General features: G+C 54.7%; 4 protein-coding genes across 4 annotated transcripts; 2 read left to right on the top strand and 2 right to left on the bottom strand.

The window, feature by feature from the left end:
- Positions 1-20,445: 20,445 nt before the first annotated feature.
- On the bottom strand, positions 20,446-27,142 carry CHCHD4 (coiled-coil-helix-coiled-coil-helix domain containing 4). The gene is made up of 3 exons (XM_056129588.1): positions 26,995-27,142; positions 23,526-23,624; positions 20,446-21,004 (listed from the first exon to the last, which is right to left on the bottom strand). Exons 1-3 carry the CDS (start codon positions 27,014-27,016, stop codon positions 20,715-20,717), a joined length of 411 nt encoding a protein of 136 aa, XP_055985563.1. The 5' UTR covers positions 27,017-27,142; the 3' UTR covers positions 20,446-20,714.
- Positions 27,143-27,489: 347 nt separating this feature from the next.
- TMEM43 (transmembrane protein 43) lies at positions 27,490-38,109 on the top strand. Its single transcript, XM_056129586.1, has 12 exons — positions 27,490-27,646; positions 30,802-30,951; positions 31,573-31,707; positions 32,014-32,108; positions 33,153-33,202; positions 33,533-33,602; positions 33,923-33,993; positions 34,281-34,402; positions 34,614-34,688; positions 34,872-34,973; positions 37,309-37,426; positions 37,685-38,109. Exons 1-12 carry the CDS (start codon positions 27,635-27,637, stop codon positions 37,885-37,887), a joined length of 1,203 nt encoding a protein of 400 aa, XP_055985561.1. The 5' UTR covers positions 27,490-27,634; the 3' UTR covers positions 37,888-38,109.
- Positions 38,110-42,715: 4,606 nt separating this feature from the next.
- On the bottom strand, positions 42,716-72,261 carry XPC (XPC complex subunit, DNA damage recognition and repair factor). Its single transcript, XM_056129291.1, has 18 exons — positions 72,141-72,261; positions 67,130-67,328; positions 64,502-64,623; positions 62,282-62,480; positions 61,763-61,890; positions 55,858-55,972; positions 54,992-55,076; positions 53,965-54,122; positions 53,541-53,661; positions 52,111-52,200; positions 49,319-50,119; positions 47,375-47,535; positions 45,603-45,684; positions 45,149-45,283; positions 44,899-45,068; positions 44,358-44,451; positions 44,132-44,221; positions 42,716-43,465 (listed from the first exon to the last, which is right to left on the bottom strand). Exons 1-18 carry the CDS (start codon positions 72,223-72,225, stop codon positions 43,253-43,255), a joined length of 3,048 nt encoding a protein of 1,015 aa, XP_055985266.1. The 5' UTR covers positions 72,226-72,261; the 3' UTR covers positions 42,716-43,252.
- A 135-nt stretch (positions 72,262-72,396) lies between these two features.
- Positions 72,397-84,086, top strand: LSM3 (LSM3 homolog, U6 small nuclear RNA and mRNA degradation associated). The gene is made up of 4 exons (XM_056129589.1): positions 72,397-72,467; positions 74,977-75,087; positions 78,718-78,813; positions 83,806-84,086. Exons 1-4 carry the CDS (start codon positions 72,447-72,449, stop codon positions 83,884-83,886), a joined length of 309 nt encoding a protein of 102 aa, XP_055985564.1. The 5' UTR covers positions 72,397-72,446; the 3' UTR covers positions 83,887-84,086.
- Positions 84,087-134,556: the final 50,470 nt, after the last annotated feature.

Below are 134,556 nucleotides of genomic sequence, written 5' to 3'. Positions count from 1 at the left end.
CTCTTTTGCAGACCACAACCCCCAAAAGGAGAGAGAGAGAACAAAAGGGAATGCCCTGCCACAGAGGCAGGGTGGGATGGGGGGATGGGTGTGGGAGGGATACTGGGATCCATGGTGGTGGAAAATGGGCACTGGTGGAGGGATGGGTACTTGATCATTGTATAATCGAAACTCAAGCACAAAAATTTGTAAATCTACAAGTGTACCTCATGGTGTTCCACTAATAAAAAAAAACTGGTTTGTTACCATGATGATTACTATGTAACTGAATCAAAAGAGGCCTTCATCAGAATGCCACCCGAGTGACAGCACATCAGTTTAGAGTGAAATATGCCCAAAGAGTCTGGAGAGATGTGTCAGGGAGGGCGTGTAGGATTAGCATGCAGCGTTGCCAGGAGCGACCTCTGAGCACCGACAAGCACATACAGGCCCCTTTGTTGTGACCATCACATAGCTTGAAGTGCTCCATCTAGATGACCGTGACTTTATATGTGACTTTACCTCTGCAGTCTGAACATCAGTGGGGACTTGGGATTCTGAGAGATCATCAGACTTGTTTAAGTTTCTTGCTATTCTCCACTCTGTAGAGTTTCTCTTGCATTGTCTTAAGAATAAATATATAAGGCCAGAATGATAGTACAGTGAGTAGGGCACTTGCCTTGCATGGGCTCAACCCGGGTTCGATCCCCATCATCCCATATGGTTCCCTGAACACCACCAGAAGTAATTCCTGAGTGAAGAGTCAGGAGTAAGCTCTGAGCATTGCCAGGTGGGGCCCTCAAACCAAAAAAAAATTTTTTTAAATTAAGAATAAGTGTGTAGATGCAGCAACTTATGGAATGCCCATTCTGTCCAGTATATAGCAGCGTAGAATATTTTCTTTTCTATTTCAAGATGCTTAATTTGGGCCTGTTAAATGTTTGTATTTTGAAATAATTCAGAGATCCTGAAAAGTGGCTGATCTAGCCTAGAATTCCCACAGACACTTGATCTAACTTCCTCTAAAATTGATATCTTCTGAAAAAGAAAAAAGAAAAAAATTGACATCTTCTGTAACCAGTTAATGAGAAGACCCAAGAAACTAACATTTATACCATACAATTGACTAATCAACAGACATTACTCAAACTTTGTCAGTGTTTTCTTATGTCATTCTTCAGTTCTGATATATGGTGAAAGTCCATCTTTTATTTTATTGTCTCATCATTTCCACTTATTGATTCACCCTCTCTCGCTGTGGATCTGGATGAGGTTTCCTTGTGATTAGATCATGGCTAAACGTTTTGGGCAAGAATCCCAGAGTAGTAATGCTATTTTTCTAATGACCTCCTCAGTAGTCTATGATGTCAGTACATTTCATTATTTCTTCTTTTCTGTGCTTTTCTTACAGTGCCCGGGATCAAAACAGGACCTCATTCAAGGCTGTTGATTGATTTCAATAAGTTATTTTTGTCGCTATGATGATTTCTTTTTATGATGGCCATATCCAGCAGCAATTGGGGAGGAGGGCATAGGATGCCAGGGGTCACCCAAACTCAGGGCCTCAGATGGCCACCTCTTGAACTATCTCAGCCCAGAATCTCTTTTGTTCCTGAATAGCTACTACTTACCCTTCAGTGATGAACAAACATCCAATGGAGAGATGCAGTTCACTGGCAGACACTTCCCTTGCATGTGTGAGGCACTGGGTCCCATCCCTGGAACCACATGGTCCCCAGAGCAATGCTAGGGTCAATCCTTGGGCACCGAGCAGAGAGGAACCCCCAAACATAGCTGGGTGTATCCCCAAAATCTATTTTTATACATCCCGCTTCTCACCATCATTTCACCCACTAATCTTTAATGCCTATCAATGTTGCCTGCCTGCAACAATCATTACGGTGATTCTTATCCGGCCACACTTTCCATTTCCTTCATTCCCTTTTCACTCATTAATTTATTTATCCTATCACCATGGGCTCACAGGAATTTGCTTCAGTCCATGGAAATAAACCAAAACTGTCTTTGTTCATGTTGCTTCTCAGATTGTCTGGGGCGCAGGTACCTAAAGCAATGGTTTAGGAAGTCTGGTTATTCTCATTTACACAAAAATGGGGCCATACTTATGGGGATCTCTAAAGTGTCCCCTGTGATTCTCCGCTCCCGGGAAACTGCAGTCACGCCAGAGTCTGCATCCTTTCGCACTGGAGTGATCTCCTGGTGTCTGCATGGATCACCCAAATGCAATTTCTTGTCCATGATGGGCAATGGGTCACCAGGGTCGTCTGCCCACAGGCTTCACCAGGCCGCTTGGAAGGCTTGTCTTTGAAAATAAAAGACACATTTGAAAGGAGGAAGGGACAGAGTTCCATAAGTGGGGCGAGTGAGGAGTCTAACATTGGCCATTTGGGACAGAGGATTCCAGCAAGCAATCGTGGACCCAAGTCCGGTGGCAGGAAATTAACCCACAACTTCCATGGCAAACATGCAATGAATTTGGAAAACACTGAAACGTGATTTTGAACAACTTAACTACCCCGCATCACCCAATTTTATGAACCTGGGAGCTAGAAAGGAAAAAAATATTAAGCCACTGGGATCCGTGGTGGTGGGAAATGGGCACTGGTGGAGGGATGGGTATTTGATCATTGTGTAATTGAAACCCAAGCACAAAAATTTGTAAGTGTACAACTGTACCTCATGATATCTCACTAATAAGATAAGATAAAGATAAAAAGATAAAGGCCCTCCCGTTGATCGTCGATTTGCTCGAGCGGGCCCAGTAACGTCTCCATTGGAGACTTTGTTGTTACTGTGTCTGGCATATCCAATACTCTCGGTAGCTTGCCGGGCTCTCCGAGAGGGGCGGAGGAATCGAACTCGGGTCGGCCATGTTGGCCGCTTGTAAGGCGAACGCCCTACCCGCTGTGCTATCGCTCCAGCCCCTTTTTTAAAGGCCCTCCCGTTGATCGTCGATTTGCTCGAGCGGGCCCAGTAACGTCTCCATTGGAGACTTTGTTGTTACTGTGTCTGGCATATCGAATACTCTCGGTAGCTTGCCGGGCTCTCCAAGAGGGGCGGAGGAATCGAACTCGGGTCGGCCATGTTGGCCACTTGTAAGGCGAACGCCCTACCCGCTGTGCTATCACTCCAGCTCACTAATAAAAAAAATTAAAAAAATAAAAGGCAGCTTTAATTAGCTGGTGAATATGCCCCCAAAAATCAATGTTTACATTCTTCATTAGACTATCTACAACTGGCATCTTAAAAAGTAGCATGAGGGGCCAAAGAGATACTATAGTGGTGAGGGTTCTTGCCTTGTATGCAGCTGACGTGGATTGGATCCCCAGCACCCCACGTGGCCCCATGAGCCTGCAAGAGTGACCTCTGAATACCATCAGGTGTGGCCCCAAAACAACAAAAAAATAATAATAAAAGAAAGCAAGGAAGGAAGAGAGAGAGAAAGAAGGAAAGAAAGAAAGAACGAGAAAGAAAGAAAATAACAAGTCATCAAGTATCAAGTAGTAATATTAGTAGTATTATCAGTACTAGTAGAATTGGTTGTAGTGGTAGTATTAATAGCATCATTAGCATTATTTGTATTAGTAGAATTGGTAACAATGGTAGTAGCAGCAGTATTGGTGATATCAGTACTATGGCTAATCCAGACCATGATGAGTGGGCATCACCTCACAGACCTGCCCATTTCCCCTCGTCAGAAATACAGAGACCTTGGGGCTGGAGCAGTAGCACAATGGGTAGGGCATTTGCCTTGCATGCGGACGACCCGGGTTCGATTCCCAGCACCTCATATAGTCCCCGAGCACCGCCAGGAGTAATTCCTGAGTGCTGGACCAGGAGTAACCCTTGTGCATCGCCGGATGTGACCCAAAAATCAAAAAGCAAAAAAAAAAAAAAAAAAAGAAAGAGACCTCAGGGAAGGATGAGGTTGTTCCTGATTTTGTCAACACATAGTTAGAGAATAAATATTTAACAGAAAAAGCAGTTTCCCACCATTTGATCTTGTGTGCCATGAAGATTCCCTCGAAAATCAGTGAGTTCTGCCATTGTAAGAGAAGTTCCCTGTCAACAACCAACTGATTCACCACGGACTGTCCAAGCTGGACTGCTCATTTTTCAGTGCTCATTAGCACCAAAGGACTCATGATGGCGTAGACTGCCCAAACAATCTGGACATAAAGATGAATGGGTTATCGTCCCACCAGACTCTGGGGGAGGAGATGACCCGGTTTGTAAAGTCTGTGACCACAGAGAAGGTCATGGGCACCAGAGTGGTCTTGGCGGCCTCTTCTGGGGATGTTTCAGGAGCTAGGCAGGAGGAGATGCTGGAACAGTCTTAGATACCTGGCTGAGAAAACCACCATGTTGGCTGACGAGGCCCAGGAGCCCTCCCGGGGAGACATCCTGGAAGGTCACAAGTGTGAAAAACACCCGCGTGAGGGAGTAATTCTGAGGTCACAGAGTGCAGGACTCTGAGATGAACAGAACACGGGCCCAGGTCACCCAGAGGGGTCACGGTCGAGGCTAAGAAGCGAGTACCCCTGACCAACTAAAGACCCTGAGGGGACAGAAGCCAGGATGGGGTGTGGTGATGCGCTGGGTGGGAACTCTGCCAGATGGGAGCTTTCGGGGCGGAGCTTGATGGCAGGGGAGCACTTAGGCGGCAGGAGGCCCAAATGGACAGGCCCCTCGTCCAACGGCGTAAGAAGATGACCTACAGTTGAAATCATTCCAGAAACCTGAAGACCCAAAAGCGTTTGTCACCGTGAAACCCAAGGTTAAAAGTGTCACCCCATGGACAAGGCCAAGGGAGCAACCTGGCATGTCTGTGGCCTTGGGCCAACACTGAGGAATGACGGGGAGGATGTGGAAGAGAAGAAGGACGTGGTCAACTGAGGCTCCAATGGAGACTTCAGAGAAAAAGGCGTTTCTTACATCCTGATAGCAGAAAGGGAGTTCTTGCGCATATTTAGGGGAGAAGGAAGCATGGAGTAAGTGACTGAGGAAAGAAGCAAGAAACAAAATGATCTTCCCCACAAGTGCCACCACCACCACCTCAGGCTATGCTGCAGCCGTTGCCAACACAAGTGGCTGCATCCTGACACACCCCTTCTCACCCCTCAGACTCAAGTCACGACATCTCCAGGCTTTCTCGGAGTTGGGGTGGGCTACCTCCCCCCACTTCCCAATACACACGGATGCACCGACGGTCACCCCCACGAACCAACTCCAGCCCCACCCTGTAAGCTCTACTACTGGCCTTGCTTCAGAGACCCATAAAAAAATCTCGAAATAGATCAAAAGGTTTCATAACCAGCAATAGAAAACAAATTGTCTACAGTTGCCTTCTCGGTGGATCTGAGTGTTGGGGTAAAATCCCAAATAATAATGGTGGGTCTGGTGTTGAAATATTGAACGTAATCAAAGTAGAGAGAGTAATGTGGAAATAATTTGCCCCACAGGTAGGGGGAGGGTGTGGGATGGGAGGGTATACTGGGTTTTTTGGTGGTGGAAAATGGGTACTGGTGAAGGGACGGGTGTTTCATCATTGTATGACTGAGACTTAAACCCGAAAGCTTTGTAACTGCTCTCACAGTGATCCAGTAAATAAATTTATAAAAAAGGAAAAAAATAAGTAAGGTGGAGTTCATGCCCAATTCAATCAGCCTAATAATCAATGACTGAATAAATAGCAATACTCCTACATTCCTCCGCCCCTCTCGGAGAGCCCGGTAAGCTACCGACACAGCAAAGCCTGGCAAGCTCCCCGTGAAGTATTCAATATGCCAAACACAGTAACAAATCTCACAATGTTACTGGACCCGCTCGAGCAAATTGATGAACAATGGGAGGACAATGACAGTGTCATACATTAAAAGAGAGAGAGAGAGAGAGAGAGAGAGAGAGAGAGAGAGATCAAAGGCTGCAGTTAAGCTCGGACCCACGTATGGCTGAAAAGACTGGGTAAAATTGGAGGGGAGTGGGTTGGCCTGTGCCTGCCCAAGCAGAGCCTCCAGCAGCCGCTTGCTTCCACAATCCAAAATCACCACCATACGCCCGGCCGGACTCCAACCTGCTGAACATGTTGATATGCAGGTTTTGTGACTGAAATCTCCAGGCTTTCTCAGGGCCGGGATGGGCTACCTTCCCCCACCTCCTTGTACTTCTGGAAGCCTCGGCGGTCACATCCACACCTCAAAGTTTCCACCCAGTTGAAAAGCTACTCCAGCCTTACTGCCCCGATAAAAATACCAAATGCCCTGAATAAACACCGTGACCTCTTAGCACATGTATTGTGAACCATGATGCAAGGAAAAGGAGAGAGAGAGCAAGGAGGAAAGTGCCTCCCTTAGAGGGAGGTTGGGCGTGGGGGTGGGGTGGGGTGTTTGGGGATAGTGGTAGGACACAGGGGACATTGGTGGTGGGAAATGTCCACTGGTGGAGGGATGGGTGCTGGATCATTAGATGACTGAAACCCAATTATGAATAGTTTTGTAATGGTCTATCTCATGGATATCCAATTTAAAATTTTTTTAAAAAACGTAACGTGGAGTTCATGCCAATTCAATCAGCTCAATTCAATGGCTGAATAAATAGCAGTTCTCCTACATATAATAAAAAGACTCAAGTCACAACCCTGCCTGAAATCACCCCACTCTTTTCCCCAAGTCCTGCCCCTTCCCAACCAATACTAGGTGAAGGGCCTGATTGCTGGGCTCATGATGCCAGAACTTTCCTCTATAATAAAGGCTGCCACAGATTGCCACTTTTTTTTTTTTTTGCTTTTTGGGTCACACCCAGTGATGCACAGGAGTTATTCCTGGTTCATGCTCTCAGGAATTACTCCTGGCCATGCTCAGGGGACCATATGGGATGCTGGGAATTGAACCCGGGTCGGGCGGCGTGCAAGGCAAACACCCTACCCGCTGTGCTATCACTCCAGCCCCTTGCCACTTTATTTAAACACCAGGTTTACAAAGCTGTTCCTGATGATTTGTTACAGGCATCCACTATTCCAACTCTAATCTCCCCACCACTGTCGCCGTTCCTCCAACGTGGCCCCATTTCCCAACCACCCCCCAAGCCTGCCCCCCAGAGCAGGCACACAGTCATTTATTTTATATCTCTTGTTACCACTAAATGGCGAATGGAATGATCAAAATAATACTTTGGTAAAAGAAAATCTGTTAAAATTGTTGTATCTCGCCGTGAGGGTTACTAAGCTGTTGTTGCGAGCTGAGCCTTCTGTGCTGATATTTTTATTGGTCGGGCTTAGTTGGCTTCCATTTACATCGCCATCCAATGTGGGTGTGCTCCTACTGGACGTCAGTGTTGTAGAGTTTGAAGGGAAGGTCACAGTGGCGGGGGTGGGATGGGGGTTGGAATATTGAGTACATGTAAAATGTGTGACATCATTCATTCAGTGCAGAGACAATATTTGACAAAATTCTACACACATTCATAAGAAGTTAAAAACTTTTAGAAATTTAGGACTAGAATGAAATTTCCATGACTTAATAAAATCTGGGCTTACTCCTGGCTCAGTGATCAGGGCTTACCTCTGGACCTGTGCTCAGGGCTGACTCCTGGCTCAGTGCTCAAGGATCACTCCTGGAGGGCTTGGAGGACCCTATGTGGTGCTGGGTACCAAACCCAGGTAAGTGACCTACCTGCTGTCTGATCATTTGACCCCATAAAATGCCAAAGCCTTTAACCCTTTAACCATGGGTCTCCTGATAGGGCTCATCATTTCAACCTTTATTATTCAGATAAAAATAAAATACGGATGAAAAAGATTTAAGAGAAAAGACGTAATGAGATAACTGGAAAAATAAAATATACAATCATTGTAATTAGACAAGCTTCTAGCTATGGAAGAAATGAAATTTTATTCTCACTGTGTCTACTTGTTGCATTGATATAAAAAATAAGTCACCCTGGCAATGATGTCAAACCTATTAACAGTGCCAATTATGCGCATGCAAGTTTTTCTCCTGCTCTGATTAAACAAATTAATTCTCCCAAGATGCCTTGGCACTTGGCATCATTTTCCCTGGCAAAACTAAATGCATTTTGTGAATTGAGATGGGAGGTGACAGTCTTGTGATGGGGAGTACAGGACAGTAAATCTGCAGCCTCCCGGACACACAAAGAAGAAAAACAACAAAAAATCCAGCTCTCTAACAATGGCTTTTTTCACAAGAGCAAATGTTCACAAAGTCAGAAACTAAAAGCTGAGGGGTTGGAGTGCTAGCACAACAGGTAGGGCATTTGCCTTGCATGCCGCTGACCCGGCTTTGATTTCCAGCATTCCATATGGTCCCCCAAGCACTGCCAGGAGTAATTCCTGAGTGCAAAGCCAGGAGTAACCACTGAGCATCACTGGGTGTGACCCAAAAGGAAAAAAAAAAAAAGAAAGTTGAAAATGAGAGAATGCTGTCGGTTACCACAGATCTCCCATGCACGGCCGCCACCAGGACCAAGGACATTTGACTGTGCAGGATGGGAGCGCCAAAGCCTCTGGCCATGGGCACCTGGACACACAGATAAGTAAGCTGATAAGCTGATAGCTGAAGGAGAGGTCAGTGATGAAAATCACCCAGCAGGTGACCCCAGAGATGGTCGCGGGCCGCAGAATAGTCTCTGGGGTGGCTCTGGGGGCCCGGCTGGCACTGTGGAGACGGGCGCAGCCTTCCCAGCTGACACAGTGTCACCACGTGCCACTGAGAGTCGCCGGCTAGGAAGAAGCACTGTAGCACCGTCCTCCTGTTGTTCATTGATTTTCTCAAGCGGGCCCAGTAATGTCTCCGTTGTGAGACTTGTTACTGTGTTTGGCATATCGAATATGTCAAGGGCAGCTTGCCAGGCTTTGCTGTGCGGGTAAGATACTCTTGGTAGCTTGCCAGGCTCTCCGAGAGGGGCGGAGGAATCGAACCCGGGTCGGCCAGGTTCGCTGCATGCAAGGCAAATGCCCTACTCGCTGTGCTATTGCTCAGGCCAGGAAGAAGCTGGCTGGAAAGTCGGTGCTTTAAAGGGCAGGGCTGGGGTTGGGGAGCAGGATTCGATGACACAGAACCTGTCGCGTTGGGAGGGCTGTCACAGCAGAGACCAAGGGACATAGGGAAGGTCCCGGTGAAAGAGGGCCCAGGTGGGGGTGTGGGAAGAGCTGCTGTAGCTTGGCCGCCTGGAGCCTCCCGGATCATACAGATCATTGTATGACTGTAAGGCAAACAGGGGGAGTGTGTGGGGGGCACAGCAGGCAGGGGTGCAAAGAGCCGGGCCCTTTGCTGCCCTGCCTCCAACAAGAACTGACTTGCTCTGGATGACCTTCCAAAAGTTCCGGGAGCCACAGCTGCAAGCCCCCCAGGAACCTCCTGGATAGAATCATTGCTATAGGGTCCGAGGGCTTGTCCTGTCCTTCCGGATGAGGGGTGTAGGCCGAAGACTAGGAAGATGGCACTGGGGTGAAGACATTGCCAACTCCGGAGAAAGGGGCATTCCTGATAGTAACACAAGTGCAACAGTTATTTATTTGCTTTTAGTATTTTTTGTGTGTGCTTTTTGGGTCACATTCAGCGATGCTCAGGGGTCCCTCCTGCTGGCCCTGCACTCAGGAATTATTCCTGGCAGTGCTTAGGGGACCATATGTGTGTAAACTCACACAAAGAGGGGGTTCGGCACCCACACGGCGGCGGCTCTATCTCGCCCACCCAGGGACGCCAGATGTGTAAACTCACACAAGATGGGGGGCTCGGCACCCACACGGCGGCTCTATCTCTCCCGCCACCCGCGTTCGGTAGTCTTACCCTCCTGCCACCCTGGAGAGGTCAATGGCGATGGTCAGGCAGAGGAAGGAACGAGGGCCAGGCTGGTAGGCATTAGTCGTAGTTTATTCTGATTCTCTCCTCATCTGTCTCTCTATCTCTGCCCCCATTCTTCCTCCCCCAGCTACTTCATTCTCCTTCTCCATTCCCCTTCATCCTCCTTCTCTGGAGTCTGGGTTCTGATCCTCTCTGAACTCTCTTCTTCCTTCCTTCTGCCCTTCTATCTCTGCCCCACTCCTACAGTACAGTTAAATCCTCTCTCCATGAGGAATTGGGGAAAACAATTACATAGGTGCGGTCACAATCAATAGGGGTGGAGATCAACAGGGGTAGAAATCTTAGCCTCAGGGAAGACCGCTCCTAGGACAGATCCTTCCTTAGCAGGAGGACCCACCCTAGAGCAGAATCCCATGGGCGTGCCTCTCCTCTCCTTGTCCGACAAGCATACAAGAATATAATATAAATCATTTTGTATGGATACAGTAAGAAATATCTTAAACTTATAGAATTGCTCTCCTAGGGCCATCTCGATCTCAGACTACGGTGCTCAGGCCAGATAGTCTTTCCCACCCCTAGCAGGATCCTAGTCTTGTCGTTACCTTTGGATCATGACAGCATTTGTCTATGATCAAACTCTTAACTTATAGTTAAGAATCGTGGCACTTTGGCCTGGCCCATTTCGCTGCCAGGGTAGCTTGCTGCTTGCCCTGGGTCCATTCAGTCCCTCGTCGGGACCCTGCTTTTGGGGTGTTAGGAACTAAGGGCAACTGAGGCTTAAGTCGAGAAAGATGCCCGGAGTGAATAATAGTCAAGGCCAATCAAATCCTAAGTTACAAAGCATAATGTTAACGGTCTTTCTGTATCTATACAAAAGGATACTACTTTAAGGTAAACTATTCATAAGGCATAGGGAGAGGAGAAAGGCAATATTTCACTCATACATATAAAATCATAGATTTCTGGGAAACTGATCTTACAAATTAACAAAGTCTGATTAAGGGGAAAGCTGATTAACTGGGTGGGAAGGAGAGCATAGGAAAGACTGTTTACATGTTTACATGTAAACACAATGGAAGTGGAAGTGCCTCTGGAGCACTGTGGTGGGTGTAACCAGATTGATGGGTGTAACCAGATTAATGGGTGTAACCAGATAAAACCTAAGCTTCTTGAAGGACAAAGCAATGTTACCCAACACATATGGGATGCTGGGAATCAAACCCGGGTTGGTCGTGTGCAAGGCAAACGCTGTACCCGCTGTGCTATTGCTCCGGTCCCCCTTGTGGTCATTTTTTGGGGTGGAAAGCAGACAAATTATTTTCCTCACAAATATTGCCATCTTTATCATTCTCAACTCAGCGGCTGCCACCAAATCTGTAGATTACAGGAACAGGAGCAATAGGCCAGCGGGGAGGGCACTGGCTGGCACATGGCCCACCTGGGTTTGATCCCTGGCATCCTGTATGGCCCCCCACATACACCCCACCAGGAATGATTCCTGTGCACAGAGCCAGGAATAACCCATGAGCACTGCTGGGTGTGGCCCCTAAACTAAACCCAAACAAAACAAAAACCCAACCTCTCCTTCCCCCCGAAAAAAAAAAAAGATGAAAGATTCGAGCCGAAAGTAGACTATAGACCGAACACGATGGCTACTCAATACCTCTATTGCAAACCACAACACCCAAAAGGAGAGAGAATAAAAGGGAATGCCCGGCCACTGAGGCAGGGTGGGGTGGTGGGAGGGATGCTGGGAACATTGGTGGGGGAGAATGGGCACTGGTGGAGGGTTGGGTAAATGATCATTGTATGACTGTAAGGCAAACACGAAAGTTCGTAAGTTTGTAACTAAACCCCATGGTGATTCACTAATAAAAAAAAAATAATAATAATAAATATATAAATAAATAAAAAGTAAAATACATGCCCCGAGAACCTCTAGGAGTGATTTGTAAGTTTGTAACTGCACCCCAGTTTGTAAGTTTGTAAGTTTGTAACTGCACCCCATGGTGATTCATTAATAAAAATAATAATAAATAAATAAATAAATAAATAAAAAGTAAAATACATCCCCCGAGAACCTCTAGGAGTGATCCCTGAGCACAGAGCCAGGAGTAAGCCCTGAGCACCACCACCAGCTCTTCCCCTGCACCCCCCCCAAGTAAAATATCTTACTTAATATAATTATATTGATTACATGTTAAAATAATATTTTGGACATATTGAGTTAACCAAAATGTATCATGAAAAATTAATTTCACATGCAAAAAAACCCCCTGAATCTCTGAAAAATAAAATAAAGCAAAGGGAAAATAAAATAAAATAAAATAAAGGGAATGAGATGGCCAAAGGCAGGAGAGCAGAAAGTCGTTCTACAAAGCTGAGCTTTGCAGGGGGTTGGGGGGTGGGGGGATGACGGGGTGAGGGGGAGATGGGCGGGGCCTCGGGTCTCGGGTGGAGGGAGGGAAGCGGTGCTCTGGGGGCGGGTGGGGTGTTGGAGTGACGGATGCATGAAACTGTCGTTACAGTATTGCCCAATCATGGGACCTCAAAGAAATGCAAACATACTTTTAAAAAAAGAACAAATTTATTGGTGGCAGCACTATGGAACTCAGAGCTTCACGTGTGCAAAGCACCGCTCCACAGCTGAGCCCCGTCCTTGGGAACAGATCGGGTGTGACCCCGCGTGGCCTCCAGGTGCCACTCATGCCCAGATGGCCACAGCCTGGGGGGCTCTAGCCTCCAGGAACATCCCTGATCTTTTTTTTTTTTAATTTAATTTTTATTAGTGAAACACCATGAGGTACAGTTGTAGACTTACAAATTTTTGTGCTTGGGTTTCAGTTATACAATGATCAAGTACCCATCCCTCCACCAGTGCCCATCCTCCACCACCAGTGATCCCAGTATCCCTCCACCCCCCATCCTCCCACCCCACCCTGCCTCTGTGGCAGGGCATTCCCTTTTGTTCTCTCTCTCCTTTTGGGTGCTGTGGTCTGCAAGAGAGGCATTGAGTGGCAATCATGTTCGGTCTATAGTCTACTTTCAGCATGCTTCTCCCATCCTGGGAGGATCCTCCCAACACCCTTTATTTGGTGCTCCCTTCTCTATCTGAGCTGCCTTTTCCCCTTGCATGTGTGGCTGGCCTCCAAGCCATGGAGCAAAACTCCTGGTGCTAATCTCGGCCACTCTTGACGTCTCTGATCTTTGCATCTGTTTCTCACATTCCTCCAACCTCAATTATCCCTCTGACTCAGGAATGGTCACGGTTACGGGAGTGGACAGGGGACCCTCCCCCAGCTAGTGAGGGCTGGGCCCGGGTTTACACCAAGGCTCTCTGGACGCGGGCACAAGCCAGGACATCTCTCCTGATTCTACACTTCTAAAACCGCCACGGGAACGGTCCACCTGGAAGGTTCTAATTCCCGCTGGTCAGAAGTTGACATCCAGCACCTCCAAATTCCATCATAGTGTCAGCCCGACAGGCACTCTCAGCACATGAGATGGGAACGTGGCAAGCACCCAGCTAAGCTCGGTCAACAAAGCATATTCACCCCGCAGGTTCCTCTAGCAGCAAAGAACTCAGTGAAATCTCAGACAAGGACCTTGAAGGAGCCCACAATGAGATGGACCAATTTTCGCAAATTTCCTTTTACTGAAGCATTTTTGGGGGATAATTCCATTAGCCATTTTTGCCGCAACAAGTCACTGTCCCTGTCACTGTCCTCCTGTTGTTCATCGATTTGCTCAAGGGGGCCCAGTAATGTCTCCATTGTGACACTTGTTACCGTGTTTGGCCGCAACAAGTAATATAAAATAAATTACTGTGTGCCTGTCCCCCTTGAGGGGGGGATGGGAAACTGGGGACAGTGGTGGAGGGAAGGTCACACGGGTGAGGGACATTGTGGGAACACTGAATACCGGAAACAACTGGGTTCAAACAACTTTGCAAACCACAGAGTTTAAATAAAGTCTTAAAACAAGATGTTATTGAATAATGATTAGGGAAGTAGGGGTGCCCTCAATACTAGGGGTGCAAATACAAATAAGACAGCACTTCTGGGAGCGATAGTACAGCGTGGAGGGGGTTTGCCTTGCACAAGGCCAACCCCTGGGTTCGATCCCTAGCATCCCATAGGGTCCGCCAGGAGTAATTCCTGAGTGCAGAGCCAGGAGTAATCCCTGAGCATCACCAGATGTGACCCAAAAAGAAAAAAAGAAAAAAAAAGATGGCACTTCTGCCCCTGAGGAATGTTCAGAGCTGGGCTGAAAGAAAGTAAATCAACGCTCAAGTTCAGACGGGTCCCTAAGGGAAGGCCGTGAACTACCCAGCCACGGTGCAGCGCCCCCTGGAGGCCAAGGGGAGACACACACGAAAACTATTAGCGGGTGAGGGTTGATTGATGAACTGTCACCTAGCGCCGATCTAGAGCCCGTTATCTTCGCCTGGAATTGTTTCAGCCCACGAGATGATTTCAGACGGTCCAGTCCAGTCCAGATGGCACGTGGGAAGGTTGGAACCGGGTCAACACAAACTTGTTTCTGTGAACCCCGCTTGTTTTTCTTTCCAGAAATACTTTATTTGCTTCACCATTCCCATGGAGAGAACAAACATGCCATTATAGGACCATTCCAAAATGCGTTCTATCCCCGATCGGGCGCGCGGGCAGGGGCGGGGGCAGCCCAGGAACCCTCTTTTCCTCCACATGCCCCTTCTCCGAGGGGGACTCAGGCACCAGGCGGCAGAACTGAGTAGCACCCGCTCAGCGGTTGAGCACCTGGTGATCAATGCTCTCCCCAGGGACTTCTGCAGACCTTTTGGGGGGGTGGGTGGCGGCTGATCTGTGACTTCAGTGTGTGCGGTGACTGCCTCCCCCAGCCGGGCACGGGGACACACTTTATTCCCACAATTTCCCCCTCCTGCGTGCCTCAGGCTACCCATCCCACTGGCTCCTGGTTTGGTTTCGTTCAAACTCCAGGTGCCAAGTGCCAGCCTGTGTTCAGCTCGCCCATTCTGTGCCCAGAGCTCGTCCCTGCAGCCTGCTTCTCCGACCGCGGCTACCCCCAGGGAGGCCTGGACAGGTCTACGTCCCCCTCCCCACCCCAGCACTCTCCCTTTGGGCCTGACCCCATGCAGCATGCAGCTACAGACGCCCGCTGCCCCCAAGGATGACACGCCACCATCTGCGAATCTCTGTGGGTCTAGCCCTCGGTTGTATCTCTCCCAGGGAACGTGTCCAGCCCTCCGTGGCCGCTGCAGTAGCTTCTCTGCCCCGGGGTATGTTTTTCTTAAAAAAAAATTCTTTTTAATGGAATCACTGTGAAATGGGCCCTTACAAAGCTGTTCATGGTTAGGGTTCAGTCCTACCGTGTTCCAACACCAGCTGGTCCCCTGAACCCACCAGGGGCGATCCCTGAGTGCAGAGCCAGGAGTAAGGCCTGAGTACTTCTGGGACTGACCCCTGAAGCAAAATTAAATGAACTTAAAAAAAAATGAATGGAGAAGAGAGAAGGTCAGTCAGAGGAAGAATCACAATGGTTGGAACTCCTGGTCCATGGCACTTATTTTATTTTTTAATATTTATTTTTTTTCCCCTTACACTTTATATAAACACTGTGGTTTACAGGAGCTGGAGTGATAGCACAGCGGTAGGGTGTTTGCCTTGCACGCAGCCAACATGGCCAACCCGAGTTCGATTCTTCCACCCCTCTCGGAGAGCCCGGCAAGCTACCGAGAGTATCTCGCCCGCACGGCAGAGCCTGGCAAGCTCCCTGTGACATATTTGATATGCTAAACACAATAACATCAAAGTCTTCAATGAAGACGTTACTGGGCCCGCTCGAGCAAATCGATGAACAATGGGAGGACAGTGACAGTGACAGTGACAGTGGTTTACAAAGTTGTTCATGATGATTTGTTACAGGTATTTAATATTCCAACTTTAATCCCACCATTACACCTTCCCTTCACCACTGTCTCCAGTTTTCCCCACCGCCTCTTAAATCTGCCCTCATAACAGGCCCTCAACAATTTATTTTACATTGCTTGTTATCAATAATTTTCTAGCAGAATGATCAAAAAAATGTTTCCTTAGAAGAAAGTTAGTGAAAATTGTATCTCACCAGGGAGCCGTTAAGAGATCGTATAAAGCGATTACTTGTATAACAACTAGGATGTTGTTACGCCTTCTGTGTTTGTTTTGTTATGTTTTGTTATGTTTTGGCTGCCTTCTACATTATATCCCATCCCATCTGGTGTGCTGCTCCTCATTTATCAGTGCTGTAGATTTTAAGATGTCGCATGGCCGCAAATGTGACCACACACTCCAGAATGTCCAGCATTTTTAATGGAGTAATACAGCTGGAGTAAAAATTTTTTTAAATTTATTTATTTTTCTTTTTAGGTCACACACACCTGGCAATGCACAGAGGTTACTCCTGGCTCTGCACTCAGGAATTACCCCTGGTGGTGCTCAGGGGACCGTATGGGATGCTGGGAATCGAACCCAGGTTGGCCGAGTGCAAGGCAAACGCCCTACCTGCTGTGCTATTGCTCCAGCCCCCCGGAGTTGCATTTTTAACTGGGTGGCAGCTTTGGGTTGTGTGCATGGCTGCCTGAACTCCCGGAAGTACAGGGAGGTGGGGGAGGCAGCCGGTCCTTCCTCTGTGAAACCCGCATACCTGAATTTTTCAGCAGTTACAGCACTTCCTGATGTTCTTTCAACACAGCCAGTGTCCAGACTTGCTTATGCCCCATTGACTTAGTTCATGTCTTTTTTGGGGGGGTGGGTGGGGGTTGGGGGTCACACCCAACAGTGCTTGGGGGACCTGATGGGATGCCGGGATTGAAGCTGGGTGGACTGCATGCAAGGCCCTCCCTGCTGCACGACTGTTCCGGGGCATTTGTGAATGAGGGTGCTGGCTGACCCCACAGAGAGGTGGACAGTGGACAGATGGATGGGCAGACAGGTACACAGACAGCCGCAGGGCAGGGAGGCGGGCTGAAATGAACACTCAGGGCCAAAATTCTGGGGGCACGTGCTTCTATTTCTCCTGAGAAAGTGGGTGTAGTGAAATGTCTGCGTCATGGGGGGGTATAACATTTCACTGTCCAAAACACTGGCATAAGAACTGGGGCGGCAGCAGAGCGGGGAGGGCGTTTGCCGTGTACACGGCCGACCTGGGTTTGATCTCCGGCATTTCATACGGTCCCTGGAGCACTGCCAGGGATAATTCCTGAGTGCAGAGCCAGAAATAACCCCTGCACATAGTCAGGTGTGACCCCAAAAGGAAAAAAACCCACCCGAACAAACAAAAAAAACTCACTTGGGGCAGGAGCGATAGTACAGCGGGTAGGGCATTTGCTCTGCACGCGGATGACCCGGGTTCGATCCCCAGCGTCCCATAGGGTCCCCCGAGCACCGCCAGGAGTGATTCTTGAGTACAGAGCCAGGAATAACCCCTGTGCATTGCTGGGTGTGACCCAAGAAGCCAAAAACAAACAAACAAACAAACAAACAACAAACCCAACCCCCCCACCCCCCCAAAAAACCCCACTGGTGTAGGGGAAGTTCACGGGATCCATCGGCTGTTTCGTTTCCCCCTGCCAGCACCCCCAAGCCTCGCGAGAGCGCTCCGTGCCCGCCTCCAGGGCGCTGGCAGCCTGGAAGCCCTTCCACCTCTTTGGATTCCCCAACCTCCAGCAGTTCAATTTAGCTCCGAGCTGCCTTTTTGGAACTGTCTTAAGACCCGCGAACTTTCAACCAGTTCACTAAATGGCGAAAACTCCTGTGTCATTGTTTTTTTTTTTTTTAATTATTTGCTGTTAGTACAACATTCAGTCCGTTTAAGAGCCAGTCAAGCCTTCATTAGTGAAATAATGAATGTGACTGTGCCCTTGGGCTAAGGGTCGAGCTCTGAGCACCGCTGGGCTGGAGAGAGGGCAGCAGGCAGGGTGCCTGTCTTGTACGTAGCCATGAAGTCCCTGAGCATGGCCGGGAGTGATCCCTGAGCACAGATTCAGAAGTCAGCCCTGAGCACTGCAGGGTATTAACTCCCCACCCCCACCCCCAACACACACACTAGGGAAAACAAAGAGCTGGGTTGTTCAATAGGCTTAGAGGAAGATGGGTCAGTCGGCTCCTCTGAGTTTGTCTCATTATCCCATGGGAGGTTTTTGTTTAGAGGCTCAAGATAAACAGTGAATTTTTTTATTTTTCTTTTTGGGCCATGCTGGTGATGCTTAGGGGTTACTCCTGCCTCATGCCCTCAGGAATTACTCTTGGCGGTGCTCGGGGGGCCATATGGAATGCTGGGGATTGAACCTGGGTCCGCGGTGTACAGGGCCCTACCTGCTGTGCTATCGCTCCAGTCCCGATAAATAGTAAATGACTGGGCCGGGGCATTAGTCCAGTGGGGAGGGCATTTGCCTTGCATGCACCCAACCCGGGTTCATCCCATATGGCCCCCGAGCACCACCAGGAATGATTCCTGAGTGCAGATAGAGACAGAAGTAACCCCTGAGCATCGCTGGGTGTGACCCAAGTAAACAGGGAGTTTCTGGCTTGTTCCTCAAGCCCTTGTTCTCCTTAGCTCACACATCTCTCAGCTCTGCTTATTTCCTCAGTGAATCACATGTTCTCCCTCCAACAAGTGCTTCTCCCTTTCTCTCCCCTCAACCTTTTTTTGGCCACACCCAGCGCTCCTCAGTGGTGACTCCTGGCTCTGTGCTCAGAAGTCATGGAGGAGGTGCTCAGGGGACCCCGTGGGGTGCAGGGGATTGAACCCCTGTCAGTTGTAAGGCAAGCATACTACTCTCTAGACCCTTACACCTTCCTAGGAAGGTCGATAAAAACTCGACTTCACACACTTAAAAGACTTTTTTTTTTTTTTTTTTGCTTTTTGGGTCACACCCGGTGATGCATAGGGGTTCCTCCTGGCTCTGCACTCAAGAATTACTCCTGGCGGTGCTCAGGGGATTCTATGGGATGCTGGGAATCGAACCTAGGTTGGCCGCGTGCAAGGCAAACGCCCTACCTGCTGTGCTATTGCTCCAGCCCCCGAAGACTGTTCTTGGGTTGGAGCAACGTACAATAGGTAGGGTGCTTTGCCTGGCCCGTGGATGACTGGGTTGATCCCTGGCACCCCATATGGTCCTGAGCCCACAGGAGTAATCCCTGAATGCAGAGCCAGGTGTAAGCCCTGAGCTTCGCTGAGTGTGACCCAAAAAACAAACAAACAAACAAACAAAAAAGAGTCATCCTGGTTGGAGTGATAGTACAGTGGGTAAGATGTTTACCATGAATGTGGCCAGCCCAACTTTGATCCCCAGCATCCCATAAGGACTGATCCCTGAGTGCAGAACCAGGCATAGGCCCTGAGCACATTCAGGTCTGGTCTAAAACAATCACACAAAGCCAAGTTGTCAAGCCCCAGAGGAAACGGGTGGCACGTGTCATGTGAGGGGCTGGATGCCGGCCCCTAGCAGTCTGGAGGTTGGGGTCTGACTTCCACACTTCTGTCGCCCAACAGCCATTCCCGACTTTGCGTGGTTCCCCCACTCTGTCCTCTGGCAGGGAGGCAGCTCTGGGCCCTATGTCCCACCCCCAACCCCTCCAGTACGGGCTGTGACCCACTTGGCGACAAGGGCCGGCAGAGTGGCTGACCGAGGCCCTGTCCTGCATCTCGCTGTGCCGGAACATCCCACCGTGCAGGGAGCTGACCCAGGGCGAGGCCCACGGGGGACACTCTGGTTGGCCAGCAAGGAGGGCACTGGACCCTCGGCCTGAGAGCTGCAGGTCAGCCCCGGCTTCCCTGCCCACTTCCCCTTTCGAGGAAGCCACTTGCCCACACAGAGTCACCACGCCGAGAGCACAGAACATTCCAAAACTCAGACTCTTGAGTCCTGGAATCTTCAAAGAGCCACCTCGAGAGAACGGTTTGTAACTTTTATTAAAAACATTTTTCCAATTAGTCAAAACAGAGAACAACACGCCCAATTTGGGTGCTGGGGGGAGGGCGGGGGGAATTGTATTTTCCTTTTTATTGAACACTTAATTCACACCGTCTCTCCCTGGCTTCTCTTTGTGACATCGTCCCCGCTGCAAACGTGGGGGTGCCGTGTGAACACGGGTGCTGCGGTAATGGTGAGACCCAACCTTTCCCTCCGTGAGTCCCAGGCTCCACTTTCCAAATGACACAAGACAAACCTGGGGCTCATGGTCACCACGGAGACTCACAGTGCCTGGAACACAGAACGTAGCACTCGGCGGCTGGGGGTCCGGAAGTCTGCCAGGGACGCCCCGCTCTGCATGTGCAAAGGACGGTTTTTGTTTCTATTTCCTTTCCCTGAAGGGCAGCAAATCTCCAAGAGACATTAAGGATTAGGAGAAGGGGCCGGAGCTTGCCTCGCACACGGCCAACCCCGGGGTTCGATCCCCAGCAACCCAGATGGTCCCCTGAGCACTGCCAGGAATGATTCCTGAGTGCAGAGCCAGGAGGAACCCCTGACCATTGCTGGGTGTGACCCCCCCAAAAAAAAAGAAAAGAAAAAAAAAAAGAAAAGAAAAATAATCAGAAGGAAGCGGCTCACACGCAAGATTGGGGAATGATTCCTGCCCTGCGGACCCCGGGCAGGGCCCTATTACAAGTGGCGAAATTCAGGGGATGAGAATTCCTGAGCGGCAGTCCCATCTGCTGGTGGTCTGAGGTGAGACTCGAACCGCCAACCCCATGTGTTTTTCCAGTGTGTGACGAAGGGGCCAACGCCCCTGAAAACCATCAAATAAGTTACTTTGTACATCCGAACACCCAGAACAGTAGAGGGGGAGACGCTTTCTTGGAGGGTGACCCAGAGGCGTTTTGCAGAGTCCACGGGGGGCCCGGCGCCGGTCATTAGCTCGACCTCGCCTCTTCTTTGGCTGGGGGGGGCATGGGGGTGTCCGTCCCCGATTCCGTCGGCTTCTCCTCCTCCTCCTCCTCCTCCTGGGGGTAGAGGTCTGGGTACTTCTGCATGCATTCCTGCATGGCCCGGAACTGGTCTACACAGTCCGACCCCTTGATCTCTTCCGTGCTGTAGTGGAAGCAGGAGAAGGCCGACTTGAACTGCTCCCCGCATGGGCCGCTGGCCATGCCGCCCAGGCACGGGCAGTTCCAGTTGATGTCGCCGTTCGGCAGGATCAGCCCTGGAGCGGGAGGACAAGGAAGATTCAGAGTGGTCGGGGAGGGCTCAGGAGGGAGACGAGGACGCGGGGGCCAGCCCCTCCCAGAGCCCGAGGGGTTCAGGGGTTCAGGCCAGTCCCGGGCCTTTCAAGCGCTCCCGGGCTGCGGCCAGGGCCCTGCCCGAGAAATGCCCAAAGCCGCTTATTCCCAAGCAGCCACATCACGAAGCCTCAGCCAAGCCTGAACACAGGGCGGAGCCACCGTTCGGCAGAGCCACGGTCCGGCTGCCTCTTGCTGACCGCTGACCCGCTCCCCTCCCCACCCTACACCCGAAGTGATAGATGCTCAGTGAATGACGAACGACCAGACACTGAGACGGGCACCAGCAGGGAAGGTGGCCGTGTGTGCAGCGCCCTGGGGCCGTGCCATGTTGCCGTGGAGCACGAACGTAGGAGCCAGGCTGTCCAGTCTGGGCCGCGAGGGGAGGGCAGGGCCCCATGCATTTGCAGCTCAGCCTTCTCTCGTCTTTGCACCTGATTCCCGAAACCTTCCAGATGACACATCGGACGGTTCTGACTCGTGGTGGCCGAGAGCCCGCCGGAGTAAGGACTAGCGAGTGGGTGGCAGCCGAGCACTCCGGCTAGAGTCCAAAGTCCCAGGCCCGGGCTGGGCCCTGCCTTGGCTCTAGCTCCAGCCCCCGCAGCCCCATGGCCTGGCCCCGGGAAAGGCTCCGGGGGCCGTGGGTGGGCACTGACGCAGCTGCAGGCGCCACGGCATCAGCCATCAGCTAGAGCCAAGACAGCCCCAGACAACAGCTCGTGAGGTTTCGGGGCTGTGGTGGGGTCCGGTCAGGCCGGCAAGCACGGCTGGGGGTGCCCACTGCTCCCAGCTTTACAGCTCGGCGCTGTGCGGAGGCCCCGCGGCATGGAAGCCCCCAGGTCCCGCCGAAACCAAGACGTTCCAACCCTGACACTTCAACAGAAACTGCGGCTGGGGGCCAGAGCGTGCAGGGGGCAGCAGATAGGACAGGGGGGAGGGCACCTGCTTGCACACGGCCAACCCGGATCTGACCGCCAGCAGCACAAATGGTCCTCCTTGAAAAGCCTGGGGTGGCCCCAAACCCAAACCAAACAGTAGCCGGACTGTGCAGAAATCCTTGTTGCTGGTTAACAACATTACTGTTTGCTTAAACCTGGCTCTGTGCTCAGGGCTGACTCGCGGCTCTGTGCTCAGGGCTGACTCCTAGCAGGACTTTGCGAGGACTGTATGTATCAAGGATCAGCTCTCGGCGGCTGTGTACAGGGCAAGCCCTTGCCCGCTGCGCTATCTCTCTGGCCTGCCTTGTCTCCTTATTTCCCAGGGAAGGTGAGCTAGGAGGAGGGGACACAGGGACAGAGCACACAGACGGTGGCAATCTGGTCTGCAGGGACACGAGCCAGGCCTCCCGCCGTACCGGCCATCACAGCTTGGCTCTGCAAAGTGAGGCCCAGAGACGGGTTCTTTTCTAGGAAGTCACCAAAGGACGTTCCGGTCCCCTCATGTCCTTCTTCTTCCCAGTCTCAGGGCCCGCTCGGGGCAGGGACCAAAGGCGCAACAGCCCAGAGGCCTCAGGACCTGGCGTGGTCTCTGCTTAGAACCCGGGTCCCAGGGCTCTCTCCAAGGGGTTGCAGAGGCCAGAGCCCCCGGGCTCGAGCGAAAAAACTACCAGATAGGAGGGAAGGGGGCAGACAGCAAGAGGGACGCCCAGACGGGCAGGCCACGCGGGCACCAGCAGGCAGCACGGCCTGCACACCTGGGTTCTGCGCAGTTACGGGTTAGGCCTGGCCCAGTGGCCACCTCAGGTCCCCCTGGAAGTTCTTCTCCTCTGAAGGGTGCTGGTTCGGGACTCCCAGAGGGACTGGGGAGGCGGCAGTTTCGCTGTTGGCCCCGCACGTGGCCAGCCTAGGCTGGGTCCCGGGAATCCCTGGGGACCCGCTAGAGCAAGCCTAAACCCCAACGACAAACCACCCCGGAAGCTGCCGTTCTCCCAACACGGACACCGCGGCGTGTCCTGGCCCGATGCACCCCCAGTCCACTGCCCGGGCAGAAGAAAGACCCTCCCCTTCAAAGCTCCAGCGGGGGTCCTCACGCTTAATTAGCCCCTCACCTCGCTTTCCAGAGAACACACGCTGTCCCCGGGTAGTCCCGGAAACATTTCCCCAACCCTGAGGCTGTTTCTGAGTCTGCAGGGCACCCCCCTACAGGGGCCCAGGAGGTGCCCGGGGTCAGTGAGTGGCTCGAAGGCTTTGCAGCAACACCCTCGATTCAAGTGTCCAGTGACCACTCTGGAGTCACAGGAGCAGGCCCGGTCAGCTCGGCCCGCTCGCACAGCTAAAAACCAAACCCACCACCCCCTGGGCCCTTCCTGAGGGCTGGGCAGGCGCTGCCCATGGGCGTTGCAGGGTGGGAGGACTCGGCCTCCCTGTGACCACGGTGCCCAGATCCAGGCCGACGTGCTGAGATGTGCGGCCGCGCTGACCGCCAGGGGGGGTCCGGTTCACTCACCGTGCTCCTCGTACGGGTCATTGGGGTCATCAGCCACCAGTTCCGCACTGCTCGGGGTCTCGTGGTCTTCTTTGGTCACAAATATGATTCGATCCTTCCCTAGGGGTGGGGGAGGAGGAAGAGGGTCTCATCTGAGTGCGGTCATGGCAGGAGGCTCCCAGGAACCGCGCCCCACCCCCCCGCTGCTCCTCTTGGCCTCCCTCTGCCAAGGAGCCCAGGGGGATGGGGCAGCCCGGCGCTAACCATCCCCACTGGGGTTCGAGCCTGGGCACCGGCACCCAGAGGATCATGGTCTTGAGCGAACAGGCAGCAATGAAGCCCGGAATACGGGAGCTGCTGTTTCCAAGGTGGGAGCAGAGGGCAGCCTCTTCTGAACCCAGGGGAGCAGGGCAGGGGACTGGGGCCAGGGGCCTCTGAACACAGAGGGTCTGAGCAGAAGGCTGCTGGGACGTGCCCAGCTCAGGACTCTGTGTCCCTTTTTCTCTCCCACCTCGACAAGCTGGTCCAGCTAGCGCGCACTGGGCCCCGAGGATGCCCTGCCACCACCCACTGCCTCCAGCCAGCCTCCTCCCTCACTTGAGCGATCCCCAGGCCTTTGCACAGCCCGTTCCTGGCTGCCTTGGTTGGTCATCACCTTCCCAGGGCATCTCTCTTGCACTCATTCATTTTCCTCCTCTCAGATATGTCCCTCATCTCAAGTCTATTTACTTTCCCCCGGGCTTGCCTATGGTCCTCTTTCCATCCCCCGTTGTACCCTCAAAGCCGCAGGGCAGAGCCCAGGCTGCACAGGTTAGATGTTGGAGGAGTGAGCAGAGTTGGAAACAGGAGAGGCCTGGCCCAGCAGAGGGCAGGGAGCGAGGACGCCGCCATTACCGGGGCAGTGAGCACCCTGGTTGGGGAACCAGGACACACAGGGGAAGTGTCCCCCCATCCCCCACAGGCCACGTCCACACGTGTGTTGTGGGGCTCAGGGCGGTGCTGACTGCAGGGGAGGGCAGGCTAGGCCAGGGCGCAGGAACCTGGGGAAGAATGGGGCGGGGGCTGGAGCGATAGCACAGCGGGAGGGCGTTTGCCTTCCACGCGGCCAACCTGGGTTCGATCCCCGGCATCCCATATGGTCCCCCCAGCACCGCCAGGAGTAACTCCTGAGTGCAGAGCCAGGAGTAACCCCTGAGCATTGTTGGGGTGAACCCCCCAGGCAAAAAAAATGGGGCGGCGCCTGCAGAGAAAAGTGCTCGTGGCCCGAGGCCAGCAGTTCCTTCAGCCTGGGACAAGCATGCATAGGGGTTCTCTGGGTCAGGATGCGCGTACCTAGTTGGGATTATTTGGTGGGGGTGGGTGCACAGTCAGTGGTGCTCAGGACTAAATCCTGCTCTGCACCCAGGGGACTACATGGGGAGCTGGGCTGGTCGTGTGCAAGCCAGCACCTTACCCACTGTTCTAGCGCTTGGCTGGGGACACCTCTCGGTGGACCAGGGTAGACCTGGGTGAGATGCCGGGGACCCGGCCCATCACACATGATCCCTGCTGAGTGGGGAGCGAACAGACAGGGTGACTCCTGGGGCCAAAAGACGGTGCTGTGGTCAGTGCTCTCTAGGGAGAGCTGGACAGCACCACATGGGCGCCTGGACATCGGCCCGCATCCTCTGCTAAGGGGGAGCCTGGGAACCTCTGACCCACAGGACCCGAACATCAACGTCTCCTCTGCCCTTGCGCTTAACTGCGAATAGGAAACGGGGTCTCTGGACCTCCTGAGCATCACCTGAGGGGACTCCCCCCTCCAACCCAACCCCGGGAAAAAAACAAACCAAGGTCATTTTAGAAAGCTCAGGAGGGGAGACCAGCAAGGCAGGGAGGTTGGGCGTTTGGTGCTGAGGCTTAGGGGAAGGTGCAGGCTGGCATGAGAGGGGCAGGCGGGTACCACCGGCCCTGCTGAAGACCCCCCCCCTTTCTCGGGTGCTTGGGTGAAGTGAAGACACAAAAGCTGGGGGCAACTTTTCTAAGAGCAAAACGAAGAAGTCTGAAAGCAAAGCGTTCTTCATGTTCACCCCAAACTAGTACAGGGCAAGAGATCTTTGACCCAGGAAAAGGTGGGGCACCGGGCTTGCCTGACAGCTACTGATCTCTCAACCTCCCAAGGGCTCCCAGAACTCCCAGGGGCAAGGAGGGGCCTTTATCTGGCAATCTCATTACACCAAAAGGGCATAAAAAATCTGCTCAGCGGAATGTAAACAGACCTGCAGGGAAAAGGAAATAAAAAAAAAAAAAAGCAGGACCCAGAGCTATGAGGGTGGGACTGGGTCCCAGGGAAAAGCTTCTCAAGGAAAGTTCCCTCTAGAGCGGGTGGAGGCCCCTAGGGGAGGTCCCCTCCTCTGCCCTTCAAGGTCTCCCAAATCAATCCCAGGAAGGTGGAGGAGCAAGGAGTCCATCATCCCCATTGGCTCGGGAAGCGGCCAGAGACCGATTTGGGCATTGCCTTGATGCAGCTAATCAGAGTTCCATCCCTGGCACTGCATACGGTACCCTCAGCCCGCCAAGAGGGGCCCCTGAACACACAGCTAAAGAGAACACACACACTCTCACACACACACACACACACGGAATGGGGGGAGGAGGGAGAGGCAGGCAGGCAGGCCTCAGAATGAATGAAAACTCCCTTCTGGACCTGGAGGGTGGGGAGGGCAGGAGGGAATTAACGGGTCAGGAAGAAGCCACGTGCTCCCGGCTGGGCCTGACACTTGGGAGGTCCAACAGGACACTTGGGAGGTCCTTGTTGGCGGCAGGGCCAGCGCCCAATCGCGGCCGCGGGGGAAGGAGGGTCTTGGGCGCAGTCCTGGAGGGAGACGCGGCTTCGCCCCGACTCCACGTGGCTCGGGCCAGCCCCTTAGGCGGGTCGCACCTGTGCATTCTAGCGGACGCGTGACGGAATCCGCGTGGCCTCCGGGGGCGGCCCAGCGCCCCCCACTTCCGGCCTCCCCCCGCCAGAACCCCCTCCTCCGTCTCCCCCACCCCGGGACCCCCACCCTTGGCCCCCCACTCCCAGCCTCTCCGCCCCCTCGGGACCTCCCGCCCCCCCACCCCCAGGCCCCCACTCCAGGCCCCCCATTCCCGGCCTCCCCGCTCCCCGGACCCCTCCCCGCGGCGGTTGGCGCTGCGGGCGCGCGGGCGCGGGGCCGCGTCCAGGGAGCGTCCGGCCGGCCTTGTCCGCGGGCCCCGCCAACGAGCGCTCCCACGTGCCGGGCCCGGGCGGTCCGGGTTCGAGCCGGCCGTGACCTTGGGCCCGTCCCGTCCCCGCCACGGCCGGGCTGCCTCCGGTGCAAACGGCGGGCGGCGACCCCCGCGCCCAGCCCGCCGCCGGGGTCCCGGGCCGCGAGGGGTCGGGGTCGCGGGCGGCCGCCGGGGCCTGGGGCCTGCAGCGCGTGTCCCCCGCGGGCCCTCGTCGCCGTCGCCACGCAGCCCGCCCGCCTACCTTCCTGCCGGCAGTAGGCCATGGCGGCGGCGCGCACAGGCGGCGGCGGCGGCTCGGGCTGTGACCTCTCCGCGGCGGGCGGGCGACTGCGAGCGCCACGCGGACCCGCCCCCTCGGACCCGCCGCCGCGCGCCCGCTCGGCCCCGCCCAGGCTGAGCCCGCCCCCGCCCCCGAGAACTACACTTCCCGGCACGCCCCGCGCCCAGCGGGCCTTCTCCAGTCGGCGGGGACTACATTTCCCAGCACGCCCCGCGCCCAGGGGGCCGTCTCCAGGCGGAGGGAACTGCACTTCCCAGCATGCCTCGCGCCCGCGGGCCGGCTACAGGATGAAGGAACTACGTTTCCCAGAGGACCTGGCAGTACGCAGGCGCATTGACGAGGGTCGCGGCTCTGAGGACGTAGGCCCCGGGCCTGGGACTACGTTTCCCAGGAGGCCCCGCGCGGCCCAAAACAGCCGCGCCGCCGTCCCCCCCCCCCACGGGGCGGCAACTTTTCTGCACGTCCTCCCCGGTCCTGTGTTGCACACGCGGAGTTTCGCCGCGATCGCGCAGGTGGGAGGCCACTGGACTCGGCGTTCGGGCGTGGGGGACCCGTTTCCTGGCCGAGCAGAGCGAGGTGGAGCGGCGAGTCGACTGCCAGCATGGACGGGAACGTGAGTGTCCCCCGGTCGGCCGCGCCCCACCCAGCCGCCTCGGGCGCCAGGGCCCCCCTTTCCCGCGAGGACCCCGGGCGGCTCCGAACCGCGTCCACGCGCCGGACCCTCCCTCACCCGCGCCTCCCCGTGCGGGCCTGGCCGCTCGGCCGCCTGCCCGTCTCCCGCCTGCGGACCGAGCGGGGCCTCGGACCAGGGTCCCGCGCGCGGGTCCAGCCCCCGGGAGCTGCTCCCGCGGACCGGGGTCGGGGTGGGCGGGGCTCGGGGCACCGGGTGGGGGGGGGCGAGAGGCGGTGGCCGTCCCGGCGTGGGTCTGTTGACAGCCAGGCGCTGGCCTTTCTCGGGAGCCTTTCTGTTAAGCCCACGGACTGACCGCAGCCCCCACCGGGGTGCTGGGCGTGGGACAAGCCGGTGACTCACGACTCCCCTGCGCCGCGGAGTGCCTGGGGAGCCAGCCCCGGGAGCCCTGCCAGCCCCCGACACGCCCTCCCTGCCGCTGCCCTCCGCTGGCCCCTCCTCCGTCCCTGGCTGCACCCCCGGTCCCCGCCGCCGCTGCCCGGCTGGGACCGTTGGCAGCCCCAGGGAGCCGGGGCCCGCGGGTGGCTCCTGGGAGCCGGGCGGTCGGGTCCGTGCTCCCCGCTGCGGGCCACGCCTGCATCTCCCCATCACCCTAGTTGGCCCATGTCCTCCCGCCAGGCCTCCCCGCCGGCCTCGCCCTGTTCCTCCGAGTGTGAGGAAGTCTACGCTAAGCGCCGTAACAGATGCAGAGGCGGTGTAGACGAGAGGGCTTCTCTCTCTTCTCCCTCTGGGGTGGCACCTGCCCTTGGTGGAGGGATGCTGGGGCGTGCACACGCTGCGCTGCGAGCCTTTGTGCATTCACCCCGAAGCTGGGTGCACGTGTGGGAGCTGGGTGGAGCAGGCGGGAGCAGAATTCCAGGTCCCTGTCACACCAGCCCAGCCGCTCTCATGCTCAGGGCCCCCCGGGTGTGGGCAGGAGGCAGGATCAAGCTAAGTGGCTCAGAGGCGGCCTTGCGGGGAAGAGCAGGGGCCGGGTCCCATTCAGGGTCCAACTCCCCGAGAGAACGCTGCGGGGGCACTCGGGGTCTGGCCTCAGACCCAGCCCTGGCTGCGGAGTCCCGTCCTGGCTGGCCGGACTCCTGAGCGGCTGTGGGTACACTCCCAGCCTTGCCTCTGTCACAGCCGCACACGTCCTGAGCGAGGAGTTTCAGGCTCACTGTGAACTCGCCTGGGCATGCCCTCGCTGCCCTGTATCCCCTCAAGACCCTCATTATTCCCCAGCTCCTATTCCAGTGTCCCTTCTTCCAGGAAGCCTGCTTTGATTCCCAGGCTGAAAGGAGATATTCTTTAGTATTTGAGCTGCCCCTTAGCCCGGGCAGTTGGCATGGCCAGAGTGGTTTGTGACTGTCAGAAGTCTTGCCAGTCTACCACCCAGTCAGCCCTCAGGCAGACCCAGTCGGCCCTCAGAAAGCCCAGTCCAGGCCAGAGAGATGGTGCAGGAGGTTAGGTGCTTGCCTTGAATGGAACTGGCCCAGTTTAGACCCCTGGTGTCACATATATGACCCCCTTCCCAGAACTGACCCGGGCCAGGAGTAATTCCTTAGCACTACGGGGTGTGGCACAAAAACCAAAGAGAAAAAAACCTTCAAAAGAACAATCAGCCACCGTATGCAGATACGATATTAAAAGGCTTTTGAGAATCAAGGAAAATTGGCTTCTTTCAAACCTGCCTCTGGGGCCTGAGAGATAGTAGACCGGGGAGGGCGCTTGACTGGCACCTGACTGACACGTGACCCGCCTGTGTGCGCTCCCTGCTGCCCCAGAGCCTCCCAGGAGTGAGCACAGGACCTGGGGGAGGCCCTGAGCACTACCGGGTGTGGCCCCCAAGCCAGCAAGATCGGTTGATACAGACCTGCACCTTCCAGCCCAGACGGGACTCAGTGATAGAACACGGCCTTGCATGGGGAGGCCCAGGGAGACATACTGTCGGGGAGCACCTCCAGGAGCCGGCCTGAGCACCTAGCCAGGAGGAGCTCCTGAGCACTGCTGGGTGTGGCTCCCAAATTTAAAAAAAGTGCAAATATATACATATATAGAGAACAAATACATATACATATATATGTATCACGATCACGATCATCCTGTTGTTCGTCGATTGCCTCGAGCAGGCCCCAGTAACGTCTCCTTCGTCCTAGCCCTGAGATTTTTAAAAAGTGCCATATTCAAGGCTCTCTCAGGGTTAGGAGAATGAGACCCATCATTGTTACTGGTATTTGGCATATTGGGTACGCCACGGGGAGTTTGCCAGACTCTGCCGTGGGGGCAGGTTACATTCGGCAGCCTGCCAGATTGTCCAATGAGCTTCGGGGAGCTGGGTTTTATAGTCTCTGGGTGTTGGCCATTGATGGGATTACACGGCGCCAGGAGGGGGGGGGGGCGCAGTTGGTGGGTGTGACCCCTGCCTACTGGAAGATGGAGGATCTGGGTGGAGGATGCTCAGCCCCGACCCGAGCAGGCTTGGAGATCTCAGTCCCAGGACCCGCATGCCTTTGTTCCTCTGCCGGTACCTTCATGCATATGGAGAGTGGTCTCAGCATGGTGATGGCTGGTTCTGGGGGCTCTGCTTGGGGCAGGGAGGGAAAGTCAACCCAACTCAACTCAATATATATATATATACATATACATATACATATACACACACACACACACATTGTGAATGAATTAAGGGGGTCCTGGGTTCTGGAAGCAGCAGGGCAGGTTCATAGTGACTCACATGTCAGTTGCTGTTCACTGGGCTGGCAGGGAGGGGGCGCCAGGGAACTGTCCGGGGTGAGGAGGGGGGTGGGGAGCAGTTGTGTGGGATGCGCACTTGTCAGAAGTCCTGAAACTCAGTATCCCGGCACGTCCCTGTGATAACGAAACCCTGTGCAGCAGCCTAATAAATGCCAGAGCCCTGGGACTAGCTTTGTGCCTAGAACTTCGTCTCCAGAGCTCGAACCTGGGGCCTCCCCCCACCCCCGGGAAGGCAAATGCTCCTGAACTGAGCCCCCAGCCCTGGTTTTAACACATTTTTTCCTTTATCCTCCCCCTCTCCCGGTTTGCTGATGCTCTTCCTTCTGTTTCCGTTTCCCTCCCAGTTTTCCAGCACAAGCAACCGACGGGAGCACGTCAAAGTCACGACGGAGCGGCAGCCGGGCTTCCTGGAGCGTCTGAGCGAGACGTCGGGCGGCATGTTTGTGGGGCTCATGACCTTCCTCATCTCCTTCTACTTAATCTTCACCAATGAGGTAAAGTGCGTGGGCCGCTCCCCTAGCCCGAGAGGCTGGATGGGATCCCAAGGCCGCGGGTTTATGGAGAGAGAAGGGAGGGTGCAGAATTAGGCAGAATTCTATCTCTTGGGACCCACCTCGTGAGGACATGAGTGGAAAGCTGAGTAGGATCAGCTGCCTAAACTCCGGGGCCGTAGGCCGGCTTCAGGCATGGCTGGCTCTAGGTGTTTGGGGGAGGTTCCCGGGACCCTCCGTTTCTCCACTTTCTCCCTTGTGAGCTTTTCTTTTTTTTCCTTGGTGGTGGCAAAGCAACTCCAGGGTCACATCCAAACAGCCCAGCTCCCGGGAGGAGAGAGGGGCTGTCTTTCTAAATGACTTGAGCAGAAATTGCAGGTCTCTTGGTCAGTGTCCCCGTGGGAGCCTCAGTCCCCTCATCCGGCTGCTCCGAGCAGCCAGTGGACAACACATCTCAGTCCGGGCTCAGTCCGGGTCAGACTGTGCGAGCCCCCAGGATTGGGGAGAAGACGGGGGGGGGGTCTGCCCATGTCACCCCATGCCCCCCCACACTCCCCACAACACCAGCAATCCACACAGCCAGAGCCCCACCCGACTAACCGAGAGCCCCCTGCTCTCTCCCAGGGCCGTGCGCTGAAGACTGCCACCTCCCTGGCCGAGGGACTGTCGCTCGTGGTGTCCCCCGAGAGCATCCACACCGTGGCTCCGGAGAACGAGGGGCGGCTGGTGCACCTCATCGGGGCCCTGCGCACGTCCAAGGTGGGTTGGCCGCAGAGACCGGGGCCTCGGGGGTGGACACACGCTACTCAACTCCCCAAGGCTTGGGACCCATGGGACCCCTGCAGGTGCGTGGCACGTGCCTTCAGCAGGATGGCGCACGTGAGATGGGAGTCCCGGTCCCCGGCCGTTGCTGCCATGCCGGGGGTCTGCATGGAGCCGGTGTAGAATGACCCTCCCGCCCTCCTACTCCCGGCCTCTCTGTCTCCAGCCCTGCTTCCCCTGCGCGTGAGGGCCGGGCCGGGTGGCGTCTCGTCTGACGCTATCTTGGACTCTTCCCTTTTGAAGCTCTTGTCCGATCCGAACTATGGGGTCCACCTTCCCGCCGTGAAGCTGAAGCGGCACGTGGAGATGTACCAGTGGGTGGAGAGTGAGGAGTCCAGGTGAGGACGTGGGAGTGGGGTCTGCGGGGGGGGGGCAGCGGGGAGTCGAGAGGGTGAGGGAGTGGGGGTCTCCAGCGGGGAGTCGAGGGGGCGCTGGTGCGGGGGTCAGTGGGGGCCAGTGTGAGTGGCAGCTGCCTCCCTTTGGCCTTCTGAAGCTGCAGTGTGAGAGCCGCTGTGGGAGTGGGCACAGTGGTCAGTGGCCAGTGCGCTTTGGCATGATGGTGATAAAAATCACGGAGGGCCCGGAGAGAAGGCTCAGAGGGCCGAGTGTGGGCTTCGCACGTTGGCACTGCAGGGTGCCTGGAGCACCGCCACGAATGACCCAGGAGCACTGAGCTGGGCTCGGGCCTTAGAACCACCAGGTGTGACCCCCCCCCCCCAAAACAAGAACTGTCACTGTCTTCTTGCTCATCGATTTGCTCGAGTGGGCCCAGTAACATCTCCATCGTGAGACTTGTTGTTACTGTGTTTGGCATATCGAATATGTCACGGGGAGCTTGCCAGGCTTTGCTGTGCGGGCAAGATACTCTTGGTAGCTTGCCGGACTCTCCGAGAGGGGCAGAGGAATCGAACCCGGCTCGGCCAGGCTGGCAGCGTGCAAGGCAAATGCCCTACCCGCTGTGCTATCGCTCCAGCCCAAACCAAGAACAAAACCCGAAAAAGATGCTGACCAGACCCGCTCTGAGCAGAGGGGGTCGGTCTCCCAAGCCGCCTTCCCTGGCCAGTCCCAGGGCTTCCCGTTGGGTTCTGGCTGCACCCAAGCTCCCACTGGGGGTGCTGCCAGTCCTTTGAGGGGGTGGGAATGACCGCTGCCCCCGCTACCACAGCCCCAGGGCAGAGCTCAGGGGCTGGACAGGGTCTGCCTGAAGCAGGTGGGGCAGACCCACGGAGCCCCGCGGGTCTTAGTGGGCGACCACAGGGAAAGCCGGGAGCTGAGCGACAGGGTGTGGCCTTGTTTGGGAGACGAGGGCGCTGGTCACCTGCCTGCTGAGTGTCCCCTGGTTGCCCGCAGCCAGTGCCCACCCGGTTTTTTTCTCCCTGCAGGGAGTACACGGAGGACGGGCAGGTGAAGACGGAGAGGAAGTACTCCTACAGTGAGTGCTCCCCACCCTGGCTCTGTGCTTCTGTGCTTCGGGCCCTGGGCACCCTCGGGTCAGACAGGAAGCACCCCAGATCAGATAGGGACGCCTCCCAGGTCAGATAGGACTCCCGGGTCAGACAGGCACCCCGAGTCAGGCACCCCAGGTCAGACATCAGACAGGGACTTCCCCCCCACTGTCGAGATCAGACTGGGACCCCCGGGTCAGTCAGAGACCCCTGGGTCAGACAGGGTCTCCCGGGTCAGTCAGGGACCCCCCGGGCCAGTCCGCTGACCGCTGACCCGCAGCTGTCCCATCTGTGCTATCTGGCGTCACCCCCTGCAGACACCGAGTGGAGGTCGGATCTCGTCAGCAGCAGGAACTTCGACCGAGAGATCGGCCACAAGAACCCCAGGTGAGGGCCCGTGGGCTGGCTGCCCCCACAGGGCAGAGTCTGTCCTGGCCCTCAGCCCCAGTGGCCTGTGCTTGGGGCTTGGGTTTCGGGACAGGGTGGTGGAGTGGCACCATGGGGTGCAGGAGACACGGGGTGGGGCACGGGGTGGGCAGCAGGTGGGGGTGGGCCCCTGGGCTCCATTCTCTGGGGCCCCGCAAGCCTGGGGGGAGCTGGGGGTCAGTGTGGGCACCTGGAGGAGCTGCCGCATGGGGCCGTGGCCCAGAGGGTCCCAGACAGTCCCATCCCCCCGTCCACTCTGACGGCCCCTCGCTGTCCCCCAGTGCCATGGCGGTGGAGTCCTTCACGGCAACGGCCCCCTTCGTCCAGATCGGCCGCTTCTTCCTCTCGGCCGGTACGTCCTGGCCCCTGCAGGGAGTCGGCCCTGTGGGGGGTGGCTGGGGACAGGCTGGTCCCATGTGTGTGGGGGTTGGGGGGGGCAGGGGACAGGTTGGCCCCATGTGGGTGTGTGTGTGGGGGGGTGGCCGTAGACAGGCTGGCCCTGTGTGTGGGGATGGCCGGGGTACGGGCTGGCCCTGTGAAGGGGGGTGACTAGAGGACAGGCTTGCCCTGCGTGGGGGGCCAGGGCTCAGGGCCTGCCCCGGGATGCTGAGGGTATCTGACAACCCCGGCTTCTCCCAGGCCTCATCGACAAAGTTGACAACTTCAAGCCCTTGAGCTTGTCCAAGCTGGAGGACCCACACGTGGACATCATCCGCCGGGGGGACTATTTCTACCACAGTGAAAACCCCAAGTACCCAGAGGTGGGCCCTGGGCTGTGGTGGGCGGGTCCCACAGCCGCTGTTGGCCCCCCCGCCCCCCCCCCCCCCGGGCTCCCTCCTGGCCCAGACTCACGCACAGGGTGCTGAGCCAGGTGTGTGGCAAGGAGAGGGTGGCGGAGCCAGGCGAGAGGGGGTGCCGGTGGGTGGATGCAGGGCTGGGGCGTGGACCCTGCTGACGGCCCCTCCCCTGCAGGTCGGGGATCTGCGCGTCTCCTTCTCCTATGCAGGGCTGAGCGGCGACCACCCTGACCTAGGTCCGGCCCATGTGGTGAGTCCTCCCTGACCCCGACCTCAGGGCTCAGAGACCCCCCAACTGTGTGCTGTGCCCTCAGCCGCACCCCTGCTCTGGAGAGCTCAGCCCCGGGCTTTCCCTCACCCTCGCTGGATGCATGTGGGATGGGGCTGCCCGCCCGCCTGCACTCTGACCTCTGACCTCTGACCTCACCGACAGGTGACCGTGATTGCTCGGCAACGGGGCGACCAGCTCGGCCCCTATTCCACCAAGACTGGGGACACTTTGCTGCTGCTGCATCATGGCGACTTCTCCGCAGAGGTGGGTCATTGCCACCCCCTGCACACACACACACACACACACACACACACACACACACATGCATATATGCACACACACACACACATGCGCACAATACACGCGCATGCATACGTGCACGCGCACACACATGCATATACACACGACACACATACACACGCACACACTTGCAAACATACTTGCACACACGTGCACTGACACATGCACACACGCGCGCGCACACACATGCACACACACACACACGCACGCGTGCACACACTGGCCCAGGCACCCCCACTCGCCTCATCCCAGAGGCAGCACAGTGGGGCCAGACCAGGGTCAACGTATCGGGAAGTGTCACATGTGGCCCAGGCAGCCGAGCTTCTGTGCTGGAGGGAGATGGGGTGGGGTCCCTCAGGGATGTCGAGGCAGGCGGGGTTGGCTACTCCTCTCGGGCACCCTCTGTGTCCGGTCTCCATGCGACAGCCTGGAAAGGCCGTGGGACGATAGGCAGTGGGACCTGTCACATAGGACATGACCATCCTGGGGGCTCCGAGTGTCCGTGTGGCCACTGCAGGAGAGGGCGCAGAGGCCAGAGACCCGTGGGAGGGGGCTGCGGAGGGGGGAAGGACCCCGGATCCAGAGCCTGGTTCTTGAGGGAGGGCAAGTGTCCCGCCACCTGTGGGGCTGTGTCTCCCAGTGCTGGGAGGGCGCCATGGGTGCAGGTGGCCCCTCCCAGTGGCCACACATGGGCCCTTGTCTGGTGGGGGCGCCTGCCAGAGAGGGCCCCTCCCGCTGTCACGCCTGGGGGCTCCCTGAGTTGCCCCACAGCGTCTGGGGTGCCCGCCACGGGCAGGCTTCCGGCGAGGGCCAGCTGTGGCTCTCTGTGCTCATAGTGTGGCCTGGGCATCCCGGGGTGCCAGGCAGCCTTTTGCTTGGGTGGGGGCCGGGAGCCCCGTTTCCCAACCGGGGCGGGGCTGCGCCTCCCGACCTGGCGGCCCTGAGTCACCCTTTCACTCGGCAGCTCCCGTCCCACGGGGACTTGCTAAAATTAGGAGGCCCTGCCCAGGCCTGGCTGCCCGGTGGCCCCTCCCTGAGCCGACAGCCTCCTGCAGGTGCAGTGCAGGCCTGGGGGCTGACCTGTGTGGGCTGAGAGCCTCAGTTTCCCCTGCGTGCCCCAGCCGGTCATTCTGAGGGTGAAAATACAGAGAAATAGTGACCACCTGAGAAATAGTGACCACCGGGGCTGGAGCCATAGCACAGCGAGGAGGTCGTTTACCTTGCATGTGGCCAACCTGGGTTCGATTCCCAGCATCCCATACGGTCCCCCGAGCACCACCAGGAGTAACTCCTGAGTGCAGAGCCCTGGCATCGCCGGGTGTGACGCCTCCCCCCCAAAAAACATAGTGACCACCTTGGCGAGCCGCGTCTTGACTGGACAGTGACAGGAGGGCCTGTCCTTCTCCAGGGCTCTGGACACAGAGGGCCTTTGAACCAGGACCGGAAGCATGCAGAGGGGCAGGCCAGGGACAAGGCCCCAAACAGGGGGACACTGCACCTCAGGGAGAGGAGGGGAGGCAGGGGCGGAGGCTGTGTGGGGAACAGGGAGCTGGCTTCTGCAGTGGCCCTGGGGAACTGGTGACCTTAGCAGAGAGTGGCAGAGTGGTGTGGACACGGTGCAGTGTGGACACTGTATCGGGGGCTTTGCCAGTGGCCAGTGTCAGGGTGAGTGAGCCAGGCGGACACCCCGATTCGGCCGGGGGAGACTCTGCTGAGGTTCCGTGGGAAGGTCCTGGGGTCCCGCATCCGGGGCCCCGTCCCGTGGGTGGCAGGAGGCCCAGGGTGACTCTTGGGGTTTGGGGCCTCGGGGTTAAAGCAGGACCCTGGGCCCAGAGTGGTCACACAGCGAGCAGGGCGCTGGCCTAGTGCGTGGCTGACCATGGGTCCACCCCTTGTGCTTCCATGAAGCCCAGCAGGAGTGACCCCTGAGCACTGTCGGGTGTGGCCCACAGACCAAATAAAGCGAAGCCCCAGCCTGGATGTGGGATTTTCTCAGAGCAGACAGACGCAGGGATGGGGTACAGGGATCCCTGAGCCCTGCCAGACGAGGCCCACCATGTCCCGCAGACCCACGCACTGGCCCCAGCCTGGTGGGCACTGTGGGTGCGGTGTGAAGGGGTCGGAGTCCCCCCATGTGGTAGCAGCCCACCCGAGAGCTCTGCTCTGAGCAGGGCTTACCTTCCAGAAGGTTCCGTGCCGGCTGCTGCTAGGGCAAGTGTGCCCTTAGCTCCATGCAGCCCACTGAGGGGGGCCTCTGGCCCGGTCCTGTCAGCGGGTGACCGTCGTCCCTTGCCCACAGGAGGTGTTTCGTCGGGAACAGAAGAGCAACTCCCTGAAGACGTGGGGCCTGCGGGCGGCCGGCTGGATGGCCATGTTCATGGGCATCAACCTCATGACGCGGATCATCTACACCCTGGGTAGGTTGGGGCCGCGCTTGCCCCCACGGCCCCAGCGGATCAGGCCCAGGTCCTGGCCGGGGCTCCCGTGGGCAGGCAGGATGGGATCTAGGCTGGGAGCTTCCTGGGGTGGGAACGTGCCTGAGGCTTGAGGCGGGCAGAACGAAGTTCCGGCGACTTGTTCGTGGGTCAAGGGGCTGCCCGAGAGCCCCTCTCCCGGGTGGGGGTCCCTCCCGGCCCCTGGCGGCCCAGCTCACGGCCGGCTCTTCCTTTCCGCAGTGGACTGGTTCCCCATCTTCCGGGACCTGGTCAACATCGGCCTGAAGGCCTTCGCCGTGTGCGTGGCCACTTCGCTGACCCTGCTGACCGTGGCCGCCGGCTGGCTCTTCTACCGGCCGCTGTGGGCCCTCTTCATCGGCTCGCTGGCCCTGGTGCCCGTCATCATCGCCCGGACCCGGGTGACGGCCAAAAAGCTGGAGTGAAGTGGGCCCCGCTGGAGGGGGATCCCGTGCGCGGGGTCAGATGTGGAGCCTGCCGGGGGTCTTCCCGCCTCCTTCTGCGGGCAGCCCTGGTGGGCGGTGGGTGGCGGGCCCCCTGCCTTCCTTCCTCTCTTTCTCCTTCCTCCAAGGCTGCTCCTACTGTCTCACAGGGCTGTACCCCGCCACCGCCTGCGCCCAGGGGTCCCCTAGGCCGTTCCCCGAGCGGCCCGCACGAGCCCCCCTCCCCCTCCTGCCAACGGGGACACGGTACCCCCCCCCCCCCCGTCCACGGCAGGGCTGGGCCGGGAGCTGGTGCAGCCGCTGCGCTGCCCTGTGGGCTGCCCTTCCCTCCTCCGTGGACTCTGAGAGGAAAACACCGTGACCTAAAGGGAGACAGAGCCCGGAGAGGCACCACGGAGGGCTGTGACACCCCTGTGAGAGTTCCCTCTGCGGTCCCCGGGAGACCCCAGAGGCTTCTGGAACCAGCGTCAGTGAACAGGTCTGCTGTCACTTGAGGAGACGCCGCTGCTTCTTCCCCGGGCCCGAGACAAGCCCCGTTACAGGACAGTGACTAAAGCTGCCATCGACCACGGAGGGGGGAGGAGTGGGGGGCCCCACTGTGGTGACCCCTGCCATCAGCAGCCCGAGGCACTCCAGGGACCCACAGCACTGCTGGACACTGGGTTTGCTTGACTGTCTGCCCCAGCCCACAGCCTTGCGCCTCAATTAATGCTGCAACTGGGGGTCTCCGCCCCCCTGCCTGTCGCCCTGACGCCTAGTCCTTCCCTTCCTGGTGTTTAGAAGTGGTCTTGCCCGGCTGGGTGGGGGGGTCGCTTTTGCAAGTTTGGTCAGTTGGTAGTTGGACGGGGTGGTCAGAGGACCTGGGAGCACAGGTGGGGTGGAAGTGGGGGGGGGCGGTCTTGGCAGGCCTTGCCGTTGGGAAATTAGTTCAAACCACCAGACCCGGAGATGGTCTTCATGGGGGTGTTAGGTGGGAGAAATCACCGTTTCAGGAGGCGCTGTTACGTGATTCGCACCCTCCAGGAGTGTTTGGAAAACAGTATTAGGACTAGATGCGGCCAAAGACAAACCTCTTTTTTAAAAAAAAAAAAAACTCAATTTTTAGAAGTTGAGTCTGATTTATAGGGCAGATTCCAAGTGGCTGTTATTTCCAAAGTGTTCCTACACAGCAAACTATGTCAAGATACTATGTCAAAATATTCCAGACTCTTTTGGAATATTTGAAATATTTCAGGTATTTTGCTCGAGCGGGCCCAGTAACGTCTCCACTGGAGACTTTGTTGTTACTGTGTTTGGCATATCGAATACTCTCGGTAGCTTGCCGGGCTCTCCGAGAGGGGCGGAGGAATCTTGCAAATGACCAGGAACTTTGTATTTTCTTTGTACTTTGGATAAAAATTCTGAATAAAATCCGGACCTTCTTTTGGTATAGGACCTTGTCATTCTTCCTCCTTCTGTGTCTTTGCAGTACGATTTCTATCTCAAAAGGAGTCTGCCTCAGACACTGTCAAAAACTGAATTTGGTCTGTGTTGCTTAAATAATAAAATAGGTCATTCTTGGGGCTGGGGCAATAGCACAGCGGGTAGGGCGCTTGCCTTGCACGCAGCCCGACCCGGGTTTGATTCCCAGCATTCCTTATGGTCCCCTGAGCATGGCCAAGAGTAACTCCTGAGTGCATGAACCAGGAGTAACCCTGTGCATCGCTGAGTGTGACCATAAAAAGCAAAAAAACGGGGGTATGGGGCCGCCAGCAGGTCAGTCTGTACCTGTGAGGTGAGTGCATCAGCAGCCTCATGGCGCCTTCAGACTTCCAGATACCCCCAAATTGCTGCTGTGCCTTTGGCCAGACCCCAAAAACTTGGGGCAAACTTTACCAAGAAAGTAAACGGCCAAAAGTTAGGTATGTGGGAGACACACCCACAAGCCACCTCCAGCTCAGCTATATGATTGGAGTCAAGGCCTCTCTGGTTTCTGATCGAAGTGCTTAACAGCCATGATCCCAGAGACTCAGAAACAAATCTGGAAACCCAGCGGCTTTTGGCAGAAATGCGTGTGGACCACGCAGTAGGTTACTGTTGCCGGGCCACCGCAGGGGGGAAAGGGTGCTGTCCCTCCACCTGATCCCCTAGACGGCTCGGTGGATGCCATCTTCCAGAGGCCATTGGACAGTTAGGTTTCACAGCAGTGACGAGACACGCGGGGCCTCACGGGATGGGGGTGGAGCCAGCCCTTTCCTCCCCATCCCAACGAGACCCCGAGTCGCCACCCACGAACGGCCTCTCTGGCTCCTGATCAAGCTACTTAATAGCCATGATCTCAGAGACTCAGAAACAAATCTCAAAACCCAATGGCTTGTGGCAGAAATGCGTCCGGTCCCTGCAGTAGGTTACTGACGCTGGGCCACCTCAGGTGGGAATAGGTTTCGTGCCTTGGCCTGTTCCCCCTGGCGGCCCAGTGGCCGTCATCCTCCAGAGGCCACTGGACAGTTAGGTTTGGGCCCTCAGTGGCGAGACACACGGGCCCTCATGAGATGGTGGTGGAGCAGGTCCTTTCTTCCCCGTCCCAACGAGACCCTGAGTTGCCGCCCACAAATGGCCTCTCTGGCTCCTCATCAAGTTGCTTCACGGCCATGATCCCAGAGACTCAGAAACAAATCTTGAAACTCAGCGGCTTTTGGCAGAAATGCATCCAGACAGTGCAGTAGGTTGCTGTCGCCGGGCCACCCCAGGGGGGAAAGGGTGCTGTCCCCTCACCTACGCCCCCTTGGCGGCTCAGTGGCCACCATCCGCCAGAGGTCATTGGACAGTCAGGACAGTCAGGGCCCACAGTGATGTGACACGCGGGGCCTCATGGGATGGGGATGGAGCCGGCCCTTTCCTCTCCATCCCAACGAGACCGTGAACGGCCTCTGGCTCCTGATCAAGCTGCTTAAAGGCCATGATCTCAGAGACTCAGCAACAAATCTCGGAACCTAGCAGGCTTTGGCAAGAGATCCCTCCAGATTTAATTGTTGAAATTTCAGAATTTCAAAATCACACGGCCACTCCTGCAGCCACGCGGCATCATGTTATTCATAACCAGTAGCCCTGCATTGCACTGCACTGTCCTCCCATTGTTCATCGATTTGCTTGAGTGTGCCCAGTAACGTCTCCATTGTGAGACTTCTGTTACTGTGTTTGGCATGTCAAATACGTCACGGGTAGCTTGCCAGGCTTTGCCGTGCGGGCGAGATACTCTCAGTAGCTTGCCGGGCTTTCTGAGAGGGGTGGAGGAATCGAACTCAGCTCAGCTGGGCGGGCTGCACGCAAGGCAAACACCCTACCGCTGTGCTATTGCTCCAGCCCTCATAACCAGTAATAGAAAACAAATTGTCTACTGTTGCATTTTCAGCAGATCTGAGTGTTGGGGTAAAATCCCAAATAAAAATAATGGTGGGTGTGGTGTCGAAATGTTGAGTGTAATCAGAGTATAGAGGAAGTAATTTGGAAATCATTTGCCCCACAGGTAGGGGGAGGGTGTGGGATGGGGGTACACTGGGGATTTTGGTGGTGGACAGTGGGCACTGGTGAAGGTACGGGTGTTTCATTGTGTGACTAAGACTTAAACCCGAAAGCTTTGTAACTGCTCTCACGGTGATTCAATAAATAAAATGATAAAAAATGGGAAAAATAAGTAAGGCGGAGTTCATGCACAATTCAGTCAGCCTAATCATTTGCTGAATAAATAGCAGTACTCCTACATTAAAAAAAAAAAGTAAATTGAAGGGCCAGGGGCCAGTGGGGTGGGCATTTTCCTTGCACACGGCCAATCTGGGTTCAATTCCCAGCATCCCATATGGTTCCCTGAGCATGGCCAGGAGTTAATTCCTGAGTGCATGAACCAGGAGTAACCCCTGCGCATCGCTGGGTGTGATCCCAAAAAAGAAAAAAATAATTTAAGTAAATCAAAGGGCCAGGCACCAGTGAGGCGGGCATTTGCCTTGCACGTGGCCAAATCATGGTCAGTCCCCGGTTCATGCACTCCAGTCCCTTAAATTTTTTTTTTTTAAAGGACACTTTAATATTCCTAGCACTTAGGAGGCTTCCATACTCAGGAATGTTCTGTTTCAAAGTGAGTTAAAGTGAGTAATTAAAACTTCATCTATCTTCAGAACAGGCTAGAGGCGGCCCAGAGTCACAGAATTAAGGCCTATCTTTGGATGGGTACAGCCCCATACGGTCGGGCCAAGTCCACCCGTGCCAGCGGGCTCTATTAGGCCATCGCTGGTAACTTTCGTCACCTGTCACTTGGGACGGGCTGCCCTTTAGGCGGGAGGGGCCCACGAGGTGTCTGAGCACCAGAACCCAAGGCCTCCCTCCCGTTCTAACGCTCCCCCGTCTCCTGGATACCGGTGGGTTCAGGACTTTGCATTCGTCTGAGGGGACTGCCCTGAACTTGCCCACCTTCCTTCCTCAAATGTTGACATCTTTCCAGCACACCGCGAGACCAGGCGATGCTCCTACCTCCAGCGCAGGGCAGGGCTGGGTGCCGGAAGGGGCCGCGGTGGTCTCCATGACAACCGTGTTGCTCAACACGGGCCTTCCGGCCAGGGCCAGGCCAGCCTGGTGAGTCAGGCTACAAGTGTTTTGTTTTGTTTCCCTTGGATAAGACTGACTCAGAGCGCTCAGGGCGGTTCCACACAGCAAGAAAGAGGCGTTCTGGGCCGGTGGGTGCGAACACCCTCCTCAGTCTCGCAGACTCTCGAACCCCTTCCCTCCCGCCGTCCTCGCCTGGTCTTTTGCAGGAAAATGCTTTATTTTGTTCTTAATTGTGACAGAAAGTTCTCTTGGATATCTGCAGCACGGAGAGCTTTGGGGGCATGTCTGTGAACCCGTTTTGGTCAGCACTGACTCACTTCACCGATGAGACATTCCCGGGCTCACCTTTTCTGATTTCAGCTTTGTTCTTGGAGATGTTGAAGCCCACCCAGGGAAGCCCTTCTCCCCCAAGTGCTCCCCCCAATTCCAGAGCAGCGCTAGTGACCCTGAGTGTGGGGGTGGGGCTCTGGGGACAGCAGAGAGAGGGGTGGGGCCTGCAGGAGAGACCAACCTGCGGCCAAGTCCTGAGTGGACCCACAGGGGAGGGCCTGGGGCCCTGCAGGCACCTTGTCCTGAGAGCAGATTCTGTTCCCCAAGCCAGGAGGGACAAGGCCCGGGGGCCTGAGGTTCCGGAGATACGATCCGGGCTCACAACACCGGCCTGTGTCCCCCAGGGCCACCAGCAGAGCTGTCCCCAGCCCTGTGGCCTCCTGGAAGAGACTCTCAGACCCCGGTGTCCACGGCAGTGTGGTCCGAGGCAGCCATGCCATCACAGCTTCTCGAAAGGGAAGAGGTGGGACTCTTCCTCCTTCCTTCTCCTCTTGGTTTTCTTGGGCTGCTCCGGCTTCTGCTCCTCTTCGGCCTTGCGGTTCTGGGGCCAGGAGGCAGCTAGGACCCTGGCCGTGGCCTGGGCACTGGTGCCCTCCTCCTCATCAGACGACAGTCCCCCTCCGGCATCTGCGTGGGGAGCCACGGGCTCGCTCTGGACAGAGAGGCACGGGGAGGGTAGACGTGTCTGGGTCAGTGGCCAGACAGACACCAGGCAGCATCACCACGGGGGTCAAGGGCGGTGGGCAACAGTATGAGCTGGGCCAGGGGCTGGGGGGGCACATGACTGTCCTCAGAGGGGGTGGGCACTAAGAGCTGGCCCAGTGGCCAGCAGGGCAGTCCCTGCAGGTAATGGTGAGGGTGCCAGCTGTCTCTGCCTATGGGGTGGGGTGGGGGGGTGCGGCTAGCCACATCCCTGCGCCGCAGGGGTGGGTCAACAGAGTGCGCACATGCAGGGTTGAGTTGGGACAGGGCGCACACAAGCAGGGGTGGGCCAGGGCGCGCGCATGCAGGGCCGGGGCGGGACTGAGCGCGCACACGCAGGGCACGCACACGCAGGGGTGAGTCAAGACAGGGCGCGCGCACGCAGGAGTGGGCCAGAGCGCGCACAAGCAGGGCCGGGGCGGGGCTGAGCTCGCACACCTAGGGCGCGCACACATAGGGGTGAGTCTGTGATGCACAACCAGTTCCTTGTCCCTCCCACTTACCCCTCCAGGGGCCCTTGGCCCCCCACCAGCCGCACCCCCAACCCCGCGAGAGGAGGGGCTTGGCGCCCGAGGCCGGTGCAGCCGCGCTCCTCCCTCAAGGGGTGGCCACTGACCTTGGCCCCGTAGCGCCTCCGCAGCCGCTCCCGGATGAGCAGTCCCCGGACCAGCAGCTTCCAGTTCCCCAGGGCCCGCTTCTCTCGTTTCTGCGGGGAGGGGACAGTGCCCAGTGGCCGGGACCTTCCCAGGAAACCGGCGGGGGCCGCAGCCCCGGAGCAGGGGAGGGGGTGGCGACCCCCGGGCAGATGCAGGCCTCCCGGGGGGGGGGTCTCGAGGGCTCACCTCCCGCTCCTTCTTCTCAAGCAGCGCCTGCTCGTTCTCCCAGGCGGCCAGCAGCACATCCTTGTACTCCTCGCACACGATGAAGCCCTCCGTCCTGCGAGGGGGGCACAGCACGCGTGTCCCGGGGGCCCCAGGGTGGGGCTCCACGGGCGTCAGTCCTTGGGGGCCACGGGGCTTCCCGGACAGAGGCCAGGCTGGTAGCGGGCACGAGGCAGGAAGGGGACCCGCTGGGTCACTGGGCACCCCCTCTCCCTGGAGAGTGGCTACCTGGCATCGTTCTGGTGCCAGCTCGTGGCGTGGCGGCTCCTGGCCAGCACGCAGGTCAAGGTTAAAGTGCCAGGGAAGATGGGGTGCCCTAGGAATGAGCCACAGGGCTTCACCTGCGCACCTGCCCACCAGAATGCCCAACGCAGAATCCCAGGTGCTGGCGCCACCTGCTGGCCGCCCTTGAGCCCTGCACGCACGCACCCATGCACCCACCCACTCGCGCCCTATCTAGGGAGCCCCGCGTGCACGCGTCCAGGCGCCCACCCACACATACACGGGGTGGGAGTAGCCTCCGTGGAAGTCAAAGCCAGTGACTGCCGGGACACAGTCGATGTCCAGCTTGCGGGCCACGCGGTGCAGGTTGGGCAAATGTAGCTGGACGCAGCCCACGGGCATCATGCTGGGCAGGAAGAGGTACACGTTCCCAAACTCGTTCCGGGGAACCTGCGGGGACAACCAGTCACACCGGGCTGGGGACGCTGCAGAGGGCTGCGTTCCCCCCCCCCCACCCCTCTGGCCCTTACCTTGCCGTCCACAGCCACAGGCGGCTGGTACTCCTCTGTCTGCCACCGGCCGAACAGGGCCAGGTCGTTCTGGTCGCGCAGCTGGGGCTCGGCCTGGCGTGCTTTCCGGGCCCGATTGGAGTAGCCCTTGACCATCTGTGAGGGGACAGTCGAGGACAGTGGGCTCTGAGCGCCCAGACGGGGGCTTTGGATCACCTCCAACTCCCTGTGCTGGCCACGACCATCACTGACCCCCCAGTCAGCGACTCCAGGTGGGGGCTTGGCCACGTGTGTCCACGAGACCGTGGGAGTGGGCTCTGTCCCCAGCCCTCTGCTGGAGGGACGCTGGACTTGGACTCTACCCGGCTCCCAGGCACATGGGCATGGCCGAGCTGCCCCAGGGGAGTGGCACACCAGACACAAGGGCCGCGTGCGTCCCGGATCTCACCCCCCCTCCCTGCGGCCCCGCGGTCACCTTGTACGGCACTTCTCCCAGACGCACCACTCTCGCCTGCTTCAGCCATGTGTCCCGGGAGTGCAGCGTGTGCACGCAGTCCCTGAGGGGCAACGGGGCAGAGGGCAGAGGTCACACCCTCCCGGGGCACCCCTGGCCGCAGGCAGCGCTGACGATGGCCCACCCAGCTCTGCGCTTACCCTGGGGGACAGGGGGGCTGGTCCTGCTCCCCCAAAGAACCAGGAGGGCACGTCACTGTCCTCGCAGGGACTCGTGATCACTCACGGGTTCTCCCCTAAGCGGAGTGGCGCTTTGTGTCCCCCCAGCCCGGCCCAGCGCGAGCCCCCTCGCGGCCCGGGGAAGGCGGAAGCCAGGGATGGGGAGTGCCTCAGTTCCCCTAGCCCCCGCTGGGCCCACACCGAGGGGTCAAACCTGCTGCTTGGCCTGGCTGAGCTACGGGGCAGTGAGTGGGGCGGGGGGGACTCCGGGCAGTACATGCCCAGCCCCCAGTGCCCACCAGGCCCCTCCTCTGTTCCTGTGCAAAAACTAGTGGTTTCATTGAATGTTTCTCCCACTTTCTGGCCTTGCTGCCTCGGGCGCCCACGCTGGTAGTTTCTGGTTTTTCTGACTTGAAACTCTCCCGCCCTGCATCTGAACGGTGCTCGGGGGGTTCTCTGGCTCTGCTGTGGGCATCAGATGCTTCCATTTCCTCATCCTGTTTCCCCACCATGAGTAGCTGGTGCCCCAGGCTGCTGGGGCTGCACTCGTGGGTGCTGGTCCGGGAGGGGTGAGCCCGTGCGGTTTCCCCACCGAAATGTCTGTCCCTGCCTGGGTACCTGTGGGCATGAAGCCCAGGGAGCTGCAAGGTGATGGGGGGGGGGGGGCGGATCCCCAGGCAGCGGCCCACGGTTCCACTTCTGTCCCAGCTGGGGTGGCCGCAGCTGTCTCCCCTCTTCTGCACCCACTCTGCAGGGAGTGCTGGGGGGCTCCCGACATGGATGTCCTGTTTGCAGTCCTGGGCAGGGGCAGTGAGGGGCTTCCTTCACCCCCTTTCTTCCCCCGCGTGCCTTTGGGTCAGTTTCCCAGTGGGGGGATGCCAGCCCCTGGCCCACATGGGGTGGAATGGCAGGGGGCAGGGGTACCCTCGGGTGTTTCGGGCTACTGTTTGCTTCCAGAGTGAACCTTGTTCTGGGAAGGGTTATGAGAGTCTGGGAGCCACTGGCGTGGGCGAAGAGACCTGGGCCTCGCCCGACCCCGGGCCAGAGGCAGAGAGGCCTCCTGTGGGGGCTACAGGTGGGATCCCTCTGCTCCCGACAGATACCCCGCTCCGGGTCTGCCCCCCGACCCCAGCCTCCGGCACATGGGGCCCAGGCTACCCAAATTTTCCTCGTTGGTATTTGCCACCCACCCCCCGGCAGCACACCAACATCTAGGTACACAATCAGTGCACACACCATACACACACACACACACACGTGCGCGCACACACACAACAGCATACAATCAGAACACACCACCAGCACACGACGAGCACACGGCAGAACACAACACATACATACACACCATCAACATAGACAATGGACAATCAGCACAACATACCCACAGCATACATGCACTCAGCACAACATGCGCACAAAACATGTGTGTACACCATCAGCACACATACCTACAATTGGCACACATGCACAAAACCAGCACACATATACACAATCAACACACACACGCACACACGCTTGAATACTCCTTGAGTAACGTGGCCCATGAGTGGACCCAGGCTGTGTCCAGCTGCACACCTGGAGTACACGGCTTCCCCGCGGCAGTAGCCGAGGATGGCGGCCGTCTCGGGGTAGATGGCCTCGTACTTCAGCAGGTGCCGCTTCAGGGCGTACAGGGGGTGGTTCTTGTAGGTGCCGATGGCAGTGGGCAGAGGCTGGTCCAGGTGCTTTGCCTGGAACTGCAGAGACCAGAGAGACGGGCCTGAGCAGGTGTCCTGCTGCATCTGGGCCGAAGGCCGCCGGCCCTCCACGGCTTCCCAGAACTCACTTGGGCAACCAAACCACCCGACCTGGGGCTCTCAGCCACATCGAGGGTCCCTCCTCTGCCCTGTGGCTTGAGGGTCAAATGGAGACCAGGAGCAAGAAAACCTTCCGTGCCCAAAACGCTGAACCCCACGTGCTGCTGGATTCTGCATCGTGGGCTGACGGCCCCCAGGAGGCGGCTTGGCCCATTGCTCTGGGACATGCTCTCAGAGCACTGCAGGGTGGACTCTGAGTCCAGGGGCCATGCCCTCCATCTCCGGGGCTTCCCCTAGCCTGTAACCCGGCAGGATCAGGGCAGGCAGCCACGTAGCTTGACTGGGTGGGGGTGCCGCAGGTTGCCGAGGGAACGGAGCTGGCAGGTGTGAGGGCCCCAGAAGAACCTGGCACTGCAGACACCACACAGACACAGGCTCAGGGCACTTGCCCAACCATGGGAATCGGGCCCACAAGCCAGGACCAACCTGCGGAGAGCCAGCGGGAAGCCGGAAAAAGACTTCGGCAACTCCCAGCCTCCTCCAGGTCAGTGGCCTGGCCTCAGGCCAATCCACACGGCTGTGCTCTTGGCAAGAAGGACTTCTGGTGTGGCTCACCATGGAGGGGAGCCTGGGCCCAGCTCAGCTCCCTGCTGTGGCGTGTGTCTGAGTGTGTTTGTGTCTGTGCCGGGTGTGTGCATGCATCTGTGTGTGTATGTGCTGGGTATGTGTTTGTATGTCTGTGGTGGGTGTGCATTTATGTGTGTCTGCACTGTGTACATCTGTGTATGTATGTCTGTGTATGTGTCTGTGTGTGTGTGCTGTGGATGTGTATATCTATGTGTCTGCGCTGTGTATCTGTGTATGTCTGTGTGTGTGTGCTGTGGATGTATATCTGTGTGTCTGTGGTGGGTGTGTGTCTATGTGTGTCTGCACTGCGTATATATGTATATCTGTGTATGTATGTCTGTGTGGATGTGCTGTGGATGTATGTGTCTGTGTGTGTGTCTGTGGTGGGTGTGCGTTTATGTGTGTCTGCGCTGTGTATATCTGTGTATGTGTCTGTGTGTGTGTGCTGTGGATGTGTATATCTGTGTTTATGTGTGTCTGCACTGTGTATATACGTATATCTATCTGTGTATGTATGTCTGTGTATGTGTGTGTGTGTGCGCCTGTGTGTGTGTATGCTGTGGATGTGTATATCTTTGTGTGTGTGTCTGTGCTGGGTATGTGTCTACGTATGTCTGCACTGTGTACATGTATCTGTGTATGTCTGTGTGTGTGTCTGTGGTAGGTATGTGTCTATGTGTGTCTGTGCTGTGTATATATGTATATCTCTCTGTGTATGTATCTCTGTGTATGTATGTGTGAGTGTGCTATGGATGTGTATGTATATCTGTGTGTGTGTGTCTGTGGTGGGCGTGTATCTATGTATCTGCGCTGTGTATGTGTATATCTGTGTGTGTATGTCTGTGTATCTGTGTGGATGTGTGCGTGCGTGCCAATATGCTTTTGTCAACACACGGCTGAGCGGGGGCCACATGGGGATCCTTTTCCTCCTCTCGCTTGCAAGAACCACTCCCCGTCTCCCAGGGGTCAAGCCAGGTGAGCTCCCCTCTGACCCCGTTATGAAGGTGCCGACAACCCTAGTGTCCCCATGCGGGACACTGGACAGGCGCCGAGATGCCCCCCAGCCCCATCTCTGAGTGGACGGCGGTGGCCTCACCTCCAGGTCCTCCTTCTTTTCTCTCTCCAACAGGGGGCTCTGGTGTGGCCTCAAGGTCTCTGCCCACCACTCGGCGTCCACTCGGCTCTTGCGGGTCACCGTCATCCAGACGGGGTCATACCTCTGGGTGATGTCCCGGACGCGGCCGTCGCTGTCGATGCCCACCACGTAGGTCAGGGGCTTGGTGGCATGCTGGTAGCAGGCCCGGGGCTCGGCCACCACGCCAAGGACGCAGTCCACGCTCAGCCACTTCTCCTCCCGCTCACAGAACACCTCCAGCCACTGGTCCACCCCGGGCCCTGGGGCCCCTTTGGATGCGGTCCTGCCTCTCTTACTGCTCACAGAAGCCGTGGGCAGGCCCGGAGACAGCGGGGGGCTTCTGCGAGGGGGGCTGTAGGAGTCGCTGGAGGACCCTGCCTTGGTCCTCCGCTTCTGGGGCCGGCTGGGCGAGGCGTCCTCGCCGGAGAGCTCAGGGCCAGAGCCGCTGCCCGCCTCATCGCTCCCGCTCTCCTCTTTGTAGGACCTTCTGGCGGCCGCCCGCCGCTCCCGGCCACGACGGGCTCTCGGGGCTCCTTCCTGCTCCCCGTCCTCCTCCTCCTCGTTGTCTTCCCCGCTGGAGGCTGCGGCACCCCGTTTCCTGCCGGCTGTGGAGGTCTTGCTCCTCTTCCCTTTGGCACGGGGTCGGCTGCTGCCCCCTGGTCCGGCCGCCTTCGGTTTGAGCTGGTGTCCGGCCACGGGGCTGGGGGCTGCGGAGGAGCCCCGGGCACTGTCTGCGGGTTCCTTCTGGGGCGGCTTCTTTCCCTTGAATACAACACAACAGTCAGGACCTGCTCTGGGGCTCCATCGTCAAACGGGGCAGGCCACAGGCCAGGGGCCCAGGGGACCTTGAGCTGCCCGCTCACATGGGCAGTGTCCGCGGGTGGTCAGAACGTGTCTGCTAACCTTGGCCACCTTGGACAGGGCCAGGGAGCACTTCTATTTGTCTTTTATTTATTTATTTATTTATTTATTTTGTTTCTTGGGTCACACCTGACGATGCTCAGGGCTTACTCCTGGTTCTGCACTCAGGAATCACTCCTTGTGGTGCTTGGGGACCATATGCCATAAGGGACGCTCGGGATCGAACCCGGGTTGTCTGTGTGCAAGGCAAATGCCCTCCCCGCTGTGCTATTGCTCCGGCCTCCACCAAGCAGTTCTTGTCGCACTGAACCACAGCTCGGGGGCACAGGGCACACAAGACAGGCCCCGAGAAACTCGGGCTCCCGCGGCCATTCTACCTCACACCTACGGTTCTCTCTGCCACCGCCCCCCGGCTCGGCACATACCACAGACAGCGCCTGCAGGAGGCGTGAAACCCTCCGAACCCATAATGTAGAAGCTTTGCACAGTGGGGTGGGAGTGGGGGGTTACTATACGTAGCAGTTATTGCTGCTTGAAAAACACGAACGAGTCTCCGGCTGCGTCACGAGCTTTTGGACAATGCTGACACCGGAAAAACCCAGCTCCCGGAAGAGAGCAGCGCAGAGTCTCCTGCCCCCACGCCTGGCTGTCCTCACCGGGGCCCCTTGGAGGGGAGCGGGTTGAATTTCCCTCCCTGCCCTGACCAGGGTTCCGGCAGCTGAAGACCTCCAGAACCAGCCACCACCATGCTGAGACCACTCTCCACACGCATGAAGAAACCGGCAGAGGAACACAGGCATGTGGGGCCCGGGGCTGAGATCTCCAAGCCTGCTTGGATTGGGGCTGAGCATCCTCCACCCAGATCCTCCATATTCCAGTAGGCAGGGGTCACACCCACCAACTGGCCCCCTGGCGCCGTGTAATCCCATCAACGCCCAAGACCCAGAGACTATAAAACCCAGCTCCCGGAAGCACGCGGCCTCGAATATGGTCACGTGACATCTTATTATCTCATTCTTACTTTGGACAACCTGGCAGGCTACTGAATGTAACCTGCCCACACGGCAGAGTCTGGCAAACTCCCCATGGCGTACCCAATATGCCAAATACCAGTAACAATGATGGGTCTCATTTTCTTAACCCTGAAAGAGCCTTGAATATGGCATTTTTTAAAAAATCTCAGGGCTAGTACGAAGGAGACGTTACTGGGGCCTGCTCGAGGCAATCGACGAACAACAGGATTGTCGTGATCGTGATCGTGACACCCGACATTGCACAGGGCTCACCGTCCTTCTGGGGTGAAATCGAGCAGCGCCAGGACCCAAGCCACGGGAATCCATGAGAAAACTTGCGCCCGTATCTCTTTCGAATCCGGAAGTGGAAAAACCCCTTGGAATGCTGGCGTTGGGAAAGGTCCGCACTGGGAGCTTGGCTTAGCCGAAAACTCATCAGATAAGGCTGGAGCCCCACAGTACAGCAAGTAGGGGGGTTGCCCTGTATGTGTCCGACCCGGGTTCGACCCCTGGCACCCCACAGGTTCCCCAGCCAAGGACCGTGGGGTATGAGCACAGAGCCCGGAGTAAGTCCTGAGCAATGCCAGGTGTGTTCCCAAAATGAAAAACAAATTTGCCGGAAGTCAAGGATCAGAGTCCTTCACCCGTCCCCTCCCATCACGGGGGCAGGAAAGACAGCACAGGGGGACAGACAGGAAGTCATCAGGCTGTTCCACCGCCAAGTTCTGGAGGCTGGACACCCACCATTCCGTCACCCCCAACAGGCAGGCTCAGAGGCAGCCCCACTCGACCACAGTGAGACTGTGTTGGAAGCCCGGCTATCCCTCACCACCCCGCCTCGATGGATACTCTGCTCTCTGGCGGCGGCCAGCACCTCACCTTGGCGGCCGTGACCTTGAGCGGGATGGGCTGCAGGGACAGGACCAGGCGGCTGAGGAGCTGCAGGGCCCGGAGGATCAGCAGGAAGATCTGCAGGGGGAGAGGAGAGAGGGGCTCACTCGCCCAACGCCACGGGGAGGAAGCAAGCTTCCGCCCTCCTGCAGTGCCCTGGCAGGGGGTTGACTTTTCCCACAGAAGATGGAAACCGTGTGGCAGCAGGGGCAGCCCCAGATCCCCGCAGACGGGCATGTGAAACGGCATCGGGGCTGGAGTCGACCAGCTGGAGCAGTCACCAGAGGGGCTGGAGAGACAGCACAGCGGGAAGGGCGCCCGCCCTGCAGGGAACCAACCCTGGTTCGATCCCCGGCACCCCTGATGGTTCCCCGGACACCACCGGGAGTGATCCCTGAGCAGAGTCAGGAGTAGGTCCTGGGCACTGCTGGGTGTGACCCCTTCCCCCCGCAAAAAAATGCCCGCCATATGATGACACAGTAACTCTGCCTTCAGGGGTACATGGGCTCCGATAAGTGCACGTGGGAAGGTTCCCAGCTTGCCCTTGAGAGGAAGCAAGGGACAGAGGCAGCTGAACACGGAGGTTGAATGGGTGGGTCATCTGTCCACGCAACCGAGGGAACCACGGAGAGGAAGGAGGCATGGTCACGTGCCACGGGCGTGGGTGAGCCAGGCACCCGTCACATTGACAAAAAGCAACCAGTCCAGGGTGCGGGCGGAGCGCGGGGCTGTATTCGGGCCTGAGTGCAGGCCAGGGGCACAGGGAGAGGAGGAGGAGGACGAGGAGGAAGGGCAGGGAGCAACGACTGGATGGCTCCAGAGTTCCCTTGAGGGGTGAGCAGAGGGTTGTGGGAATCCAGCAGCCATCGCCCCACGCTGCAAACGCAGCAAGTCAACAACACAAGAAACAGGGGCTGGGGAGAGAGCACTGCAGGGAGGGCGCCTGCCCTGCCTCTGGCCACCCCGGCTTTGATGGTCGGCACCATCGGCACCATGGTCCCCTGATGGTTGGCACCATGGTCCCCTGAACCTGACAGGAGTGACCTAAATGCAGAGCCAGGAGTCAGCCATGAGCACTGTCAGCTGTGGCCCCCCCAAATAAAAAAGCAATAATATTTCCACGAAAGCACACTGGGGAGGGTGTTTGCCTTGCACACGGCTGACTCAGGTTCGATCCCTGAGCACCGCCAGGAGTGATTCCTGAGTGCAGAGCCAGGAGGAACCCCTGAGCATCGCCGGGTGTGACCCAAAAAGCAAAAGCAAAAAATAAATAAATAAATAAATAAAAAGCAACAATAACAACAAAACAACTAAGCAACAGAGGAGGAGGGGAGGGCAGAAGGGAGGGAGGGCCTGAGGGCCGGGGGTGGGGGTTGGGGGTGGGGGACCTCCCAGGAAGGCGGCAGGCAGACACTCACGTAGACCAACTCCTCCTCGTCGCGGGCGGCGTAAATGGCGAATCTCCTCTCCAGGGTGGTCTGCAGGTCATGGTGGTCGTCGGTGGAGAGCTCAGCGTTCACGGTGAAGGTGCCGATGAACCTGCACACAGAGCAGCTGCGGCCCAGGGGGTGGGAGAGTGGGGGGGTCGCTCTCCCCGCAGCCGGGAAAATGAGGGGCGTTGGGGGGACCCCGGGACCTGGCCTGCTTCCCTGGGCTAACTCCTACATATGGTTGAGAACCTGACCCAGACGCTGCCTCCCGGAACTTTCCAGAACCCCCAGGAGCACGCCTCTTACTCTTTCTCCCTCACAGTCTGGGGCCCCCCTGATCAGGCTGGGATCACGCCGGGGGCTTCTCCATCGTGCCCTGCGGGCACGAGCGCCCAGGCCCGGGGACACTCACCATTTCACCAGGTTGGACAGGTAGCGGATGTCCACGTCCTGGGGAGGCACTTTGGTGAAGTTAGCCGGCACGATGGACAGGCCGATGGCCAGCAGGTCGGGCTGGCAGCAGATGTGGTTGCGCTGAAGGCCGCGGGCCAGCAGGCACAGGAGGTGGACCTGGGCAGAGTGGGCACGGGGCGCTGAGTACCAGCCTGGGCCAGGCCCAGGGCCACAAACACATGGCAGGGAACAGCCCCAGGGGAAGGAATCTCTCAGGGGCAGGAAGCCGCCGTGACCACAGCTGCACACCAGGAGCAAGAGGGCTGGACTCGGTGCCCACTCGCAGTGCCTCGAGCCCTGCTCTGTGCCAGAGACTCAGCTCCAGGCCCTCGAAGAAACAGCCAACTCTGGGGGCTGGAGCAATAGCACAGCGGGGAGGGCGTTTGCCTTGCACGCGGCTGACCCGGGTTCGATTCCCAGCATCCCATATGGTTCCCCAAGCACCGCCAGAAGTAACTCCTGAGGGCAGAGCCAGGAGTAACCCCTGAGCATCGCTGGATGTGACCCAAAAAGCAAAAAAAACCCCAAACAAACAAACAAAAAACCCCGCCAACTCTCAGGCCTTTAGGACACAGCAGTGTTCAGGCTGTGGGGGCTCACAGGAAGCATCAGGGACTGAACCCCGGTCTGGCTGGCTACACCCAAGACAAGGTCTCAACCGAAGTCCCATCACTCAGGCCCTACTCATTTTTATTTTTGTTTCGTTTTCTTGATCATACCCAGTGGTGTGGGGATTCGAACCAGGCTTGGTGGGCTACAAAGAATAATGCACCCCTCTCCCATCTCTCCCGCCCAAACTATTCTTTTTTTTCCCTCTTTTCCAGAGGCCTCGTTCACTGGAGACCCATCTGGGGGACAAGAGGGAAGGTATGGGGGTGGACCCCGCCCATCTACTTGCCTTGTGCGTGTTCTCCTGCCCACGGGGCCCACTAGGACTAGCAGGGACCAGGCAGCACCCACCCAACCCCTCCCCCCCACCTGCTTGCCTTGTGTGTGTTCTCGTGCACTTCTTTGTTGAAACGCTTCATCATCCTCCGGACGTAGGTCTCAAACTCCGTCTTCAACTTTTCACTGCAAGGCACAGAGAAGTCTGGGGGTGGTGCAGGAAGCCTGACCCTCCCCCCCCATCCTCCCCCGCCCAAGAATCACCCCTTGTCGTCTGTGGCTCCAGTTGCTCCTGTCCCCTTGCCAGCAGCTCCCAGGCCCCAGCTGGGACAGGCTATCCCCACAGTGTACCCCGGGGGCCATCCCACCTCCGGGTGAGATGACCCCGCACCCCTGCGGGCTGCGGAACCCCTTTCGTACCCGCACCTCGGGGCATGAGAAAACTCGGCCTCCCTGGGTATACCCCCAGCCACATGCCACCCCAAGGGGGCCCGTCCTTCAGCCACTGCTGGCGCTGGGCTCCATACTCCCTGCCCACCTGGGGCTCTGAGCTGCCGGGGAGACAGGCTATCATGGGGGGCTCCCTGCGGGGGCCACAGCCTCAGCTTCTGCAGCCAAGATGGTGCCAGGTCAGCTGGAGGGACCCAGAGGCTCTGTCCCTGCCTATCTGAGATGGGGTGAGACCACCGGCCTCCATTGGGTTTCTAGTGTCAGCACACATGGGGGCCATGGGGAGCTTCCAGGGAACAGGGTGTCAGGTGTCTCTTCAAGCTGGGGGGACCCCTTGGTGCACACACTGAAGGCCTCTTTCCATTTGGAGGCTTAGCCCTGGGCCCAAGTTCCTCACGTGTCCGTGTGTGTGTGTGTGTGTGTGTGTGTGTGTGTGTGTCTGTCTGTCTGTGTGCGTGCGTGCGTGGCCAGCAAGACCCGCAGGGGCCAGAGCCCACTCCCCACCTCCCCAGCTCACCTCCTCTCTCTTTTCTTTGCCTGCTCCGGCGTCTCGATCTCGATCTCCACTGGCTTCACAGGGCTGGAGAAGGCCGCGCTCTCTCCGGTGGGGTCGGGACCCGCCTCACCCAGTTCTAGCAGCATAAACAGAAATCGGGAGCGATTATCACTCTCATGGGACAAACCCGAGGCCCCGCTGGAAAGGAGTGATGGAGTTCTTGCTGATCTGGCTCATCTGGATGGGGGATCCCACGAGAGGTCCCGGGAATTAAGCCGTGTGGGCTAAGGAACCCTGCGGACACTGGGTCCTGGTGCTTGCGCTGAACAGAGACCTGACCCCCGCCTCTCCAGAGACTGATGGACGATCTCCTGATGGCCAGGCTAGTAACGGAGTCTCTCAACCTCACCGTGAGCCAGGCGAGACTGGCTACACAGACTGTTTGCTTATTAGGCCTTAGACAGCCTTTGCTGTTACTCAGAGAAGTCACGACTTCCTCACCTCAGGTACTGCCCTTATGGACAGGTAGCACAGGTAACCTGACACCTCCATTCCCCCTCACAGACCCCCCCCCCCCAAACATACTGCATTCCTCCCTGTCCCTACAGAACCACTGTCCTTTCTGAATAAATGCGCCCACTGACCATCAGTTGTTGGTCTCTGTCTGTTATTTCCCACACATCTGTGTTCTGGAGCCATCAGCCCCGGACCAGAGGGACAACCGTCTCCAGGCCTCCCAGGGTCCTCCACAGCAGGACTGTGGACAAGCAGGGTGGGAAGTCACCACAGCAAGTCTCTGCAGAGGGGTTCGAGTGGCAGAACAGCAGGGAGGGCGTTTGCCTTGCATGCGGCCGAGCCGGGTTCGATTCCCAGCATCCCATATGGTCCCCTGGGCACCTCCAGGGGTGATCCCTGAGAGCAGAGCCAGGAGTAAGCCCTGAGCATCACTGGGGTGTGGCTTAAAAATAAGCCAAAAAGAAAAAAAAACCCTAAAGAAAGTCTCTGTAGCTCTCTAGAGGTGCTGAGCTGAACTTTACCCAGACCCTAGCCCCAGCCGATTCCACACTTGTATTTCAGCAAATATAATTCTCTCTTTTTCTTTTTTCCATTTCAGGGGATTTGGGGACCCACATCTGGCAGCGCTCAGGGCTGACTCTCATCTCTGAGCGCAAGGGTGACTCCGCAGTGAGGAAGGACCACACGCCATGCCAAGGACTGAACTGGGTGTAGGATAACATTGGTTTGTCCTTTCTGCCTTGCCGCAGAGAGTTTAGGTTTAGTGGGTTGCTTCCATCACCGTGCTCCCATGCCTCTGTATTTATTTGTAATTTCTTTCTTTGTGTTCTGTTGACTTGTAAATATTGTTTTTCTCTTCTCCCTAAGTCCTTTGCATAGTTAATTCAGAGCAATGTCCTTTTTGTATGGGCACAAGAAGACAGTTAATGCTATGCTTCTGTAACTTGGGAATTAATTGACTTCGAATGATATTTACCTCCTGGACATCTGCTCTCTCAACCTAAGCCTCAGTTGCCCTTTCTTCCTAGAACCCCAGCCTCCAAGGAGTCAGCGTTGACTCAGGCAAGATCCTCACTGCTCAGTGAGAAGTCGTCAGGGATGCAGACGCTCCCGTGGAACCCGGGTCAGGCAGAGACTGACAGTTACAGATGGTGAAAGAAGCCTGGACACAGCCCCCCTTGGGCAGGACCAGCGTGCAGGGTCACCCTCAGCTGGTGTGCAGGGCCCCTGGGTACCAGGTAAAAAGCTTCACCTATGGGTGCAGAGAGAGCACAGCTAGGAGGGCACCTGCCTTGCTTGCAGCCGACCCGGGTTCCATGCCCGGCATCCTGTAAGCGCCGAGCCAGGAGTAAGCCCTGAGCATCGTTGGGTGTGCCCCCACCTACCCCGCCCCCAAAAAGAAAAAAAATAAAAAAGAAAGCTTTGCCTACAAAATATTCCTGCCAAATAAAATTTCACATGACTGCAGGACCAGGTAGGTTGGCTGGAGGGGCTGCAGCACCCAGCCCCGGGTTCGAGCCTCAGCACGGCAAGCTCTCCTGAGCAACAGAGGGGGTAGCCTTGGGATGTCCCCCCCTCCAAAAAATATTAATAAACTCCAAATGAAATCTCTGAACTTCTTTACTGCTTACAGGACCACTGAAACGAGCTTAGCACCAGCATGAGATGTGGGACAGACCCAAATAGAACCCGAGATTCTACAATCGAGTGAAAGAGACTTTTCGGAGCCTGGGAGAACTCCAAGGTCTTGGTGGAAGGGGGTATGGGGTGGGGTGGGGGGCACTGTTCTCGATTCAAAGGGGCCTGAGACTGGCCCAACCACAAAGGCTGATACTTTGATTCCATGTCAGACTGGGAAAATGGGGAAGAGAATAAAAGAAGGAAAACCAAAGCCCCAGCTCTGAAGGGTATTTTGTAACAGGAGGGCGTCCTTTTCCTTGCTCGGCTGTGAGAATACTTTGTTTATCCTCGAAGTCAGTGATCATCAATACCGCCCTCTGGAGGTGGCGCCTGGAAGCGCGTGCGGTGGGAGTGCTCGGTAGAGGCTGGCGTCACTCTGTTTATTCCCAGAGAGGCAGTTTTCCAGGGGCGGATGAGTGATTTTCTGAAAGGGGCAGTGGGACCGGGGGGAGACCAAGTGGGTTAGGGACCTTCACAGGAGGAGGGTGCCTTATTATAATTTTTTTTTGGCGAGGTGAGGGGAGAGGTCCTAACCTGGCTTATTCGGGGCTTACTCCTGATGGGCTCAGGGGCACCTCTGCAGTGCCATGAAGAAAACCGGGTCAGCCGCGAGCAGAGCAAACTCCTTAACCCCCTCCACGGTCTCTCCAGCCCGGGAAAGGCTTCATTTTAGGAAAGGCAGTTAGAACTGAAGTGTTCCCCAGGCCTGCTTCAATGCACTTTCAAATGGGTTCATGCAGCTAATTGGCAGAGGGGCAAGCTCCCGGCGTGGTGCTCACAAACAGAGAACAGTCACAGCCACTGTGCTGCCCTCCAGACACTGGCTTGTTTTTTTTTTTTTTTTTTCTTTTTAGTTTTTTTTGACCATCCCCACCTATGCATTCACAAAATAAATCAAGGGGGCTGTTGCTGCAATACGTGTGTGCGTTTGGTGGCCCAGAATCACCTCCCCGCCTCCACGCCTCCCCAACAGAGAGACAGAGAGACTGGGGACCACGGTCTGATAGTGAAAATGGCCCCTATAATGCAGAGCTGCTTAGCATACTTCTAGAACATCTGAGGGAGGTTGAGGTAAGGACATAGTTGTGATTGATCATTTATGTAGATAAACATTTGGCAGAGGAAATTCTCTTGGGGAGATCAACTCAAGAAGACACTGTGTTTCCCAGGGACATCTACATTGCTTTTATCTTTCCCTCTAGTTGTATAAGTTATCAATACTTGCAGTTGTTTGGATAAACACAGTAAGAGACAAAGATCCCAACGCTTAATTCTCTGGGCTGAGAGCAAGCAAGAATATTTAACACTTAGTTCTCTGGGCTGAGAGTATGCAAGACTTTTACCGTAAATCCCAGACTAAGTCCTCAGGCCAGTTCAGCTTGTCTTTCCCCATGGGGGTCCTGTCTCTTAAGCTGTAACAGCTTGCATCAAGATCATGCATTTATGCTTTCTAGAATGTCCCATTTTGATGCCGGGTAGCTTTACCACTCGCCCCAGGTCCATCCCAGTCCCATGGCGGGACCTCCCTTTTGGGGTGTTAGGAATTGCAGCAACTGAAGCCCGAGTCAAGTAACTATGACCAAGTAATTATGCCCAGGAGCAGATGTATTTCAATCAACTCCCAAATATTAGAAGCATAGCATTAATGGTCTTTCTGTGTTTAACCAAAGAACGTTGCTCTATAGTCAAATATAAAAAGGCTGTATGGTAAATAGAAAAGCAGGTACCAAAACACAGCACTTCAAATACAAGGCAGTACAAATACAAAGTTCAGAATTACCCAGAAAGGTTTGGCCTATAAGTAATCAAGACTGACTTGGGGAACTGTGACAATGAGAGGTAAAATACAAGGGCAGGGTGAAGGATAAACTTTAACTAAAGTAGGGCTGCTAGCAAGGGCACGATAAGCTTCTCTGGGAGGAGGAAAGGGGCAATTCGCCGGTGAAGCCTAAAACACTTAGGGTTGACATCCAACACCCAGCAATGCTCAGGGCTGACTCCTGGCGGGATTTAGGGGAACCATACGCGGTGCCGTGGATTGAACCTGGGTCAGACATGTACAGGCTAAGCACCCTCCCTTGCTGTACTATCACTTCGGTCCAACACTGCTTAGTTTTTCAGAAACTGGGGGTCTGCGCTGCCCCTCCCCTGCAGGCTTAGGGGCCACTTCCCCACACCACGTGCTCCTGTATGAAGTCTCGCGGTATCTCCCGCTTGGCCAGTACCACTCTACCCCGAGCAAGGACCTTGGCTGCTCCTCGATTTCGGAGCACCAGGATCTCTGTGGCTGAGAGGGACCCAGGAAAGGCTGCGTGTGCTCTGCCCGCTGTACCCGCTGCTGCTCCCACCCAGCCCTGTTGCCGTCTCCCCTTCTCCTCCCCTGCCGGGGCACAGCGAGGCTGAAGATTCGGCCCAGGCACAGGTTTGCCAAGGCCACAGCATCACCCCGTCTCTCACAAAGCTAAAAATGACTTCGCAGAGTAAAAAAAAAAGCTAGACCCGTCTCCCACAGGCCAGAAGTGACGACCAGGGCAAGGTCGGCTGGTCTGGCCTCTGTGATACCCGGATGGTGCTCAGGGCTCACTCCTGCTCTGTCCTTGGGGCTCACTCCTGGCTCTGTGCTCTGTGCTCCTGGCTCTGTGCTCAAGGCTGACTCCTGACTCTGTGCTCAGGGCTCACTCTTGGCTCTGTGCTCGGGGCTCACTTCTTTTTTTTTTTTAAACTGAATCACCGTGAAATACAGTTACAAAACTTTCATGTTTGAGTTTCAGTCATACAATGATCAAACATCCATCCCTCCATCAGTGCACATTCTCCACCACCAATGTCCTCAGTATCCCACCCCTCATCCCAAACCTCCTCCTGCTTTTATGGCCGACAATTTCCCCCATAATTTCTTTCTATTTGGGGGCATTATGGTTTGCAATATAGATATTGAGAGGATGCCATGATTGGTCCTTTCCTTTCAGCACACATCTCCCATCCCAACCAATCCCTCTAAGCATCATTGACTTAGTGATCCCCTCTCCATCTCAGCTGCCTTCTCCCCCAGCTCTTGAGCCAAGCTTTCAACTATGGGGCATACTCCTGGTCAGGGCTCACTCCTAGCTCTGTGCTCAGGGATGACTCTTATCTCTGTGCTCAGGGCTCACTCCTAACTCTGTGCTCAGGGACCTCTCCTACCTCTGTATTCAGGGCTCACTCCTGGCAGTGCTTGGAGAAACCTACATAGCTGTCTGGGTTCACAGCAGGGTGGGCCGCATGTCAAGCAAACGCCTTAACCTCGGTCTGAGTCCCCCCATCACCAAAGGGAAGTTCTTGAAGGAAATCAACGTCTCCTCGGGAAAACCCGCAAAAGTAAGGAGGCGATACGGCCTCAGTCCACACAGGGAGAGAGTCTGAGTGCGCTGGCGGCGGTGAGGTCAAACCACCAAGATCAAGCCACAGACTCACTGGAGCCAGGCCCGGGTGGCCACACTGCCATGGACAGGAGAGGAGAGGCGCTGCAGGACCATGTCTGGGCGGCAACGGTTGGACTCTGGGGTTTGTTCCAGGAGAGAAACTCTGGTGCCTCTCCCATTGCTGCTGTCCCCTGCTGGTGGCCGCCTGATCGGTCAGCTGGTTGGGAACCCCCCAGGCACGGTGGCCTCCCAGCTCCGACCTCACAAGCGTCAAGACATGCTGCAAGGAGAGAGAGAACCTAAGGCCTCTGACGAGGTGGGGGGTTTACCTTCCACCTCTTCCCAGTCATCTTCGCTCTCATCCTCGTCCTCGTCTTCTCCTTCCAGGCTGTCCATGTCCGCGGGCGGCGTCTCGCTCTTGGGGTGCTGGGCCTTCTGGTGGGGCCTGGGGGACGCCCTGCGGAAGCATCACAGGAAGGAAGATGAAGACGGCCCAACGGTCCTCTTCACGCTATGGTGAAGCCAAGTGAAATTCTGAGACTCCCCAATGGGGGCAGGAGCCACAGGACAGGGGGCAGGGCACTTGCCCTGGAACTTCTGGAACCAGGGCAGCAGGGGACGAGAGGTGTCACTGGGCCACTCTCTCTCCCTGCGGAACCACAAATGAACCCCAAGTCAGTCACCGCTGTCTGTCCCCAGCTGGCCAGTGCGGGAGGGAAGGTCCCGGCTCTCAGGCTCCCGGGCCGGCTGGCTGGGTTCTGGCTGGCACCTGCATTCCGGAACCCCATTCTTCCCACTGTCCCGGGAAAAAAGCAGGGAGTGGGCCTTGTCCCGGCGTCCTGGCTCACCTGCGACCCTTCCCCGCGCTGAGGGCGTCCTCCCCTACCACCTGGGACCTGGCGGGCTTTCCAGTCCTCTGGGCCACTTTCTTCTGTGTGGGGCTGTCTGCTGGGCCCCCTGGGTCACTGCGGCCCCTCTTCCTCTTTCCTGGGGAGACCCTGGCCGGCGGGCGCTTCTTGGCAGGTTTCTCATCTTCAAAGTCAGAATCTAGATGGGCACAGGGAGAAGGTCAGAGGTCAGGGACGGGGGAAGCCAGGGAGGGGGGCGGCGGGGCTGGCGGCTGGAGCAGTCCCCACAATGTTCTCTCCTTCCTTCTCTCCTTCCCCTCCTTTCCGTCCATCCTTCTTTCCTTCTTTCTTGTGGCCGCATCCTTCTTTCCTTCCTTCCCATCCTCTTTCCTTCCTTCTTTCTTTCCTTTCTTCCTTCCTTTTGGGCCCCCACCTAGCAGTGATCAGGGCTCACTCCTGACTGCTCAGGTATCACTCCTGACTCTGTGCCAGGATCACTTCTAGCTCTAAGTTCGAGGCTCATCCTGGCCCTGTGCTCAGGGCTCACTCCTGGCACTGCTTGGAGAAACCTACGTGGCCGTCCAGGTTCACACCAGGGTGGGCCACACACCAGGCAAGCACCTGAACCTCGGTCTGAGTCCCCCCATCACCAAAGGGAAGTTCTTGAAGGAAATCAACGTCTTCTCAGGGAAACCCGCAAAAGCAAGAGGGCAATACGGCATCAGTCCACACAGGGAGAGAGTCTGAGTGCGCTGGTGGCGGCGGCAAGATCGAACCACCAAGATCAAGCCACAGCCTCGCTGGAGCCAGGCCCGGGTGGCCACACTGCCATGGACGGGAGAGAAGAGGCACTGCAGGACCACGTCTGGGCGGCAATAGTTGGACTCTGGGGTTTGTTCCAGGAGTGAAGCCGCCTCTGGGACCCCCGAGCGTCCGAGGCTCAGGGGGCGGGGGGCGGCCAGCGGGTGTTCCCGGTTACTGAACTTAGATCGTGGCCTGCAGGGATCTGCCCGAGCGTGGGGAAAAGGGGCTCTGGCCAAGTTTCATGGCTGGAGACGCGAAGGCTGGGCTCAAAGCTGCAAAGCCACGTTTCAAGGCTAGAGGGGAGAAATCAAGGCCGTTTCCCAGCTTGAGGAGACGCACCAAATCTCTCGGCAGGGCTGAAGCCACCGCGTACTCACTATTCCAAAAAGCCCACAGTCCTTGGGAATGAATAATCCGTGCAACAGTGACTCTGCTTGTGTTCTGATTTTTGGGGCCAGCCCCGGCTGTGCTCCGGCTCTGTGCTGAGATCACTCCTGGTGGGCTTGAGGGATCCTAGGTGATGCCGGGGGTCAAACCCAGGCATCAGCCACATGTGTGACAAGTGCCCTTCCATGCGTGGCTCCGGCCCCTCATGTGCGTTATAAAGGAAGCGACAAACACTGAGGACAACATGTCTATGACAGGGTTTCTTGAGTAGCAGTGCCAGGGACTGAACCCGAGTCAGGCGTGTGCAGGCAAATGCCCTACCCACTGTGCTCTCTCCCTGGTCCCAGGAAAGTGTATTTTTTACATAACGAGGACACAATGTTTCTTTAGACACAATGCTACTGTCTAAAGAGATTACAGTATAGCATAAACCTAACTGTTCCATACATGGGGAGAGCAAACACTTCACATGCCTTATTTCATTGCCATCTGCATTTTATGAACCTGCCTGTGTCTGTGGTCTGTCAGACCGTCTGTGTCCGACATTTCCCGGTCTTGGGCGGCCAGATCATTTTCCAAAGGGCCGGGAAGAAGCCACACGAGGCGGAAGGAATCAGAGAGCGACATTAGCATGGTTGGAGGCATGTAACTCACGAGAGGCCTCAGAACCTCACCGGACCCAAACTCTCCTGGCACCTGCAGACGGGCCAGAATGAGGCCTCAACACCTCCTGGATGTGAAACCTACACTCGCAGTGTGGACAGGTGACGTTCCCATAGCCAGGGCAAGTGGCCAGGGTGGGCTTTGAAACCCACAAAGACTGACTCCCCCAACAGCTCGTGCTCGCTGTCAGAGACTCAGAGATGCTGCTGCCTCTCCTGTTGCTGCTGTGGCGGCCACCTGGTCGGTCAGCTGGTCGGGAAACCCTCAGGGACGCCGGCTTTGGAAGCCACTCAGCTCGGACCTGTGCGCGTCTAGATGTGCCGCACGGAGACAGAACCTAAGGCCTCTGATGGGGCGGGGTTTTACCTTCTACCTCCTCCCAGTCATCCTCACTCTCGTCCTCATCCTCTCCTTCCAGACTGCCTGTGTCCGCGGGTGGCGTCTCGCTCCTGGGGCGCTGGGCCTTCTGGCGGGGTCCAGGGGATGCCCTGCGGAAGCATCACAGGAAGGAAGATGAAGACGGCCCAACGGTCCTCACGCTACGGTGAAGCCAAGTGGAATGTTAAGAATCCCCTGTGGGGGCTGGAGCCATAGGACAGGGGGCAGGGCACTTGCCTTGCATGCGACGGACCCAGGTTGGAGTCCTGGGGCTTTTTGGGTCACACCTGGCGATGCACAGGGGTTACTCCTGGTTCTGCACTCAGGAATTACTCCTGGCAGTGCTCAGGGGACCAGATGGGATGCTGGGAATCGAACCCGGGTCGGCTGCGTGCAAGGCAAAAGCCCTCCCCGCTGTGCTATCTCTCCAACCCCGATGTTTTGTCTTTATTTACTGCACACCATCACTTCATTTATTTATTTGGGGTGGAGGGTGGGGTGGGATCCCAAGAGGGCCTCAGGGGGCCTAAGAGTCCTTGGGTTCGATCCCCGGTTCAATGCTAGAGCTTGAGAATGTTTTTTAAATAACTTTTTCTTTTCTTTCATTATTTATGTGTGGGAACGTCACGGGCTTTTGCATATTCATTTTGTAGCCTGCCATTTTACTCTACAAATCCATGGTTTCTAGGAGTTTTTCTGTTGAGTCTTTAGGAGTTTGTCCCCAGCACCCGACAGGGTCACCTGAGTACTGCCAGGAGTGATCCCTGAGCTCAGAGTCAGGAGTGAGCCCTGAGCACCGCTGGGTGTGACTCCCCCCCTAAAAAAAGGGAGAAATATTGTACATCGAGGTACCTCAAATGACAAAATGGGGCTGATGAGAGAGTGAGAGAGAGAGAGAGAGAGAGAGAGAGAGAGAGTTTGTGTATGTGTACAGAGGGAGGGCGCTGGCCTTGAACACACCCAACCTGGGTTCAATCCCCAGCACCCCATATGGTCCCCCAAGATCCACCAATTAAGACAGCTGAGCTCTGAGCCAGGAGTAAAAACTGCACCCCTGGGTATGGCCCAAAGACAAGAAAAGAAAAAGAAAAACCCAAGGACTTCTGATATGTGATATACTTTGGAACATTCCTACAAAAACTGTGCTCGAACTATTATGTTATTTGCAGTTTTCTAAGCTCTGACAAGGGGTCCCAGCGGGGAGCACTGCCCAAGACTCAGGGGCACTAACCGCCCCCAGAATCCCCTCTGCAGTCCCCACTTGGACTCAGAGAAACAAAAACAGTTCCCCTGAGAACAAACAGCCCCAAACAGTTCATAGTTTGGCTCTGCATCCCAGCCAACTCTCAGCCGCAGCCAGAGTGGGGACCGAGCCTTCCCGGGCAGCACCTTGGCCTCCCTCTGAATTTCTCTGGACACAAACTGCAAGCAGTGTGGGAGGTAGCCTGGCAGCTGCGAGTTCAAAACCCTTCTCTGGAAAAGCCCGAGAAGGGGCAAGATTGGCCCCAGTTGTTCAGCCCGGGACCGCGGGCTGCTGGCCAGATAAACACTCCCAGGGAGACACTTATTTCTGCAGCAAAGAAAGGAGGACAGCGCTGTCTCCCTGCTCTGCGCGTCCCCCGCCCCCCTCATTCTCCGAAGAAGCTGAGGAACAAGTTTTCCCGGCCGTCCCTTCAGTCCCCAGTGCTTACTGTTAACAGGGAGGCCCAGTCATGGCAAAACCCCCTGCTTCTGGGGCTGGAGTGATCGCACAGTGGTAGGGCATTTGCCTTGCATGCGGACAACCCAGGTTTGATTTTCCGGCATCCCATATCGTTCCCAAGCACTGCTGGGAGTAATTCTTGAGTGCAGAGCCAGGAACAATGCCTGAGCATTGGTGGGTGTGACCCAAAAAGCAACCTCCCCCCTTTCTCCCCCCAAAACAAAACCCACCCTGTTTTAGCCCAAGCAGAGGTCCTGCCTGCCCTTGAGACACACAGGGAATTAAAAAAAAAATTTTTTTTCACCAGCCCTTGGTGAAAATATTGGGCAACGAGGAGGGGTATGAGGCATAAACACAAAAAAACTTAACACAAGGGAGCAAGACACCCTCTTAGGAGAAGCTGCAAGAAATTAGAGAGAAAAACCAATTAAAAATGAAAAAAAAAAAGTCAGAGCCAGAGAGGGGGAGAAGCAGAGAAGGCTACATTGGTGGGGTCCCCGTGTTGGGGGTGCGAGAAGGCGCTGGGGAGAAGAGAGGTCATGAGCTTCATTCGGAGTGAGCAGGGGGACAGGGGGGTCCAGCAGTGTGTGGACAGGGCAGTGGGCCGGGCAGAGCTGGACAGGTAGGGAGGGACTCAGAACACTGATGTCCCTGGTGCAGAAAGGGCTTCTGGAACTGGGGTAGCAGGGGACGGGAGGTGTCACTGGGCCACTCTCTCTCCCTGCAGAACCACAGATAAACCCCAAATCAGTCACCGCTGTCCCCAGTTGGCCAGTGCGGGAGGGAAAGTCTGGCCCTCAGGCTCCCAGGCCCACTGGCTGGGCTCTGACTGGCACCTGCATCCCCGAACCCCATCCTTCCCGCCGTACCGGGGAGAAGCGGGGAGTGGGCGGTGTTCCGGCGTCCTGGCTCACCTGCGACCCTTCCCCGCGCTGAGGGCGTCCTTCCCAGCCACCTGGGACCTGGCGGGCTTTCCAGTCCTCTGGGCCACTTTCTTCTGTGTGGGGCCGTCTGCTGGGCCCCCCGGGTTACTGCGGCCCCTCTTCCTCTTTCCTGGGGAGACCCTGGCCGGCGGGCGCTTCTTGGCAGGTTTCTCATCTTCAAAGTCAGAATCTAGATGGGCACAGGGAGAAGGTCAGAGGTCAGGGACGGGGGAAGCCAGGGAGGGGGGCGGCAGGGCTGACGGCTGGAGCAATCCCCACAATGTTCTCTCCTTCCTTTTCTCCTCCCTCCCTCCCTCCCTCCCTCCCTTCCTTCCTTCCTTCCTTCCTTCCTTCCTTCCTTCCTTCCTATCCTTCTTTCCTTCCTTCTTTCATCCCATCCTTCTCCTTCTTTCTTTCTTTCTTTCTTTCTTTCTTTCTTTCTTTCTTTTTCTTTTTCTTTTTTCTTTCTTTCCTTCCTTCCATCCCATCCTTCTTTCCTTCCTTCCTTCCCATCCTTCTTTCCTTCCTTCTCTCCTTCCTTCCTTTTGGGCTCCACTCAGCAGTGCTCAGGGCTTACTCCTGGCTCTGTGGCCAGAGATGAGATCACTCCTGACAGACTTGGGGGAACTACAAGGGGTGCCAGGGATCAAACCGGCTGAGCTGTGCCAGGCAGGTGCCTTCCCTGCTGTACTACTACTCCAGCTCTATGGCCCAAAAAAAAAGAAATTGTAATTTCTCATAATACTCATATGATTTTCGGGTTTGAGGTCAGCTACTCACATTTAATTAGACAAGAAGGAAAGTAGAAAAACGAGACCTAAAAAGTGCTAAGCTAGGGGCTGGAGCAATAGCACAGTGGGTAGGGCGTTTGCCTTGCACGCGACCGACCCAGGTTTGATTCCCAGCATCCCATGTGGTCCCCTGAGCACCGCCAGGAGTGATTCCTGAGTGCAGAGCCAGGAGTGACCCCTGAGCATCGCCAGATGTGACCCAAAAAGCAATAAATAAATAAAAAGCGCTAAGCTAGAAGTCAGAAGGCTTAGGATCAAGTTTCTGTTACTTTTTTTTTTGGGGGGGGGGGGCGGGGGGCACACCAGGCAAGGCTCAGTTCTGACTCCTGGCTCTGCACTCAGGGATCACTTCTGGCAGGCTCAGGGGATTATATGGGGTGCCGGGGATCAAATCTAGGTCAGGAGTGAGCAAGGCGAATGCCCTCCCCGCTGTACTATGGCTCGGACCTCCAAGTCTCTTGCTTTTTCTTGTGCCTAGAACTCACTGCCCACCTCCTGCCAGAACTTTCCATGAATGGCTCCAATAGAACACTAATAGAAGTGATTCCTAAGTGCAGAGACTGGAGTGACCTCTGAGCATCGCTTCAAAAGTCCCCCCACCCCCGACATCCACTGGGGGCCTTCCCTGACCAACAGATTCTTTCTGTTTCTTTTTGGGTCACACCTGATGATGCTCAGGGGTTACTCATGACTCTGCACTTGGAATCACTCCTGGTGGTGCTCGGGAGACCACCTGGGATGCCGGGGATCGAACTGGGGTCAGGCAAATGGCAGGCAAGTGCCTTCCCCGCTGTGCTATCGCTCGGGGACCCGCCTGACAGCTTCTAAGCTGCTTCCTAACTGGTGTCAGCTCTGCTCAGCAACCTGCTTTCCCTTCTTCCTGGTTCTCACCTGCCTGTACATTTACCTCGTTCTCTAAAGATTCAAAGTACCCCCAGAGGAGGGGGAAGGCAGGGGTAATGCCCGTCTCTTTGCTACAACTCCAGCACGCAGACCAGAGGCAGGAAATAGGTCTCTGATAAACAAGATATGTTGTAGGAATAAATAAATCATATCGTGAAGGTGTGGACAAGCAGGAAAAAAAAATCCCAAAAACAGGAAGAAAACAGATACCAGGAAAGAAGGTGAAAGACTGCTCTGACGCTAATTCTTCAGACAGCCGAGTCACACACACACTTGCGTGCATGTAGATGTTTTAAAGCCTACATTGTTTTGGGGCTGGAGAGAGAGCACAGCGGGGAGGGTGTTTGCCTTGCACACGGCTGACCTGGGCTTGATCCCCAGCCTCCCACAGGGTCCCCGGAGCACCTCCAGAAGTGATTCCTGAGTGTAGAGACTGGAGTGACCTCTGAGCATCGCCAAGTGTGGCCCAGCAACAAAACCATAAAAAAAAAAAAAGAGAGAGACAAAGAGAAAGGATGGAGCCGGAGCGACAGTACAGTAGGGAGGGAGTTTGCCTTGCACATGGCTGACCTGGGTTCAATCCCTGGCATCCCATATGGTTCCCTGAGCACTGCCAGGAGCAACCCCTGAGCAAAGCCAGTGCAGCCCCCAAACCAAAAATAAATAAATAAATAAATAAACCTACACAATTTGGGCTGAGAATGAGGCTCCTTGGAAGAGCACCAGCGTGAGGCCTTGCATCGACCTCCGGCACAATAAAATGAAGGAATGAATGAGTGAAGGAGACCCGCAGAGTCTGTGGTTTCCAGACTCCAACCACACCGTCACTTGCAGCCCAGCCGCAAGCCCCAACCACAGCACAGGACGACACACTTCCCGGAAGCTGCCTGGGTGCGCATTAACCTCTCTGTAGGCTGAGCAGACGGGAGCGAAGCCACGTGACCACCTACCACGGTCTGCTGCGTGCTGCTTCCCCAAGTGCTCCCCAGCCTCAAGGTACAGAACAAACAACTCTCCGCACAGCACCCCCCAAAGTTTCTGCACAGCGCTGATTAGTCCTGCGGAAGCCACAAAACCTTCCACCTTCTCCCACCGGCCCTTGGGTGGGAGAAGGTGCATTAGCTCAGCTTCGCCCTGAGCCCCTCCTGAAATCTCTCCTCTGACACCGGGCAGGTATACACCATCAGCAGATACTCAGTAAGTGCTATCTGAGTGAGAGAGTCAGTTATGGTGGAACTCATACTATTAGCTGCAGGGTAAAACACCTTCCAAGGTTAGAAAACTGTTACCAACGACAATTTCCCAGTAGCCAAGGAACTTACAATACATATGTGTATCATGAAATTGTGGAATCTAGGTCACAGGTCACCTAGTCAATTGTTTCAGGGACCAGAAATTCCTTCTGTAGTGTATACTTCACAATTGTCAAAATAATGTATCGGGGGCCAGGGATGTGGCTCAGTGGTTAGAGTACGTGCTTTACTTGTGTGAGCAGTCAGTCACCAGGAGGAGCTCGGGTCCTGGCACCAGCCCTTTGTGTCCCTCCCACCAAAAGGACTGGGTAATACATGTGGGGGAGGGTGGGAACAAGAGAGGAATTCAGAAAAATAAATAAATAAAGACACGTTTTCAGGAAGCTCAATGCTATATGAAAAGTGTGCCCAGCGGCCAGGGCAATAGTACAGCAGGGAGGGCATTTGCCTTACATGCAACTAACCTGCGTTTGATCCCCCAGCATCCCATAGGGTCCCCTAAGCAACCGCCAAGAGTAATTCCTGAGTGCAGAGCCAGGAGTAACCCCTGAGCATCAACAGGTGTGGCCCTCAAACAAACAAAAACAAAAAAGGAAAGAAATTAAAAAAAAAAGGTGAGCCCAAAGCAAGCACACAGGGGGCTGGAGAGATAGCACAGTGGGTAGGGAGCTTGCACGTGGCTGACCTGGGTTTGATCCCGGCACCCCATATGGTCCCCCAGCCTGCTGGAAGTAACCCATAACATTGCCGGAAACAGAACAAAGCAAAACACTTGAACAAGATCCTTCCAGATGGTGACAGGGGCACTGGGGGACACTCTGTAGAGTTCCAGGAAGCTCAAGGAGCCTCTGAGGGGAGAACGAAAGGAATCAAAGAAATCAGCCAGGGCAAGGGAGGGCATCCTAGGACGATGCAGTTCCAAAGGCCTTTGCACAAGGGCATGCCTAGGCAATTCCAGAGGCGACTGAAGCAACAGCCAAATCCTGGGGGGTGTCAGTCACCAGGAGGAGCTCAGGTTCTATGCTGAGACCAAAAGGAGGCCAGGCGTGGGCTCTAAGTAGGGGATGGCACAGCCTCCTGGGCACAGCTGCAGGTGAAGGGCAGTAGGAAGACTGGTAAAGGAGTGCACACAGGCCAGTGGCTCAAACTGAAAAGCAATGGTGGGTTAGTAAAGGGATGAACACTCAGCCGCTCAACTTCAGAGCGACGGTGGCGTGGCCTCCCGGGGTTCTAAAGACGAGTGGAGAGATTTGATTTGTTTCTTTTGTTTTGGGACCACACCAGGAATGCTCAAGGGGCTCCCGGATCACTCCTGGGGGCACCCTATGGGGTGCTGGGGATCAAAGCCCGGTCAGCCCCGGTGCAAGACAAGCGCGCCACTGACTGTACCGTCTCTCCAGTCCCAAACAAGTGGAGAGATGCGAGACAAAGTTCTGCGCGGTGGCGCTGGCAGGATTTGCAGAAGGTCTGGAGAGTGAGTCCCCGGAAGCTGGGGGCGGGGCGGGGCGTACTTAATAGGTGCGTGAACAGGGATCCTTTGAGGTGGAAAACAAGAGGCAAGCGGCAAGTTTAAACGGGACTGGGGCGTGGTGCCAAGAGCGCAGCTTTGCCCGCGACAGATATAAGGAGGCCGCTCAACACTCATATGGAGAAGCCAGGCTGCATCTAAATCTGGAATTGACGCGGGGGCGGGGGGGGTGGTCAACTGGAACTGTGTTGGACCGTGAGTTCCGTGGTACCCGAAACACCCTGCAACGCTGTTTCCTCAACGGGATCCTCAGCATCGGCCGGAAGGCTGGACTTTACCCCTGGGGGCTACAGGGAGCAAGAGCCACGAGGCGGGGTGCACGCAGCCAGGGGGGCTTGGGAATGCACCACCCCGACGTGCAGGACGCGGGCGCGGACCCCCGGGGGAGGCCCGGGGGTTGCACGCAGCCCAGGCACCGGCCTCCCCGAAACTTCATCTCCTCCGCGCACGCTCCCTGCGCCCAGGCCCGCCGGCCTCCGGCCCTCCTGCAGCATCTCCCGCTCCGCCCGGCTCGGCCTCGCTCTCACCCGCCTCCTGCTCCTGGCGCTGGGCCTTCGCGCCGCGCGCTCCGCGTCGGCGCGGCTCCCGGGCTGCGGCGCCGTCCCGAGCCATCTTGCCCCGGCAGCAACGCAGCGCTCGGGCTCCGCCCCCGAGGCGGGGTCCGGTCCGGCCACGCCCCCGCCCAGCCGCCGGGGCCACGCCCCCTAGGAAGCCCCGCCCTCATCCCCAAAGGACCAATGAGGACTGCGGGACGCAGGGCGAGACTATTTGCACTTCCGGCGCGCGTGGTTCGCGCTCTCGCGAGAGGCAGCAAGGGGCGCAGGGTTTGAAACATGGCGGACGACGTGGACCAGGTAAGTGTCTTCCAAAGTGCGGGCCTCGCGGCGGTTCCACCCTCGCAGACTCGACCCCGCTGGGCTTCGCTGTCCCTTCGGAGGGGAGGCCCGTGCCGGCGCCTCTCTCTGGGCCGCCGTCTGCCCCCGGGTATTGGCCGCGCCCCCGGCGCTTTGCTGCAGGCCCGAGGGAGCAGCTGTGCCGGGGCAGCGGCCCCCTGGGCGCCCGGGCCGGGGCTGTTTGGAATTGCTGCACGGACCCTGGGAAATCGCTGCATGGAATTGCTGAACGGATCCTGGGGAATTGCTGTTTGGAATTGCGGCACGGGCCCTGGGAAGTCGCAAGGCTGATTCCAAGGGGACCGAGGAGCGATGCAGGAAGGGACCCCCGGGAGGCTTTCAAGGCTAAACGGGAAAGTGAATAAATATTCTGTTCGATTGGTCCGGAAAAAGAAAACCACGCATCGTTCCCCACTCTCGCATCCTTCCTCGTGCGTTGCACATGAACCCGGGGAGAAGAACGGCATCCCCGCGCCGGCCGCGCCGACTGCAGGGATGCGGGTGGGAGGTTAAGGCTGTGGCTGTCCCATTCATTGCTGAGCGCAGCGATGCTTGGGCTGGACGCGGGTCTGAGCGCCGGGCACCCGGTCCGCGCGTGGAGCCGGCGTTCTCGGGGACGACGGGCAGACGCACCCGCTGGGCACGGAGCAGCTGTAGGAGGCAAGGGAGGAACTGATGGTCCGACTGGCCTAGCGTCTGCCTGCTCCCCAGGAACGCACTTCAACTCCCCGGATCCTTCAGCTAGCTACTGAATTCGTCCCTCGTTCTAGAGGACTTACGGAAAACAAAATATCGGTCCCTTGCGGAAGGGAGCGCTGGAGCCCTTGCTTGGCATGGGGGGGGGGGGCGTTTCTGGACACTTAGAGCCCCGCTGAGCACCCAGAATGTGTCCTTCAAACAAAACAGACTCCCCAAATTACAGTTCTTCCAGTTAGCTTACTTGGCTTAGTTTTTTAATTTTAATGGTATGTTATTTGTTCATATAGATGCTGTGTTTTGAGGTTCTTGTTTTGTTTTGTTTGTTTTGCCCTTTTGGGGAGAGGTGGGGGCATACCCAGCGATGCTCAGGGTTTATTCCTGGCTCTGCTCTCAGGAATCACTCCTGGTGAGCTCAAGGGCCCATATGGGATGCAAGGCAGGCCCCCTTCCCTCTGTACTGTCTCTCCAGCTTCATGCTGCTGTGTTTAATACTTCTCTTCTGCCCAAGTAGAATGCAGGTTCCTTAAGAACAGGAACTTTGGCTGGAGCAATAGCACAGCGGGGAGGGCGTTTGCCTTGTACCCGGCCAACCCAGGTTTGATTCCCAGCATCCCATATGGTTCCCCAAGCACCGCCAGGAGTGATTCCTGAGTGCATGAACCAGGAGTAACCCCTGTGCATTGCGGGGTGTAACCCAAAAAGCAAAAAAATAAACAAATAAAAATTAAAAAAAAAGAAGAGGAACTTTGTTCCCCCTTTTGTTCTGGAAGTTGAGAATAGTGGTGGAAACACAGCCGTTAGTTACTGAATGAATGAATCGGGAGATGGGGAGATTCTTTTTAAACCACAGGATGAAGAGACCCGGCTGGGTACCCCAGACCGAGGCTGGAGAAGCCGCAGTGCCGCCTGTGTGTATTCTTAGGGTTTGTAATGCGTCTGCACGTCTCCCGACCACAGTGCTCTCACGGAGCAGAGAGCCTGCTTCTGTCTCTGCTCATTCGTTCTCTGGCTCACCCACAGCCTCTGGGCTCCCTGGAAGTCAGGGTCTTCTATTCCCTCTAGATTTTATTTGTTTGTTTTCTGGGCCACACCTGGCAGTGCTCAGGGCTTACTCCTGGCTCTGCGCTCAGGGACCACACCTGGCAGTGCTTGGGACTTACTCCTGTCTGTGCTCAGGATTCACTGCTGGCGGGGTTTGGGGTGCCATCTGGTGTGTTGAAGCTTGTGCACGGCAAGCGCCCGACCCATTGTACTGCCTCTCCAGCTCTGCAGTTCTCAACCGTCTGCCAAGTAGAATCATCTGGGCAGTGCCCGTTATGCTCAGCCTGTCCTGCACTGAGTGTGTAATCGAACATGAGCCCTGTTAGCGTTCTGACCAGTGTGTGGTAGCGACCATGTAAATGAGTCTCAGATGCCGAAGATGATGCCTCAGTGAGGCTCCTAGCCTTACTTACAGTGACTCTCAGGGTGACCTCCCACCCCCCAGACCCTAATTTATATCTGTCTGTGGGCTTTTCCCCAGGCACGCACTCTTCTTGGTTCCAGGCACTTTCTGTGTGCCAGATAGCGTTCAAAAGCTTCAGGTGTCCTTTAAGCCTCCTCACCACAGAATTAGGCAGTTGCTATTGTTACCCTCATGTTACAAATGTGGGGACCCCCGAGCAGAGTTAATTACCCACAGTGTAACAATGATTCAGGCACAGCTCTGTCCCGGGTGCTGCTGTGTTGCTAAACGCTCTAACCTGAGCACTGTACCCTTTTCTTTTATCAGCAACAAACTACCAATACTGTGGAAGAGCCCTTGGACCTCATTCGGCTCAGCCTAGATGAGAGAATTTATGTGAAAATGAGAAATGACAGAGAGCTTCGAGGCAGATTACATGTAAGTAGCACTGTAGCACTGTCCTCTCATTGTTCACCTATTTGCTGGAGTGGGCCCAGTAACATTGTGAGACTTGTTACTGTGTTTGGCATATCGAATATGTCACAGGTAGCTTGCCAGGCTTTGCCTTGCCTGCGAGATACTCTCAGTACCTTGCCTGGCTCTCCGAGAGGGATGGAGGAATCGAACTCAAGGGTTCGCCTGGTCTGCTGCGTGCAAGGCAAACGCCCTACCCTCTGTGCTATCGCTCCGGCCCACATGTAATTGTATGAAATTATTGTAGATCAGAGTGTGTCCTTGTCCTCCCTCCCTTCCCCAACCTCTTAAAATGTACAAATGTGCTAGAGTATTTGAATGTAAATAAAGGGAGTTAGAAAGTCATCTACAATTCTATAAGCCAAAACCAGTTGTAATCTCCTTTTTTTTTCCCCCCTTAATTTTGGGCCATGCCCAGTGGTGCTCAGGGCTTACTCCTGGGGGGCTCAGGGAACCTTGTAGGTTGTCCAGAATTGAACCAGGGTTGGCCACATGAGAGACAAGCACCCTCCCTGCTCTGCTATTACTCTGGTCCCAGTTCTACTAATTTCTTTTTTTTTTTTTTTTTTTTTTGGTAGGAGTACTGCTATTTATTCAGCTGATTGAATTGTGCATGAACTCCACCTTACTTTTTTTTTTCATTTTTTATAATTTTATTTATTGAATCACCGTGAGAGCAGTTACAAAGCTTTTGGGTCTAAGTCTCAGTCATACAATGAAACACCCCTACCTTCACCAGTGCCCATTCTCCACCACCAAAAACCCCAGTATACCCCCATCCCACACCCTCCCCCTGCCTGTGGGGCAGATGATTTCTACATTACTCTCTCTCTACTTTGATCATATTCAATATTTCGACACCAGACCCACCATTATTATTTGAGATTTTACCCCAGCACTCAGATCTGCTGAAAAGGCAACAGTAGACAACTTGTGTTCTTTTGCTGGTTATGAATAACATATGATGTTGCGTGGCTGCAGTAGGGCCATGTGGTTTTGAAATTTCAAAATTTTAACACTTAAATCTGGAGGGATTTCTGCCAAAAGCCACTGGGTTTCGAGATCTGCTCCTGAGTCTCTGAGATCATGGCCGTTGAGCAGCTTGATGAGGAGCCAGAGAGGCTGTTCGTGGGCAGTGACTTGGGGTCTCGTTGGGGTGGGGAGGACAGGCCCGGCTCCACCCCATCCCATGAGGCCCAACAAGTTTCGTCACTGCGGGCCCAAGCCTGACTGTCCAGTGACCTCTGGAAGATGACGGCCACTGAGCCGCCAAAAAGAAACAGGCGGAGGGACAGCACCCTTTCCCCCCTGGGGTGGCCCGGCGACAGTAACCTACTGCAGGGTCCGGACACATTTCTACCAAAAGCCGCTGGGTTTCAAGATTTGTTTCTGAGTCTCTGGGAAAAAGGCCGTTAAGCAGCTTGATCAGGAGCCAGAGAGGCCGTTCGTGGGCGATGACTTGGGGTCTCGTTGGGGTGGGGGTGGGGAGGACAGGCCTGGCTCCCCCCCCATCCCGTGAGGCCCAACAAGTTTTGTCACTGCGGGCCCAAGCCTGACTGTCCAATGGCCTCTGGAGGATGACGGCCACCAAGCCGCCAAGAGGGAGCAGGCGGAGGGACAACACCCTTTCCTCTCTGGGGTGGCCCGGTGACAGTAACGTACTGTGGGGTCCGGACACATTTCTGCCAAAAGCCACTGGGTTTCGAGATTTGTTTCTGAGTCTCTGGGATCATGGCCGTTAAGCAGCTTGATCAGGAGCCAGAGAGGCCGTTCGTGGGCGATGACTTGGGGTCTCGTTGGGGTGGGGAGGACAAGCCCGGCTCCACCCCCATCCCGTGAGGTCCTGTGTGTCTCGTCACTGGAGGCCCAAATGTGACTATCCAGTGGCCTCTGAAGGATGGTGGCCACTGGGCCGCCAGGGGGAACAGGCCAAGGCACAAAACCTATTCCCACCTGGGTTGGCCCAGCACCGGTAGCCTACTGCAGGGACCGGACGCATTTCTGCCTAAAGCCACTGGGTTCTGAGATTCGTTTCTGAGTCTCTGGGATCATGGCCATTAAGCAGTTCGATCAGGAACCAGAGAGGCCATGCCTCCAATTATATAGCTGAGCCGGAGGTGGTTTGTGGGTGTGTTTCCCACATACCTAACTTTTGGCCGTTTACTTTCTTGGTAAACTTTGCCCCAAGTTTTTGGGTCTGGCCACAGGCACAGCAGCAATTTGGGGGTATCTGGAAGTCTGAAGGCGCCATGAGGCTGCTGATGCACTCGCCTCACAGGTACAAATTGACCTGCTGGCGGCACCATATCCCCAAGTTCTATTAATTTTTTAAACGTTTTTTCTCTGTTAACAAATTGCTTATGAAAAAATTTTTTCATTTGTGAATAACATTTCTCCATTCTTTTAAAAATACTGACATACATAGATGTTCTTTTCGTGATAAATATTAAACAGTTCAGATACATGGGGTAAAAAGGGAGAACTCTTTTCTTTGTAACCATGGTTAAAATTACGTTTTACAAATTGTTTTTCTGTATTTTCTCTGTGTTTGTGTGATGTGTGCATACCTGCATTTGCATAGCCTGTGTTTGTACCATAAACACATCTCTAAAGGAGAAGAGAGATATTAATAACATTTTTTGAGAACCCTTCTTTTTCACTTCTTACTGGAAATCATTGATCATGAGTGCCTAGAAATAGGTAAATTTTTCTACGTATTTGTACTGACTACAAATAGTTCCAAGTACATCATATACGACTAGTCATAATAGTGGCATGTAGATCATTTTCTCTTTCTTGTTAAATAATGCAGTAATAAACATACTTATTTCTTACTGGGGGTGGAGGAATGGGAGGTGGGAGGTCACAGGTCACAGCCTGGCGGCTCTCAGGGTTTAACCTTGGCTCTGGGCTCAGGGAGTTCAGGAGACTACATAGCGTGCCAGGAATTGAACCTGGGTTGGCTGCGTGCAAGGCAAGTGCCCTCCCCACTATACTATCCTCCAGTCTTTTTTTTTTTTTTTTTTTTTTTGCTTTTCGGGTCACACCCGGCGACTCACAGGGGTTACTCCTGGCTCTGCACTCAGGAATTTACCCCTGGTGGTGCTCAGGGGGCCATATGGGATGCTGGGAATTGAACCCGGTTCGGCCGCGTGCAAGGCAAACACCCTACCTGCTGTGCTATTGCTCCAGCCCTCCTCCAGTCTTATATACATACTGATTTCTTTGTATGTTACTTTGTGTATACTTGCATGTTTTCCTGTAAATTGGTCCCTTGATGTGGTTCTGTTCAGTCCAAATTAAAAGAGATGCTTTTGGTTTGTTTCTTCTTAGTGACAAACGTGTGTGCATTGTTCTTATTACCCTGAAGTGCCTGAGAGGAATATTTGTTTTATGCAAATATTTTTATTCATGCAACACTATTCTAAGTGTTTTGGATTAGTTTCCACTGACATGTCCAGATTTGTGGCTTATATTTTGTGTCTTAAATAGCGGATGCTAGTTGTAAAGAAGCCGTTTGCCTATTGCAGGACCTGTTTTATTGCCTTTTAACTTGATTATCAAATATCTTGATCTCTCACCTTTTTACTTCAGGCATACGATCAACATTTAAATATGATTTTGGGAGATGTGGAAGAAACTGTGACCACCATAGAAATTGATGAAGAGACCTACGAAGAGATCTATAAGGTAAGTCCCACAGTTCTGTTCACCTGGTAAAATGTCCCTCTCAGCCTCCCTCAGCTTTAACTGGCAGGTTTTGTCATGTTCCTTTTCCTTCTCGTTTGATACGTACTCAGGCCTCGGTGGGGTAGAGAGGAACAAGACCAAAGGCGATGGACGAGCAGGTCTGGGCTCTCTTTTTCACTTTCGTTGTGAGTTCTGGTCTTGCTCCTGACTCTGCTTAGGGGTCACTCCTGGTTAGTTTTGGGCGACCATAGAAGTGGCCGGGGCTCGAACCGCAGTCAGCTGCATGAAGGACAAGCGCATTAGCCTCTGTCCTAGTCCCTCGACCTCTGGAGTTCTGTTTGCTTTGTGTTTGAATATTAGGTCAAAACATGTTAGTTTAAGTTATTTTTTTTTCCTAAGCTGTACCTTTCTATTTTCTAAAACCAGAAATTCAGACTTAACCTTTGTTTTGCATTTTTGCAGATCTCTAATGCGTGCCTCAGTTGAGGACATCCACTTATCCATTGCTTATACTTCTGCCTTTAAACTGGTATCTTTGGTCAAAGAAAATCTGCCTCATAGAGATAGTTGGGTAAAGAAGTGTGAGGGGGAGGGATAGGGGGAGAAAGAAAAGGGGGGGAGGGAAAGGTAGAGGGAGAGAGAGAGGAGAAAGGAGAGAGAGATCACCTTTGATGCAGTGCACAATCTTGTTGAAAATTCACCGGTGCACTTTGCACTTCAAATTGGTCTTTTGTGTGTGTGTGATTTTGTAATATCAAACACTGATTATTAGGAATAATAACTCCTCATTTGATGTTTTTTACAAAAACACTTCTGTTGGTATCACCCGTGTTCTCATCAGAGAAGTCTCTGGAGCATCGGGGTTTGCAATGTGGCCTCGGCTCTCAGGCTGCAGCTCGAAACTCGCTGTTTCCAGCTGTGCGGCTCAGGGTTCAGTGACCATAGCCGCTGTTTCCTGCCTACTATTACGGGCTTTCACTTTTCCTTTGGAAAGTTTCTGGAACACAGAAAAGTCACGCTTGCCTTGAATGTGAACACTTAGGCAACATCATTAGAGCATAGGCTCCCAAACTTAATTCCCCCACCTCCCCCTGTTCATGAAAGGTCTCAGCTCCCCAGGAAATCTGCATTCTTCAGGGGAACTGAGGCTCCCAAATGCACTGGAGCTTCCCCCAATCACTCCCGTGCCCTCTAGGGGGCGCCCTTGCTCTATGTGGGAAATAAGGATTGGCCAGGAAGTACTCAGGCGTGCGGGGAGTGAAGGAAGTGTGCTTCGCTGAGCACCTGCCCTATGTCCGTTTTCTGTACATCAAATTGAACTCTTTCAACCGACACTGGAGACCTGGGCTGAAATGAGTCTGTGATCCTGGGAAAATAAGTAATGGTAAGCGTTTCCCAGCCTTAGATTGCGGCGTAGAGGCGGGTTATGTCCTGGTACGTCCTTTGCCCATTAAAATGATTGTAACTGGGGTTGAGATGCCTTACTTACCTGCGGGCAGGCCCGGTTCGCTCCCCTCATCACGTGGTCCTCCAGGCATCCCGGGATGTGACCTGAGCCCCTGTCTCCCAACTACTGTAACTGGAATATAAATTTGATATCCCTTCTCTACCAAACGCTGTGGCCTGCTCAGCCCACACAAAGCCTAACTTCTGATCGTGTTGGAGGGATTTTAGGATTAACTACGCTAAATATGAAAACCAGTCCCTGATAATCAGATCTTGGCCAGATTTCTTTCTTCTATCGTATGCATGTGTGTACATGGAAATTCACCAGCAAATCCCATCCGTGTTTCTGATACTGGATTTGTTGCATTCTTTTCTCAGTTTTACCTTTTCTCTCAAGTTACTGAAGTTGACGCACAGGGTTCCTTTTAGCTGGCCCGGAGCCTGTCTCTGCCGGAAATGCCGTGTGGCCTGATCTGCTGTCTGACTGACTCAGTGGACGGCCGGGGCAGGAGAGGCGCTGAAAGTCCATCCACCCTCACAGGGCCGGAGCACAGCACAGCAGGTGGGGCTGCTGCCTTGCACAGGCCAGCCCGGGTTCTATTCCCAGCATCCTGTATGGTCCTCTAAGCCCCACCTGGAATGTTCCTCTGCTGCCCTCCCCCTACCCCCCATAAAAATTCATTCCCCCTTAACTGATGGATGAGAGCATGTTCACAGGAACCCCCTACAGGAGTGTTTTGCCACAGAGCCTATTTCTCTGGAAGTTTCCTCGTGTCACTCAAGCCACGACCTGGCCCCGGGCTGCCCAGAAGCCAGTACTCAAGAGCCAGGTGGTGGGAGAAAAAGGTTTATTCCCAGTGTGAAGGAGCCAAGAAGATGGGACACTAATTGGCCCCTGACACCATGTCACTCTGGTTGGGGCTCGGGGCTTCTCTGGGCCTTGTTGGAAAGCCAAGTTGGAAGATGGGGAAACGGTCACACGGAGAGCAGGGGTCAGGCCGGGAGGTCTCACGGGTCACGGGATGGCCTGGACCTTGTAGAACTTGGAGGCGCCAGGCGAGCATTAAGCAACAGTGGTCTACGGAGCTTTCTGTTGTTTCAGAGAGTCGTAGGCAGTTTAGACAGCCTAAAACTGACTGACTGACTGACTGTCTGTTTAGACAGTCTTTAGGGATTCTCTTGTGTGTTATTGGACCAGACCAGCAGTGCTCGCGCTTACGCCTGCTCTGCTCAGGGGTCACTCCTGGGTGGGCCGGGTACAGGATTGAACAAAGTTGGCCAAAGGGCCTGGCATTTGTCCTTTCCCATCTGTCTGCGACTCGGTTGAGTTCAACACTACATGTCACGTGCAAGAACATTCTTCATACTCAGAGGCAGGGCAGAGGCCGGGTGGGAGTGAGAAGCATGGCAGGCAGATGGCGTCTCTGATGCCTGTTGTTCACACGTGTTGGCCCCGCAGAGCCCACCCGGTCTCCGGGGCTCCAAGTCTGTCTTCCTGTTCCTGCCCAGTGAGTGTATAGAAGGGGAGGACATGCTCGAGGCTTTGGGGAACTGTTGAAAATGCCTGTGGACTCAGTGCTTTCAGTCAGACCTCGGGAGCACCATGTCCAGTGTTCAGGGGCCTGGGAAGTAACGGTTTAGTGTGTACCCAGGAGGAAGAGAGGAATCCCCCTAAACAGACGAGAGTCTGCTGCGGTCTGCCCCTCTGGCCGTCAGATAGCCTGTCTGCTTATAAGCCAAAGGATTTGTAGAGCGTCATGTCTCCATGGGAAAACGGATGGGTGAGCTTAGTCGCTCTTTCCCAGGACGCCTGATTAAAGCGGAATGTCAGCTATTGGATTAGGAAATTGCTTCTGAATGGTCCCAGGAGGGCCCACGGGAACTTCGGTGCAGAAGGGGCCAAGAGCTGACAGCCGAGTGGGGGGCTGCTGCCTGAGGTGCGCCCCTGGGGGACGCGTAGCTGGCTGGTACTGTGGGGACCCGATTCAGGCTACTGACTGAGGCCTTGCCCGCTGTGGAGTCTCCCGTCCAGAAACTCCCGTGCTTGCCTACAAGGCCACGGCCGGAGTTTGCCCTGCATACGGCGCACTCGGGTTCGATCCCTGTATGATCCCCTGGGCCTGCAGGAGTGACCCCGGTGCGGAGCCAGGCGTGAGCCCTGAGCACTGCCGGGTGTAGCCCCCAAACCAACCAAACCCCCCCCCCCCAAAAGGCCAGGGACAGCCACGCATCTGATCTGCCTCTGTTGGTGTTGCGGGAAGGTCCTTGGTGCCTTCCTCCAGCTTCCCCTGCTGTCGGCCTGCGGTTTGGAGTCGCAGTAAACGTTGGGGTGTTCCAACTCTGAGTCTCGTTCCGGAGTCTCCGCGTGTAAACCAGTGAGGTTTGAGCTCTCCTTTCTCAGCCCGCCTGCTGAGTGTCCCACGCCGTGGCCGCTGCCGGTGCTCGACCGTGTCGGAGCTCTTCCCCCGCGCCTGCAGCTCTGGCCGGTCTTGGTGCGACTTTGGGTCACTGGGAGCAGCTTCGAGGACGTTCCCGAGCCCTCCGACCTCCTGCCCAGTGGCCGCGTGTGAGTGGTGCGGCCTCAGGAGCAGCGAGCAGCATGCTCAGCACGGCCGAGGTTTAGTTTTTACCCCAGGACAGTTCCCGGGCGTTTCAGGCGTTGGGGTGAACAGAGGCGGCCTCAAGACTTGGGCCCCGAAAATCGCAGTCTTGGCTTTCTGACCTGTAACAGTTCATGGCTGGGAGTGAGTCGGGAGCTAACCTGGGGTTTGCAGCCCCGAGCATCCGACTTGAGCCGAGCGCCTCCTCAGACGGGAGAAGGGGCCTTGGGTCACCTTCCCGGCGTCTGAGGAAATCCCCGTCCTCACCCCTCGGGGGATGGATGAGCAGCCGCTCCGTGCTCTGTGCACTTGCTCCCTCGGTGGGTGCCCGGCCAACACAACAGCTACTGTCGGTGGTTCGTTCCTTCGGCTTTGGCTGTTTCAGAACTTCAGTCAAACCCACACACAGATGCTGGGCCCGAGGACCGGGAGAGATCTGGCGGGAGGCCACCGGTGGAGGCTGAGTTTCGGTTTCTCGTAAACAGGGCCCTGGCAGGAAACCGTCGCGGGCTTGTTTGCTCTGAGGGTGCGTGCGCGCCGTTCGCTGGTCCCTGCTGCTGTTTGTGGAAATTCTTCTTCCAGGGGTCAGTAGCCACGTTCCCCAGGGACCCGTCGGGCTGCTTCTGTCTCATGCCCGGCCCTGGGGTCTCCAATATTGGAATTGGAGGGGGTGCTGGGGGCACCCCCGAGGGGCAGATAGGGCATCACCCAGGCCCTGCTCATCACTGCCCACGCACGGTGCAGACCCAGCCCTACCCATTGCTGCCCCCAGGAAGGGAAGAGCTCCTCACTGGGCCTGTGTGGCACGGCGAGTGACCAGGCCTTCCAGGTCCGCCCGTGTGGTAAGGAACCGTGTCTGTTGTGAGCACACTGGGATTTCTGCATACACATAGAAGGATGCTCTGCTTTTGTGTGTGTGTTGATGTTTTCCCCTTTCTTCTTCTAGTCAACAAAACGGAATATTCCGATGCTGTTTGTCCGGGGAGATGGCGTGGTCCTCGTCGCGCCCCCGCTGAGAGTCGGCTGAGAGGGGCCATCGAAGACCCTCAGAAGAGAAGCTGGTGTCCATCCTGGTATTAAGAAACGATCGAGGATTCCCCTGCTCCTGAAATGAGTTGATTTTCTGATAACTCAGAAGTCTTTCAGCTGAAGGGCATTTTTTAATTTTTCTCTAGCTCTGACAAAAAACACGGTCGCCAAGATGAGAAAAATTTTTTTTCAAGAGTTGATATGCTCCGATTGCTTTTTTATGTTTGATTTTTTTCTTTAAATTAAATTTGTTTCCTTTTTTTTTTAAGTGCAATCTCCTGTCTTATGATTCTTGAAATAAGCACACAACTTGCGTTCACTGTTTTGATCTGCAGTTGGACTATCGGAGGCATCAGTTTGAGCTGGATCAAGGAGTTTGTTGATCTGACCTCGGTCCTGGAGTGGCATTTTTTTAATAGACAGTGAGAGTTGTGCTGACAGAGGGACATTTGTAGGGAGTGGTGGGGGGGCATAGAGCTGAGCCCCAGTTCCAGTGTGGTGAGTGGGGGGGCACTGGGGTCATGCTTGGTCCAGGAAAGGGGGAGGGAGGATGTGTCACCATCACCTCGTCACCTGCTTCCATGGCAGCGCCCTGGGGTGGATCTGTGTGGCCCAGCTCGGTTGGAGCTGCCAGTGGGGTGTGTGTGTGTGTGTGTGTGTGTGTGTGTGTGTGTGTCCGTCCGTCCACCATGATTAGGCATGACTTGAACCTACCAGGTTGGCGTCACCGTTTTGCAATGTAGGAAATCCGATCTGCGCTGGGCTTAGGTGTATACCTGCTGCTGGCGTGTTGATTAATCCGTCGTCTGTGAGGATATGCTAATACATGCAGGACGCCCGTGCCAGAAGGGCTGGAGGGAGGCATTACACGAGCGGGTTCTTTCCACTGTTGCTCGTCCCTGCCCCTGCCAGGGACGGCGGAAGGGAAAACAAGTGCGGGCGCGCTGAGGGGGCCCGTGGCCGCGCGGGCGAGAGCTCCCGCCTTCTCCCCCACACTTCTCCCTGAAGCTTTACAACTCCCGGGAGGTCGCCTGTTTACAGCAACCATCGGTCGGGCTGAGCGGGACTGCGTGTCTGCTGGTAGCCGGAGCTGGGCTCTCGCCCCTGCCTGCTTGATGATCCGCCGCCCAGATTCCGTGTGTTGGACTAAGTGTGCTTGGCCAGAACCCCGTGGGTCCCACGGTCCCGGCCCTCCTGCACACAGCCTGGGGCCCCGCATGGCCCTGGCCGGCTTCTTTGTGGGCAGGGCCTAGACCTGGTGGCGCTCGGAGCCCATATGCAGTGCTGGGCGTCACCCCAGGGGTTGCCGTGTGCAAGGCAGGCACCTTAACTCTTGGGCTGTCTGGCCCTAGTCCACGGCTCTTAATGTCCACCCAGGCCAGGGCCTGTGTGGCCACCTGGCCCTCTTGCATTACCACACGCTCCATCTCTTCCCAGTGCTGTCCATCTTCGTCCTGTTTCTTCTAGAACCCACCCAGTTATGCTAGAAGCGTTTCTTAAAACCGAATCTTAAAAATCAGTTACCTTGGGGGCTGGAGAGATAGCACAGCGGGGAGGGCGTTTGCCTTGCACGCGACCGACCCAGGTTCTATTCCCAGCATCCCATGTGGTCCCCTGAGCACTGCCGGGAGTAACTGCTGAGTGTAGAGCCAGGAATAACCCCTGTGCATCACCAGGTGTGACCCAAAAAGCAAAAAAAAAAAAAAAAAAATCGGTTACCTTCACACACACACGCACACAATTCAACCAGCAACATGCAAAGCTCCACACTTCCCTCCTAGCTCCTCAGATGGGACTGGAGAGAGGTGAAAGGAAGGCAGTGCCCAGGCCCCACCTAAAGGTTCCCTCCCGAGTCCCCCGAGACCTGTATGGGTGCTCCCTGCCCAAGTCCTGGTTAGATGCTCCCTCTGGGGCTGCCCTTTGTACTCGGAGACTCCAGCTGGCTGGTCATTGGGGCCGGTGCTGGTGGCTTCTGCGACACGTCTGTCAGGACCCAGGACTTCCTCACCACGTCCCCTTGGAAGCCCACCCTTGAGCAGATGTCAGACCTGAATCGATTTTAGCAAAGAGGGGGGCGAAACATAGGAGCACCCGTGCCGACGTATCTACGCTGGGAACCTGGCACTTGAGAATCCCATGTGAGATGAAAATCATTAATGACAAGTGGACAGTGTTCACACCTTTTGAATAATAATCTCTGAAGTTCTAGGGCTGGAGCTATAATACAGCAGGTAGGGTTCTTACCTTGCACGCAGCTGACCTGGGTTCAATCCCTGGCATCCCATATGGTCCCCGGAGCCTGCCAGGAGTTGGTCCTGACTGCCCCCGAACCAACAAATTTAAAAAACTTCAAAACTCAACCCAAACTAAAGGTTTTCTGCACACTAAGGCAAACTGGTCTCCCCCTACCAACCCTCCCCCCCCCCCCCCCCCCCACCGCCGCTTTATTACTCACGATCTTTTGTTTTGGGGCCACACCCAGCAATGCTAGGACTTAGTCCTGGCTCTGCACTCAGGCATCACTCCTGGGAGATACTCGGGGGACCATGTGGAATGCCGGGGATCAAACCCAGGTCTGCTGCGTGCATGACAAGCCCCCTATCCTCTGTATTAGTTCCCTGGTCCCTGCATACAATCTTTTTTTTCTTTTTTTTGCTTTTGTGTTGGGTCCTGGCGGTGCTCAGGTGACCATATGGGATGCTGGGAATCAAACCCGGGTCAGCTGCGTGCAAGGCAAACGCCCTCCCCGCTGTGCTATCGCTCCAGCTGCCCCCTGCATACAATCTTGACTTTAGCCTGCCTTGAGAAGGGACGAACTTTCCCCTGTGAGCACAGAGAAAGGAGCCAACTTCAGCTGATGTTCCCGGTGCTTCTCCGCCGATCCAGGGGTTGTTTCAGTGTGGCCGTGCCCAGCCCAGGCACAGATCCAGGCTCCACGCTCCCAGCCTGCAGATGGCAGGGGTTGTGGGCACCTTGACTTGGTGGGCCAGTCCGTGGCTAGGCATGGCCTTGAGACTGGGAAGCTGTCCTCAGTGAGCCCTGAGGCCCTGCCTGCCGAGGAACTAATCACTCAGCAATTAGTAGCGTTTCGAGAGAGGCCCCCAAGGCGTCTTTCTCTGGCATTTCATCAGACGCTCGGAGCACTGAGGGGAATGTGTGTGAACCGACTTGTCTGCCAAGCGGGCCTGCTGGGCGCTGCAGTGCTCCTGGGGGTGCTCGGTAGGGGAACTGCACCATTTGGGTTTTTTTTTGTTTTGTTTTTGCATTTTGGGTCACACCTGCCGATGCTCAGGGGTTACTGCACTCAGGAATCACTCCTGGAAGTGTTCGGGGGACCATATGGGATGCTGGGAATCGAACCCGGGTCAGCCGTGTGCAAGGCAAACGCCATACCCACTGTGCTATCGTTCCAGCCCCTGGAACTGCACCATTTGACTCGAAGGAGGTTTGGGTCCTCGGAACAGAAGACCAGCCTGATGTGAGAACATCGTGAGGCCCAAGAGATGGCTCAGAGGCCAGGAGCACGTCCTGCAGGCCTGAGCCCCAACTCGGAGCTCTGCTACTCCAGTGCTGCGACTACTGGGCGTGACTGCTCCACGCACGGCCAGGGGTGGCTCATCCAGGGACCCCACTGGACTGGCTCCACGCACGGCCGACCCGGGTTCTATCCCCGGCATCCCATAGGGTCCCCTAGGCCTACCTGGTGTAATTCCTTGAGTGCAGAGCCAGGAGTAAACCCTGAGTACAACTGGGTGTGACCCCAAGCCGAAAAATAAACCCAAAACTAAAAAAGAAGCATCAATTAAAAATTTAGATCAAGGGGCTGGAGAGATAGCACAGCGGGTAGGGCGTTTGCCTTGCATGCAGCCGACCCGGGTTTGATTCCCAGCATCCCATATGGTCCCCTGAGCACCGCCAGGAGTGACTCCTGAGTGCAGAGCCAGGAGTGACCCCTGTGCATTGCTGGGTGTGACCCAAAAAGAAAAAAAAATTAGATCAATAAACTAAACGAGAAAAATAAACATGAAAACGTCAATCATCCATCTGGTGATTTAATACTTGCTAGGTCATGAACAGATTCCCACTGTCTGCCCTTGACTTTGTTTTTTGGGGCAGAACAAGAAGGTTTTACTTGGCCAGCCCACGTAATGCAGAGCTGGGTGTCAGCCCCTCAGACCTTCATCTGAGCATGGAACGTTCGGACCCTTTTCTCCCAACTTCTTCCCACTTCCTCGACTCCAGCCCCTGGCAACTGCTTTTCCACTCTCCGTTTCTCAGAATGGGCTTTCCCAGACTCCGCACGCATGACACATTTCACTCAGCCTCGGTGCCCGGGGCTCACAGGGCGTCTTTCTCGTGACTTGAATAACAGCCCGGCCCGCCCGTGCGTGCAGGGACGCATGTGCACTCGAGGCAGCGAGGCGCGCTCTCTCCAGAGCCAGCCGTGAACTCTGAGCCTCACCCCCTCCCCGCCCCCGCCCTTGGATCCCGCCTGCAGTGTTTTTCCCCTTCTGGTCATCTTGCCCCATTACCACTCGGAGCGTGGCAGAGATGCCAACTGTAGTTACTGATTATCCTTTTCCTGGGAAAACGGGCACTAAGAAATGTGCAGGACCAAGCCAAGATCTCACATTCCTTTTAGATCTCTTGCTCAACGTCAAAACCTGGAACATGTAGATTCTTATTTTCTTGGCTACTTCTGGGAGCTTGTTGGCTGCAGAGGCAGCGTGCCCGCTGCCATTTCTGATATCGATGACAGCAGAGGTGTTTTAACCTGGGCATCCGTTTTTAGCCACTTTTGTTGTGAGGGCTGGGGGTGTTGATGGGAACCCCCAGGTGCCCTTGGTGGGTTGGAAAATTGAACAACTGAAGTGTGGTGGGCTGGTTCCAAAGAAGTCTGGTTCTTGGGGACGGAGCAATAATACAGTGGGTGGAGCTTTTGCCTTGCACGTGACTGGCCCAGGTTCGATCCCCAACATCTCATATGGTCCCCTGAGAACGGCCAGGAGTAATTCCTGAGTGCAGAGCCAGGAGTAAACCCTGTGCATTGCCGGACGTGACCCAGAAAACCAAAAGGAAAAGAACAACAACAAAAACAAGTGTGGTTCCAAATCCAAGTATTTGCTTCCGGTTGGGTGCAAAGTCCATGGTATGAACTGGAGAGCATCTCCACCAGAAAGCGAGGACAACACCTAGAATGTTCCTGATACCACAGACGCAAGTAAAGGCAGGGGCTGGAGAGATAAGACAGTGGGGAGGGCGTCAGCCTTGTTTGTGGCAGACCTGGGTTCGAACCCCGGCACCCCATTGGGTCCCCTAGCACTGCCAGGAGGGATTCCTCAATGCAGATCCAGGGGCTGGGGTGATAGCACAGCGGGTAGGGCATTTGCCTTGCATGTGGCCGACCCGGGTTTGATTCCCAGCATCCCATATGGTCCCCCGAGTACCGCCAGGAGTAATTCCCGAGTGCATGAACCAGGAGTAACCCCTGTGCATCGCTGGGTGTGACCCAAAAAGCAAAACACAGAAACAGATCCAGGAGTGAGGCTGGAGCATCGCCCGGTGTGACCCTCAAACCAAAACAAAAGTGACAACAGGGTGGCGAGGCCAGTGCTGCTTACAGAGGCCAGCCTGGCTCTGCGTTCCTCACAGTCCACACCCCCTGGATTCAGTCGGACCGACACAGAACGATCTCCCAGTGCGGGACAGAAAATCTCGCGGGGAACAGCGGAAGCCCAACGATAACAGAAGCGAAGGGCAGGAGGATGGTCCTCAGCAGGATGCTTGTGACAGTGGAAGAGTGGGGGCGGGACGGGGAGGGAGCACTGTGGCAATGAGCGGGCAGAGTGGACAGGGCGGGGTGCTGGTGGGAGGGCAGGGGAGGTGCCAGAGCCCCCTCAGCCACAAGATTCACCGCCAACCACGGAGCCTGAGAAGGACAGAGAAGAGGGAAAAGTGTCTCCGAGAGGCGGGCTGGGGGGGTGAGGGGTGGCAGGAGGGAAACTGGACATTGGAGGGAAGTGGACACAGGGGGAAGGTTGGGCGCGCCAACGTGGTAGCCCGAGTCTCCATCACGCACGACTCTGTGACTTGTTCACTCATTGATTCATATGAAATAAAGAATAACGACCTCCATGTCTCAGTACTGAGTGCGCAGTGCTGGGTGCCGTGAGAGATGCCCAGGGTGGGGGGGTGTGGGGCACGCCCACGGCTGGGGGCGCAGGTGAGGAGAGTCCGGACAGGGGTGGGAAGGGCGCATTGGAGCAGGGGCCTCGCAGGCAGGGAGCCCTCCCTGGGCAACTTCCGCAGAGCCGCATCTGTTCTGGTCACTCGAACCCGTGCAAGGTTCTAAGGCAAGAGTTACTGGGGCTGGAGCGATAGCACAGCGGGGAGGGCGTTTGCCTTGTATGCGGCCGACCCGCGTTTGATTCCCAGCATCCCATATGGTCCCCTGAGCACGGCCAGGAGTAATTCCTGAGTGCAGAGCCAGGAGTGACCCCTGTGTGTTGCCGGATGTGACCCAAAAAGCAAAAAAAAAGTTGCTGTGGCTAGTCAAGGGCTGGAGGACTGGAGAAAGGTGGAGGCTGAGGAGGCTGGAGAGGCCACCGCAGGGAGTCCAGGAGCAAGTCAGCACCTCGGGGTAGGGGCGGGGGTGACGGAGGCCAAGAGAGTGAGAGAAACTTGCTCAAGACCCAGGACCCCTGAGCAAGTCTCATCTGGAAACTCCACTGGGCCACCGTGGGACTCGGTTCCAGGGAGCACTGTGTCCTGGAGTCTTGGAATTAGGAAGTGGCAGTGACTGTCTCCTCATTCTGAGCACGGCCACTTCTTTCCATCCTTCCTCCCTCCCTTCTTCTGTTCCTCCCTTTCCTCCTTTCTTTCCTTCCCTTCCTCCCTTCCCTCTTTCCTTCCCCTCCCTCCTTCTTCCAAAGTGACTTTAGTATTTTTTTATTTTAAAATTTGTTTGCTGGAGCGATAGCACAGCGGTAGGGCATTTGCCTTGCACGCAGCCAACATGGCCGACCCGAGTTCGATTCCTCCGCCCCTCTCGGAGAGCCCGGCAAGCTACCGAGAGTATCTCGCCCGCATGGCAGAGCCTGGCAAGCTCCCTGTGACGTATTGGATATGCCAAACACAGTAACAACCAAGTCTCCAATGGAGACGTTACTGGGCCCGCTCGAGCAAATCGATGATCAACGGGAGGGCCTTTACTTTTACTTTACTTAAAATTTGTTTGCGGAGGTGGGGGCTGGAGTGATAGCACAGTGGGGAGGGCATTTACCTTGCACGCGGCTGACCAGGTTTGTTCCCCCAGCATCGCCAGGAGTAATTCCTGAGTGCAGAGCCAGGAGTAACCCCTGTGCATCGCTGGGTGTGACCCAAAAAGCCAAAAAAAAAAAAAAAAGTTTTTTCATGGGAGGGAGTCACACCTGCTCATGCACAGGGATTACTCCTGGCTCTGCACTCAGGAATTACTCCTGGCAGTGCTTAGGGAACCATATGGGATGCCGGGGCTCGAACCCAGGTCAGCCACATGCAAGGCAAACGCCCTCCCCGCTGTACTATCCCTTCAGCCCCCAAAGTGACGTTATAGCTAGGCTTTCTCTCTCCTCCTGTCCCCATCTCCAGCCTGTCCTTCCTCTTGCGGGCTGACCCAGCACAGAGGTGCCCGGCCGGCCGCAGCCCAGCCTCCGGCATGACTGCAGATGTCTGCCTTGCCACAGGACCGGGGTCTCTGCTTCACACCCCTGCTCCCCCTCCTCCCAAGAGGGCTGGGGGAGTCGTTCCTGGCACCCGTGGTCTCGTGGAGAGGGCCTGGTTGGGGGAGGAAACGTTCTTCCTTCTGAGGAGCAGAGGCAGGAGCTGGTGCTGCATGCGGGGAGGTGACACTGCCGGCAGTGCCCCTCAGCCCCAGGTGGCTGGGGGTTATTGTCAACCTCAGCTCTGTCACCCCCTGCTTTGTGAATATGGGCAAATCCGCTACCTCTTCTAGGCTCGGTCACCCCCAGCCCCTCGGTCCGCACACCCACCTGGAGAGCTGCGGGGCGGCATCTGACCAGATGGGGGTCCCCACCGCTGCCAAAGCTCACCCGCACGTGCAGGCCCCCTGGCCAGCACCAGGTGGCGCTGTGCTCCTTGCTTTCCAACCATTCTTGGTCTGCGCTCAACGTCTTCCTGTTGGCCGGCGAGCCGGTGTGATTTATTTCTTTCAATCCAAACAGTGTGTAGAACTCCAACCCAACAATCTCTGTTGCTTGCCAGGAGCAAGGAAGGAAAGAAAACAACATGCTGTGTAGGCCCCAGGGAGCAAGCTGGAGGGTAAAATGTCCTTTCAGCCGAGCCTGCGCCCCGCTGGGTGAATGAGATTGTCAGCCAGCCGCCCTCCCGGCCAGGGGCCCCCGGCCGGCTCTGCGCTGTGCTTGGGAACCTGCAGCAGGCTTTCAGGGGGAATCCCACCCTGGGGGGTAGGGGGGAGCAGACCCTTCACCTTGTGTGCACCTTGCCCCCTCAGCCTGAAACTCGGGTGTGTGTGTGTGGGGGGGGGGTGTTAGAGCGGGGATGGCCATGTCACTGATGTGAAGAGTTTGCAGACACTTAAAGAGTTTGTGGGCTCCTGGTTACAGTTTCAGAAAAGGCAACAATTGCCAGCACTTGGGAGGAAAGGTAGAAATCCAGAGTCTCGAAGCCTGTGGTCACCTCCCAGCACCTCTAGCAGCCCAACGGCTTCTGGTCCTCGGCTTCTCCCTCCACTAGCTGAGGACAGGAGCATTCAGGAGGGGGTCAGTCCTGGTGAGCTCCCAGACCCCAAACCTCTTCTCTCTTCCACGCTGTCATTTTAGGCCTCTCTGTTTGGGCCCTTGGATGAGAACATTCCTTGTAAACTTGCTTGCTTTGTTTGGGGGCTACACCCAGTGTTGCTTAGGGGTTGGTACTCCTGGTTCTGCACTCAGGAATCCCGCTGGGGGATTCCTGACCCTGTGGGATGCTGAGGATGGATTCTTTATTTATTTATTTATTTACTTTGCTTTTAGGGTCATGCTCAGGGGTAGCTCAGGGGTTACTCCTGGCTCTGCACTCAACAGTTTTTCCTGGCAGAGCTTGGGGGGAGCCTATGGGATGCCGGGAATCGAACCCAGGGTGGGGGTCGGATGCAGGGCAAATGCCCTACCTGCGGTACCATTGCTCTGGCCCAATGATTCTGGGGATCGAACCCGGGTCAACTCTGTACACCTTCCCATTTGTACTATCACTCCAGCCTCTCCTTGTAAACATTTATCTGGCATTTACAACAGGGACCAACGTCACTCTCTAGGGCTTCCTAGTTCTTGTCTCTCTGTATCTACCTTGAAAAGAATAATCTGACGGGTCTCTCGTGGGTGTTACTGGTCCTGTGACTTTTCTGGACCCAGGTGGACTAGATCTGGGGCTGTCCAGAGCTCATCATAACAAGGAAAGCAGAGGGTGGAGGCCAGTGTCGGGGGGTCCCTTGCCACTAAGCACCCCCTCCCCCCCACTATGGTGCGTCTCCCACCCCCACCCCATCCAGGGTTTCCTGCAAATATTTTTCTCAGTTGAGCTCCAGGGGGAACAAGAGAAATAAGGGAAGAGCAAGGTCACCCCACGGCGTCAGGAGGTGGTGACGTCGCTGTCACTCCTGCCCAGACAAAACCCGGGGCTCAAATAACCGAAGGAAAGGGCAGGTCATCTGGGTGGCAGGTCCTCAGCAAGTATCAGCACTGGGACTGTTGCTAAAAATGACTGGAGGGGGGGGCTGCACCTGCCCGCTCCCGTCGCCCCCAAGGGTGTCACTGGCGTCGCAGGCTCCCCGGACAGCAGAATGTCACCAACAGGTTTGTTTTTGTTCCCATTTCCTAGAAGAAAGGTGACCCCGTGCCAGTATGCAAATAGACTGTGAATTGTGTCACTGGCATCGTCCAATCCCGCACTGGTCTTATGCAGGGCCCCAGGGGCGGGGGCAGATAAGCCAAATCCCTCTCCAGGCTCTCATCCGGAGGCTGCTGTGGCCCCCAGAGCTCCCAGCAGCCCCTCTCAGGGTGGCCCCGGTTTCTGCAGGGCGAGGTGGCCCCAGATCCCTGACTTCTCTTTAGTGGTCTTCAGGGACACTGTCTGTGAACCTCATGCAAAAATCTGCACTCCGGTCTGTGCAGAGGCAGCCAGGGGTGGGCCTGGCTTGGCCCTGCTCTGCAAGTTCAACGGTTTCATAAGGTTCACTTTTGTTTTTCTCCTGTTCTTGGCTTGAATTCTTTCATTTAAAAAAAAATTATCTTAATGTTATCATTGACCTTCACTGGCTTAGGGAATTTCCAGTGAGGTGGGGGTGGAGGGTTGGCTGAAGTGGGGGGTTTCGTGCTTCTGTGTGTGATTTCACTCTTCCCACCACCCCAGTGAGCCCCTGCTCATCATCCCCCAGGTCTTCCCATCCCCTCGGTAGCCCCCCGAGTGCCCACTGAGCCGAGAGCCCAGTGCTGTTCTTTCTTGCCGCTTCCTTTGCTCTTGCAGTTCACATCCAGAGAGTGAATCCCAGGAAACTGCCTTTCACAGTCTCATGAACTACTCTCACTTCACCCCCAGTTCTGGGTTTTGTCTCAAAGGGCATGGGTTGATCTTTTTCTCTGCAGTGTAATGTTCCTCCGGGCATGCGCCCTGCAGCCTCATCGTCCCATCCTTTGGATGGAGCTGCTGGGGACACAGTGAATGTGCCTTCAGATCAGCGTCCTCTGTCCTGGGCACCCACGTGGGCAGTGATGATACTAAATCAGGAGGGGTTTCTTTCTCACTGTCTCCTCCCCTCCCCCCCCACATGCACACGGTCCATCCCCGGCATCCCCCGCGTTCTCACAGGCTCTCGGCAGCTGGGGGTGGTGCCTCACTGCAGTTCTGATTTGCAGGTCCCCATGGATAAGTGACGACGCAGGACATTTTCCCATGTGTCCGTGGCCATCTGTGCGCCCATTTTGGAGAAGTGTCTATTCATGGCATTTGCCCATTTTAAAAATTAGGTTGTTGCATTTTTGTTGCAGAGCTGTGTGAATTCTCTGTTTTGAATATTAACCCCTTGTCTGATGGATGGTGTGCAAATATCATTTCTAAATTGCTAAATATATATATACCGAGAGTATCCTGCCCGCACGGCAGAGTCTGGCAGAGTTGTACTCAATATGCCAAATACCAGTAACAATGATGGGTCTCATTCTCCTAATCCTGAAAGAGCATTGAAATGGCTCTTTTAAAATCTCGGGGCTAGGACGAAGGAGACGTTACTGGTGCCTGCTCGAGGAAATCGACGAACAACAGGATGCTTTTGATCTTGTGATGTATCCCTGGAGTGATAGCACAGTGGGTAGAGCCTTAGTTTGCCTTGCACATGGCCGACCCGGATTCGATTCCTCCATCCCTCTCAGAGAGCCTGGCAGATACTACTCACAGTATCTGCCCGCACAGCAGAGCCTGGCAAGCTCCCCGTGGCGTATTTGACATGCCAAAAACAGTAACAAGTCTCACAATGGAGACATTATTGGTGCCTGCTTGAGCAAATCGATGAACAATGGGAGGGCAGTGCTACAGGACAATATATATATATATATATATTTCCCACACACATTTTATTTAAACACTGTGGTTAACAGAGTTCTTCATGACGATTTGTTACAGGCATCCAGTACTCCAACACCAGTCCCACTTGTAGGCAGGTTGATTAGGGACCCTCTCCCCTCCCCCCCCCATCATGGCAATGAAATTTCTGGGAAATAATAAAGCCACCAATCCTAAGGCTGGCCCACGTTGTGGATACAGAAAGCAAGACCTGATAAGATTCAGCAGCAGCCGCCTGAGGGGGCTGGACCCCTTTAACCAGGAACCCTCAGCTAGCCCAGACCCACCCGCGAAATAATCCAGCAGGAACTGTAGCACTGTCCTCCCGTCGTTCATCAATTTGCTCGAGCAGGCCCCAGTAACATCTCCGTCGTGAGACTTGTTACTGCTTTTGGCATCTTGAATATGTCACGGGGAGCTTGCCAGGCTTTGCCGTGCGGGTGGGATACTCTCGGTAGCTTGCCGGGCTTTCTGAGAGGGACAGAGGAATCGAACCCAGGTCAGCCACCTGCAAGGCAAACGCCGTACCTGCTGTGCTGTTGCTCCAGCTCCCCCGCAGCCCCCCAGCAGGAACAAAGGTCGGTCAAGAAAAGGAGTTTTCAGAGAAGACCACTCCCAGCTCTGCCCCATGGAAACAACCCTAGCAACGGACTCTTACCTCGCCAGAAAGCCCCAGGTGGGGCAGCGTGGGAAAAACACTGTAAAAGCCACCTTGAACAAAGGAAGGGCGCGCATAGGCTGCCCGAGCCCATGTGCTGCTTGTGCCTACGTGGCTCAGCAGATGTGTTGCCCACATCTGCCCCTTGGGATGTGGACCTTCACGCATCCATAGCTAGTTCTCTGGGGTGTGTAGGGCTCTCACTGTCTCTCACTTTCTCTCCCTCCTTCTGCTTCCTAAAACCCCCCCCCAAATAAAATCTGTTTTTACTTCACTGCTCGTCTGCTCCTAAAATTCTTTTCTGAGATGAAGTCATGAAATTTACATACAAGTGGTACTATGTGGAAAGTATCATGCTAAGTGAAATGAGTCAGAAAGAGAGGGACAGACAGAGAAAGACTGCATTCATCTGGGGAACATAAAGTAACAAAATAGGAGACTAACACCCAAGAATGGCCGAGAATAGTACCAGGAATTTTGCTCCATGGCTTGGAGGCCAGCCACATATGCTAGGGGAAAAGGCAGCTCAGATAGAGAAGGGAGCACCAAGTAAAGGGTGTTGGGAGGATCCTCCCAGGATGGGAGATGCATGCTGAAAGTGGACGATAGACCGAACATGATTGCCACTCAATGTCTCTTTTGCAAACCACAACACCCAATAAGAGAGAGTGAGAACAAAAGGGAATGCCCTGCCATAGAGGCTGGTTGGGATGGGGGGGATGGGGGGGTGGGAGTGATACTGGGATCAGTGGTGGTGGAGAAAGGGCACTGGTGGAGGGATGGGTACTCGATCATTGTATAATTGAAACCCAAGCACAAAAATCTGTAAGTCTACAACTGTACCTCAAGGTGTTTCACTAATAATAAATAAATAAATAAATAAATAAATAAATTCTTCTCTGTGAGGCGAGACAAGAACCCCCAAATCCTGGGTCTCAGGGTATCAGAGGCAGGAGAAAGTGATCGTCTCTCTCTCCACCTCCCCTGCCCCCGCCCTTGCCTCACATAAGCCACATACGGGGGCCACCAGTTTCACCACCATCACTGTCACCTTCCCTCCAGCACTGTCCCCATTTTCCCGACCACCCCTCCAGCCTGCCCCCATAAATGAAACAATCATTTATTTCGTATTTCTTGTTTCCACTAAAAAGCTAACAGAATGATCAAAAAATATTTTCGTGGCAGAAGATTTGTGAAAATTGTTGGATCTCATCACGGGGACATGAAGTCCGTGTCTGAGGGTTTTCTGGGCTGTCGTGGCCAGCCGAGCCGTCTGTGCTCATGTTTTTGTTAGCTGAGATTAGTTGGCTTCTACGATCCCATCCCATACGACCTGGTGTGCTACCATTGGGATGTCAGTGTTCTGGGAATGTCACTCCAGAAAATCCAGAATATTTAACTGGGTAGTGTGGCCAGAGGCCTGGCCGCAGCTTTGGGCAGCTTTGGGCTACAGAAGGGGCTGTCTGGGCTTTGGGAGGGTAGGAGCTGGCCTCACCCCCTCCCGAAAACACCCAGGGAGTCTCAGCCTGGAACAGATATCCCAGAAATTTTTGCAACTTCTGGGAGGGCTTGAGGGACCCTATGGGATGCTGGGGATCGAACCTGGGTCGGTCAGCCGCTGCATGTAAGGCAAATGCCCTCCCCGCTGTGCTATGGCTCCCAGCCCCCAACCCTTTCTTAAAGAGGCTTTCTCTCCTTCATCCAATGATCTGTGTTTCTTTATCACAGATGGGAATATCTCTGTACGAGTGGGTTTATTTCTGGGCTCTGTGTTCTCTGGTGAGTGAGCTGGTCCTAGATTTTTGTTCTTTGGGAGACTTTTGATTCCTGTTTCAATTTCTGAACTTGTCATTTTGAGCTTCTGCTTCTTCTTGAGCCCGCCTTCAAAGGTTGGATGGTTCTAAAAATGTTTCCATTTCTTCTAGGTGGTTCTAGCCTGTACATCGGTATCGTGTCCTGTGATTCTTGTATCTCTAGCTTATTGCTTTACCCCTTTCATTTCTGATTTTTTAAATCAGAGTTTTCTTTCTATTTTTCTTTTGGTGAGCCTAGCAAGGGGCTTATAAACTTTTTTTTAATCCTTTTAAAGAACCAGCTCGGGGCTGGAGCGATAGCACAGCGGGTAGGGGTTTGCCTTGCACATGGCTGACCTGGGTTCGATTCCCAGCATCCCATATGGTCCCCCGAGCACCGCCAGGAGTAATTTCTGAGTAGAACCAGCTCTTTGTTTCATTGATTTTTGTGTGTGTGTGGTTGGGGGCATACCTGGCGATGCTCAGGGCTTACTTCTAGCTTTGTTTTCATGAATGTCTTCTAGCAGTGCTCAGGAGACATCCACATAGCATTATAGGATGCTGGGGATCGAATCCTGATCAGCCGTGTGCAAGGCAAAGGCCTTTCCCACTATACTATCACTCTGACCCTGTTTCACTGAGTTTTTTAAATAAGCTTTTTAGTTTTTAGTTCATTATTTCTGCTATAAAAGGTAAAGGCCCTCCCGTTGATTGTCGATTTGCTCGAGCGGACCCAGTAACGTCTCCATTGGAGACTTTGTTGTTACTGTGTCTGGCATATCGAATATTCTCGGTAGCTTGCCGGGCTCTCCGAGAGGGGCGGAGGAATCGAACTCGGGTCGGCCATGTTGGCCGCTATATATTTCTTTGACTTATACAGTTAATTAAGTTTGGGCTGGGGAGGCATTCTAGCAATGCTCAGAACTTATTTCTGGCTCTGTGTCCAGAGATCACTCCTGATGGCACATGGGGGCTCAACAGGGTGCCAGGCATAGAACCTGAGTTAGCAGCCTGCGATGCGAGTGCCTTGACCCCTGTACTTACTCTCTCCTCAGCCCTTGGCTACAATTTTTATTTTTACTTCCTTCTGCTGACTTTCAGTTCTATATCTCTTGCTCTAGTTCGTTCAAGTATAAGGTTAAGATTGTTTGAGACTTTTCTTGTTGATTGATTTGGAACTAGTAGAGCAATGAAATTTCCTCTTCATCCTGCTGGGTAACATCTAATATGGTCTGACAACGCATGTCTGTTGTCAGGGCTTTCCAGGTAGTTTTAAAATTTCTTTTGATTTCTTTGTTAAACCAAGTGTAATTCACAAGCATGCTATTTGGTCTTCACATGTTTGGATTTTTTCCAGGTTTTTTTTTTTAATTTATTTTTTTGATGTTGCTATTGTTGAGTTCTGGGCCGGAGGGATAGCGTGGTGGGGAGGGCATTTGCCTCGCACCTGGCCGACCTGGGTTCGATTCCTCCGCCCCTCTTGGAGAGACCAGCAAGCTGCTGAGAGTATCCTGCCCGCACGGCAAAGCTTGGCAAGCTACCTGTGATGTATTCGAGATGCCAAAAACAGTGACAACAAGTCTCACAATGGAGACGTTACTGGTGCCCGCTCGAGCAACTGGATGAGCAACGGGAGGACAGTGCGACAGTGCAGTGCCATTGTTGAGTTCTAGTCTCCTACCATGGTGGTAGGAAAAGATACTGGATCTGATTTCAGTTCTATGTGTTTATTGAAGTGTGTGTGTGTGTGTGTGTGTGTGTGTGTGTGTGTGTGTGTGTGTTCATCTCCTCGATTGCTTCATTCGTTCCATTATTTCCTTGCTAATTTTCTTTTCGGTGTGGATGATGTTTCCATGGCTCCGAGTGGCGTGTGGAAATCTGCAATTACTGTGTTGCCGTTAATGTGTCCTTTGAGGTCTGTTAATGTTTTGTTCAATTTGCTTTTGTTTTGAGGCCACACCTGGCAGTGCTCAGGACTCACTCCTGCACAGGGGTCACTCCTGGGCGGTGCTGGGGGCACCCATAGGCTACTGCTTGCATGTGGGTCAGCCCCGTGCAAGCCTTGCGTAGATCCGTTTGGCTTTCTGTCCAGCGCTTGGTTTCTGTCAGCATCGCCGTCGGCCACCCTGAGGAGAAGGTGGATGCCATTTCTACAGTCTGGTCCGTCCCCAGAGACGGCAGCCGTGTGCTCAGGGCCGGGTGGGTCCACTCCTCCCATCCCCTCTGCTGCCTCCCCGCACTCCCAGACATCCACGCCTGCGTCCCTCTGACAGACCAGGCTGGTACTGGAGGACTTCTGTGTGCGGTTTGACTGGTTTCAGGTTATCCTTTAGCGGAGAGCTTTGCTTGCTAGTGTCTGTCCTGCCTTTAAACTGGAAATCTCAAATTCTTCAAGATCCTCATTTTTTTCCTTTGGGACCCAGGGGCATGGGGCTCCTCTGTGTCAGGGGTCACCCCTGGCTGTGCTCAGGGACTGAGGGCGTGCCAGGGCCGCCCACACTCAAAACATGCACGCCCACCTTTTGAACTATCTCTTCAGCCCACACATTTGTCGTTATTATTTTTGGTGGGGTGGGCCACACCCGGCGATGCTCAGGGGTCACTCCTGGCTCTGCACTCAGGAATGACTCCTGGAGGTGCTCAGAGCACCATATGGGATGCCGGGGATCAGACCCGGGTCAGCCGTGTGCCAGGCAAACACGTCTCTCCAGCCCCTCTTCATGACTCTTAGTGGGAGGACATTGCAGTAGTGAAATAACACAATTTTCCTAAAGAGCAGCAACAACAACAACAAAAATCAATGACATCAAAGGATTTGGTGTTTTGCAGTTTTGAATTTCATACAAATGGTAGAATTGGTTAGAAAGCACCGTACCACGTTCATGGCGTGGAGATACCCACTCAGACCCACATGCCACATGCGTTCCTCTTTCTTAAGGCAAAGCTCCCCGGCTGTCTGTCCTCCAGCTCAGAGGTCCCCGGCCCCAGGCCCTTTGCCCATGACCTTGTGTTCTTGTCCCGTGCCTGGGTTTGCTCGTCAGGGTTTGAGCTCTTCAGAAAGTAGCGCTCGGCAAAACTCCTGGGCAATCCCTGGAGCGTGGGACACCGGGAGGGGGCCGGGGGACAGTGTGTCCTTGGCCACCCTCCACACTCATCTGGGTTTGCTCTGCACAGAGCAGGGGGGCAAGTCTGGGGGGTCCTGGCCATGGAGGGCCACGGGCGAGGCCTTCAGACGCCGACTCGTGTTCAAGCCACCAGTGGCCTCCGGCCTCGACTGCTCCACATCTGGCCACCCCGTGTCCGACCCATCTCATCTCCTGAGTCCATCCCTGCCCAGCACTCTGACTTCACCTCCTCCTGCTGACTCCCCCCACAGTGCTCTAATTTCACTTCCTTCTACTAACTCCCCTCCCCAGTGCTCTTATTTAACTTCCTTCTGGTGATTCCCCCCACAGTGCTCTAACTTAACGTCCTTCTGACTCCCCCCACAGTACTCTAATTTCACCTCCTTCTACTGACTCACCCCCACAGTGCTCTGACTTCACCTCCCTCTTCTGACTCTCCCCCCAGTGCTCTGAGTTCATCTCCTTCTGCCTGCCCACACTGGCCCTGCGACTGTCCCTGCTCTGGACCTGAGCATTTACCCTCACTGTCTCCGTCAGCCTCCGTCTCGCCCGGGCTGAGCGGTAGAACCGCTTGGGAACGCGAGCGTCCGCAGGGCCCACTTCCTCTGCCAATGAAATCAGAATCTCTGGGGCCAACGGAAAATAAACATCGCAACGGTCAGGGGGGGAAGTATCAACTCGCAGGAATTCCAGTGTGTAGCCAACGTCCTAGGTCAGTGGTTCTCCAAGTGTGTTCTCCCATCTACCGGAGCAGCAGCGCCCTGGAACGAGTGAGAAATGCAGATTCCCAGGGTCAGAGCAAGAGGGCAGCGGAAGGGTGCCTGCTTGGCACGCAGCAGACCTGGATTCGATCCCCGGCCATGGTCCCCCACGCGCCGCAAGGAGAATTCCTGAGATCGAGTCAGGAGTAAGGCCTGAGCACTGCTGGGTGTGGTCCGAACACCCCCCATAAATGCAGAGTCCCAGGCTGGGAGCTAGTTCGAGGTGGGGGGACGTGCCTTAAGACACAGAGGCCCAGGCGTGAGCCGTGACACTGCGTGGCTCCCTGAGCACTTCCGGGGGTTGCTGCATGGCTCCAGAGTGCCACCAGGTGTGGCCCTGGTGACCTCGGCTCCCCTGAGTCCACCGGTGCTGCATGGCCCACCCACTGACCTACTGGGGCCAGTTGAGCAAATCTGGCAGGGAGTAGCCTTAGGACCCCCGAGCACTGTTTGTGGGACCATGCCAAACAAAGAAATGAAGATTCTCTGTCCCCCCCCCCCCCCCCCCAATAAATTTCCTGAAACAAAAACTTTAAGAGTAGAGCTCAGGAATATATTTTGGAAACATTTTCGAAGTGGGGGACAATTTCAGCAGTGCTCAAGGGTTACTCCTGGCTCTGTGCTCGGGGGGTCACTCCTGGAAAGGCTCAGGGGACCTCATGCAGTGCTGGGGATTGAACCCGCATACCAGTGCCCTACCTGCTGTACCATCTCTCCGGCCCTGGGAATATTTATCTCAACAAACCCTCCAATGTTTCTGATGCATATCTAAGTTTGAAAACCACTGTCCCATGTCCTCGATGCTTAAGATAAGGCTTGTGAGGCAGCAATACTGGTATCACCCAGAAGCTAAAGAGGGAGAGAGTGGAGGAAGGTGGGAAGAGAGGACGGGGAGGAAGGGAGGGAGAAAGAAGGAAGGGAAGAAGAAAGGAAGGGAGCTGGAGTGATAGCACAGTGGGGAGGGCATTTGCCTTGCACGCGGCCAACCTGGGTTCGATTCCCAGCATCCCATATGGTCCCCTGAGCACCGCCAGGAGTAACTCCTGAGTGCAGAGCCAGGAGTAACCCCTGTGCATTGCCAGGTGTGACCCAAAAAGCTGTCAAACAAACAAACACTGTCCTCCCGTTGTTCATCGATTTGCTCGAGCGGGCTCAGTAAAATCTCCATTTTGAGACTTGTTGTTACGGTGTTTGGCATGTGGGCGAGATACTCTCGGTAGCTTGCCGGGCTCTCCGAGAGGGGCAGAAGAATCGAACCCAGCTCGGCTGGGCTGGCTGCGCTCAAGGCAAACACCCTACCACTGTGCTATCGCTCCAGCCCAAAAAGCAAAAAAAAACAAAAAAGGAAGGGAAGAAGGAAAGAAAGAGAGAGGAAGGGAGGGGAGGAAGGAATGAAAGGAGGAACGGAGGGAGGGGAGGAGGGAAGGAAGAAAGGAAGGAAGGAGGGAGGGAGGGAGGGAGGGAAGGAGGGAGGGAGGAAGGAAGGAAGGAAGGAAGGAAGGAAGGAAGGAAGGAAGGAAGGACAGACTTCTCTAACACCATCCCAGATAGAAATTATGAGCAACTGAATTAGATTCTGCAACTGTGCAACGCCCCCAGTGAAATTGATATTTGAGACACTCTGAGAGCCCAGCAGGTGAAAACACACGGGACAGCCAAGAGACAGGAAGCTGGTATGTCGGGGCAGCCTTCGAAGGGCGGTAGCCTTCAGCCTTTCTGGGCTTGTGACTGGCAGAGAGGGCCCGGGTCAGCTTCTCAGGAAGCAGCAGGAAAGCAACAAAATGCCCCCAAATAGTGGCACCGCCCTCGTGACACGCGCCAAGGCCAAGAAGGAGATAACGGCTGCAGAATTGTTCCAGATTTGAAGGACCGGGGGGATTTGAAGACTAAACGCTGTGTGTGACTTGGTCAGGAAGAACATGTGCAATGGCAAGAACGCTCTGGTTGGAGCCTTTGGAAGCCTGTGGACTGCAGCTGTGTCAGAGAATGTTCCTCCCCTCAGAAACGGGCTCTGAGGTGCCAGAAAAGGCGAGAGCGTCTTTGCCTCACTGGATCACGTACCATATGAAAATAGGCAACACTAGCACAATTTGTGTGTGTGTGTGTGTGTGTGTGTGTGTACTTGTTAATTTTTTTTCTTTTTTTTTTCTTTTTGGGTCACACCCACCCGGCAATGCACAGGGCTTATTCCTGGCTCATGCACTCAGGAATTGCTCCTGGCGGTGCTCAGGGGACCATATGGGATGCTGGGAATCGAACCCGGGTCGGCTGCGTGCAAGGCAAACACCCTACCCGCTGTGCTATCACTCCAGCCCCTTGTTAAATTTTTTAATATTGATAACTGCAATGGCAAAACCTGGCAAGCTCCCCGTGACGTATTCAATCTGCCAAACACAGTAACAACAAGTCTCACGGTGGAGACGTTACTGGGCCTGCTCCAGCATATTGATGAACAACGGGAGGACAGTGACAGTGACAGTGATAACTACAATATGAAAACACTTCTAGAGTCAGGCTACAGTTGGGGGGTGATGGGAGGGAACCTGGGGGGACACTGGTGCCGGGAAGTGTACACTGGTGGAGGGATGGATGTTGGAACACTGTATGACTGAAACCTAATTATGAACAGCTTTATAAGGGTCTATCTCACAGTGATTCAATAATAAAATCTTAAAAAAAAATTTCTCATTCTTAATAGATACACAAAAATATTCAGGAGTACTAGGAAGGGTTACTGGGCCCGCTCGAGCAAATCGATGAACACCGGGAGGACAGTGACAGTGACAGGAAGGATATACACAATTAATATGGAGAGAGAGAAAAACTCTGTGTGTGTGTGTGTGTGTGTGTGTGTGTGTGTGTGTGTAAGAGAAAGAGACACAGAGGTGGGAGAGAATGCTGGGAAGTGGGACAAAGTGTTAAGATTAAAATTCTTTTATTAATGATAATCATTAAGGTTCTCTCGAACATTCTGAGGAAAGTATGTGGGGGGGTGTGTTTGTGTGTGTGTGAGTGCGTATGTGTGTTTGGAAGTAGATGGTATTTTTTGTGGAAAGGAGGAGAGAGTAGGACAGACATGAACAGTCTAGAGGATGAGTTTCTTGGCGTGGTTTTGATGGGCCAGTCCTCTAACTTGGAAATGATATTAGAATAAAGTTCATGCCCTTGGGTCGCAAAGAGGGATGAAACATGCCCCCCCCACCCCCAAATAAACTTGTAGAATCTCTCCTGGTCATTCGTGTCTCTGCTCCCTTCACCACTAGCCCATCTTTCGTTTTATTAGTCGGCCACCTAGCTTTTGCCTGCATACAAAGGCCTCTCTCTCTCTCTCTCTCTCTCTCTCTCTCTCTCTCTCTCTCTCTCTCTCTCTCTCTCTTTGTGTTGTGGTGCTCAGGACTTACTCCTGGCTCTGTGCTCAGGGATCACTCCTGGCTGGCTCCAAGAACCATCTGGGATGCTGGGGGTGGAACCTGGGTCAGCCGTATGTGAGGCAAATACCCTCCTCGCTGTCCTGTCGCTCCTGATGAAAGTCTTGTTCTTTCTTTTCCCATTCTCCGTCTCCTGCCTCCAGAACGGGGCTCGATTTGCCCAGAGATGTGTCTGCTTTGGTGCTGCCCAGCTCAGCACCCAGCATGCAGCAGGCCCCTCAGTGTGTGGGTAAAATGAATGAACCCCCAGATTTTCACATCGAGTCTCCGTATTCCCCCACCAGGGGCAAAGGGCTCTGAAGGCATCACCAGGCGCCGTTTATCGTTCCCACCGCTGACAAAAAGCCGGCAGTGTCCACGCTCTTGTTTCACGAAGAGTTCAAATGTCTGAGATCTTTTTTTTCCTTTTGGGTCACACTCGGCGATGCACAGGGGTTACTCCTGGCTCATGCACTCAGGAATTACTCCTGGTGGTGCTCGGGAATCGAACCTGGGTCAGCCGTGTGCAAGGCAAACGCCCTACCCGCTGTGCTATCGCTCCAGCCCCAAATGTCTGAGACTTTTGCTGTCTTGTTCCACCCAGGAAGAGTTGGTGCCCGAGATTGCCGAGTCAGAGACGCAGAGTGAGTCAGTGTTGTCTGCTGGCTACCAGTGAGCACTGAGCTCTGAGTCCCCTCCACACCTGCCAGGAGCAAGAGCTGGCCAAGAAGGTCGAGGCTCAGAAGGGGGTTAAGGCTTCTGAGGTCACACAGCAAGTGGCAGACAGCAGGGTGGCCCCCCGAGACCCCAACCCGAAGCCCGTGCTCAGCTCTCCCCGGGGTCGCGGGCCTCTGAGGTGAGCTGTAACTGAACGGGGCCATGGCGTCCCCCTGCCTGTGTCCTGTGACCTCCACTCTGGTGCTCCTGGAGGCTCTTTCTTGGCAGAGAAACAGAGCATGCTCTATCTCGGCCATTTCTGATCCTGCTTCCGATTAGGCCGTAGCCCCTTGGTCCCGTTCACTGCAGATAAGCGAGGGGTTGTTCTGCTTCACTGGGCAGCAGTCAAGATTCAGTTCCCACCGAGAGGTCAACTCAGTTGGTGATGCATAACCCCCAGAGCCTGGCCGGAGCAATTCCCCGAAAAAGCCAACACAGAGACACCGAACTCAAGCCCACTTTCAAACTGTTTCATGCAGAGACCCGGCGCCCGGAGCGAGAGCCACGCAGAGGAAGTGGGAAAATACGTCCTGGATGCTGTTTAATGTTTCTTCAGCTCATTGATCCTTCTCCTCCTTGAAGGTTTTCTCTGCCAATTAATCACTCAACTTATTACCAGGCTGTTTCCCTGTTTATAATGTCGAGCCTCAAGAATTCTTCTCCGAGGACCGCAGTAAATTACCCTGGTTAGCAAGACAAACATTTATCTTAGAGGATCAATTACCGAGCTGGGAGGTCGTGGATTCCTGGGATTAAAGTGCCTGCCCTTGATTTGCCGGTGACCTTCCCTTCTCTGGGCTTGGGCTTCTGAAACTGCACAAGAAAAACAAGTCTCCTTCCCCAGACGTGTCCTGGAAGGGCTCTGTGTTCCCCGTTGGAAAGCAGAAGAAGGGATTTGGCCCAGGATGTGATTTATCTGTGCCCATAAACGGTTCCCACCCCCTGCCCCCCCGCCCCCCCTTTCTGGAAGCTCGCTAATTATGTTTAGAATTGGAAATGCACTCTCCGAGGGCACGGATGCCTTCCGGGAATGCCCAGTGGGTGGGTGAGCGAAAGACACATATTAACAGAGTTTTGTTATTCGACGGGAAAAATGTCACATCTCCATTTTTTTGTGGCCACAAAGGTCAGAGCTGGGGGGACGGGACGGACCCGAAGAGTGGGGTTCTTTGGAACTCGTCTGCATGCATGACTTACCCAGGAGAGAAGTTGGGCTGGGTTGGGTTTTGAATGGCTTGGAGTGATGTTTTCTCAAGCAAGCCACACAGCTAGCCGGCTCCTGGGTCCACGGTGATTCGGTGACCGCTGGACTTGGTGGACTCAGGGCCGCTGGCAGGAAGAGCAGACGGAGCGAGCTCTCAGCAGGGTGGGGTGGTGACCCCAGAAGAGGGCTCTCACCGAGCACCCTTCCCACCTCGCCTGGCTTTTCCTTGCCACGCATTCTTGCAAATACTGCCTGAGTGTCCAGCAGCAGTGGGGACAAAGGGTGGTGACTGGTGAGTTTGTGGGCCCATTTGACAGTCAAATCATGCAAAGCAAAAATGGTTTTGTATACTCTGCAAAGCGCGAGCCGCACGTAGGGTCCCAGGCCGAGAGGGAGAGCAGGGAATTGTGCACTGCCGTGACATACATGCGTTTGCTTTTGTTTTGTTTGGGGGGCCGCCTCTGGCGGGGCGCAGAGGTTATTCCTGGCTCTGCATTCAGGGATCATTCCCCGTGGAGCTCAGGGGACCTTGTGGGGTGCCGGGAATCAAACCCGAGTCAGCCGGGTGGGTGCAGGGCAAATGCCCTTCCTGCTGGACTGTCTCTCCAGCGCCCCCCCTCGGCGTTGAGTGTGTTTTACACCCCAACGGGAAGAGTCGCAAGGAGCAAAGATTGACAGCCACGGAGAGCATCAGTCCGTGAGGCCTCATCCTTGATGCGAGGCAGGAGGCAGGAAGGTTGAACACCTAGGTGGGAATAAGGGGGGACACGAGCGTTTCATGCCGTAGGGGAGACGCAAGTCTGGGGGTGCCCTCTGGCCTCTGCTGAAGATGGGGCAATGAGGTGGGCAGTTCTGCCTCACTCAAGACCCCATGTTCTTAGGGTCATCTCCATGTAAGCTATTCGTTTTATCCTGAGGCATAACAGGAAAAACACCAACAGAGTTTTCCCCCACCTTGGGGGTTATGTGGGGGGCCACACCCGGCAATGCTCAAGGGTTCCTCCTGGCTCTGCACTCAGGAATCTCTCCTGGCGGTACTTAAGAAACCATAGGGGATGCCGGGGATCGAACCTGGGTTGGCCGTGTGCAAGGCAAACGCCCTCCCCGCTGTGCTATCGCTCCAGCCCTCAAACACCAACAGTTTTGCAGCTAGAAGAACCCCAGGCTCTGAGAGCAGAGGGCGCTGATTCAGATCCTCCCCTGGCATGCCCAGAAATCATGTTTGCGTTGCAGAACAAGGAAGCGGGAGGGCGGGGGGCGGGGGTCTCACCTACAGGAAAGCTCAGCTCAACCCGGAAGGGAGCCGCTCTCCAGGCTCTAGGAAGATGATGGCAGATGCAAGCCTCCTCCTGCCGTCCCGTGGGGCAGGCGGATCTGTACCAGTCGCCAGGGGGGAACCAGGTGCCTGGCAGAGCGCCCTGGCCCAAGGCAGGGAAAGAGGCGTGTCTACGGCCTTGGCGGTACCCAGAGCAGGAGCAGCGGGAGGAAGGCGGCAGGCAGGGAGGTTGGACCCTACGGAGAACACACTCTAGCGCTCGTGATCCTCCCTCCCATCTGTCCTTCCTTTCTTCCCTCCCTTCTTCCCTCCTTCCCTCCTTCCCTCCGCCCTCCCTCCCTCCCTCCCTCCCTCCCTCCCTCCCTTCCTTCCTTCCTTCCTTCCTTCCTTCCTTCCTTCCTTCCTTCCTTCCCTCCTTCCCTCCTTCCCTCCTTCCCTCCTTCCCTCCTTCCTTCCTTCCTTCCTCCCTTCCTTCCTCCCTCCCTCCCTCCCTCCCTCCTTCCCTCCCTCCCTCCCTCCCTCCCTCCCTCCCTCCCTCTCTTCCTTCCTTCCTTCCTTCCTTCCTTCCTTCCTCCCTCCCTCCCTCCCTCCCTCCCTCTCTTTCTCTATTTTTCTCTCCCTCCCTTCCTGTCTCCCCATTTGCCCCTTCCTTCCTCTCTCCTTCCTTCCCTCCTTCCCTCCCTCCTTCCTTCCTTCCCTCCCTCCCTCCCTCCCTCCCTCCCTCCTTCCCTCCCTCCCTCCCTCCCTCCCTCCTTCCCTCCCTCCCTCCCTCCCTCCCTCCCTCCCTCCCTCCCTCCTTCCTTCCTTCCTTCCTTCCCTCCCTCCCTCCCTCCCTCCCTCCCTCCCTCCCTCCCTCCTTCCTTCCTTCCTTCCTTCCTTCCTTCCCTCCCTCCCTCCCTCCCTCCCTCCCTGCCTGCTCTTCATCCACGCCTCGCTCCTCCACTGCTTTCTCCCACCCTTGAATCTGCCACCTCCCTCTGACTGTCTCACCGCATGGTGAGAGTTATTTCTCGGAGCACTCAGGTGCCAGCGGTGGGCTTCCTCTCTCTGTACAGAACCTGACCTTTGGCTTTCCCAGTCGTCCCGTCACAGTGGGTCGGGAGGATCTAGGACTCCAGAGAGATGAACTGGCATTCCTGAGTCCCCTGGGCTGGCGAGTAACTGGACCAGCTGCGGAGCTGTTAGAACAGCGCTGGCGGCTCCCTTGTTCAGGCTGGGCGTCAGCAGACGCCCGAACAGAGTCCCTGACGCAAGGTCGGCGGCCCCAGCCCTGGTGTGCCTTCCTGCCTTCACTGCCACTTGAGTTTTCCCTTGCTGGGAACATTCCATTTTGACTCAAGTAGATCAAAGGGCTTCAGTCACTGAAGTCCTGTTCGGTAGGTACTTTTGGGGGGAGATGGGGGGTCACCACACCCAGCAGTGCTCAGGATTTATTCCTGGATCTGAGCTCAGGGCTCACTCCTGGTGGGAGGGGGGGGGCTTGGGGGAACCCTTGTGGGTTCCCAGGGATGGAATCCAGGTCAGCCATGTGCAAGGCAAGTTCCCCAATGGCTCTACTGTCTCTCCTGCCCCTCTATAAGGACTTTTTAAATAATCACCAAGGGGCTGGAGTGATGGTACAGTGGGGAGGGCATTTGCCTGGACACGGCTCACCTGGGTTCAATCCCCAGCATCCCATATAGTCCCCTGAGCACTGCCAGGAGTAATTCCTGAGTGCAGAGCCAGGAGTTGCCCCTGAGTATTGCCAGATGTGGCCCAAAAAACTAAATACTAATACTACTGTTAATAATAATAATAAATAGAGATAAATACTCATCAAAATAGGATGGAAATGATCCCAGAATCTAATTGTCAGTCGCATTGAGAGAGTTTTTATTTTTTTAAATTTTAATTTAATTTAATTTTTGCTTTTTGGGTCACACCCAGCGATGTTCAGGGGTTATTCCTGGCCTCTGCACTCAGGATTTACTCCTGGCAGTGCTTGGGTGACCATATGGGATGCCGGGGATCGAACCCAGGTCGGCCGCATGCAAGGCAAACGCCTACCCACTGTGCTATTCACTCTGGCCTGAGAGAGTTTTTAAATTAACACTCAGGCCTGCTCTGGAATTAGGTCCTCCCCAGGCAGGCCAGCAAAAGGCTTGTTCTCTCACTCTGCTTCTTTTTTTTTCTTTTTGGATCACACTCGGTGATACTCAGGGGTTAATCGTGGCTCTGCACTCAGAAATCACCCCTGGCGTTGCTCAGGGGACCATATGTGATGCTGAGAATCGAACCCGGGTCGGCCGTGTGCAAGGCAAACGCCCTCCCCGCTGTGCTATTGCTCCAGACCCGCTCACTCTGCTTCTTTACTTTCCTAAAGTCAGTGGGCATAGAACTTCTCTGATCCTCTAAGTACGAGCGCTTGTGTCGAAGCCGGTTTGTGACGTCACCCCCTCAACTGTCAGCCATGGCCAAGGCATCATGTCTCCTGCTCAGGAGCTCCTTGCCGCAGTCCTAGAAAGGATTCTCATGGCAGGAAACCACAATGCTGTATACTTTTGCGAAGAATGTCACTCATACGCAGTATATTCTCCAATCCACAGAGAATGAAACGGATAAACAGTAACAGAAAAACAACATAAAATGTTCTGAAAGGAAACAGTCCAGGGGCCAGAGAGATAGCACAGTGGGTAGAGCACTTGCCTTGCATGCAGCCCAGCCAGGTTCAGTCCCTGGCACCCCTTGGGGTCCCCCTCTGCCCTGGTAAGAATGATGGAGGGCAGGAAGGAGAATAGGGAGTAGAGAGAGTGAGTTGACTCTGTACCTAATCAACTGGTTCTGAAGCGTTTGTGTATCGGGAAAGGTTGAAGGCATCCCCTGAGCGTCTTCTATAAGGTCAGAGGTCATTCCCGCCTCTAGCAGGAGCTTCACCCCTGCCCTGTGCTATTTTCCTCCATTCCTGTGGATGGTCATTTCACCCTTCCCTTTTCCCTCCCCTAGTTTAGATAAAAAGTTGTCAAATTCTTTTCTCTTTTCCAAGAACCAGCCTTTGATTTTCTTATCTCTGCTGGTTTTCATTCCATCCCACTTATCTCTGTTCTCATCTTCCTAATTTCCTTTAGTTCTGCCCGCGCTGGTTTATTTGCCCTTCTGTTTCTGGTTATTGGAAGTGGACAGTTAGATGATCTGAGATCTTCGCTCTTTTTAATGTGATGGTTCACAGCCGTCCACTCCGCCTCGGGGTACTGAGTTCCCTGCATCCCCCATACATTTGGGTTCTTCTGTGAATTATTGGTGGCTTAAGAGTGTGTGGTTTAATTTCCACATCCCTGTAACTTTTGCAAGATCCCTTCTGTCATTAATTTCTAGCTTCATTCCATGTGGTCAGAGAACGTACAGTTTATGATTTTTGTCTCTTAAAATTCACTGAGCCAGAGCTGTAGACCCAAGGTCATGGCCGCGTGTCTCGCATGCGTCTCTGGGTTCAACCCCCATCGTTACCAAACACACGTAACAAACCTAACTCAGCTGACTGCGGCCTGTTCTTTTGTGTGCCCATGTTTCCTTGAGAACATGTGTTTTTTCCTGAGGTTTGGTGGAGAGATAGCATGCATGCATGGGTAGTACTGTTCAAGCCTTCTTCTTTTCTTATCTTTAGCCTGGGTTTTCTATTCCTTATTGGAAATGAGTTATCGCAGTATAGAGCTATCATTGTAGAACTATTTCTTTCCTTTCATGGGAAACACCATGAGGTACAGTTGTAGACCTACAAATTTTTGTGCTTGGGTTTCAGTTATACAATGATCCAGTACCCATCCCTCCACCAGTGCCCATTATGGGAGTTTTTGCTTTAATTTTTTTTGGGGGGGGATTTAAGTGTTAGGTACATATAATTATTATATATTTTTGACAGATTGACTTTTTCATTTTTTATTAAATTTTTATTAGTGAAACACCATGAGATACAGTTGTAGACCTACAAATTTTTGTGCTTGGGTTTCAGTTATACAATGACCCAGTACCCATCCCTCCACCAGTGCCCATTCTCCATCATTTACATTTTTTTTTTAATTTTTGTCAGTGCAACACCATGGGGTACAGTTGTAGATTTACAAATTTTTGTGCTTGGGTTTCAATTGTAAGAGGGTTCTTTGTCTTCTATGACAATTCCCTTCTAAAATTCTAGGGTTTTTTCCCCCTGATATTTCTATAGCTATTCCAGAATCTCTCTCTTTCTCTCTCTTTCTCTCTCTCTCTCTCTCTCTCTCTCTCTCTCTCTCTCTCTCTCAGTTTTTGTGCTGTGCCTCAGGGCTTATTCCTGGCTCTGTGCTCAGGTATCACTCCTGGTGGTCACAGGGGACCATAGGGGGTGCCAGGAATTGAACCTATTTGGCCATGTGCTAGACAAGTGCCCTACCTGCTGTACTGTCTCTCCAATCCTGAATATCTTTTTATATCATTTTACATTTGTATATTTGGATGTAAAGAAGGTCTCTTTCTTGTAGTTTATAATTTGATCATTGAAGAAATTTATTCTTCGATGTCTGTTTTTGATTGTGGAAATCAAGTCATTTGAATTTAATGTCATTAGGAGAGCCTTCTATTGTTTTGCTGTTTCTATATATCATATCTTTGTTATTTCTCAATTTCTCTGTTACATTAATGCCTTTGTGTTAGGTATGTAGTAGTGACCCTGGTTTTTTTTTTTTTTGGTTGGTTTGGTATTTATTTTTTTGCTTTTTTGGGTTATACTCAGTGATGCTCAGAGGTTATTCCTGGCTCTGCATTCAGGAATTACTCCTGGTGGTGCTCAGGGGACCCTATGGGATGCAGGAAATCAAATCAGCCACATGCAAGACAAACGCCAAATGTACTATGGCTCTAGCCTGTAGTGACTCTTTTGATTTCCTTCTCTGGGAGTTGTCAGGGGGATTTCTGGGAACCGAAACTAACATTTTACAATCTAGTCCAAATCAATACCTACTGATCTCAAAATTGTAACTGCATGTTGCTTCTGTGAGGCTTGTTCCCTAGCCATGCAGTGACTGTGATAAATCACATCTCTATGTCACTGTGCCCATTCAACACACATTTACAATTGTTGTGTGTGATTGTCTTTGAAATTCTGTAGCCAAAAAGGGGGGTTAAGTTAGGCACAATGATCTTCACGCTGGCCTTCACAGTCACCCGGGATCTCTCTTAGCAGTGTCCTCGCATGGGCTGAAATGACTGTTTTGTTTCTGTAGTATCTCTTCTAGGGTGTCTGTCACTGTCACTGTCACTGTCCTCCCATTGTTCATTGATTTGCTCGAGCGAGCCCAGTAACATTGTGAGACTTTGGCATATCGAATACGTCACGGGTAGCTTGCCAGGCTTTGCCGTGCAGGCAAGATACTCTCAGTAGCTTGCCGGGCTCTCAGAGAGGGGCAGAGGAATCGAACTCGGGTCGGCCATGTCGGCCGCATGCAAGGCAAACGCCCTACCCACTGTGCTATCGCTCCAGCCCAGGCTAAGTCTACTAGCAATAAATGTTTTTGATTATCTAGGAACATTTGAATTTCTCTCTCTCTCTCTCTCTCTCTCTCTCTCTCTCGTTTATCTGGTTATAGAATTCTTGGTTGACACTTTTACTCTATCATTCTTTTGCAGTCTTACCCTATCGTTCTTTTGAATGTCTCGTCCCACTTCATGCCTTCATGATTCCTAATGACAGACACATCAGCTTTTAATCTTTTTCCAGCACTCCGGGATCTGGGCAGGCCACTTCCTGTGATTGGTGGTCACCGTGGCTGGGCGATTAGATGCTGGAGCCCAGCATGTTCAGGACCAGCAGGGCTGGGGGCCATCTGGGCCATCCCAGCAGTTAGGATTCGTGAGGGCCAGATATGGCAAGTGCCCAGAGGGGCCATGGTCCTCGCCCTTTCCAGGTCCCTGTCTCTGACCCCTGAGCCGTCTCCCCAGCCCTCGTCCTATGAAGGATGCTTGTGCATCTTGGGGATGTCTTTCTCTTGGAGATTTCCAATTTCTGGCATTCCACAGTCGGACTGCCACTGCCATGGGTCAGTGAGGTTCTCGTGACTCATGGAGATTCCTGGGTGGACATACATGGTCTGCATAAAATGCGGCAGTTTGGAGCCATCATTGCTTCAAACATTCTTTCCGCTGCCTGCCCTTTCTTCCTTCTCCTCGACTTTACATGTCGATGCGCTTGTCTGTGTGTGTTGTTCATAACCAGGTCTTGAGGAATTGAAGTGCCTGGGACTGAGATGCCCCCACCAAGATCAAGACCTGCGGGCGCTGCCCCAGCACCTCCCCCAAAGCCCAAGAGAAGCAGCAGAAGACATTAAGGACTAAACACGAACCCTTTGGGGGGAGTAAAGGGAAAGGAGACTTCATCTAGAAAAGGTTTTTAGAAATCTCCTCGTTTCTCATCGTTTCTTACTGTAGTTGATCTCTCTCTCTCTCTCTCTCTCTCTCTCTCTCTCTCTCTCTCTCTCTCTCTCTCTCTCTCTGTCTCTCCCTCTCCTAAGCCCAATGTCTTGACTTCCTTTCTTCTTTTGTTTTTTTCCTTCTTTGTTTACAGACCATACTTCGTTTCTTCGCATGACTCATATATTTTAGTTGGAAACAGGCATCTCGGATGTAATGTGGCTACCCTGGAAGTCATCTTCCCTCTCCCTAGGGCTTCTGGTGACTGCTTATTGTAGTTGCTGTTGTTTGTTTGTGACAGTGAAGAGTTCACTCTCTTTCCTGAGTTTTTGCAGAATCTGTGCTTTCTACCTTTTTGGGGGGGAGGGGGTAAGGGGGCAGCTGATGTTACTAGGGGCTGAACTTGGGGTCCTGCCCATGCATGGCATTCCCTACTACTTGAGCATTCTTCCCAGCCATATTCTTTGTGTTTGTTTTTGTTTGGGGGCAACACCAGGTTGCCTTGCCTTGTGCAAGGCAAGCTGTGCTACTGCTCTGGCCCACCAGCCTTGTTCTTCCTCTGGTGTGGCCCCTGGAGTCTGTCTCATCAACCTAGTGCTCATCTGGGAGGTCTCATAGACTCTGGTAAACACGCATGAAGCGTTTATAGGTTTGTGTCTTCTGCCTGGGTCAAGAGCAGCAGCACAGCCTCCCCCTGTCTGCAAATAGACTCTGTGTGTGTGCTTGTGTGTGTATGTGTGTGTGTGTGTGTGTGTGTGTGTGTGTGTGTGAGACACGCACATATTCAGCTCATAGCTGACTATTTTACAATGGTGCTACCGTCTTTGCTTTTTGCTTCTGGAAAGCCCCAGGTCAGGCAGGAGGGTGTCAGACCTTCAGAGGTCTTTACTGAATGCATTTGAGTCCCGGGCCTGTGGGTGCCCTTCTAGACAGCTAGGAACTGGCGGGGGCTTTTCAGAACCCTGGTTCTCGGAGGGCCCCACTCTTCAGATTTTCCTCCCAAACTTCCTGGTGTGTCTGGATTTGTCCCAGTTATTGTCTCTTGCTCAAGTGACAACAGGTCACACATTTGCCCCTCAGTCTGTATCATGGACACACCCCTGGGAGGTCACCTGTTTCTGGGGTACTGGGATGCAAGGGGATCAAGGTAGGCCCCTGGAACCGGTCATTCAGACAGCCACAAGACTTGTCAAAGGGGGCTGAAGTGACAGCACAGCGGGGAGGGCGTTTGCCTTGCACGCAGCCGACCCGGGTTCGATTCCCAGCATCCCATATGGTCACCTGAGCACCGCCAGGAGTAATTCCTAAGTGCAGAGCCAGGGGTAACCCCTGAGCACCGCCGGTGTGACCAAAAATGCAAAAAAAAAAAAAAAAAGACTTGTCAAAGAATCCGCCTAAGCCCCTCCACCCAATTATCTTTACTAAAGAAGACAGAGTTAGTACCGATCTTAATGCACTTGCCTGGCACATAGATGACCCCTGGTTTGACCCCTAGGACCACATATGGCTTCCAGAGCACAGAGCTAAAGATAAGACCTTAGCACCACTGGGTGTGTGTCTCAACATACACACACACACATATATTATATACATATACATATGTAAATATATACACATATGTATGTGTTTAACTCCCAAAAAACTGTGGCTGGCTGTAAAAATATATATACACATATGTACATTTGTGTAGGCACACATACATTTTATTAATTTGCTAAATTATTCATTAATACTTTATGTATTGGGGCTGGAGCGATAGCACAGCGGGTAGGGCGTTTGCCTTGCACACGGCTGACCTGGCTGACCCAGCCAACCCGGCAGACTCAGGTTTGATTCCTCTCTGCCTCTCGGAGAGCCTGGCAAGCTACCGAGAGTATCTTGCCTGCACAGCAAAGCCTGGCAAGCTACCCGTGACGTATTCGATCTGCCAAACACAGTAACAAGTGTCACAATGGAGATGTCACTGGGCCCACTTGAGCAAATTGATGAACAACGGGAGGACAATGACAGTGACAGTGATTTTATGCATCAGGTTTATTTAAAATACCAATATAGGGGCTGGAGTCAATACTAAAGTGGGTAGGGTGCTTTCCTTGCACACGACTGACCCGGGTTCAATCCCTGGCACCCCCATGTTGTCCCCTGAGCACTGCCAGGAGTGATTTTTGAGTGCAGAGCAAGTAGTAACTCCTGAGTATTGCCAGGCGTGGCCTCAAAACTAAAAACCAGTGTGTGTGTGTGTGTGTGTGCGCGTGTATACATATATATATATATATATATTTTGCTTTTTTGGGTCACACCCGGCGATGCACAGGAGTCACTCCTGGTTCATGCATTCAGGAATCACTCCTGGCAGTGCTCGAAGGACCCTATGGGATGCTGGGAATCGAACCTGGGTCGTCCGCGTGCAAGGCAAACGCCCTCCCCACTGTGCTATTGCTCCAGCCCCATATATATATATATATTTTTTTATAGCCATAATTCTTTGGGAATTAAATCCATCTGCTCCCTGCTATACTAGACATCTAAACTAGAAATATAGATTGTTGTATTCAAGTTACTTCTGATTTGGGGTAAGTTAAAGCATCTCAAGCTCTATTGGGACTAGTGGGGCCAGATTCTAGTGGGACTTTGTCCCCCTTGATACTAATATATTCTCCTGGTTGCTATTAAACTCTTCATTTATTTCTCACTTAAAACCATTGATTTGCTTCTTCACAGCGGTAGGGCGTTTGCCTTGCGTGCAGCCAGCCCGGTCGAGCCGGGTTCGATTCCTCCGCCCTCTCGGAGAGCCTGGCAAGCTACCGAGATGTATTCAATATGCCAAAATACAGTAACAAATCTCAAAAACGGAGACGTTACTGGGCCCGCTCGAGCAAATCGATGAACAACGGGAGGACAGTGACAGTGTGTTTTACAAAGAGGATGTTCTGCCGTTCTGTCATCTCCCTGCTGGAGCTCATTGTTAAAAGATGCATTGGAGACACCTTGGCTTGAGGCCGTGACGTGGCCCCGTGGCCCTCACGGCTCTTCACTGGCCTCAGGGACCTTCTTGTGTATCTGGCCGCGCAGGTGCACAACCACCTTCGTTCCCATCCTACTGGACCGTGCACGGGAAGGAAACGCTTTCCTTAGGCTGCCTGAAGCAGTTCAGCTCCTCCTGCCCGTGAGCCACGAGGGAGCAGCCGCCTCCTGGCCAGGCTGTCAGACCTTTAGGGTCCAGCAGAGCGGGGGCTCCCATAGGGGAGGGTCAGGGAGCTTGATGCTGAGACCTCCGGGAGTCTCCGAGGTGCCCTGGCCAGACTCACTCGGTAGACCGTTACAGTGCTGATCGTCACACAGGCTCAGTGGCCAGGGCTGCGGGTTCAGTGACCCCGCAACAGGCCAGCAGCCTGGGTGTGCAGGAGAGCTGGTCACGGCTCCGCGTGGTTGGGAGTGAGTGGTGATGAGAGCACATGAGCCTTGGTTATGGCCATTTTCGCCAGACCCAGCATCCCCCAGACCCAACGCCCCGTTACCTCTCTGCTCCCCTGGGCTAGGTGGCACTCTTGGACCAGAACCCTGGAGTCTGCCTCGATTTTCCCCACATCTGGTCTGTTTGTGCTCTAGGAACTGGGCTGCCCCGTCCCTTCTCAGCCTGTCAGTCTTAGCTCAAAAATCTTCCTGTGATTCCCGAGACTGTCCAATGGCTGTGCCAGGCCCTGTGCGATCTGCCTCATCTCCCTTTCCTCATTCTTTTCTCTTCCCCCAGCCCCACTGCTTTCCAGGTCATTCCTTTAGCAACAGAACCCTGCCTCAGGGCCTTTGCACAGGCTGCCCGGGAGTACTGTCCCAAATGGCCTCAGGGCCCCTGCCTTCCTTCAGATTTTTGAGGGCCCCCAGGCTAGTTTTCTGTTTTTGCTTCCTAATTCTCCCTCAACCAACAACACCCACACAGCCTCAGAACTTCCTGTACCCTAATTGGCCTTTTTATTGTCTGTTTTATCTGGTTTTAATTTAGGGCCACTCCCCGGCAGGTGCTTGGGAATCACTCCAAGGGACCATATGTGGTAATAGGATCCAACCCAGGTCAGAGATTTATCTGGCCAGGGCCTTACCAGCTGTGGCCCTGCGTTATCATCTTAAAACGCTTCTTGCCAGGAAGATTCTCATACTCAATGCTCTCTTCTCTCCCAGCTCCCCAGGACCTGCCGTATTAGGGCATTTTTTTTTTCAGGCACTTGGTGTCCAAAACTGTTAATACTGGATTTGATGCATAATTATTCTCGCCACCCCCCCCCCAATCTGATCTTCCCTCCACCCTTGTTCTGTGTTCCCGCCCCCACTCACCCCAACACCCTAACCAGCTTCCTACTGAACCCCAGTTTCTTTTGCCTTTATGCACTTGTCATTTAGTTATTTCTATCCCGTCTAGGAGAGACATCGTTCCTCATCGTTCCATGACTGTCCCTCTTCTTTTTCTCTTTTGCTTTTGAGTCACCCCCAGCAAGTGCTCAGGACTCCCTCCTGACTCTGGGTTCAGGGATCTCTCTGGCAGTGCTCGGGGGCCATTTGTAGAGCTGGGGATCAAACCCAGGTCAGCCACGTACAGGGAAGTGAGTTTCCAGAGAACAAGTGTGGGGCCACGCAAGGGACTCAAGCGTTTGGTGGCCGAGAACCGTTCCCCTGGCCGGTCCATGATGATGGACGGACAAAGGACAGCAGAACAGAGAAACAGGGCCCAGGAAAGCGTTCGATGGCCGAAAACCATTCCCCTGGCCAGCCTATGATGACAGATGAACAAAGGACAGAGGAACAAAGAAACAGGGCCCCATGGTCGGTAGTGTGTTTCTCTCTCCTCCCCAGCGTGATTCAATCTCTCCCCTTACTGCAAACTGTTGTTGTAGATTTGGTCGTAGTCCCAATCATCGTAGTTCCGTCATATATCCTTGTCCTCAAAGTCTCAAAGTCTCTCTTTCCCTTTATAGCATAGTTATATAGCAATTATGAAGGGCAGGGTAGACATAGGTGGGTTAAACATTGTCATAACAACAAACAGAGGTAAAGCCACTCCTTCAGGGGAAGTTCTAGGAGAGTAACTCAAGGACAAAATAGGACAGAATCTCACCTGAGGGCTCAGCACTCTAGATTACTAGGAGATCCGCTCAAGGGTGGGATTCTGTCTAGGGCGTGTTGCTTTCTCCTTTCCATTTAAACAATCATAGTAAATTTACAATATTTTTAGTCATTTTGTATAAGCATAGTAAAAGATATATTTAAAAAGCTTGAATCAACCCTGGCGAGCGATAGCATAGCTGTAGGACGTTTGCCTTGCGTGCAGCCAGCCCGGCTGAGCCAGGTTCGATTCCTCTGCCCCTCTTGGAGAGCCCGACAAGCTACCGAGAGTATCTCGCCTGCACGGCAAAGCCTGGCAAGCTACCCGTGACATATTCAATACGCCAAAACACAGTAACAACAGGTCTTAAAATGGAGACGTTGCTGGGCCCGCTGGAGCAAAAGTTGGCTCTTCCTAGGGACATCTCACTATATATCCTCAGGCAAGGTTAGTTTTTCCTAACCTCAGCAGGGTCCTTATTCAGTTACTTCTTTTTGGGTCATGACGAAGTTTGTTCCACGACCATGCTGTTACTTATTATGCTTACAGTGCCTAGCTTGCCCCCTTTCAATGCCAGGGTAGCGTACAGCTTGCCCTGGGTCCACCCAGTCCCTTCGTTGGGACCCTGCTGTTGGAGTGCTAGGAACTAAGGGCAACTGAGGTTTAAGTCAAGTAAATATGGATGCCCAGGAGTAAATATCATTTTGGAGTCAACTCCCATGTTACAAAGCATAGCATCAACTGTCTTCCTGTGTCTATACAAAAAGGACGTTGCTAAATAAACCATGCAAATGACATAAAGGAAAGAGAAAAGCAATGTAGGATTATTAGTGCCAGATGGAATTGGGTGTGCCTTAGGGGCACTGTGGTGGGAGTAACTCGCCAAACCTAAGCTCCCTGTGGGAGGAACAAGGACTGCCCAATGTCACCCAACACAGACACGTGCATTCCCGCTGTCCTCCTGCTCTGGCCTCCGGACCCCTCCCCCCACTAACTTCACCCAGCCCAATACTCTTCAGAGTCCCCTGCCAGCAGCAAGCCACAGGGCTCCATCTTCTCTTAAAGCCCAGTAGGAAACGTTTCACTGTAGCTTTCTTCATCCAGTCATCTGTTTTGAACTCTTGGGCTCTTTCCAGATTTGGGCTCTAGTGAACAGCGCTGCACTGAACTCAGGAGTGCAAAGGTCTTTTCTGACTAGAGTTTTGGGGCCCTTGGAATAGATGCCAGGAGCAGAATTATTGGGTCATATGGAAACTCATTTCTTGGCTTTTTTTGAGAAGTGTCTGTATGGTTTTCCCAAAAGGCTGGGCCAGTTGACATTCCCACCGGCAGTGAATGAGGGTTAGGGATTGTTCTGTTGTGTTTTGGGGCTCACTCAGGGATCACTCTTGATGGGACTTGGGTGGTGGCAGGGATCAAACCAGGGTCTGTCACGTGCAAGGCCAGCACCCGACCTGCTGTACTGTCTCTCCTGCCCTGGCCTTCCCAGCAATCCAACCCTATCCCCTTTGACTGAAAGAATTGTCACAGATGGGGGCTGGAGTGATAGTACAGCGGGGAGGGCGTTTGCCTTGCACGCAACCAACCCGGGTTCGATTCCCAGCATCTCATATGGTCCCTTGAGCACCGCCAGGAGTGATTCCTGAGTGCAGAGCCAGGAGTAACTCCTGAGCATCGCTGGATGTGACCCAAAAAGCAAAAAAAAAGAAGGAAAAAAAGAAAAAGGAAAAAAGAAAAAAGAATTGCCAACAATTGTGTTCATGAAAAGCCAGTATCCTTAGAACTCCCTGATTTTCCTTCAGCTCATCTCACTTATCAACTGATATCAAGTTCTCGGCCTAACACTCCAGTGGCACCAAAACTTAGTATGGTCACTTGAGTTTTTTTTTTTTTCCATCTATCTACAAGAAAAGCGGAAATGAAATCTCAAAATAGTCCTTGGCGATCCGTGCCAAGCTCTTCTTCAACAGGGAGCCTGAAGGAACTGCTCATCCCTGCCCCCTGTTCCCCGTTTTCCAAGCCAAAACATCGCAGGCTCCGTTCTCCGTCAGTCACTCCGTCTCCCAGCTCTGACGCTCAGGCCTCTGCACCCACCTGCCCGTGGCACCATTTGACCTCGCCGGGGAAACGGGCCCGATAAGCCGGCCCCGTGCTGTCAACGGCCTTCATCATCGCCTCCATCCCTGTACCCGAAGGCCCGCGCCAGTCTCTGCTGCAGCTTCCTCATTGATGACGGGTCCCCGGCACCCTGTTAGGCCGGCGATAACGGGCTATATCTGGCCCTCCCGGCGTCCTGCCCATGTTCCACACCGCGCTCCGGTCTCGGTTATCTGCTGAGCATGAATGACCAGGGGCAGAAAAGGCCCCCGGAGCCCGCGGCTGAGAAGTGGAAGTGATTCATGAGTTCCCACGACAGGCCGCGTGTGAGCTGACGGCGGCTCCGGGCAGGAAGCAGATGACTCCGGGCCCGTGAGCTTGCTGACAGCTCACTTTCCGATAAAGTTGTCAGAGAGTGAAGAGGACAGTCCTGGGAAGCCACGAGCTTCCTGTCCTGGAGTGGCTCCCGGGCGGGGGAGAGGGGTGGAGGGGCGTCCCAAACAAACTGGCCCAGCCAATGCGAGGGGATGTTGGGGTCCTCCTCTGGATGCCCTTGGAGCCCGGGGCTATTCTTCTGGCACTGTTTAGGGGCGCAGGAGATAGCAGGACTGAGGAACCATGTCAGGGGTTGGTGGGTGGGGGAAAAGATCAGGGCCCAGGGCAAGGGGCCAAACCCAGATGTTGTCAGTCAGGGAGAAACTCAGCTCAGGCAGGAGAGGGGAGACGCCCTAAGAACATGGCAAGGGCACGTGGGGCGGAGGGCTGAGGTGCCAAAGTCACTTTTCTGAGGCCAACAGGCATGAGACCTGGTGCATTAGTCGCCTTTAAAAATAGCGGGGTACGAAGCTGCCGCCCAGTTAACAGTTTAACTCTGGCTTCCGACCCAGTTCAGAATTCTCGATTTCCTTGGACAGCTCCAGATCCCGCAACACTGATAATTTAGGAGTAGCACAGCAGATTGGGTGGGATGTGTCACAGAAGGCAGTGATCTAACAAAACATGAACATAGAAGGATTGGGGCCCGAGTGATAGCACAGTGGGGAGGGTGTTTGCCTTGCACACGGCTGACCCGGGTTCGATTCCCTACATCCCATATGGTCCACCTGTGCACCAACAGGAGTAATTCCTTAGTGCAGAGCCAGGAAAAATCCCTGAGCATCGCCGGCTGTGATTCCCCCCACCCCACAAAAAAGTAAAAACAACAACAACAAAAACCCCAGGAAACATAGAAGGCTTAACCTGGAATGAGATCTGAGTAATCCCTCATACAAGTACTTAATGTCCCCATGGTGAGATGCAGCAATTTACACAAATTTTCTTCTAAGGAAATATTTCTTAATCATTCTGTTAGCAATTTATTGATAACAAGGAGTATAAAATAAATTGGACTTGTGATGGGGGGCAGCCTTGAGGGCCAGCTGGGAAAATTGGAGATAATGGTGGAGGGAAGGTGACGGTGGTGATGGAGTTGGTGCTGGAATATTGGATGCCTGTCACAAATCACCAGGGACAACTTTGCACACCGCAGTGTTTATGGAAAGCGTGCGGGAAGACATGTACCGAAGCGGGCCTTACCTATCGGATGTAGACTCCAAAATACACAGCACTTCTTTAAAAGTCCCCAGTGGCGGTTCAGCTCGAGCCCTACAGCTGTGCCAGCCACACGTGGGCATGCACGTGTCTCGCCCTCACTGCGGAACGCTGAGAGAAGCGGCCCCAGCGCTGGGGTTGCGTAAGGCTCCCTCGCCCGCTCCTGGCCGCGGCGCCTCCCAACATCCATCCTGCTTTGATTTGCATGTGGCTGTGGAGCCAGAAGGAGCATTAAAGGTTTGTGAGCATGGCCACCAACCCCCCCCCCCCCCGAAAAGTTCCAGCCCCGTTGGGCTGGGCATCAGGCTCCGGGCCAGGGCGCGCCCTAGGAGAGAGCCTGACCTGGGTGGGGTGACGGGAGGAAACTGGGTGACTCCCAGGCGCTCACCCGTCAGGTGCTCACCACCTCTCTGTTGTTGGAAGCGAGTTCCTGGAACATAACCTGCTCTCTGATAGCAGAAAAAAACAGCACCTCTGAGGCCAAGTGACGTCCTTAGGGTCATAGCCACGGACCTCGCCCCACTCCCGCCCTGCCAGCCTGCTCTGGGGAACAGCGGAGTTGGGCTGGGAGGCGCCGGCAGGCATCAGTCCGTGGTGCCTTTGGGGCCACAGGGAGGTGGAATTTTATCCCAGGAGCAAGAAGTTGCTCGAGCGTTGGCCGCAGGGGTAGGCCATTAGCTGCCATCGCTGTGAACAGCTGCCGAGCGGCTAATGGAAGGGAGGGAATCAGGGCAGGCCACCCAGGGTCCTGTCCACTCCTGAACTCTTCCACTCTCCTGGGCAGGAGCGTGGGGAAGGTGCCCGGCACGCCTGGAGTTTGTGGGCAAGAAGGATAAGAGAAAACAGAGACAAACCCACGTGAGCTGGTAAAGATAGACATGTGTGTACACAGGCACACATTCAGACACATACGCGTACAAACTTGCACATCTGCACACACCCGTATGCATGCATACACACTCCCACACGTGCACACATTCATGCACACATCCATGCACACACTCACATGTGCACACACCCATACACATGCAAGCATGCACACACTCACACATGCACACATTCACACACATATATATGCACACATGCACACACCCATACTCACACATGCACACTCACACATGCACATATACATACACACGTGCACACTCCCACGTGCATGCATGCACGTACTCACACTTGCACACACCCCCATATCCATGCACACACACACACACACACACTTGCACACACTCACAGGCGCACAGATACATGACATACACGCTCACACTCACCCACGGTTAGGGCGGAGGCAGTGGTCACTTTGGAGGGTGGAAGGGCTGGCCTTTCTGAGGAAGTGACACTTAGGCTGATACGGGCCAGGGGAAGGCGTGAGTCATGTGAAAATGTGAGTGGGAGGGGAGGCTATGGCAGGGAAGAGAGTGCAGCCCAGCGGCCTTGAACAGGGATGAACTTGACCTGGGGCTGGGCTGAGATCCCTGGCAGCCGGGCTGGGGAGTCTGCAGTTTGGAGAGGTCTGGAGTTGGTCTAACTCTGGCAGCTCGTGGGCTCCACAATCAGGTCTGGGATTTGCAGGGAGCCATGGCGAGGTTTTAACATTCAGTGTGGCAACGGGATTGTGGTAATTAGGCCACATCCAGCTGTGAGTCACTGGTGGTTCCCACTGATATCAACAGTTAAACAGAAGCACCAATAGACATCTAAGGCCGGCCTGAAGGCAGGGTGCGGTGCCACCTGTCTGTCAATAAAGCTTTATTGGCACTCGGTCTCACCCATCCTTGGTCATGGGGTCCCAGGCCATTTGCTCGTTGCAAGGGCAGAGTTGCACTCTTGTGACCATCCCACCCCCCAACCCCGGACAACTAAATACGTGTGTATTTCTCCTCCAGCCCTTGAAAGGATGATCTGCTGACTCTTGATCTAAATGGATGCTTCTAGAAGGTTGCTCTGACTGTGAATGTCACCAAGGCTGGCAGCAAAGCCTCTGCCGTACACGAAGGGAGCCTCAGTCTCCCTCAGATGGTCCTTGGTCAACTCAGAGAGAAGGCAGCGGAGGCTGGGCAGAGGCCAGGCGTACGTGGGCCCTCCACACTCGGTCTGTGCGTGGACCCCTCACTTTGTGGCCCGCTGAGCAGTCTCTGCTGTGCCTCAGGAACCTGGCAAGGGTCCTCCTTTCTGTCCACGGGCCTCTGCCCAGACCGTAAGCGACTGCCTGTCTTTCGTCTGCGGCACCTCATCACCAATTTGGGGCTCGAGGCGGCCAGGCCAGGCAGCTGTTCCCCATTACCTGCCTGTCCGTCTCGGCAGCCTCTGGCCGCGGCCGGCCCAGGCTGCTCCCAGCACTCAGGGCCCTGGGAGAGGAGGTCTCGTTTCCAAACTGCAGGGTAGATTGCTTTGGTTTGGTTTCTTGAGAAAAACATCAAATAAGTAAAATAGTTGAGCATTGTTAGAAAACTAACCCCAAACATCTGGGTTCTTTGTCCCCACGAGCTTTTTTCATTCCTTGGGTTGTAATTGATAAATAGCCACAGAATAATTGAGTTAGTGGCTTTTTTTTTTTAAGAAGGAAATGCATGTTATGTAAAGACATGGGGGTGGATAAGTGACAAGAGGAAAAGCTTGGAGGGATGGGACAGTTGCCCGTGGGTTATTCACCAGAGGTGGGCCATCAGAGTTGGTTTTGGATTTATTTCAGCAGAGGGCTGGAGAGATAGTACAGTGGGCAAGGCACTTGCCTTGCACACAGCCAACCTGGATTAGATCCCTGGCACCCTGTGCAGTCCCCCGAGTACTGCCAAGACTGATCCCTAAGTGCAGAGCCAGGAGTGAGCCCTGAGAACTGCTGGGTGTGGGCCCCCAAACCAAAGCAAATTTATTTCAACATTTATTGAGCATCTATTCTGTGCCAACGACTGCTGGGAGCCAGAGCATCAAGCATGAATAAAACAAGGTTCCCTTTGTCTGGACAAACAGACAGAACAGGAACCACTTGGTAAAATGACACCAAAAAAAAAAAAAAAAAAGGCCCAAAGCCCTCAGAATGGTTCCCCATCTCCCCAAGGTAAGCATCGCCATTCCAGTGGGGATCTGAGCAGGGGAGTCAGTGGCCGAGTCCCGACCTCAAACCGCATCTGCTTACTTCTAGGACCTCCCGCTGCCTCTCCGAGGGCTGCAAGGAGGAAGTCACGGAAAGTTCCGGGCAGGTAGAGTTCAGCTCAGGAAAGGGGGGGAGGCGGGGCTGGTCTCCTCTGGGAGGGGGTGAGCTGCCGGGCAGGGGCGATGGAAGCGGAACCAGGCCACGGCAGTACTGAGTCCAGAGCCCGGGTCGTGCCCAGTCCAGGTCTCTCTGCTCAGTTTCTCCACTTCCGCCTGCCTCAGCTTCCCTACCAGGTAGGTCCCCCCCACCTCACCCCATGGGGTCACCACAGTGACCCTAGCAGCCCCAGGCTACTGTTGTGTCCACTTAGTAGCTGCCACAGATGGCAACTCTGCCTCCCTGCTGTTCCAGTGGCTTCCCCATGGCCCGATGCCCCAGGAGTAACTCATATCCAATGCCCCAGGAGTCCCCCCGCCCCGTGCCTGATGCCCAGGAGGTCCCCATGCCTGACACCCCAGGTGCCCCCCGTGTCCCCCTGACAGCCTGTTCCTGCAGCCACAAGAAGATGGGCTCCCCCTGAGGGCCCAGAAGAATCACTGCCTCAACCCCGAACTCCCCGACTGTTTCTCCCAGTGCCACAAAGACATCAGGTGCCCAGCCAGGCCTCTGGACGGGAGGTACCGTGTCCAGCGTAACAGGAGGACTTGGGGTTGAATGGTCACTCGGTGTGATCGGGAGACCATGTCCCTGCTGGTAAGCAGGGTCTCAGAGCAGTGCCCAGCCTCAGAGGATGTGGACAGACCCGGGGTGGGTTCCCGGAAGCAGGCCGTGGCTGTGGCTAAGATGTGGACGGTTCTACCAGTTGGCACTGTTAAGACTGGGATCGGTCACGGCGGATGCTGGGTCTCAGTTGATCTCCCAGCCGGGCCCGGCCCACTTCCGTCTGCAGCTTCTCCAGCCCAATCACGTGACCAGAAAGTTCCCCAAATGAGTCGGCTCCGCTCCCTCCTGAAATGTGGTCAGCAGTGGGCTGAGAGGGTCCTGGGCTTTGGGAGGAGTCTGCATCAGACCCGGAGAGTGGCAGGAGACCTCTTGAGGAGCCAGGGCAGGGGTCTTCTTGGTGGCCCTGAGGTGGAGTTCTGTTGGTAGTAAGCGGGCGGCCCTGCACTCAGACTTCCTGCCCTGACTCCTGGCCCGGCCAGTCCCCGGACAAACGCCTTGGGGAGCACCTCACCTCTCTCCGCCATTGGACATGGGTGATGAGGGTCAAAAATCACATCTGCAGGAGCTGGAGCCATAGGACGACGGGTAGGGCACTTGCCTGGCATGTGGCCCACCTGGGTTCAATGCATCCCACATGGTCCCCCACCCCCGGCCCTGCCAGGACTGATCTCTGAGCACCGAGCCAGGAGTAAGCCCTGAGCAACACCAGGTGTGGCCCCAACGACAAACAAAAAAAATCACATCTGCATCCAATGAGTGTTGTAAGGAGTTGGCCGATCAGTATGTGGTAAGGATTCACGGACCAATACATTAGTCAAACTGTTTATAGGGCTCAAACACCAGTCGCCACCAGGTCGCTTGTGGACCAGTCCCAGATCTCAGCACAGAATGGGCATTTCCGATGGGCATTGGCCATCTGTAGCCTTGCTGCCACCAGATGAAAGTCCTGTTAGACCCAGGCTCAGGCTGGGGAGTGGGAGAACCGTGCAGCTCCCTCAGGAACTGGGGGACCCCTGCGCAGGTCAGTAGGAAAACCCAGCATCAGAGGCAGCTTCCCCGCCGGAGTTCGGCAGATACAGCCCTGATCTGATTCTTTTTTTTTTTCTTCTTGGTTTACCTATGGCCCGCTCCTGGCACACGAGTATTTCTAGAAAACACGACTCTTTGTTTGACTGGGGGTCCCTTATCTGAAGCTCCCATCCTCCCGACGGGCAGGTCCCGTCTCCTTGTGTCCAAGGAGGCGGCTTTTCTTATTTGGGGGAAGTGTTTATTCTGACCTTGCAGGAAAGCTCACAACTCAAAGCGTGGTCCCGGCTCCAGCAGCAAAGTTGTCTCCCCCGGAGTTGGTGGAAATACCACCTCTGGGATGTGCAGGCTTGGAGCCGGCACCTTCACAAGGCCCTCGGGTGCCTGGTGGACAGTGGGAGGACCACGGCAAGCCAGTCCCTCCCAGCTGCATCTCTCGAGATCTGAAGGCATGGCGCCAGCCAGCGAAGCCTGACTCTCAGCCCCGCCACCCGAGGTCCTGATGTGTCTCCCATCCCCGGGCCGTGGCAGAGTGGGAGGACAGGTAGTGATCCGGACGGAGAAGTTCAACAGTCAAGTCATCCACCATGATTCTTGGCTCATTCATCGTGTTCATTTCCGCCCTTCCCAGAGACTCGAAGAACGGGCAGAGATCTGAGGCAACGATGCCAGGTGGAGGCTGGCAGGTGGTGTGAGGCTCCTTCCTGCAGCCCGGCCCCACTGCGCCCTGTGGTTCATCCCTGCAGTCATCAACAGCGAAGGTCCTTCCTGACCACCAACTAATACTCCATTCCAGGCACGTGTCGCACTTTTTTTCCCCGCCGTCATCAGAATGGGCTCTTTCCCTGTGGATTATGTGGGGGGAGGCAGGGCGCAGATACCTTTAGGATAGCTGTGGGATTTCCTGTGGATATGGACATTCAGAAGTGGGGGGGGGGGCATGTAGGATCCAAGAACACTTTGGGTTTTTTTAAAAATAATTATTATTTTTTTGCTTTTTGGGTCACACCCAGGGATGCTCAGGGGTTACTCCTGGCTCTGGACTCAGGAATTACTCCTGCTGGTGCTTGGAGGACCCCATAGAATCCCATCGGATGCCGAGGATTGAACTCGAGTCGACCACATGCAAGGCAAACGCCCTCCTCACTGTGCTGTTACTCTGGACTGTTTTATGGTTTAGGGCCCTACATTTAAGTCTGTGATCCTTTGCGGGGGGCACACCCAGCTTTGCTCAGGGCTGACTCCTGGCTCTGTGCTCAGGGACCATATGAAGGGCAAGGCCAGTGCCCAGCCCACTGTGTTCTGTCCTGGCCTCGTCTTTGTTGAGCTTCCACTGTGGGTTTTTTTATTTTATTTTTTTTTGGCTTTTGGGTCACAGCCGGCAATACCCAGGTGTCACTCCTGGCTCTGCACTCAGAAATTATCCCTGGCGGTGCTCAGGGGAACCATATGGGATTCTGGGAATCGAACCCGGGTCGGCCACATGCAAGCCCTACCCGCTGTGCTATTGCTCCAGCCCTTTTATTTTTTTAATTTCCCCGAGGTGCCTCTGCTCTTTCTCTGTGACTATCCAGTTTCCACTCCCGTCCACAACCCTCCTGGCCCTTCTCTCTCACGTCTCTGAGGACAAGACCCCAGGAGGTCAGAGGGGAATCTCCTTGTGCTTTTAATTGGCGGTTCACCAATGATTAATGATGGTCAGCACTTTTCAAGTACCTCTTGGCCATTGTACTTCCTCTTTGAAAAAAAAAAGGCTGTTCAGTCCCTCGACTATTTATTTATGCTGGCGGGTGCTCAGGGTCGATGTCTGGCACTGGTCTTGGGGATCACTCCTGGTGGGGTTCGGGAAACCTGGAGTTTGGGAAACTGTATGGGGTGTTGGGGATGGAACTCGGGTGGGCCACACACAAGGCAAGCCCCCCTATCCGCTGTATTCCAGCCCACCACCCTCCTTCAAGCGCCATCGCTGGCCGTGAATGCTGGGGGGAGGGGAGAGAGTTTGTTTTGTTTCACTGTTGAATTGTCTGACTTAAAAAAAAAAGTTTGGTTTTGAACCTCTCAACCAATATATGATTTGCAGATATTTTTCTCGCTCCCTAAGTTGCCTTTTTCCTTTTGTAAATAGTTTCCTTCACTCTGCAGGAGCTTTTCGGTTGGAAATAAACCACTTGTTTATTTTCACTTGTGTTGCCTTTGCTTTAAACGTCAGATTTTTTTGTTTTCAAAAAAGAGTGATCATTGCCAAGACCCAGTGTCAGGGAGTTTATTGCCTCTGTTCTCTCCTGGGACTTTTATGGTTTGGGGCCCTACATTTAAGTCTGTGATCCTTTTTGCAGGGGGACGGGGGGGGCACACCCGGCTTTGCTCAGGGCTGACTCCTGGCTCTGTGCTCAGGACCATATGGAAGGCTAGGCCAGCGCCTGGCCCGCTGTGTTCTGTCCTGGCCTCGTCTTTGTTGAGCTTCCACTGTGGGTGGAATGTTAGCCTGGGCTTCTGCATCCTTCTTTTTACACGTGACTGTCCTATTTCCCAACTCATTTCTTGCATCTCCTTGGTTAATGTATTACTTCTGTTTTGGGGGGTTTATTAGACTCTCGGTTTTCTCTGTTCTTCTGTCAGGGTGGGGGTTACATTATTGACTTGAGATTTTCCCTCTCAGAACCTTTGCATTTGATGCTATAAATTCTCTTCTTATTATTAGCCATTTCTAACAAACCCTGATGTGTTATGGGTAATTTTTTTTCCATTTAGTTCAATGTAGTTTTTATTTCCCTTGACACTCTCTCCGGGAAATGTTTCTTCTAACACACAGAGTCCACAGTGGCCAGTGCCATGATCTTTACTTTAGCTATCAAATACAATTTTGGGGTTTTTTTTAGGGGGGATCACCCACCCAGTGATGCTCAGAGGTTAGTTCTGGCTCTACACTCAGAAATTACTCCAGGCGGTGCTCAAGGGATCATATGAGATGCTGGGGATTGAACCCAGGTCGACTGGATGCAAAGCAATTGCGCTACCCACTGTACTATCACTCTGGCCCCCAAACATGTTTTAAAGCAACTCATAAGAAGGAAGTATATACATTTATTTTTCCTCCGCTGCCTTTTCCCTTCCTCCCCACCAACTGATGTTACAGATTCTCTTTTTTTTTCTTCTTTTATCATTTCCTTTCTGTTCCCTTTAATCCTTCATCCCCCCCCCCTTTTTTTAAATTTTGGTTCTCAGGGCTATTCTCAGGGCTTACTCCTGACTCTATGCCTAGAGTTCACTCTGGCAGGGTTAGGGGGACCCTAGGGGTCCCCAGGGATAGAACCTGGGTTAGCTCTAACTGAGGCAAGCGTCTCATTCCTGCCTGTCTCTGCCCTGCTCTGGACATTCTCTCAGGGCAAGTATGTTGGGGACCAACGCTCTTAGTTTTCCTTCCTCTGAGAATGTCTTGATTCCACCTTCATTTTCCAAGAATGTCTTTACTAGGTAGGTGGTTCTTTTCTTTCAGCATTTTTGTTTCGTTTTGTTTTGACAGACCCCTGAACTCCAGAGAGCTGGCGCCAAGGTGGAAAAGCCGCTGCAGGGGCCTCTGACTGCTCCTCTTTGTTGTCCCCCAAGAAATAATCCCCTTGGACCAACCCACAGCAAAGATGCTAACCCGGTGCATGGAGACCCTCAGATATGTAAATAGGTTTAGCCTGTTGGATTAAGATAGTTAAGCCTGTGATCAAAGAATGTTGTTCTCCTCCGCTAATGACATTGGAGCCGGAGCATAAATACCGGCCACTCAGGGCTCTCTGTACACACGAGCATTTCCCCTGATTTCTGGCTCCTTTTCGTAATGTGCCTCGGCTTCATCTGTATCCCGGGGCTAGGCCCAGGGATGTACAGGGGCTGGAGGTAAAGAGGGCCCTCCACCACACGGCCGCAAATGCGGCTGCGCAACACTTCTTACTACACACCCCACTCATCCTCTAGGAGCACTGCACCACACCTGATGGGGTTCAGAGTAGGAAGGAGGCAACCACTCTTAGAAATGTTTTATTGTTTTTTTTCTTTTTTTATTTTGGGTCACACCTGGCGATGCAAGGGGTTACTCCTGGCTCTGCACTCAGGAGTTACTCCTGGCGGTGCTCAGGGGACCATATGGGTTGCTGGGAATTGAACCCGGGTCAGCTGCATGCAAGGCAAACACCCTACCCGCTGTGCTATCTCTCCAGCTCCTTGTTTTTGTTTTTTACAAATAAATATCATGGTCACGGTCCTCCCATTGTTCATTGATTTGCTCGAGCGGGCCCAGTAATGTCTCCATCGTGAGACTTCTTGTTACTGTGTTTGGCATATCAAATACGTCACGGGTAGCTTGACAGGCTCTGTTGTGCAGGTGAGATACTCTCGGTAGCTTGCTGGGCTCTCCGAGAGGGGCGGAGGAATCGAACTCGGGTTGGCCATGTTGGCTGCTTGTAAGGCAAACGCCCTACCACTGTGCTATCACTCCAGCCCTACAAATATATATATATATATATATATATATATATATATATGTAAAAATAAATAAAAGCACACAAGGCTGAACTTCTAACAACATGTTAGTGATCTCTTACAGAAGATCTTATAGAAGATCTTATATAAGCTCTCTTAGTCCCTGGGTGGAATACAACAATCCTCACCCACTTTCCTCTAAGGATACTTTTTTGTAGCATTTTCAGCGCTTTTTCATAGCAAACAATACAAAATATATTATTTCAGTTCTGCCTTGGGGCAGGGATTGGGGTTTGGGATGGAAACACCCAAAATATGGTGGTGAGAAGGTGTAATGGTGGTGGGATTGGTGTTTGGATATTAAATGTAATGAAATATTGTGAACTACTTTATAAAATAAAAATATTATCACTGTCGCTGTCACTGTCCTCCCATTGTTCATCGATTTGCTCGAGCGGACCCAATAACATTGTGAGACTTGTTACTGTGTTTGACATATTGAATCCGTCACAGGTAGCTTGCCAGGCTTTGCCGTGCGGGCAAGATACTCTCGGTAGCTTGCCGAAAATGAAAAAGGGGGTCTTCACTCTCTGAGAGCACCAAAGATCCTGGGGACTGTGTCCTCAGAGATGTCTGCGTGGGGACTGTGTCCTCAGAGATGTCTGCGTGGGGACTGTTCTCAGAGATATCCATTTGGGCACTGTCTCCTCAGAGATGTCCGCGTGGGGACCATCTCCTCAGAGATGTCTTTTCACCTCCTGACTCTACAGTCTTGCTCAACCACTTACCCACTGCTCTACTTCTCCTAAGCTTTGTACGGTGATCAGTATTGCACACCGCCAGCTATCATCCCCCCAACTAGTCTAAATCTGTTTCAGGCTTAGATGTAGGCTTGGTCATACCCAGCAATGCGCAGGGCTTACTCCTGGCTCTGCACTCAGGCATTACTCCTGGTGGTGCTTGGGGGACCATGGGGGATGCTGGGATTGAACCCTGGTTGGCTGCGAGCTAGGCAAACATCCTCCTCCTCTCTTCTTTTTGACCATCCTGGTCTCTGATCCACTGCGATCAAATTTCTGAGGTCAAATCTGCTGGGGTCAAATTCCTTCCCTCTCTAAGTATAAGGTGTAATTTTTTTCCCTGCTTTTAGTTATTTTTTCTTCTTTTTGGGTCACACCTGGTGATGCTCAGGGGTTACTCCTGGCTCATGTACTCAGGAATTACTCCTGGCCATGCTTGGGGGACCATATGGGATGCTGGGAATCGAACCCGGGTGGGCCGCATGCAAAGCAAACGCCTTATCCGCTGTGCTATCGCTCCAGCTCTCTGCTTTTAGTTTTTAAAAATTTGTGCTGTATCTTATTGTGGATTTAGAGGTGGGGTGTGGGTATTTACCCTGCTTGGGTTTGCAAGCTTCTTTAGAAATATGTTTATTTCTCTTGATAAACTCGGGAACTTCTAAATCATTGCTCATTTCTTCCTTCCACTTGTACTAAATTTATCTGGTGGGGAGGGTTGGATTTGGGGTGCTCAGGGGATATTCCTGGCTCTACGCTCAGGGGTGACCCGTGGAAGTACTTGGATAACCTCATGCAGTGCCAGGAATTA

The sequence above is a fragment of the Sorex fumeus genome, unplaced genomic scaffold (assembly GCF_029834395.1).
Source record: "Sorex fumeus unplaced genomic scaffold, SorFum_2.1 ptg000072l, whole genome shotgun sequence".
Taxonomy (NCBI): Eukaryota; Metazoa; Chordata; class Mammalia; order Eulipotyphla; family Soricidae; genus Sorex; species Sorex fumeus.
The sequence above is the reverse complement of the archived record's forward strand: the minus strand, read 5'-3'. Positions and strand labels throughout refer to the sequence as shown.

Coding starts and splice junctions, on each gene's coding strand:
- CHCHD4 (XM_056129588.1), bottom strand. CDS start 27,016: ATGGCCTACTGCCGGCAGGAAG. Junction 23,625..26,994: donor GGCCTACTGCCGGCAGGAAG/GTAGGCGGGCGG, acceptor CCCCACCCCTAG/GGAAGGATCGAATCATATTT. Junction 21,005..23,525: donor TGACCCGTACGAGGAGCACG/GTGAGTGAACCG, acceptor CTCCCGCTCCAG/GGCTGATCCTGCCGAACGGC.
- TMEM43 (XM_056129586.1), top strand. Junction 33,203..33,532: donor GGAGAGGAAGTACTCCTACA/GTGAGTGCTCCC, acceptor CACCCCCTGCAG/ACACCGAGTGGAGGTCGGAT. Junction 34,689..34,871: donor ACCTAGGTCCGGCCCATGTG/GTGAGTCCTCCC, acceptor CCTCACCGACAG/GTGACCGTGATTGCTCGGCA.
- XPC (XM_056129291.1), bottom strand. CDS start 72,225: ATGGCTCGGGACGGCGCCGCAGCCCGGGAGCCGCGCCGACGCGGAGCG. Junction 67,329..72,140: donor GCGCCAGGAGCAGGAGGCGG/GTGAGAGCGAGG, acceptor GTGCCCATCTAG/ATTCTGACTTTGAAGATGAG. Junction 45,685..47,374: donor GGGGAAGCCGTGTACTCCAG/GTGTGCAGCTGG, acceptor GTTGCCCCTCAG/GGACTGCGTGCACACGCTGC.
- LSM3 (XM_056129589.1), top strand. CDS start 72,447: ATGGCGGACGACGTGGACCAG. Junction 72,468..74,976: donor TGGCGGACGACGTGGACCAG/GTAAGTGTCTTC, acceptor TTCTTTTATCAG/CAACAAACTACCAATACTGT. Junction 78,814..83,805: donor CCTACGAAGAGATCTATAAG/GTAAGTCCCACA, acceptor TTCTTCTTCTAG/TCAACAAAACGGAATATTCC.